At 40.9% G+C, this 144179-nt stretch overlaps 4 protein-coding genes and 3 pseudogenes across 5 annotated transcripts; 2 read left to right on the forward strand and 5 right to left on the reverse strand.

The window, feature by feature from the left end:
• Positions 1 to 5314: 5314 nt before the first annotated feature.
• SCN2B (sodium voltage-gated channel beta subunit 2) lies at positions 5315 to 14324 on the reverse strand. The gene is made up of 4 exons (XM_054592336.1): positions 14058 to 14324; positions 6748 to 6914; positions 6237 to 6447; positions 5315 to 5514 (listed from the first exon to the last, which is right to left on the reverse strand). The coding sequence occupies exons 1-4, from the start codon at positions 14125 to 14127 to the stop codon at positions 5315 to 5317; spliced, it is 648 nt and encodes a 215-aa protein (XP_054448311.1). The 5' UTR covers positions 14128 to 14324.
• An 11615-nt stretch (positions 14325 to 25939) lies between these two features.
• JAML (junction adhesion molecule like) lies at positions 25940 to 62070 on the reverse strand. Its single transcript, XM_054592337.1, has 10 exons — positions 62019 to 62070; positions 54691 to 54752; positions 51643 to 51797; positions 50126 to 50351; positions 36866 to 36978; positions 34413 to 34647; positions 31508 to 31646; positions 29510 to 29570; positions 28097 to 28183; positions 25940 to 26390 (listed from the first exon to the last, which is right to left on the reverse strand). Exons 2-10 carry the CDS (start codon positions 54731 to 54733, stop codon positions 26298 to 26300), a joined length of 1152 nt encoding a protein of 383 aa, XP_054448312.1. The 5' UTR covers positions 54734 to 54752; positions 62019 to 62070; the 3' UTR covers positions 25940 to 26297.
• Positions 62071 to 63139: 1069 nt separating this feature from the next.
• On the reverse strand, positions 63140 to 82955 carry MPZL3 (myelin protein zero like 3). The gene is made up of 6 exons (XM_054592338.1): positions 82815 to 82955; positions 75885 to 76051; positions 71895 to 72105; positions 68575 to 68740; positions 66920 to 66983; positions 63140 to 65894 (listed from the first exon to the last, which is right to left on the reverse strand). The coding sequence occupies exons 1-6, from the start codon at positions 82885 to 82887 to the stop codon at positions 65868 to 65870; spliced, it is 708 nt and encodes a 235-aa protein (XP_054448313.1). The 5' UTR covers positions 82888 to 82955; the 3' UTR covers positions 63140 to 65867.
• A 2194-nt stretch (positions 82956 to 85149) lies between these two features.
• MPZL2 (myelin protein zero like 2) lies at positions 85150 to 95976 on the reverse strand. 2 transcript variants are annotated; one of them, XM_054592574.1, is made up of 6 exons: positions 95789 to 95976; positions 94618 to 94784; positions 94093 to 94303; positions 90400 to 90547; positions 87646 to 87721; positions 85150 to 86051 (listed from the first exon to the last, which is right to left on the reverse strand). In XM_054592574.1, the coding sequence occupies exons 1-5, from the start codon at positions 95913 to 95915 to the stop codon at positions 87658 to 87660; spliced, it is 717 nt and encodes a 238-aa protein (XP_054448549.1). In that variant the 5' UTR covers positions 95916 to 95976; the 3' UTR covers positions 85150 to 86051; positions 87646 to 87657. The 2 variants fall into 2 exon arrangements, with proteins under 2 accessions (XP_054448549.1, XP_054448548.1); XM_054592573.1 differs by having other exon boundaries at positions 85150 to 86134.
• Positions 95977 to 117191: 21215 nt separating this feature from the next.
• Positions 117192 to 119352, reverse strand: LOC129086155 (heterogeneous nuclear ribonucleoprotein A1-like; annotated as a pseudogene).
• A 720-nt stretch (positions 119353 to 120072) lies between these two features.
• LOC129086156 (actin-related protein 2/3 complex subunit 2-like) lies at positions 120073 to 121077 on the forward strand (annotated as a pseudogene).
• Positions 121078 to 125582: 4505 nt separating this feature from the next.
• Positions 125583 to 126755, forward strand: LOC129086042 (dnaJ homolog subfamily A member 1-like; annotated as a pseudogene).
• Positions 126756 to 144179: the final 17424 nt, after the last annotated feature.

Genomic DNA, 144179 nt, shown 5'->3' on the forward strand with positions numbered 1-144179 from the left:
TGATGTTATAAAATCTACTTACCCTCCCTCAAGGCCTATTCTAGGGACCCTGAAAGCCTGGGAGTACAGACTCCTACTCCACCACAGGTAGTGAGCAGACCAATGGCTCCTCCTGAGCCCTGCAAGGGGCACCAGAGGGAAGTGAAGGAGCAATGGGAATTGAGAGGCTCTTGCACAGGCATCTGCACCTCAATTAGGGGACACAGAAATCCGATGACCAATGCTGAGCCCTAGAGTGGGAGCTCGCCTTTCCCCTACAAGGCAGCTTATTCTGCAGCCAGAACTATTCCTCCAGGCCCCAAGCAGGCTGAACCAAAGGACATTAATTTAGAGGAGATGCCTGAGCCAAATCCAACCTTCCCAGAGGCCAGGCTCAGCTCCAAAGTGTCCTCCCAAATGTTCTGGGAGAAAAGCCGTAGAATGAGAAAGATGCTGTCTGTACCCTAGAAGGAAGGAGCAAGAATTCCCAGTGCCTTTGGCTGCTAGTCTATGCCCCTGGTTCAGGTTCCCTAACTGTCCAGCAGTAAAGCACTTTCACCAACATCCCATTTTTGGAAGGCTCCAGAGGACAGACACCCTTTTAAACCAAGGTAACTTTGGTTCTGCTAAATACCAACCATCACTGTGTAATGATGCTACTTCCTGTCTGGCTTCTCTCTTGGTAGCACTAGTAATCCTTGAAGGCATTAGGACTATCAGTGTCAGGATCCTGCTGGAATATTCTAAAATGTACCTGGCCACTAGCCACCGGCAAAGGTTAGTGGCATAGACATAAGTCACCGGGGAGCAAACAGACATGACAAACCAGGGAAAATGTAGGAATCAACCACTTTGGAATTACCTTGTCATTCAAAAGGTGAGACTTTTCTTATCTGGCAGGTGTGTGAGACTCTGTGTGTGTGTGTGTGTGTGTGTGTGTGTGTGTGTGTGTGTGTGTGTGTGTGAGAGAGAGAGAGAGAGAGAGAGAGAGAGAGAGAGAGAGAGAGAAATACAAAAGACAAAGTTATAAAAACAGGGACCAAGAGAGAAAAAGATCAAGTGTGTCTGCAATGGTGAAGCCCCTAGGCCAGGGGTTGCCTTTGGCCCTGAGCATAGGGCCAGTTCAGCGGTGCGCAAACAGGGTAGAGCAGTATGCAGATGGGACATGAACAGCCTGACTCTTCCCTCAGCCACCCTTGGCTGTGAAGTTGCACAAGGGCAGACTGTGATCAGCTGTCATCTATTTTTCCTCAAGTCCAAAGCAGGCAAACAAGATGTCTGCCTAGTTAGACATGGCTTAAAAATGGGACAGGAAGGATGACTCATCTATTTGCAGAAAGAATAGACAACATCAGTGTAACAGTTAGCCCGAAGAAGCTTAAAAGTTTGTCATCATCCCAGAAATAACCAAGAGCCCTCCAAAATGTAGCTTTTCAGCTACCCTGTCCCCAGAGTGATTCTGGGAGTCTTCCAGGACTCTGGGAAGGCAAAGCAGAAGAGATGGAACATGTCAACAAGAGTGGACTAGAACCTCATCCTTGGGGGGGATCTGGCAGTAGTAACAGTTTTACCAGGAAAGGAGCTGCAAGGGTCCCTGTCAGGATCCTGGCAAAACCTCAACTTACCCCATTCTGCACCCTGAAAAAAGCCACACTCAAGGAAAGTTCAGGGAAGATAATCTGTTTATTAAAGCAATAGATCCAATCGAGAACACAAACTGCAAAAGAAACTCAGTCTGCTCCAAAAAAGCAGACACATCACAGCAGGTGGGCCACAGGGTACTGTTTAAGTTTCTCTCCCATCACCTTTTCCAACCACCCTATAGTGCATAAAACCTTGAGAGTACATAAGTAGTTGAGTTTTCCCCTCCAAGTGCACAAAGAGCGATAAAAACATTCCACAATTTGACTTTGGTGAATCAACTCAAAACATTGAGAAATGATTGTTTCCCTCCCCAATGTATCTTTTGGAGTGAGTGTAGTGAGATGTTTTATATTTGTATATATAATATACCTATACATATATATATATATATATATATATATAGACTGTGTACAAGTACATCAGCAAGCTTTAATAAAGGAAGACATCAGCAAGAGGCACAGCAAGAGACACAGGCTGTCTATCCTTAAGACATAAGTAGGAAGGAAAATTTCTTGATTCATCATCCATTCCAACTGCACCAAGCCATCCCCATGGCCTGCAACTATCCTTTGGACCTGGCCAGTATTTTCAATTGTCCATCTGCTTAACCTGACTTTGTAAATACTTACCAGCCCATCCTCCCCAAGGAGATTCACAGGGAAGAATGTGGATCCAATCAGCTTTCCATTTGTATTAATTGGGAATAAGTGTGATTAGTCCATATGTAGGGGGCAGAAATTTCCAAAGCCAGTTCCAAGGCACCTCAAGGCATTTCAGTCCTGAATAATTGTGCTTTGTTCTTAAAAGCTAAATTCCATGGGTTGGCCAGCTCACCTCTCTTTACAATGGCCCTTGATTAGAAAGAATAGACAACTAGGAGGTTCTGAGAGAGCAGGAGAGGTGGGCTGTTGAGAAAAAAACAGCAGACTGGACCCAGCAGAGGGCACTAATCAGAGCATGCAGCCAGAGTAGGGCTTGAACCCCACAGCGCAGAAAAAGAAACAGCTTGCTGGTACAAACTAGAAAGCAAGGTAGAGAGCTGGCAGCTGTGCAAACATCTCACGCTTTCCCACCTCTCTTCACAAAAGTCTTATTTTGTTCCCAACCTTATCGCCCTGGGGGAGGCAGCTCTATGAGACTTCTGGAGGAGATTCTAAGAGGCTTTGAGAAAAAAGGTGCATATGAGGGTGGGCACCTGGGGCAAAGGTTGTTCCTGGCCCATCCTTATCTGCTCAGGCCCCTGAGACCCAGGGAGAGGGCTTGCCCTCCCTTGGCCCCATTGGGTCAGGGCAGAGAAGAGAAGTAACGCAGAAGTCTTGAGCTACTTTACAGAGAGTTAGCAGTTCTCAGAATAAACCTAGGGAATCTTACAAATAAATGCCCTAAATGTTATGAGTCCTGAAAAAAGAAAGGTCCCCAGCCAGCATCAGGACAGATCCTCACTCATCCCAGGAGAGGAGGGCACTTGAGGGGTTGCCAAAGAGTGCTATCTGCAAACTATGGAAGTGTATTACAGACACCCTTGGTTTCAGCTGGCAACCTCTCCCCTCTCAGCTGGTTGGCTTGAAAGATGGGCGATGTCTGCTTGCCCCGGGCATTCTGGTGGCTTAGCTGACCTCCTCCCTGGCAGTGTGTTGATTGGCAGTTAGGTACTGAACAGAAGAGTTAGAATTTTGGGGTGGGCCGGACCCACCCCACCCAGGAGCTATCTGGCCGGCTGGCCATCCCCACTATGCCTGGCCTCTCTTCCCTGTTGTATCTTCCTCCTTTCTTCCTATTCCTTCCTTCCCAGGGCTCAGACTCTGCAATCTATTCCTTCTTCTCTAATTCCAGCCCTGGAAGTAGTGACTGTGCAAATGGAATTAGATGCACCAAAAAAATTAATCTTGGTCCCCGCAGGGCTCGCCTGGCAGTTCCCAACTCTGTTATGGCTTTGTGTGCATCCCCAGCACCTGACATAGTGCCTGGCACATAGGAGATGCTCAATAAATGGAAGTGAATTAAACTGAATCTCCCATATGCTCACTCCCCAAATAGACCATCTAATTGGCAGATTCAGAGAGTTGTCCCTGAGACTGTCACTGTCCCATCTCTGCCCCTTTCCCCTAGACTCATTCCTGCCCTGAGCTCTGGCTCCCTGAGCCTGGGCAGGACCTGAGCTCCTGGAAACCTGGGAAGAGGCTCAGCCTGGGGCAGGGGATAGGGCATTGCCAGCGGCTCTGTCCTCACTGCCACCATTCCATCCCTGCCTCAGTCAGAGCCTGGAGAGGCTGCGCTCCTGGGAGATGAGCACACCTCCCTCACCTCACCTCCCTCCCTACCAGCCCACAGAGGCTCCTCCCACCAGGACAACTTTGGCTCTGTTCATTCAAACTGGAGACTGAGAAGTCTAAGAAGATGATAGGGCCCTCAGTTTTTGTCAGCTTGAACCTCAGTTTCCCCATCTGTAGTATGATTTGGCTAGTTGATCTCTGAGGGTCTTCCAAGGTAGTATTCTTCACATCAGCAGCTTCCCTCTCTGTCTCTCTCCCTCGCTTGAGATTCCCTCTTAATTGTGAGTAAAATGGCAGTGAATGTTGGCTCTCCACAAACACTACTTTCTTTCCCACAAGGGCGTGGTTGGGGTGGGGAGGGTGTAATATGGCTCTAGCGGTGACATGGCTGCAGCATCTCCCCTCATGCTTCCTTTAGGGCGTTCCTTTCCCTGGTCTCTAGTCAGAAATCAGATGGAAATTGCTGAGGGAGACTGGGAAGGTCTGAACAGAAGCTCCGAATGAGGCCCCCTCTCTGCACATCAACTTCTCTGCCTAAGGCCTCCGGCCCCTCCTCGTTTCTCCACCTTGGTTGCGCCCAGCCCAGGCTGAAAGTCATCCTGTTAGAGAGGGCGTTTTGCAGTAAACTCATTTTACAATGGAGCCCCACCCTAGAAGTCCCTCAGCTGATGGAAATTTATCTCCTGTTGGTGGGCAGCTGTGGTGGAAAATGACCTGGAACAGCATAGCCCACCATGACCCAGCTCAGCTCTTCAGTACCGCTGTCATCAAAAATCCCAAGGCATCAACAGCCAACAGAAAGCCTCAGGCTTCTGGGGTAACCACCATCAGTGGAGAAGATGAAGGCAGAGCTCCCTGGACCAAGGCTCATCTCCATTAGCAAATGGACAGTTGTCCCTTTAATAGCCCCACCCTCAAGTTAAAGGAACCCCTCGCTACCCCCAGCCTGACAAGTCTGCCCTGGACTGGGAGTAGAGCAATGTCCCTCCCACGGGTCCCTTCTGAAGCTGCTACCAGATGCGTCCATGCACTAAGCAGGATGGACAGATGACCCTCTCCTCCGCCACTTCCCACCCTGGGCCCCTTCTCCCTGGGCCCCTCGCACATGCCTCCTGCCTTCTCTCAGGGACCGGCAGCTTTGAACCCACTTCTCCCTCCGTCAGGGCCCACACATGCCATACACCATGGCAGGTTTCTCAAATTAAAGAGAGGTGGGTTACTCTTGGTGCAGGGTCAGGGATACGAAGTGAAGGGTTCAGGAGGCGCAAGGTTGGCCCTGGGACCCTGGTTCCAGAGAAGCACACCAGAGAGGGCAGGCAAGGGCACACTGTACAAGGTGGAGTGGGAGAAAGACAGGGCACGAGGGGGGCCACAGGGAGGAAAACAGGGCACGAGAAGGATGCAGGACCAGCCGCCTGTTACTTGGCGCCCCCGTCGGCATTGCCCTCACCGTCTGTCTTGCCCTCCTCCTCTGTCTTCAGGTCATCCGTGCTCAGTTTCTGCTCTTTTTTCCTCCTCACGCACTTCACTATCATCAGCACCAAGATGACCACAGCCAGGAATCCCCCCACAGAGGCTCCCACGATCACTGCCACTGTGGAATCCCGCTCAGGGGGCTCTGGAGAGGGAAAAGAAACAGACCCACTGAACCCAGGGCTGGAAAAGGGAGCCTGCCCATTGGCCCCTGCTCCTGTAGTATGTGTGGGGTGCTCCTAAATATACCCTTCTCCATGGAAAGCACTTCAGGCAAAAATCAACCCAGACTATTTACCTCTAAGTCCCCCACCCCAAAATCCCAGGGTGCCTAAAAGCCCCAGGGGAGGGCAATATAACACAGTATTTAAGAACATGGATTTTGAGATCAAATAGACCCAAAATTGAGTCCTGATTGTGTTACTTATTAATTGTGTGATCTTAGATAACATCCTCTCTAAACCTCAGTTTCCTCATTTGTAAAATAACAGTATCTCCCTCACAGGGTTTTATGAGGATGAAATAACATAATGCGTATAGAAAGTTTAGTCCTATAACTGAGCATAGTAAGCACCCAATAAATATGAATGCTGCTATAATGATTCCTAAGATCATGATTGTGATTCATAGCATTACAAGGACCCTCTGAGACATGTTGCCACGTCCCACATCCTTAAAGTCTGGAAGAAAGAAAACAGATGCTCTGTACTCAACACAAGCTGTCGATCCCTCTGCTCAGGAGGACACAGCCTCCCCCAAGGAGCTCTGAGCTAATACCACTAGAGAGCAGTTGTGGACGGTCACTGGCCAGGAGTGGTGAGGGGTCCCCACTGCAGCCCTGTGGCCCTCTGCCTGCTTGCCCCTCACCTTCCATGAGGACCTGCAGGTGGATCCTGCCATGGCCACGGTGGCGGTCGGGCGGGTTCATGATGTAGCAGTTATACAGGCCTTCGTCCTCGATCCGCACGTTTTTCAGCGTCACTGACACGTCGTATTTGCTGGGGTTCCCCGAAAACTCCACGCGGTCTCGGAACCGCTCCAACTTCAGGTTAATGATCTTCATGCGGAACTGAAGGAACTGGAGGTGGGCAAGGGACAAGATGGGGGACTGGATGAGCAAGGAACTGCAAGGAGAGTGGGATGCCCATCCTCCTGTGCGTTCTTTACCCAGAAGACAGATAGTTACCTCTAGACCTCCACCGCCCCTCCCAGGGCCGCCCGGGCATGACAACACCCTTTCTGCCAAAGCCCTCCGGAGCAAACAGCCCACCTCTACAGGGTCCTGGTCCAGCATGGGGGCAGGTGGCAGGAAAGGTGGGCCTCATGCTCCAGGGGCTCCTGCCTCCTTCCCTAACCCCACCTTCATCCCAAGACTCACCATCTCCTCAGAGCAGTTACTACACTCCTGGTAAGTCCAGTTCAAGGAGAACTGTTTGTGGTTCACTGTGTAGCAGGAGTTGAAGGTGCAGGCCAGGCGAGCATCAGAGCCATTGAGCACATTGAGGGTAGTAGGTACTGTGACTTCCATGCTCCGTCCTGGTGGCACTGCAGACAAAGCCACAAGCTGGTGAGTCTTCTGGCTAATAGGAACAGGGAAGGACAAGCCTGCTGTGTCTGGTGAGAAGTGGAGCAGAACTATGGCTAGGGGCTGAGTCTTGTATGGCTGAAATTGGCCAGGGGGCAGGGTGGGGTGGGCAAAGTTCATAAGGGGTAACTGATGTGGCCCTGGGGGTAAAAATGGGAAGCAGAACAAGGCTGGGGTAGAGAGAAGCCAAATCACCTGTCAAGCCAGGTACAGACAACTGGCCCCAAGCCTTTTCTTGGACCATTATCGGGCAGCAACTCCCCCTGGCCATCCTGCTCCAGTCCTGCCATTGCTGCCTGCTAGCTGAAGACGGTGGGAAAAAATTTCCACTGAGCTGGTCTCAGTTTCCCCCATCTTCTCCATCACTCCCAACCATCTCTGCTGAGCCAAAGTCCTTCCAGGTGAAGGAGGAGTGTCCTTGATGGAGCAGGCAGCATTGAGCACGAGGACAAATGGAGATTCACAGGGCCCACACTCTATGCCCCAAGGCCAGAGCAGTGGCCAGCGCAGCTCCTTTACCATCCCCATGTTTCCAGCAGGCAGGGATGAGGGCAAACAAGCAGTGGGAGGGAAGAGGTGCCCCAGAACAAGAGATGCAGTTCCAAGGGACCAGGTGAGTCTACAAGGACAAGAGTCCCGTTGGAGGTGTCAGGCCTGGAAACGCTACAGCAAGACACCTGGTCGGGCTGAAAGGGTAACAGGGTGGGAACAGAAGATTTCTGTGGAATTCCACCAAGACTCAGTTCAGGAGACCTGGTTATGGGACTGAGAAAGGCCTGTCCCTCTCTGGCATTCTAAGCAGAGCAGAGTCTCGGGTGAGGCAGTAAGCCAAAGCTGCAGCGCCCTCCATGGAACAGAAAGCCTGCAGCACAAACGTTAAGGGGGTACCCACTCTCAAAGTCATGCAATACCTCGCTCCATTTTGCATCCAGTCACCTTACTTGCTTTACCCTAATGCTGGCCTTAATTCTAAGATTCTCTGCCAATAATGTCAAAGCCTCATGCCAAAAGATTAATTTACTTATAGAGAACAAACAGTAATGTTCAGCATCAATCATTCATTCACTCATTTACCAAATATTTATAAACTACCTACTATGTTCTCAGTCTAGGCCCTGGGGGATATTGTTGTGAACCAGACAGGCAGAGTTGCTGCAACATGGAGCCTGTATTCTAGGGAGAGGACAGAAATTAACAAGGAAAGAAAAGAATAATGTGACATGACATGGGTTGTAAGAAATTAAGCGAGGTAATGAGGTGTTTTATATCAGAAGTGAGGGAAGGCTGCTCTGAGCAGGTGACATGCAGGCGTCCCCTGACTAAAGTGAGGGAGTGAGCCACTTGAAATTTTAAAGGGATCAAGTTCCAAAGCAGCAGAACATCAAGAGGAAAGTCCCAGTGGCTGGATTGAGCTTCGTGTGTCTGAGGCACAAGGAATAGAGTGTTCAGGAGGGCAAATGGTGAGACCTGAGGTCCCAGGGTCAGGCAGGGACCAAGTTCAGGGTCTGTGGGCCAGAACACGGACTCAGGATCCAATTTCTTGGAGTGATACAGGAAACCACTAGGGACTGGGAACAGGGGCAACTAGGAAGCTCTAGGCAAGAGCTGCTCATGTCTTTACAGGAATAGCATAGACATAAAGATCTGATTAGATGTGGGTTCAATCTCTGCTCTGCCTTCAATCAATTAAGAGACCAGGGGCAAGATCCTTCACCCTCTAAAACTCAGTCCCCTCCTCTGTAGAACACAGCTGATGACTCTACCTCCCAGCACTGTTATAATAATTAAATAAGATAAAATATATAAAGTACAGTGCACAGTCTGCCTGACAGTGAGTCCTCAGCATTTGGGAGCACTCATCCTAAATTCTCTTCAAGGCCTGCTCACCTAGACAGGAAGGGTTCTAGGGCAGCCCCCTGGCAGAGGGCACCTTAGAGCATGGCCCCTTCAGGACTCCATTTTCAAACTGTCCTGTTGTGCAAAGCTGCAGGGCCCCACCCCGCTGCAGTCTGGAAGCGGGGATACCAAGTCCTTCTGCCCAGCCCGGCCCTTAGGCTGAGTGGCCAGGCCAGTCGGCAGGACTTATGAATAGGAGACACTCTGAACTGCTGGCCCTAGAGGTCAAAGCAAAGAGGCCTTGGCCTGTATGGAGGGATAGGCATGCAGGCCCAACTGCAAGGCCAGGTCTCCCAGGTGTGCACTAAACTCACTAGGGAAGTATGAACTGGAGAGGCAGAGTGGACCCACCAAGGAGAACAAAGCCCAGTTCCCCCTCTCCACGTTTATATCATTATGAAAGCATCTAGTACAGCTCCAGGCAAGGAGGAGGTGTGCAGAAAATGTCATCACCGCCCCCACTCTGCAGAGGCAGAGAAATCTGCAGAGAAGGAGGCTGGCGGGGCCTTGTCCTGAGCTTACCTCATCTCCCAGAACTCCCTGCTTCTCTAGCACTTTCCCTTGAAAGGGTCCGCTACCTTCCAGGGCCGCCAACCAAAGGAGCCTCCAGGAAGTAGGTGCTGTAAACCTGGCTGACCCATGCTTGGCCTCTGTCCCGTCCCAATCCACAACATCATTCCATTAGAACTTGAACCCCATGAGGCAGCACCCTTCATATTGAAGAAGACGGCACCCTGCCGCATAGGAGGTCAGAGACATGGGGAGCAAGGGGCCTTTTGTGGCTGGCAGGTGGGACTACAGACAGAGAGGTGCAATGCAGGGTCAACCTCCGCGGTACCCCTTCCCCCCCACCCCCCTCCTGGACATTGGAGCCCTTCAGGAAGCACTAGGTGGAATACACATGCCCTCTACTGGTCAGAGAGGTCCACGACCAAGTCCCAACTGCTGAGTAAAGGAATAGGGAGTTACCAAATCAGAGGAAGCCAGAGTGGGGACTCTCAGGAATTGGGGATCTAGCCCTGTTGTCTTACCAATAGGGAAAGTGAGACCCTGAGAGAGAGACACACACACAGAGTATGGGGCAAGCTGGGGCCAGCACCATGGTTTCTGACTTCTAGTCCATAATACCTCGCCTGGACCTCAGGCTCAAGCCAGGTGCCTTAGGCCTTTCGTCCATCCAGGCCCTCATTAAAAACAAGAAAACCATCCCAACAAGGTCAGAGCTATAAGCAGAATCTTGACTGCTTGATGAATTCTGCAGCTTCAGGAAAGTATCAAATCCACAGCTACGGCTACCAAAGGATGGAATAATACCAAGGTGCTTGCTGCGTTATAGGCACTGTTTAAGCACTCTGGAGATACTACCTTGTTTAATACTCACGGTACACTACTACTACACCCCCACCTTCGCAATGAGGAAATTAAGCACGAAGCAGTTAAATGAGTATCCCAAGCCAGTAAGTGGCAAAGTTAGATTTGAACACAGATGCCAGGCTCTGGAGAGAAGGTTGCAGGATTGAGGCTGGGTGGGGGTGTGATTGTTTTTCAAGGTTTCCCAAGGACCAGATCTCCTGCCGTCTACACAGTAGGTCCAGCCACCATCACTGGGCAGGTTTGCCAGAAGGGAATCATTCTATTTAAAGGAACTTCCATACCAGGGAGCCCTTAGTCTTCCTGGCTGTTTGTCTGGGATCAGACCTGGGACCTGGGTCTCTTCGTTTCCAACTCACAGAAAAGAAGTGATGATCAACAGAGGTGCAGTAAGGATGTAGCTTTTGATCTTAGTTCCAAAACCTCCCTAGTGCCAGGCCTCCCCATTTTCTCCAAGGTGCATCGGGCCCCTTAGGCACCATGCCATCTACTGTTTTCACTGGCCCATCTTGTAGTAATCACAAAATGTCCTCATCTCCTGCCAAACACTATCTCCTGCAGAGACTAGAAGTCAATTCTCTTCACTCTTCTTTCCAAGCCTGTGGCAAACTATGAGGTAGGTTTATTTTCTTTTTGGTTAAAAAAGAGAGAGAGAGGTCTAAGCAGAGAAGTTATCTCTATGATCTTCCGGTCCACACTGCCTCCTGGGGTAGCCCCCGCTTCACGGGTGACTGTGAAGCCCAGCTCCTGCCTCCTGCCCTGCCTTATCATTCAGACTCACCCCCATTCCCGCGCAGCCCTGACAGCAATTCACCCCAAACATCCACTGGCTTCCTGTTGCTCTCAGGATCAAGTCCAGGCTCCTGCACGTGGCTTCCGAGCCCTTTGCACTCTGGGACCAGCCTCCATGCTCGTGTCCTGTCCTGCCAGCTTCCAACCCTCTGTGCTTCCTCCCCTTCTTACCCCAGAGTTCTTACTTTCCTAAAAACACTACTTTCTCTCACTGTTCCTTCTTTCACAATGTAACACATGTTTTTGCCTCAAGTTGGGAAGCTAGTTCACCCTTCTGCACCTGGGGTCTTCCCACTTATACTGCAGACGCCAGCTTGTAAGGTATCGCCTAACAGCCTCCCAGTGCCTGTGCCCTTTCCCCAGCCCTGTTCTTCCAATTCCACACGGCTCGGAGTCAGAATGACATAGTGGCCTAGACAGGGGCCCTTAGTGCCCTGACCTGATCTTAGGCAACATACTTAACCTCTCAGCGCTGCAGCTTCCTCACCTATGAAATGGGGGACAATAAAAGGACCTCCACTTGTGGGCTGTTGTGAGGATTAAATAACTTACTAGTGTATAAAGTTCACAGCAGTGCCTGGCACATAGTCAGTCCAGGACAAAGGTTGGCTGCTACTATTATCATCATCATTATTATTATTGTTATCACAGCATATTCGATACTGTGTTGCAGTTGTTTATGTGCCTGCATCCCTCCTGAGGCTCTGGGGAACTGATTCTTATGCATCTTGGTATCCCTTAGACCCAGAACAGTATGTGACACTCAAGAGAAGTCTGTAGAATGAAGGAAAGGCATTGCCCCCCATCCCGCCACATCTGGGTCCCAGCAGTAGATATGTTCAGTGGGACTGAGTGAGGGCCAGACTCTATTTCTAGGCCTTGCCCAATAAAACCCAGACTTTGGTAACCAGGCTAGTGACCAGAAGGCCAATGGTTTTGAGAAAAACTCTGGGGAAGCCCAATCATTTGGACTTTCTAGCTAAAAACTAGTCTCCCATGCTTTTGTTTCATGTACAGCAGATTGCCCAGCTTTTCCCCTTTGCCAGCTGTCTGGTCATCCTTGCCAACTCAGGCCCAGACAGTTTCCTCCCTTGTCACTTGTAGTGTCCCTCCATCTTGAGGACTGATGCTACTACAACCCCCAAAGTTCCATTGTCCACCTCAGCCCTCAGCTCGGGTGTACCAGGGTGAGCCTCACCACAGCGCCAATCAATTCATGTTCAGTGTCTCCCTTCTTGCATCCTCTCCCCAGCCTGGTTTGCAGAGGCTTTAGCTTCCTTTCACCACATCACAGCCCCCATGTGCTAACCTTCTCACCCCAGAATCCATCTTTCCCTAAGCCCTATCCTGGTTACTGAGCCCCTTCACTTAAATAAGGCTCTCACAGGACTGTCTCCCTCCCGCAGGAAGCTCTCCCTAACTCCAGATGGAGGTCACCTGTCCTGCATCCCCCACTTTTTGTGTGTAATTGAGATTCTGTGATGAATTAGGTTAATCTAGCAGTAACATTCCTGAAACATTGGGAGCAGTAGAGTTCAACAGTTAAGAACATGCTGAAGTCAGACAAACAGGCATTCAAATTTCAGCTCACCTTAAACTCGTAATGTGACCTTATTGGGCAAGTTACTTAAGTTTTCTGTACCTGTATCCTCACCTGTAACATGAGGATAATTAACAGTATCTACCACATACAATTACTGACTACCGTGAAGACAAAACAAGGTGTACAGTGCTTGGGCACGTGAAATACATTCATTAAGGTTACTGCCTATTGTTGAACACCTGACCGACTTACATGCCAGACTCACAGAAACCCAGGCAATAGATATTCTCCAGTTCATCCATGAAAGAACTGAAGCTCAGAGAGGTTGAGTAACTTGTCTATGGATATGAAACAAATGACACAGGTGGCTTTCAACACAGATCAGACTCCTAGGTTCACGCTCTTCTGTTCTGCCACATATTCCTGCTCTGTCGTTAAGAGGTCCAGTAACCCAGCAAAGCTAATCCAGCTTATCATGCAGGAGCCCAGGGCCTCTGCACTGCCTGTTTAGCACTCCTACCAAATAGTGCAGCGTGGCACACCAGAGAAGACAGGCTTTTTGATGGGGAATATTCCTACTGACAATCCTCGGGCCGTACTGTCAACTGCTACATCAACAAGGAGTAAGTTCAGGAGCAAGAATGAAACCAGCAATAAAGCAATCTTGCAAATAACTCTCCAGCCCATCTATCCACCAAAAATCCCCATGAATGGTCAAATACGAAATTAACATTTGGATCACTTGACAGGGCAGTCTGCAAGGCAAGGCTGGGCTGGACATTTCTGAGACATGGTCTTAAAGGGCCACAGCTCACTGGCCCATGGTTTCCTTTTCTTTCCTGATCCCCTCATCTGACCCTTCCCCCACTCCCTGAGACCCAAGCCAGAGGTGACTTCTGCATCAGTGCCTGCGACAGTAAATCTCCTCACAATCCAGAGATAATTCTTCAAGCCTCCCACCCACTCCCCAACACATTTCAAAAAATCAGTGATACAGGTTTCCAGGAAGCCAGGCCCAGAGTCAACTTTCTGCCCCCAACTACCCCACACAGTGTCTCCTAGTATCATATTTCCACCAGATTCCAAGGATTAAGGTTCACAAAAGAAGCCCCTTAAAGGAGCATTAAGTCTCAGGACCCCACACTTGCAGCCCATTTTAAAAATTTTTTAAAAATCCATAAAGAGCCTCTGTGGATGGATCTACCTGCTCGCTTCCCCCACCCCCAACACACACACAGAGGTCCACTTCAAGGCAATCTAAACAAAAATCGGCTCCCTTGACAACTGTCATCCCCAAGCCACACTGAGCATTTCTGTGACCAAGCAGTCCCCGCGTCATACAGTCCCCACCATCGTCTCCCCAGTTCCGGCAGCTTTCTTCCCAAGGACACCAAAGAGAAGCTCCAGCCACGTCTTCTTTCCTGCCCCTGCCCCCATCCTCTTCTAGTCGCGGCTGCCCTTCTGGACCCTCAGAAGCATGCAGATGCGCAGTGTAACTTACCCAAAGAGAGAAAGAGACTGAGCCCTGTGAGGCTGAAAGCAGGGCGAGGTAGCCAGGCATCTTTGTGCATTTTCAGAGACTGAGATGTTAGTCAGTATATGGGAGAGTGTGATGTGAGGGGACGAGGGCTACAAGGGAGGAACTGTTAGGTGCTAAAAAGAAATGCACAGGTGTACTTCAAAGACACATACAACATTAAGGAAGCTTTATTTCCATCTCTCTAATATGGCCGGCCTGTATGTTGCTGCTTAAAAGAAAGAGGGAGTGTGTAAGGGAGAGAGAAAGAAAGGGGGGGGCGGGGGGGGGGGTGGAGTAAATTTTGTGGTTGTTGGATTTCAAAAAGCAGGTGGGAGGGCATAAAAAATCTTTCCGAAAAGAAGGATGCCCAGAAATTTTTACCCTCTAAAACAAAAACTAAAGCAAATTCTGTCTTTCTTCTTAACTGGGATCATGGTTGTTTTTTGAAAGCGTTAGAGGAACCCATTTATTTCAAGTCTTCTGTAAAGGTGAGGGTATCTTCTTGTCATTTAAAAACACCCCCAAAGGAGGTACTTGTTTTTATATTATTTGGAAAGAGTTCCAGGAAGTGAGTCAGGAGACTTTCAGGAAGTAAGGACTCCCTCATTTTTCTAGCATTTTCACTGAAAAAAGAATATGTCAAAGCAAGCCAGTGTAAAAACACCTAAGAGATCTTAATTCTAATCTAATGGGAATCAAATCAACAGTAAAAAGACATTTTTGAGACAATTGGAAAAAAATAAACATGGACTGGGTATTATATTAATTAAAAGTTCTTAATTTTGGGGGGTGTGATAAAAATATTGTGGCTATGTTAACATTTTTATCTGTTACACACACCAGAGTGTTTACAGGTGAAATAATATGATGACTGGAATTTGCTGTAAAATATTCTAGGATTTAAAAAAAAAAAAGGCAGGGAAGTAGGTGTTATTGATTGTTGAAACTGGTGATGGGTGCCAAGGGTTCATTACAGTTCTCTCTTTTCTCATGTTTAAATTTCTTTTCTTTTGAAAAAGGAAGAAAATATAGGCTAATATCACAAGTAGGAAAACTTGAGGTGGAGTGCCAAGGAGACCCTAAGCAGAGAAGTGACCCCCACTTTTCTGGGAAGACATTCAAGTAGAACACAAGTTTTCATGCAGCAATCACATGCATTTTTGATGGGCCATTGATGTACCAAAGAAGTTGCAACTAATATTTTTGAGCATTAACTCTGTGCCAGGCACCTTACAAGTGATTCCTCAACTTGTAGCCCTGGGATAGGTGATTTTTTCTTTTTCTTCTCCTCCCCCTCCTCTTCCCCTCCCCCTCTTCTCCTGTCCTTCCCCTCCCCTTCCTCTTCCCCTTCCCCTCCTCTCCCCTGCTCTTCCCCTCCCCTCCTCCTCCCTTCCCCTCCTCCTCCCTTCCCCTCCTCCTCCCCTCCCCTCCCCTCCTCCTCCCCTCCCCCTCCTCTTCCCCTCCCCCTCCTCTTCCCCACCCCGCCTCCTTCTTTTATATATTGCAAATGAGGAAACAGGTTGACAGGACTTAACCACCCAATTTTACATATATATAGTAGTGAAGAGCAGACTCAGAGCCAGCATTCAAACTGAGTCTGTGTGAAACACTGGGTGTTTCCAGTATTCCATGTTGCCTATCATATACATGGAAGAGAAGACTGGAATGGATAAGCAAGGGGTCTCTGCCTGTGATATAAAAGAAGGTGGCACGGGCAGGACATGGAGAAACAAAATGGGATGCCAGCTCAGTGCTTGGCTCAGACCAGGCACTCAGTAAACAGGAAATGCCTAGTTGCACAGGGACACCCCTGCATGGATGAATGAATTTGGAGAGGGAACAGGGGCAAGTAGACATCATGACTAAAGTAGTGAAATCCAGCCTAGGTCGCTGCAGCTGTTCTAGGCTAGGGAGGAGTGAAGTGGGCTGGATTTTGGTGAGAAGATGGCCACTGTTCCCCACCACATCAGAGTGTTTGTCCATGCCTCGATCTTGCACAGACTCTGTCCCCAAAGGACCTCTGTCAGTTCACGAGAGCCTGGCTGTCGCTGTCTCATCCATAGGATGCGCAATTCATAGGAATGAAAATCAGGGAAGGAGAAAAGGGGCAACCTGGGAGAAAAGTGCCCTCCAGTGCCACAGCCAGGCTCCTCCCCACTGCCCCCAGGCCCAGGCCTCCTCCACAGTCAGCAGTGGCCAGCACTCAGGTGCACCTGGAGGGACAGACGACACCATCAGGGCCTCAGCTCCTGCTCTGGACCCTCAAAACGGGTCCCAGGCTGCAGTACAGCCACCCAGGCTGCCGCAGGCACATGTCAGCCAGAGAGTTTTGGTTTGATGTAGCCGGCCTGCTCCTTTTTCAAAATGCTGCTGAAAACGGCTGTGAGGCCCAGGGAAGCCACTTATCCAGCTCGCTTGGTCTTGCACTGGGTCCAGAAGCTTCCATCTGGGGACATCTGAAATAAGAAATGGATCCAGAAGTTTCTCTGTTTCTATTCAGTATTTGACTAAGAGAAACCAGGTATGTAACTCTTACAACAGGAAGATCAGAAGATATCAAATCAGGGGTGAGGTACCCTCACAGTGTGAAGCAAGAGGAGAGCTACCCCAGAGCCTCCCTGTGGCTCACTTGGGCCTCCAGATGCTCATTTGCTCCAAGAGACTAAGTCTTCCCTGGGAGCTAATAAGAAACTGGGAAACAGAGAGTCAAAGTTATTTTGCAGAATGAAAATACCAATATCGAAGACAGGCTATTGGGAGAGTGAAGCCCTATTTTTGGCATCTCCACCAAGTACCATTTATCCCTGCACATTTTACTAGATAACAGTTACCTTGTCCTGCTGGGAGAAGCAGTATTACAAATAATCCAAAGGAAGATAGTTTTCTTGGCCTTTGGCCTAGTTGGAGCCACAGAGAAACTCCCTGGCCATATTTGCCTTAAAGCCTCGCTTCTCAAAGGGTGGTCCTCAGACCAGCATCAACAATATCACCTGGAAGTTCCTCAGAAATACAGTCACAGGTCCCACCTCAGAGCCAAGAAATCAGAATCTTTATTTTCAACAAGATCTCCAGTGATTCATGGCAACATTAAAGTTTGAGCAGTATTGACTTCAATTAATATTAAAAGGTTTGCATCCCATGAACATGGGGCCAGGTTTAGGGGGAGGGGGTTGGAGAAAAGGGACCAGTAAGCAGGAGCAAGCTTAGACTTACATGCTGGCCTCAGGTGAATTGCAGAACACTGGCAGCTTGCTCAGGAGAAACAAGATAGGGATCCATTTCACTCCCCTCTTTTCTCTGTCCCATTGGCATCTCAAGCCATTCCATACCAGGTGAGGCTTCTCTTATCCTGCATTGGGTTTCACATCTTAGTATCTTTGCCTTTGCAGTTCCCTTTTCCAGGAATGCCCTTCCTCTCTTGCCTGCTCAGCAAGCTCCTAGTCTTTCTTCAAAAACCTGCTACAACGTCACCAGCTTCTTATATTCTACATACTTCTCTCTTTGCTCCTATGACACTGGGTGCATTCACCCGTTTGCACATCAATTCTTGCATTCAACAAACAAATATCTATTTAATGTCCCATATGTGCCAGACACTAAGCTAGAAACTGGAAACTCAGAAATGAATGAGACACGATTCACCCTTTGGGAGCTCACATTCTAGATAGGGAGAAAAATGTATAAACTCTCAATATAGCACGAAGAGGACAATCTCATTTACTGAAGGATGGGAACAAAAGTACACCCGGTATTTCTTGGGTCTCCATGTTAAGAAGAGCCAGAGAGTACTGTCATTTTTATTGACACTTCCCCAACTAGACTATAGCTCTTTAAGAACAGGGATTGTGTCTTACTCTTCTGTGTTTATGTGGGGCCTCTACTGGTTCATGAGCAGATGAGAATGGATGAATGTCAGTTTTATATCCAGAGAAAGAGTAGAACCTCCATCAGCCTGACCTTACACACAGCCTTACACAGAGGTCAAACTGGGACTGGGAGCCAGCTCCAGCACATGCTGTTCCATGCCATCCCTCAGGAACTTTATTCAACAACAGACCTTTCCACATGGGGTGAGATGCTGCAAAGCTCACAGAAAAGACCTAAAGCAGGATCTCTTAAGAACTTAGGAGCTCTGGAAGAAATTAAAGACTCACATCCGTAAAATAACTAGAGAACATAAGAATATAAGATCTGGTAAGCGTGAAGACATCTAGGAAGACATGAGAAACAGGAAATCACCAAAGCAGGAATCAAGCCACACCTTGAAGGAATATTGATTTGGGCAGGCAAGAAGGGAAAGGGAATTCCAGGCAGAGGAACACCAAGATCAAAGGCTCAGAAGCAGGAAAGACAAAGGTGTATGTAGCAAAGATTGCTGTCATGGAAAAAAAAAATGGAAGGTGTGGATGGGTAGGCAAGGTGGTACCTGAATTCGGAAGGCCATGCACACGCCATGTGGAGTTCAGACAGGTGCTTTGGAAGTCCTGGGACAGGCAAATCATTATTGCTCTCACCACAAAGGTCTTAGCCTTCTGAGAAAACTCTGAGTTCCCTTATTTTTTAATAAAGAAAAGATGTTTTGAGAGTTGGGTTTACAGAAGTGGTAATGGATTGCTTGATCTCCCTTGAGGAAGAACAGACCACATTTGCAAACCAACTGGCCAGGACAGGTCAGTAGTCCTGGGAAACTTTGTTTCTGCTTAGTAAGAGGATAACTTGTCTGCTGGGATAAAACTTGCAACCTAAGGCTCTTTGGCTCTGAGTAACTGAGCTAGTTCAGTAGCAGCATGACCCCTGCCAAACACACACTCACAGTGTTTTTTGTTTTTTTTTAAATGCCGACATGGACATGTAAGCATACTGACCAAGCAAAAGGAGAAAAAGAGTGAGGTGGCAATGAGGAACAAAAGACTGAAGCGCTGGTGGAAGGATGCAGCCTTTTAAAGAAGACACATCTTGTCCTGGCTGGTGTGGCTCAGTGGGTTGAGCACCAGCCTGCAAACCAGAGTTGCCAGTTCAATTCCCAGTCAGAGCACAGGTCTGTGTTGCAAGCCAGGTCCCCAGTAGGGAGCAAGTGAGAGGCAACCACACATTGATGTTTCTCTCCCTCTCTTTCTCCTCATTAATAAATAAATAAAATCTTTAAACAAAAAAGATGATGATGACATGTCTTTTACAGGTCCTCAGTAGAGGGACTGAACTCTTTTCAGTTCGAATAGCTGATCTCTAATGCTACCAGATTCTTCATTATTCATGGATGGCCCCACTCCCTCTATCCTTAGGCTGCTTTCTATTGGCAAAAGTCCGGATGTTTCTGGACACCTTTGAATATGAGAGCATCTGGTTTTCTAGGGACTTAAAACACAGCAAATTCATGTAATGAAACTGCTTGCTCAAGGATCTACTTCAAGGAGTTCGAGTTTGTTCCATCTCCAGGAGCTTTCCTGCCCTTCAGAATGTCACCCCTCAGAGTTATGCAAAGCTACAAATCCAGCTGGGGAAAACATACTGAAAGGGGATGAAGGGCTCAGGCCAGGCCCTAGTCCCTAAATGACCTCACTTAGTCCTCCCAAAAATTCCTGTGAGTATCCGTTTCATATGTAGGGGAAACAGCCTCAAAGAATGGAAGTAAATGTTGCAATACTGAAGAGAGAGCAGAGCCAGGATTTGAACCAGGCCTGTTTGACCACAAAGCCCATTCCTGCACATAAGTCTCTATGTTCTTGAATGTAATAGATAATCACCCCTAGGAGAAGGGCATGAGAGCAAACAGGTCTTTTTCATGGCCCCAGCAGGGCTGTTTTGGTTTTAGGGAAAATTAGTATTTGACAGCTGTGGGCTTTCCACTCTCAACCTGTGTACAAGAGGAAGGTTTGTGGGGAGGTAGGGTGGCAGAAGAAAACTGAGCTTCCTCTTCCTCCTCCTCAGTTACAACTGCTGAATCCAGAATGGGAGTCAAGCCTTGAATCAAATTCAAATTTGGGCAAGTCAAACTCTGGGAGTGTGTGCCCACACTTCAGTGATCAAAATGCCCTCTGCAAGAGGGTGTGGATAATCTGCTCAGCCTACCCTCCAGCTGTTACCCCAATTATTCTCTTCGACCCAGAACAACAGATGTGAAACTGCTGTCCACCCAGCTAATTCTGTATCCTGAAGGTCCTCATCCTATGCAGAAATATTTGAGGAAGTGGAAAAGGGCCACTTAGCTTAGGACAGCATGCTAGTTAATAGGTCAGAAATGAAACCACTTCTTCATGTCATTATGTACCACATCTCTGGTATGTCTTAGACAGGATATTGCCTTCAATACACATATTGTAAATAACTGACATATTCCTTATTTGGAGGTAAAAGGTAAGAAGGAAATACTTAATGACTCTCAGGCATGGCTGAACAAGAACAAAAAGAGGCCCAAGACCTCCAAGCAGAGACCCAAGAACAGTTGGTAAAGAGAGAGGGTTAATAATGGGTGTTTTGGAGAGGGTCCCGATGTTTAGAGAGATAGAGGAATCTTTTAAAAATGCACCTCTGCTTGAAATTGTATCAGAAATCACAATCAGAGCTCAGGATTTCCAGGCAAGATGGCAGCATAGGCAGCATGTCTCACCTCTTTGCATAACCACCTCAAAATTAAAACTAAAATATAGAACAACCATCACTCAGAACTATCAGAAATCAAGTTGAAGTCTGACAACCAAGGAATTACAGAAATCACATCCACAGGAATGGTAGGAGGAGTGTAACACAGAACAAGCTGGTCCCTCACCCACATGTGGTGACTAGAAATTCAGGAGGGACATCTCAGGAGCAAGGAGTCCCAGCCCCATACCAGGCCCCCCCATCCCAGGGTTCCAGTGCGAGGAAGATCAGTCCCCACAACTTCTGGCTACAAAAACCAGCAGGGACTGAGTCGGTGGAAGAAACTTCTGGAGCTCCAAGCAGTTCCTCTTAAAGAACCCACACACAGGCTCACCTAATCAGACTCACCTACTCAGACTCACTCCCTCTGAGCTCCAGCACCAGGGTAGCAGCTTGAAAGGCACCAGTGGTGTATTGGGAGAAACTGAAGGGAGTATCTGGCATGAAGGTGAGCAGAGACCATTGTCCCTTTATAAACCCTTGCCCCACAGAGCCGGCAAGCTGGTGCCATATCTGAGACTCCACCAACCTGGCTAACACTGTTTGACCCACTTTGGAGATCGCCAGAGACTGCCCCACCCAGCTTATGGGCCCACCTGAGGTGCTTTTCCATATGAATGGCTGGTTTTGGTTCATGTTTCACAAATTCCTAAATCCTCTCAAACAAGCAACAGCCAGCCTCAGCGAACCCCAGGCCTTGTGCTAGCAGCAGCCAGCCTAGATTCACAGCTTGGCTTTGCCTGGGAATCTCTAAGCCCAGCACAAGTAGCAGCCATCTCAGATTGCTTTATAGCTCAAGAACAGTGGCCCCAGGCAAAACACAGGTAGGGGCTGACCTTGGGAGGCACCACCTTGGAAACCCCAGGGCAAGTGCACCCAGTAGTCAGCTATAGGCCATGTCAGAGCACCACCACCCTGTCAGTGCACAGCTGATCCTCCACGGAGGGCGGAGGTTAATAGTAAGTGGTCACAGCCAATCCTTGCAGCTGACTGACCTGGACAAATCCCTCCTGTTGATCTGCCAACAGCAACCAAGACTCAACTACATGAGAAGGGTGTACTCAGCCCACACAAAGGGCACATCTAGAGTGCCCAGCTTCGGTGATAGGGGAGGCTGTGCCATTAGACCCTACAGGATACCTACTACATTAGGCCACACTACCAAGACAGAGAGTCAGCCCAGGCTGGTGTGCCTCATTGGATTGAGTGTTGGCCTGCAAACTGAAAGGTTGCTGGTTCAACTCCCAGTCAGGGCACATGCCTGGGTTACAGGCCAGGACCTGAGTTGGGGGCGTGCGAGAGGCAACCATTTGATGTATCTCATGCACATCAATGTTTCTCTGCCTCTCTTTCTCCCTTCCCCTCTCTCTAAAATTAGATAAATGAAATCTTTTTTTAAAAAAGCAGAGTCAAAGCAGCTCTACCAAATATATAGAAACAAACACAAGACAGCTGTCCAAACGAGGAGACAAAAAAAAAAAAAAAAAAACATGGCCCAAATGAAAGAACAGATCAAAACTCCAGAAGAAGAGCTAAACAAAATGGAGAGAGCAATCTGTCAGATGCAGAGTTCAAAATACTGGTTATACGGGTGCCCAAGGAACTTAGTTAGGACCTCAACAGCATAAAAAAGACCCAATCAGAAACGAAAGATACACTAATTGAATTAAAGAACAAGTCACAGGGAAGCAACAGTAGAGTGGATAAAGCCGGGAATCAAATCAATGATTTGGAACATAAGAAAGCAAAAACCACCAATTATAATAACAAGAAGAAAAAAAGAATCAGAAAAAAAAAAAATGAGGATAGTATAAAAAGCCTCTGGGACAACTTCAAGAAGTCCAACACTCGTATCATAGGGCTGCCAGACGGAGAAGAGAAACAGCAAGAAATTGGAAATCTACTTGAAACAATAATGAAAGAAAAACTTTGTTAATTTGGTGAAGGAAATACACATACAAGTCAAGGAAGCACAGAGTCCCAAACAAGATGGATGCAAAGAGGCCCACTCCAAGACACATCATAATTAAACTGCCAAAGCTTAAGACGTCTGGCCAAGATGGAGGCGTAGGTAGATACATTTTGTCTCCTTGCACAACCAAAAGGACAGCAACAAATTTAAAAACAAAAAATAACCAGAACTGTCAGAAAATCAAACTGTATAAAGTCTAACAACCAAGGAGTTAAAGGAGAAACATTCATCCAGATGGGTAGGAGGGGTGGAGATGTGGCAAGGCAGTGGCTGGCAGACCGGGTGGTTCCACATTTGCATGTGGATAAACCAGGAGGAACAGCTGGGGAGAGAGAAAAACCATATAATCCAGGGTTCCAGTGCAGAAAAGAGTCTCAAAACCTCTGGCTGTAAAAAACTGTAGGGGATGCAGCAGCAGGAGAAACTCCAAGCCTCACAGGAAAGTTTGCTGGAGAGACCCACAGGGTCCTAGAACATACACAAACCCACCCACCTGGGAAACAGCGCTAGAAGGGCCCAATTTGCTTGTGGATAGCAGGGGAAGTGACTGACAGCCTGCCTAGAGCCCAAAAAGCGGCATTGTTCCCTCTTGGACCCCGCCCCCACATACAGCATCACAACACAGCAACCTGGGTTGCCCTGCCCTGGTGAATACCTAAGCCTCTGCCCCTTCCAAAATAACAGGCACACTGAGGCGAAAAAATATGGCCCAAATATGCCCAAATGAAAGAACAGATCAAACCTCCAAAAATAGAACTAACTGATGAAGAGATAGCCAACCTATCAGATGCACAGTTCAAACCACTGGTAATCAGGATACTCAAAGAATTGGTGGAATATGGTCACAAAATAGAGGAATAAATGAAGGCTATGAAAAGTGAAATGAATAAAAATATACAGGGAACTAACGGTGAAGGGAAGGAAACTGGGACTAAAATCAACAATTTGGAGCAGAAGGAAGAGAAACATTCAACCAGAACAGAACGAAGAAACTAGAATTCAAAAAAATGATGAGAGGCTTAGGAACCTCTGGGACAACTTTAAATGTTCCAACATTGGAATCGTACAGGTGCCAGAAGAAGAACAAGAAATTGAAAACTTATTTGAACAAATAATGAAGAACTTCCCCAATGTGGCAAAGGAAATAGACTTCCAGGAGATCCAGGAAGCTCAGAGAGTCCCAAGAAATTGGACCCAAGGAAGCACACACCAAGGCGCATCATAATTATATTACTCAAGATTAAAGATGAGAGAATCTTAAAGGCAGCAAGAGAAAAGGAGATAGTTACCTACTTGTAGAAATGAGTTCCCATAAGTCTATCAGCTGATTTCTCAAAAGAAACCTTACAGGCAGGAAGTGCCTGGAAGGAAGTATTCAAAGTCATGAAAGGCAGAGACTTACATCCAAGATTACTCTATCCAGCAGAGCTATTATTTAGAATGGAAGGGCAGACAAAGTGCTTCCCAGATAAGGTCAAGTTAAAGGAGTTCATCATCACCAAGTCCCTATTATATGAAATATTAAAGGGCTTGTCTAAGAAAGAGATGATCAAAAACTATGAAGAGTAAAATGATAACAAACTCACAACTATCAACAACTGCACCTAAAAAAAAAAGAAAAAGACAAAAAACAAAAACAAACTAAGCAAACAACTAGAACAGGAACGGAATCACAGAAATAGAGATCAGAGGGGCGGGGGCGGGGGGAGAATGGGTATAAAGGTACAGGGAAGAAGCAGCATAAATAGTAGGTACAAAATAGATAGGGGGATGTTAAGAATAGTATAGGAAATGGAGAAACCAAAGAACTTATATGTATGACCCATGGGCATGAACTAAGGGGGGGTGGGGGAATATAGTGGGATGGGGTTTGTAGGGCAGAAGGGAGTAAAGGGGAGGAAAAAAATGGGACAACTGTAGTAGCATAATCAATAAAATATATTTTTAAAAAATGCCAAAAGTTAAAGATAAAGAGAGAACCTTAAAAACAACAAAAGAAGTTAGTTACCTACAGGGGAGTTCCCATAAGACTGTCAGCTGATTTTTCAAAAGAAACTTTGCAGGCTAGAAGGGACTGGCAAGAAATATTCCAGGTCATGAAAAGCAGGGACCTACAACTAAGATTTCTCTACCCAGCAAAGCTATCACTTATAATTGAAGGGCAGATAAAGAGCTTCCCAAACAAGAAAAAACTAAAGAGTTCATCGTCACCAAACCATTATTATATGAAAAGTTAATGGGACTTATTTAAGAATAAGATCAAAACTATGAAAAATAAAATGGCAATAAATAGATATCTATCAACAATTGAATCTAAAAAACAAACTAAGCAAATAAGAAGAGAGACAGAATTATGGATACAGAGAGTATTTCGATTGTTGCCAGATGAGAGGGATGTGGGGGGGGGGGATGGGTGAAGAGGTGAGGGGATTAAGAAGTACAAATAGGGAGTTACAGAATAGCCACGGGGATGTACAGTACAGTGTAGGACATGGAGTAGCCCAAGAACGTACACGTATGACCCATGGACATAAACATGGTGGGGGGATGGCTTGAGAGAGTGGGGGTTGCTGCATGGAGGGTGGCAGAGGGGGAAAAATTAGGACAACTGTAATAGAAAAATCAATAAAATATAATTAAAAAAAAAAAGAAATTGTGGCAGAAACAAGAGGACCATGAAAGACCTCTTTTATCATGTGCTAAGCAGCTAAACGGGAAGGATGGGATACAGAGGGTGAGGAAGGGCCTACAGTAGTCAAGGACAAGGGAGCTGAGCTGAACCCAGGCTAGAAACAGGAGCTCAGAACCAAAGGATTTTAAGAACATTAACCCTATTAAATCTTACAATACTAACCAAAAGTATAGGAACCTCACATTTCAGACCAAGAGTTAAATCGATGGGTATCCACTTTGGCAATCCATGAGTATCAGTTCTGAAAAAGACAAATGCCCAAGCTCCACCCAGGAATTGCAGGACACCTCTGGGGAGCCTCAGCAGAGCTACCAGCCATTCTGATGCCCAGCCAGAATTAAGATGCACTGGGCTAAATCCGAGAGATGTATTCATACCCCACTTCCAAACCCCCAAAACAGTTCCCAACATGTTAAGCCACAATATGGCTTTCCTCCAGTCACTTCAGTTGTTTGAGAAGTTCCTGACCATAAATTCCTCACCAACACTCCACTCACCCCTCAGCCAGTGTATAAAAACAGGATGATTTCCACAAACCATATTTATTTAGGGATAACGTGCCAAAGGAATCATTTAGGTTGGTTTTTATTTCTGTGATTCTTCCCAGTAATTCATCCACAAAGAATGCCATCCAAGCTGAGGGTCGGATGGAACGCTTGACGCTGCTATGGCAACTCAGCCAGGGTCCCCAGGGCCAGTGTCCCACTCCAGAGGGACCAAGTCCACGCTCCCCTCATCAGGGCCTATTCCTCCAGAGCTGCCCCATCCTTCTTCCAGGCTCTGAGCCCTCCATTGTCAGCCCTTGACCAACCGAGGAGGCAGGAGGACAAGTAGGACGGTGGGGGTCTGCAAAAACTGATGCAGCAACTCAGGACACACAGAGGAGGGTTCCCTAAAGATGAAGGGAACTCTTTTCTTCTTAAAAGGCTTGCTCTGTTTTTAGCATTACCCCAGATGATGTTTTCTCAAGTGGGTTACTTGGTTCTGACCTCAGAGAAGGCCAAACTGGGTTCTGTAGGGAAAGGGAAGGAAGAAACACAAAGCACATTTGTAAAAAGTATTTAAATCATAATAGTTATCACTTATTGAGCTCTTTGCATCTATGTGGCCCAATTCTCAATTTCACATGTACCATCCCTTTTGATCCTCAGTACCTGAGGGGTAGGTGGTATTATTCCCACTTTTAGGGATGAAAAAACTGAGGCTCAAAGAGGCTAAGTTACCTGACCAAGCTCATCTAGCTTCGAATTCAGAGTCAGGATTTCAACCCAGGTCTGTCCAACTCCAAAGCTTGTGATCTTAGCCACTGTGTTGTACAAACTCATAAAGGGGACACAGCATGGTTCCTTTTCATTTAAGTAAACTTAATTCAAGAAAAAAGAAATCAAAGGTTCTATATTACTCCTGCTCCCTATCAGATAACACCTCTATACCTGAGGTGTCAAACAAGTAACCTGCAGCCCAGAATTCACCCACAGCCTTGCTGAATCTGATACACAGTATGTTAAAATAACTTGACCTGGCCCCGAAGGCCTTTGAATTTGTGGCCCTGGCCTCTCATTGCACTTGCTTTATTGGATTCATTTCAAGAGGACAGAGGTGCCATTTTCTGCAGAGTTTAAATCACAAGCACCTAGCGCTGAACATGGGGAGGGTAGCTATGTTTCTGCAAACAGTATCACCCAGGTGAGTGAACACTCAGCAGTAACCACAAGGCAGCTGTGTCAGCAAGTCTCTAAGTGGCAAAATGAGGCCTGGAAGTTACTGTAGCATCACATGGCAATAATGGGAGAGGGATGGATGGGAAGAATGACTATATTCTACTACAACTTCAGAGTGGATATACTGTCTCACTTGGTGGAAGCAGGCCAGGTCTCTGACCTCACACTTCCCTGGCAGAACCTTTCTCTGCTACAATCATCAGGGAGTCATGTGTCCTCACTGCCGGTTCAACAGGAACAAACACAAGTCATCACCCATACCTACGAACAGAGGAGGCCAGCCTTCCTGAACCCAGCAGAACACTGCACTCTTCAAGGCCTTGTGCCTATAGTCTAAAAATAGCATCATGTACCTTGCCAGCTCATTTCTTTTGTCCTTACCCCTGCTCATTACATTCTGGGTGCTATACTACCCTGGGAAATTGAGCAAAGAGAAGGAAGACATCAGATCTCACGTAATTATATGGAATTCTGAATGCAGCCTTCCTAGCAGTTAGATAATGCCAAAACACAGTAAGTCACAGAATAAAAAAATCTAAGAGTTGTAAGGGACATTTTGATAGAAAACAATCCCTTGCAGCACAACACTTAACCAGGGGTCTCTGGCACCCTCTTTATTAGGTTGTATTTAACCTAAGAAAAGATATAAGGATCTAGGGTGCCCTCTTCATTAGGTTCTTCGTTAAGTTCTGCTGATGAGGCAGAGGCCCTTTGCCTACCCCCCAATGAAGGTCCCTCTTCCACCACTAAAATCAATCACCTCTAACCTTAATTCCCTGTAATACTCAAGATTGGGCATGAAGGCAAGTTTGATAATTACCCTTGCATCCAGCCAAGTTTCAGCTTCTGACTTTCCTACCACTTAGAAAAATCTCTGCCCTCAGAAGTTGCTTCCCCAGGTGACCTAGCCATATCTACTCCCATAAGGTTGCCATATCCTTCCCAGGTCCTCCCACCTCCAGACGCCTAGCTCAGCTAGACCCAGAATCATCCTCACCATCGTCATGTAGGTGGCCTCTGATTTTTCACTTGGTTCTTCTTTCTCCATCACCTCCTGTGTAGTTATTGAGGAATAAACATGGTTCTAGAAGGGAAAAAAATGGTATAAATGTTCCTAAAAATCAGCAGATCTTATATGACAGAGAAAAGGCCATCTGCTACTATTCACAAGGCATCAGCCACCAAAACTGTCAGGTTCAGGGGGATACTGAGAGCCAAAGAATTATCAACAATAATTCAGTCCTCAGGGTTCCGCCAAATTAAGAAAACTAACTTGTCAGCAAAGAGCACTTTATCTTAAGAACCAAATTCTTCGCTTTGAAAGCCACACAGTCTTTGTTTGATGGGTGTTTAGGTAGCAGCAGGAATCCTTGTCTTGACAAATTATATCTACTCTGTGGTTATTTCCTTCTAATTCGAGTCATGGCAGGATGGCTGGCATTAATCAGCAGCTAATCTATTGTCAACTCTTTCAGAGGGTTTATATGGCAGGAACAGCCCTCTCTGAACCTCACGTCTGTGGAGTTGGTGGTACTTTGTAATTCCCATTTCTGTTATTACGTGGGAAGTAGCGTTATCCAGTGAAAAATTCTTGGGCTGCTGGAGGCCTCCGCACTATGCTGTGAGAAAATCCTACTCTTGGGTCACAAATAGACCAAAAGGTGGAAAGGCAGATATTCCAAAAGGGGACATTAAAACAAGAAAGGAAAGAAAGGAAAGAAGGAAGGAAGGAAGGAAGGAAGGAAGGAAGGGAAAGAGGGAGGGGAGAGGGAGGGAGGGAGGAAGGGAGGGAAAAAGGAGTTCAAGGAAATTAATCCATTTCTCAGTTCCTAGTAGCAATTATTCACAGCTCCATTACAGTCTAATATGAAAGGAGAGAGCATTTTGATCCTCTTTCTAAAGGTCCCTGAATATTCAATCTTAACCATTAATTCCTTCACTTAACTCCCAAATGTATTGCAATTCTCCCTTGTAATTATAATGTCTCATAGATTATGAAACACTTGCATATCACCATGTTATTTGAACCACACAACAGGGCAAATGTTTGTCCTTATCCTAGTTTTATTGATGAGAACGCTGAGGCTCAGGGAGGTAGCAGAGCCAGGCTTGAATTGGGACTTTCTGACTGCAAGTCCAGTGCTCTTTGCTCAGGCCCTTCCAGGAAGGCCTGACCATCCTGGGCTGGCCCCACCTGTCCCCTACACTTACTCCCCAGGGGCTTTTACTCTAGTGGTAATGACTTCCTGAGCCCCTGTTCTGTGCCAATTACGGGCCTAAGTGATGAGATATAATGATGAGTAAGACATGGGTCGCAGAGGAATGATAACACCACCACCTTGATACAGAGCAGTATTCACCTCACCCTCATTGGGCACAGCAGCAAAATGGCAGAGAGTTCTTCTCTTACCTCTGCGTGAGCCTTCTTTGTGTTCTCCAGACTTTTTACCAGGGTTGTGGAAGTTGCTGAGCTGCAAGGCATGAAACACATATGAAATTAATCAGCCTGCACTGTATATTTAAGGCTGGGTGTCTACAGAGCTTTGTGAAGACAGAAACACCAGAGCAGTAGCTATTCTCTCTAGCTTCCTACCCAGCTCAACTTGAAGTCTGTGAGTGTTCTCTTTTGTGGAGAGCAGGAGATAGTTTGGGTTGAATGACAGCTTCCACTTCTCCATTGTCACTCTAATGACTTTCTGTCTATAACAATGTTAAGTGAATGAATGGAGCTGGGCCATGGGATTAGACTATTATCTCCAAGGACTAGGGAGACATAGCTGGACTAGGGGGAGATAGCAGAAACTTGGTGAGACATCCGTTCAAAGGGCCAAGATGAATTATCCCCACGAACATCCCACTGTGAGCTCCAGCCCTTTCCTGGTCTTTGGCCTTTGATACCATGACCATTTGCCTTCTGAATTTGCTACTGAATACATTTTCCTTTTTATCTATTTTGGCCTAAGACAGAGCTTAAAAAACAATTAAGAGTTAAAGCTAGAAAAGAAACCATATTTTTTTGTCTCAAGTAGGAATATTTTTATTTTCAGATTATAAACTTGTATATTCTCATTGTTAAATAATTCAAATAATACAGAAATGTAGACTGCTGGGGGCTGAAATTCCAGTAAACTCCTTACCTTCATGGGACCTACATTCTCCTTTATCCCTAATACCACTATTAATATTCCAAACCTCTCTCAATGCAAGCATAAGTGCACCCACACAAAATATATTTAGAATATATACTGCTGAAATGAGCATAATTTAATTTTCTTCTTTATAAACCTGAGATCATACTATATATTCTATAACATAGAACTGCACATCTTTTCATGTCATTACATATAGGGTTGTGTGGTATTTTATTGAATGGAATACTGATTCTTTATATCATCACTGTTCTGATGCACACTAAAGATGATTTCAAATTTTAATAATAATCAATGCTACAGCAAGCATATTTATGCACATAGCACATCAATCTGATTATTTCTTTAGAATAAACAAGTAGACATGGAAGTGCTGCTCTTCATTTTGAAAAAAACCGAGGCCCATAGTGAGAAGTGAGCTGATATGGAACCCAGGTTGTCTTAACTCAGCATGCCCAGAGCAAAGACCCTCAGCGAAGCCAACCAAGTTCAAAACCAAGTCAGAGGACCCTTAGAAATGGAAGTGCAAATGTAGCAGGCATACGCACTTCCTGTAGAATCCATGTTCTATGGGGAAAGGAGACTCAAAAGTCAGCATTACTTAAATCTTAATGAGGGCCCTTCCCCATTAACACTATTTCAACAAGAGAGTCAATTTGTCCTAGCAAACTATTTCATCAACAGTTGGGTAAACTGAGGAATGTTCCTGGCAACAGCCAATGAAACACTAGTGCCCATGTCAGAGCATCTGGGCGTTTTTGAGATACCAGATGAAATTCCAGCCTTTAAACACACATTTCAACAACAAATAACTTACGACTTCAGGGCATCCATTCAAAAATAGGCTGTCACAACTAGAATGTGGTCTTTTAAATAAAGTCACTTAAAGCCCTCAAAACCTGGTCTTCTGTATGAAGCATATATAGTAGATATTAAAAAATCATCTCTCAGGCATTGAATGGTACCATTATAATTAATGCTTAAGATTTATCCTCTTATTCATGATCTGCTTAGACAACACTTTGTAAAAGAGTTGGCAATCCTTGTAAAAAATACCAAAATAAATGAGGATGATGGGGAATGTGTAGCAAGTTCTTCCAGGAGCAAAGATGGAGGGGTCACTATACAAATGACATCTAATTGACATCACCCTCTGTAAAAATGGCACAGTTAGGGCCCTATCACTTTCTTCCACTTCAGGTTAGCAGCTGTCCTGCACCTCCAGCCTCCCAGCCCCAGAGGTGAGAGTAGCCCTGTACCTCTTATTCCCGGAAGTCCTCTTCACAATCAGTATCAGAACAGGAAGCAGCAGGATAGTGACACAAATGATCCCCACAATGATCACCAGCTGATTACCACCCAGGATCTCAGGTCTGAAAGCTACTGGGGTCACCAATGCTTAGGAAAGGAGAAAAGCAATGAGAAGGCCTCAATATTCCAGGAAAGGGCTGCCAGCCCTACCAGCTACATACAAAGTAGCAACAGCCAAGTCAGGAAGTGGGGAAAGGAGGCCAGACTCCACTCCATGTTGAAATACTAGGACTCCAGCTGTCCCTGCTACACTGAGAACTGAAGTCAGACCCCCTTGCTTCCTCTGAAAGTGTAGACTAAAGTGGGCAGGAGAAGGGAATAGCACCTCACCTATAGTAGAGTTTTCTTTTGCATAAACAGTTCTATCTTAAAATGTGGTTTACCAAATGACATAGAAACAACAGACATCTTAGAGGCAACTGATCTTTCTATGGGAAGTGATTCTTTCAAATGGATCTATGCTACACCACTCAGCCCCATGGTCATGATACCAAGTAAGACTTTTGGAGGCACTTCCACCCATATGGTACCACTCACTAACTTCCTCAATTCACTCTAAATACACATTATCACAGACCTCCTGGGCACCAGATATTACTAGACATGGAAGGCACAAACATGAATAATGCTGGTCCTTGCCTCCAAGGAGAGACACAACCATGTAAACAGAAAACCACAGACTGCTAGGTGCTATGATAGAAGACAATATGGGGTGCAGAGGGGCACAGAGAAAAAGATACTGAATTCTATGTGGAGATGAGAATTTGTCAGCCAAAGTTCTAAAGTTTAAACTGAGTCTTAAAAGGAACATCAAGTTTGTTTGGGCAAGTAATAATGGGGACGGACGGAGGGAACACTGGGCACAAGGTCTAGAGGCCTGATAGGATGGGACTTTTAGAAACAGTTCCATGGGTTGGGCACAAAAGTTGCATTGGTCAGGGCATAGGAAATTGGGTCTAAGTCATGAAGGACCTTGATGATCTCAACCAGGAATTTGATTTTTTTTCTGTAGGCAATGAAGAAACCACTGAAAGATTATAGGCAGTGGAAGAGAATGTTGAGATGCGTGATTTAGAAAGATGGAACTAATTGCTGCATGAAGAATGAACAGTGGCTGAGAATGAAAGCGGAGACTAGTTAAAGGCCTACAGTCTGAAACACAGATAAAGGTAATCCGAACTAAGGCAGTGGTGATGAACTGGAAAGAAGGCAGATTCAAAGTCAGTAGCCAAAATGACAGACTTGTTAGTCTGGGGGTCATGGAAAAGGGAAGAACCAAGTACAACTCTCAGGCACCCAGTTAGAAAACTGCATAGATGGTGGTGGCATTACCTGAGGTTGAGGAGATGGGATGGGAAGTGGTGTGCCGGGGAGGTTTGGATATGTGGTATTTGAAGTATTTGTGGGACATCTGGGTAGAGTTTATATAGATATATAGAGACAAATTGTGTCCAGCGTAGAATATGCTGAGTGTATAGACTATAGTATCCAGTTCTACAGAGGTAAAGACAGCCAAGGATGTATGATTAGAGTACCATTGCTACATCCAAGCTAGAGCAGAGGCATAAGCAGAAGCCAGAATGCTGTGCACCAAGGAGTTACCGGGAATGAGAGATACCACATGCAGCACCTTAGCAAGCTATTTGGCTATGTCAAGAAAGAATATATAATTGATTATGGTAAAGGTTGCACAATTCTGAATATACGAAAAACCACTGAGTTGTACACTTTAAATGGGTAAATTGTATGATATGTAGGTTGTATCTCAAGAAAGCTGTTTCAAGAAAAAGATATAGGATGAGAGCTAAATTAGACAAGGACACAAAGTAAGGAGACGAGCATATTTATATGCTGAATGGTAGAAGCCAATGGAAAGTGAGAGAGAAGAAACAGAGGATGCACCTGAGCACCTGAGGGGTGCTCAACCCAAGCAGAAAAGATGGCAAGGCAGAGATAAGGATGGGGCAGATTATAGACATGTTTGTGGACGGGGAAGGCTTGGAGGTTGAATGAGCTCCCACTTAATGGCTTGAATTTTGTTTGTGAAGTGAAGATAAAATTTCTGAGGGTGAAGAAATCTATCTGTCCTACTTCTATCTCCAGCTGGGACCCTTTGCTATTTAACAAGAAGGTGCCTCCATAGATTTAAGTCTCTGGCAAAAATAGCAAGGTGTGTTCCATCCTCACCCCCATCCGTGCCCTCAACCAACCACAGCCAACCCCTGAGGGCCCCAGTGTAAGGCGAAGTCCACAGGCCACATCCTGACTGTTAAAACTGAGTTATGGTTTATCAACCTCTCTCAGTCAACACAACTGAATCTTTATTTGCCTACAAACTGGCCTCAATGCATACTGTTTCCCAGAATAAAGAACCTTTGATCAGAAAACCCCTCTATTTTTGGTGTTGGTCCCTTCCTGTTTTCTCTGTTCTTTGCTGTCTCTCATCAGCTAAGGATCATTTTCCCCTCCACTACAGAGCACATAGCCTCTTTCTTGAACCTAAATAAAAATGACTTGGAACATCAACTCCAATCTCTGAGTTCCTATGTCTTTAAATTGGTAGGTTGTACTGGCAAAGAGTGATGTCTGGCATAGGGCTGGTGTTCACTAAATATCAGCTCCTTTTTCATTGACCTATTAGCGAGACCAGAAGTAGGGTGAGGCAACCAAGGTGCCTAGGGCAACAAATTTAAGGAAACATCAGTCTCAGTATTGTGCAAGTACACTGTCAGCATCTGACAGTGATGCCCCCTTAAATTTTGTACCCTAAAGGCCTCTTGGGCCTCACCGTAGTCCTGGCCTTGCCTACCAGCTATGAGGTCCCTCAGCCCTCCCCAATCAAATGTTAGATACTTTGGGGCTCTTTCTGAATCACATGTAGCACAATGGTTTTTCTGAATGTCACGTTCCCCAGATGGATAGTGCAGGTGTAGCTTCCTCTGTCGGATTCCTTCACTCCTTGGAGCCTGATGGAGCCATCATTGAGGGCAGTGTTCCCCACCAGGTTTACACGGTTCTGGAAGCGGCCCCCATACTGGCGGTACCCCCCAGGTACTTTTTTGGTGTAATAGCACAACATAATCTCCTCCTAAAAGGGAAAGACAAAATGTATGAGACAGCTGCAAGGTGGGGTTGGGGGATGGAGAGCAGGGAATGTTGAGACCGTGAATGTGCAGGGAGTATAGGTATTATCAGAAAGTATTAGATAACACAACAGTGTGAACACACATGTGTGTGCCAGCATGTGTAGTTGTGAAAACTGTTCCATCTGAAGAGAGGGATGAGGAAGTAAGAATGAGGGAGTATAACTCTATACTGCCCCAGTATAAAAAAAAAAAAAAAAAATGAAACTACACCTTTACTCTTTATGACATTTCCAGTTGGATTTTCAATAGGAAATCTGAAACATAACTAAAACTGAATTCCAAGTTTTTCCCTCAGACCAGTTCTTTCTAGTCCATCTTACTTTGGTAAATGGCAATGCTTCTTCCAGATGCTCACGCTAAATATCTTGGAGTCCTCCTTAATTCCTCTCTTTCTTGAATAACTCACATCTAAAATCCCTCAGAAAATCCCATCACCTCTACCTTCAAAATACATCCCAAATCTAGCCACTTCTCATTTTCTCTATGGTTGCTACTCGAGTCCATGTACCATCTCTCACCTGGATTCCTGCAAGGAGCTTTCTTACTTGTCTCCCTACTTACTCCCAAGTACAGTCTATTCTCCGGAGATGAGTCATTAGAAATACAAGTTAAATCAATTTACTCCTCTGCTCAAAACCCTCGAATAGCACCTCCATTTCTATTAAAAGTGGAGATACTTTCCCTCTCTGATTTAATCTTCTACTTGTTCTTTCCTTGTCTACTTGGGTCACTTCATTTCAGCCACACTGACTTCCTTTCTGTCCTTGAGTACTGGCCTTGTGGCCTTTGCATTTGCTGCTCCTTATGCCTGGAACACTCTTCTCCCCACGCATATATGTGGTTCCCTCACTTCCTTCAGACTTCTGCTCAGATGTCAACCTTTTTAGGGAAGCCACCCTTACCACCTTTATAAAATAGCAACAAGACTCTGCTTTCTTGTTCTCCATAGCTGTTACTATTACCTAACATATTCTGTATTTATTTCTTCATATTTTACTGTGTATCTTCCTCCATATTGATTTTAAGTTCCCAATCAGGGGCACGGGCTTTTACTGCTTAAAAAATACTATAATGACTAAGTGTTGGAATTTTTAAATTAAGGTATATAAACGTTATCGTTTTTAAAAGCTTTTAAGGAAAGAAAATGGGATGGGAGCCTCTTGTTTCTTGTGATTCAAATTCACAACTCAACATTTCAATTCTCATTGTTTTCTGTTGTGACTCACTTGGTGGATGACAGTTCAAGGTATGACAAGTCCCCAGAGGTGAGCCTGAGACTTACATATAATTCCCCATAACCCACCATGATGCCACCCTTTCCGACCTACTCAGACAGCATATAGGAATGAAGTCAGTTTAAATGACATTTTTTATAGGGATTATCTGAAATATATCTTAATTTATAAAAGCTAAAACTTTTATAAACTTTCCACCATAACTTTTTTGAACAAAGTTATTTGGGATGTCCCTAAAAACACAGCTTGACCTATAAGTACATCACCATGCCACAGCTGGTATCACTGGTCTGGTGAAATAACTTGCTGTTTACTGCTTCATAGTTCTCATGAATTACTCCTCGCCCACGCCCCCCAGGATCTACTGTACTAATCCCAGCATCTGAAGTACCCAGAAAGACAGAGGACATTCCCTCTGTCACATAAATGGGGCAAGGAAACACAGAAGAAAACTCACAAAAATAACTCAAATAAGAATAAAGATGTAATCATTCTTATGTCTAGCCTATAGCTTTCCTGGCGAAGCCACTAAAATCATCCCCCTCATTCTCCCATGAACTCTACAAAGAGAAGGAGGGAAAAGAGGGAGGAAATTAAAATACAGTGGCCAAATCATATACAAATGCTTTACATGGACTATCTCATATATATGTCTTCACTACCCTAAAAGTTATGCATTTTCTTCTCCTCCTTCTCCTTCTTCATTATCTCCATCACCTTCATTAGACTTATTTTCCCAACAGGAGGCTGAAATTGCCCAGCCATGTGGCCAAGCTAAAAGAAGGCCCAGTTCTGACAAGATCCAAAACCCAAACCCTTTTAACGCCACTACATGGTACCTGATGCCTAGATTCTCCTTCACCCCTACTGTCCTGACACCTAGGCCAGGGGCTTCTGCCCCATACTGACGACTCCTCCTCATTACCTTGGCATGCTCCTCTGGCAAGAACAACCAGTCTACCTTGGTCAGGAGGTTCTCTTCTGTGCTCTGGAAAACACATCCCATCAGGGCTGAGTCACCCACGTGAACTGTGAGCTCTGGGGATAAAATGATAAATCAGGTTAAAATCAAGATATAATTTACAGAGGCCAGAGGACTTCTAGAAGAGATAGTGTTTAGCCAAAAATCCTCAATAGTAAAATCAACATTACCAACAAAGACTACCCATATTTTCTCTGCAGATGACGCTGTATGAACAAAGTATTCTCACTCAAACCAACAAGACACTCCAATGGTAAGAGAATACCCTTTAGCTACCTACATATATCAAGTCTGAGGGGCTCTGTTGTCTTCATACTACAGTAAACACTTCCTGGTCTCCTTTAATACTCTCCTCCCTCCCCTTTGCAGAATTTTTCCCATAAGACTCAATTCTACTTCCAGTTTATATTAAGAAAGTAGAGAAAATCTTGAAGCCCACCACTTTCTGTTCACCTATTTAGATACCCACATCTGCTTAACATAAACAGGAAGTGGAAAGTTACATAACTCCCTGACTTAAAGAGGCTGGAGTAGTGACTGGAAGTCACACTGACCTCCTCCCGGAACCAATCTCGAGTTACAACTAAATTGTGGAGAGATCACCTGGAAAACAACTGAACAATAGCGGAAGAGGAGCCTTAAAACCTCGGACAGACAGAGGAATCGGCTTTAGCACAACCTGACTGATAAGGAGTGCAGTAGAGGCTCGAGAAGGTGGACTAGGTGCCCACGGGCTGCAGCGCCAGAGCGATACTGAAATGGCCAGTTGGAACCCCCCCGAGAAGAGCAGGTTCTAAACCATACGCAGGGATCTCCATCAACAGCACCAGAGCCCAAAAAGCACACAGATAACAACCAGCTGTGAAAAGTGGCAGAGTGCTCTCTGCCAGAGTCAGAATGCTGGAGACACAAGGAGTCGTTGAAAGAGCCAATGCACAAATTTGTAGTGGTAGCCACTTTCCCTGGGCTCTGGAGGGGGCAAGGGCAGAGTGGGTTGGAGCCGCCTGAGGAGAGACTGGGGAGGGAGGCTTTGGGGAGAAAACTGAGACAATGGACAGCAGAATCCCGGAACTCACTCACCCCCCATTCTGCAGCTGCCATCTTGCTTAGGCAGAACACTCCCCTGAGCAGCAGCAGCATGAAATGACACAATAGCCCCACCCTAAGACATTCTAGCCTGGCCAGGCATTGTACAGGCCTGGGTGCTGAGTACAGAGCATTAGTCACAGATAGTAGATTCCTGGCTAAAGGGGTTACAGAGTAGTCTAGAGACACTTGAGGAGAGTCTGGAGACAGAGACGTTGAAGAGAGAACTGAGGGAGTAACCAGGGAGACCCCAGTGCTTGACCCCTCCCCCATATGGCAGCAGCCATCTTGCTCAGGCAGACCACTCGCCTAAGGGGCAGCAGCGTGAAAGGAGCCAATAACCCCACCCCCAGGAGGGACTCTGCCCTGACTGCTGAGGGCAGTGTGACTAGATTAACAACTGGAGGAGACAGACACAGACAGTAGATTCCTGGAAGTCTCTTAAAGACAGCTTAAGTCAGATGGGGTCAACAGCTGACATCATCAGAGGGAGATGCAGAAAGAAAGGACAAAAAAAAAAAAAAAAAGGAGTCTCCTACCATAGAAGTTCACACAACAAAGTCAAGAAGTCAAGACAGATCAATTTAAGAAGCAGAAGCGAAAAAGAAGAGTCTCACCAATAATGGGAAGACAAAGAAATACCCCCCAATCAAAGGGAAAGGAGCAATCCCCAGAAAAAGAACTAAATGAAATAGAGGCAAGTAAACTATCAGATAGTGAGTTCCGAACAACGGTTCTAAGGAAGCTCAGTAAGCTCTGTGAGCTCAAAGAGAATTACAAAAAACTACAGGGAAACTCTGAGGAACTTATTGCAAACTATATCAGCATGAAAAAAAACACAGAAACTACCAATAAGAGACAAGAGGAAGTGAAGAATACAATTTCTGAATTGAAGAACACAGTAGGAATCAAAAGCAGGCTGGATGAAGCAGAGGATCGAATCAACGAGCTGGAGGACAAGGTAGAAAAAAAGCTCCCAGAAAGAGCAAGCAAATGAAAAAAGACCCTAAAAGAATGAAGAGGCATTTAGGGAATTTCAAGGCAACCTGAAACGCAATAATATCTATATAATAGGGATACCAGAAGGAGAAAAAGAGGAGGAGGAAGGGATAGAGAACCTGTTTGAAAAAGTAATGATGAAAAACTTCCCTCATTGAAGGAGAGAAAAAGACACTCAAGTCCAGGAAGCACAGAGGGTACCATTCAAGAGGAACCAATGAGGCCTACTCCAAGATACATCATCATTAAAGTGGCAAATATCAAAGACAAACAGAATCCTAAGGGAAGCAAGGGAGAAACAGGGAGTAACATACAAGGGAGTCCTGGTACGGCTAGCAGCTGATTTCTCAACAGAAACACTACAAGCCAGAAGGGAATGTCAAGAAATATTCCAAGTAATAGAAAACAAGGGCATGCAGCCAAGGCTACTTTACCCAGCAAGGCGCTCAATTAAACTGGAAGGTGAAGTAAGGATTTCCCAGACAAAAGAAGGCTAAAAGAATACACCTCCACCAAACCAGCACTACAAGATATGCTAAAGGGACTGCTTTAGGAAGATGAAGAAAAAGAGTGAGAAAGAGAGGAACACAGGTACAAAGAGAAAAAAATGAATAAGCACCTATCAATATCTTTAAATGTAAATAGATTAAACGCTCTAATCAAAAGTCATAGGGTAGCTGAATGGATAAGAAAACATGATCTGCACATATGCTGCCTCCAAGAGACCCACCTCAGAACAAAGGACCAACACAGACTGAAAGTAAAGGGATGGGAGAAAATATTCCAAGCAAATGGACAGGGAAAAATGCAGGGTTAGCAATACTTTTATCAGACAAAATAGATTTCAAAACAAAGGCTGTAAAAAGAGACCCAGAAAGACACTTTATAATACTCAAAGGAAGAATCCATCAAGAACACATAAACATAGTAAACATATATGCACCCAACATAGGAGCACTCCAATATATAAGGAAAATCTTGGAGGACAAAAAAGATATAGACAGTAACACACTGATAGCAGGGAATTTTAACACACCATTGTCAAAAATGGATAAATCTTCCAAATAAAATATCAAAAGGATATTGTGAAACTAAACAATGCACTAGATCAAATGGATGTAACTGACATATAGAGAACCTTTTGTAACGGGGCACAGCCAGGGCCCCCCTAAAGGGTATTTGTAATGGGGTCCAAAGATTGGGGTGTACAAGAAAAATATATTCTCTGCACCCCACGGCAGGTCACCATGGGGGATGGGAGCCTTGAGCAGGGCCATTGAGAGTCATTTTGCATGTCAATCACAGGATAGCTTCATTCCTCATATGCAAAAAGGGTTATTAGGCATATCACCAAATCTAATCAGGAAGGTTTAAAAGACTTAATGCAGAATGTAACTAGAGAGGAGGAGGAGAGACAGGGGCCTGCAGGAGAGAACAAGGGACACAGTCTCTGGGAAACAGTGTGAAGACCACGTGGGAAGAAACTCTTGCTAGTGGGCCATGAGAAGGTGCCACATGGTTATGGATTAAGAGCTGGAGATCACAGTGACACAGCGGATGGTGCTGAGAATCACGAGAGGCCTGCCTAGCCAAGCCCTGGACTTCTGTTCTTTTTCTTCTAAAACACGGTACCCCTAACAGGCCTGACTGGCCTAACTGGGCAAAAGGGAGGAAGGCAGGACGGTGTATGTGCTGGTGATTGTTTTAAAGGTATTTTGAGGTTTAAGGGTGACATTTAGCCATTAATCAAACCTGTATAACTTTTGAATAAATAGTTCCTTTCCTTTTCACCAAACTCTGCCATTCAGAGCCCTAATTCCAAGGGTGGCGGGCAAAGAATCTACAACCGAGGGACCCCGGGGAAGGGAGTGTTGTTGTTTCATAATAGCATCTGCATCTGAGCACACCAACCCTCCCACAGGTCCATCTGTTCGGTAACACTTTCATCCCAAAGAAGCAAAATACATATTCTTTTCAAATGCACATGGAACATTTTCAAAGATAGACCACACCATAGGACACAAAACAAGTCTCAATGAATTCCTGAAAATCAAAATCATAACAAGCATTTTTCTCAGATCACAAGGGCTTGAAACTAGAAACCAACCTCAAGGAAAAAACTCAAAAACATTCAAACTCATGGAGACTAAATAGCACACTATTAAACAATGAATGGGTCAATAATGAGATCAAAGAAGAAATAAAAAAGTTTCTGGAAACAAATGAAAATGAACACATGGCTGTCCTAAACCTATGGGACACAGCGAAGGCAGTCCTGAGAGGGAACTTCATAGCAATATAGGCCTACCTGAAAAAGACAGAAACATTTCAAATAAACAACTTAACCCTCCAGCTTCAAGAACTGGAGAAACAACAACAAAGCCTAGAACAAGTAGAGGAAAGGAAATAATCAAGATCAGAGCAGAACTGAATGACATAGAGACAAAAAGAACAATTCAAAGGATCAACCAATCCAGAAGCTGGTTCTTTGAAAAGATAAATAAAATTGACAAGCCTTTAAGCAGACTCATCCAGAAAAAAAGGGAGAGGACCCAAATTAATAATGTCAGACATGAAAGAGGGGAAATAACAATTGATACCACCGAAATACAAAGGATTATAAGAAATTACTATGAACAATTATATGCCAAGAAATTTGAAAACCTTGATGAAATGGAAAAATATAACCTTCCATCACTGAATGAAGAAGAAGCAGAAAGCCTGAACAGACCGGTAACAGCTGGGGAAATTGAAGCAGTAATCAAAAAACTCCCGGCACACAAAAACCCTGGACCAGATGGTTTCACAGAGGAACTTTACAAAACATTTAAGGAAGAGCTAAACCCTGTCCTTCTCATACTATTCCAAAACACTCAAGGAGAGGGAAGACTCCCAAACTCTTTTGATGAGGCCAGCATCATCCTAATCCCAAAACCACATAAAGACACAACCAAGAAGAAATCTGCAGGCCAATATCGCTGATGAACATAGACACTAAAATCCTCAACAAAATATTGGCAAACCCCATCCAGCAATACATTAAGATCACACACCATGATCAAGTGGGACTTGTCCCAGGGATGCAAGGATGGTTCAATATTTGCAAATCAATATACGTAATACATCACATACACAAAAGGAAAGATAAGCACATGATCATATCAATAGATGTGGAAAAAGCATTTGATAATGTACATATCTATTTATGATAAAAATACTCAGCAAAGTGGGAATAAAGGGGACATACCTCAACATAATAAAGGCCATATATGAAAATCCTACATCCAACCTCATACTCAATGGGCAAAAACTAAAAGCTTTCCCACTAAGATCAGGAACAAGACAACAATGTCTGCTTTTACCACTTCTATTCAACATAGTATTGGAAGTCCTAGCCTCAGTGATAAGACAAGAAAAAGAAATAAAAGGCATCCAAATTGGAAAGGAGGAAGTAAAACTATCATTGTTTGCAGACGACATGATAGTGTACATAGAAAACCCCATAGACTTCACCAAAAAACTACTCGGCCTAATAAGTGAATTTGGCAAAACAGCAGGATAGAAAGTCAATATTCAGAAATTGAAGTCATTTTTGTATCCCAAAAATGAAATATCAGAAGCAGACATCAGGACAAAAATCCCATTTGCTATAGCAACAAGAAAAATAAAGCACCTAGGAATAAACTTAACCAAGGAGGTAAAAGACCTGTACACAGAAAACTATACAACACTGAGAAAAAAATTACGGAAGACACAAATAAATGGAAGCATATTCCATGTTTATGGATTGGAAGAATTAACATAATCAAAATGTCAATACTATCCAAAGCAATTTATAGATTCAATGCAATCCCTATTAAAATATCAATAACATATTTCACAGACATAGGACAATCATTTAAAAAATTTATACAGAACCATAAATGACCCTGAAAAGCTGCAGCAATTTTGAGAAAGAAAAAACAAAGTAGGAGGGATCACAACACCTGACATCAAACTATATTACAAGATGACTGTAATAAAAACAGTCTGGTACTGGAATAATAAGACACATAGATCAATGGAACAGAATAGCCCAGAAATAAACCCATGTCTCTATGGTCAATTAATATTTGACAAAGGGTGCAGAAGCATAAAATGGAGTAAAAATAACCTCCTCAACAAATGGTGTTGGGAGAGCTAGACAGCTACATGCAAAAAAATGAAACTAGACCACCAACTTACACCATAGACACAAAAAAAACTCAAGATGGATAAAAGACTTAAATATAAGTCGTGACACCATAAAAGTTCTAGAGGAGAACACAGGCAGGAAACTCTCAGGCATCCCACACAGCAATATTTTCACCAATACGTCCCCTAGAGCAAGGGACATAAAGGAAAAAATAAACAAATGGGACCTCATCAAAATAAAAAGTTTTCACACAACTAAAGAAAACATCAGCAAAATGAAAAAGGATCCAGATGTATGGGAAAACATATTTGTCAATGATACCTTAGACAAGGGTTTGATCTCCAAAGTATATAAAGAACTCACACAACTCCACTCCAGGAAGACAAACAACCCAATTAAAAAATGGGCAAAGGATCTGAACAGACACTTCTCCAAGAAGGACGCACACAGGGTCCAGAGATATAGGAAAGGATGTTCAGCATCACCAGCCATCAGACAAATGCCAATTAAAACCACAATGAGATACCACTTCACAATGATGGTCAGAATGGCCATCAGAAACAACTCAACAAACAAGTGCTGGTGAGGTTGTGGAGAAAAGGGAAACCTAGTGCACTGTTGGTGGGAAGGCAAACTGTTGCAGCCATGGTGGAAAACAGATTGGAATTTCCTCAAAAAGCAAAAAGTAGAACTGCCTTTTGACCTAGCAATTCTACTACTGGGATTATACCCTAAGAATCCCAAAACACCAATTCAAAAGAACCTATGCACCTCAATGTTCATAGCAGCACAATTACAATAGCCAAGCGCTGGAAGCAACCTAGGTGCCCATCGGCAAAGGAGTGGATCAAAAAACTATGGTACATCTACACAATGGAACACTATGCAGCAGACAGAAAGAAAGAGCTACTACTCTTTGCGATACCATGGATGGAACTGGAGAGCATTATGCTAAGTGAAGTAAGCCAGGGGGTAAAAGACAAATACAATATGATCTCACCTATAAGTGGAACCTAATCAGTAAAAGAAGCTGGCAAAGAAACTATGACCAGCAACATTGAAAGAAAGAAGAAACTTACAGGGACGGGAGGGTGGGTGAGACGGGGGTAACGGGGAGGGGAAGGGAAAGGGTCAGATCAAGGAACAGGTATGAAGAACACATGGATGAAGCCAAAGTAGGGAAGGATTAAAGGGGGAAGGTGGTCGTGGGTGGGGCAGGGAAAAGTGGTGCCAGGTAAATGGATACAAATTTATTTGAAAAATTTAAAAATAAATAAATAAAATTTTAAGAAAGTTATATAACTCTCCGTGTGTGTGTGTGTGTGTGTGTGTGTGTGTGTGTGTGTGTGTGTGTGTGTACACACACATATAAAAAATCCACTAGATCTTCTAGCTGAAAAACTGAATCATGGAAACTTTTCTCATCTTCTTTTATTCTTTTTACAAGTTGTCTTAGGACTTGCCTAGGACAGTTTTGATTACATAACAGGTCACAGGACTCCTTGCTAATTAGGCCAAGACAAGAGACAGTTTTCCTCTGAATTTAGTTTCTTCTCAATCCCTGTCCCTACTCCCCCACATTGTCCCCCTTCTCCTGCTTCTGGCTTTCAAGTCATAGGCTCTTCTTCCTGTTTATTTTATAAGTAGCTGACCTTATCATATGTTACTGCATAAGTCATTTCAGGAGGTCTTTGAAAAAAAAAAACTAGAAAGATGTTTCTGAATTTTTCAATGATGCTCTACACAAATCAACCACAAAATCAATTAAGAAATGAAAGATAAAATGGTATTTAGGGAGACAGAGCCTAGGTCCTAACTGGACAAAGTTCCTTCAAAAGGACATAAACAAAGTTCAGGAAGAAACACACACAGTGCATAAGCCAACCTGTTGCACTGTGCAGAGGCTAGACGGGGCGTGCTGCCGCAGGGGAGCAGTGCTCGGTCCCTGCTCATCCTGGGTCCGGGCAGCAACCCCAGCATCAGAGAGCGAGCGAGCATGCCACAGCGGGCAAGGTGTTCTCTGAATCTGAGGGAAACCATCTGGAGCCAGCTGAGATGGGAGCAGAGCTCTGAATTCTGCAGAGCCTATCCGGGGGTTGTCACAGATGAGGGGAATAAACACAAATCCTCGCAAACACTTCTCTGTTTGCAGGACAAGGCACTTCCCTCTTAGTGTAGAAGCCCCCACTCGTCCCTCTTTCCAAAGGCTTTTATTGAAAGGGTTATCAGTGGGGCTAGGTTAACAGGAATGCACAGGTTATCTCATTACATCCATATGTTAATGTTCACAGAGAATGGGTGATGTTTTGAAGAAAACGAATGGCAGGAACACACTGATTTGCATGGGTCCAAGAGGAGACTAGTAAACAAGAGAGACAACTAAACATGAGAGCGTAGTAAACATAAGAATGCCCAAGGGTATAGGGTTAGGGTCTGTGAATAATGTAAATTTCCTTCTCAGCATAAGCTGGCTAAAGCTTTTGAGGGAAGAACAAAGCACACTTTAAAGAATTTACTTTTAGGCCTGATTTCCACGGAACCACCAGATCTGGTTTAGGGCTGATTCCTTCCTGTATCGTTTCGAGCCTGAGCCAGGTTGGGGGAGGGAGCCACCAAGAGGCAAGGAGACTTCTTTCGGCTAGAATGAGGACTCCAGCCATGTCCAAGCCAAGCCAAGAGGTGTGGGCCTTTTTGCTCTTCCTCCATATCCCCCAATTCCTTGTCTGCTGCCAATAATCGATTAGAATCTGTCTTAGGTTGTATACCTCAGCTCGAGGTAACTTACCTGTCCTCGATTAACCAATCCTGCATGGCAAAGCAAAGAGCTACACCCCTGCCAGCGGGGGACAGGCCAAGTCTCCTCAGGACCCTGCCTTCCGAAGGCCTCCTGGTTATTTCCAGCCATGGGGCCCTCCAGCCTGTCCGCAGGGTTACAGTTCCTGAAACCAGACAGGGCATTTCCCAACACCAACCTTTTCATCCAAATTGCTTCCCTGGGAGAACATTAACTTCCTGCTCAGCTGGAAAAATGCATAATGGCAGGAAAGCAAAAGAAAATATTATGAACTTGAAACTCTATAAACAATAAAGGTAAAAAATAAAAGAATTTTAAATGACAACAGCCAACACATACACAAAAGAAAAAGAAAAGAAATGCTGTAGAGGGAATTATTTTGAAAGTAATAAAAATTCACTCCAAAGAATACCAGTAGAGAAGGAAACACCCTCTAATTCAGCAACACGTTAAAAACTGAACTCTATTTTTTAAATTTACTTTTGCTGTGTTCAATTACAGTTGTCCCAGTTTTTCCCCCATTGCTCTCCCTTGCCCCATCCACTCCCACCATCCCTGTCAGTACCTGCATGTTGTCCATTACCTTTATACATGTTCCTTGACTAGACCCTTCCCCTTCTTTCCCCTGTTATCCCTTTCTCCTCCCCTCTGGTCACTGTCAGTTTGTTCATTATTTCCATATCTGGTTCTATTTTGTTCATTTGTTTGTTTTGTTGATTAGGTTCCATTTATAGGTGAGATCATATGGTAATTATCTTTCATCACCTAGCTTATTCCATTTAGCATAATACCCTCTAGTTCCATCTATGCTGTCACAAAAGGCAGGAGTTACTTCTTTCTTTCTGCTGCATAGTATTCCATTGTGTAAACGTACCACAGTTTTTTCATCTTCTCATTTACTGATGGGCACTTAGGCTGTTTCCAGGACTTGGCTATTATAAACAATGTTGCTATGAACACTGGGGTGCATAGGTTCTTTTAAACTGGTGTTTCAGGATTCTTAGGGTGTAATCCCAGCAGTGGGATCACTGGATCAAAAGGCAGTTCCACCTGTAGTTTTCTGAGGAAATTCCATACTGTTTTCCACAGTGGCTGCACCAGTCTGCATTCCTTCTAACAGTTCACTAGGGCTCCCTTTTCTCCACAACCTTGCCAGCACTTGTTGTTTGTTGATTTGTTAATGACGACTGTTTTGAGCCGTGTAAACTGGTATCTCATTGCGGTTTTAATTTGCACTTCTCTGATGGCTAGTAATGTTGACCATTCTTTCATATGTCTCTGGATCCTCTGTATGTCCTTCTTGGAGAAGTGTCTGTTCAAGGTCCTTTGACCACTTTTTAATTGGATTGTTTATGACTCCTGGTGTTGAGTCATATATGAGTTCTCTATACATTTTGGAGATCAAACCTTTGTCCAAGGTATCATTAGCAAATGTTTTACCATACAGGTGGTTTTCTTTTCATTTTGCTGATGTTTTCTTTAGCCATGCAGAAGCTTTTGAACTTGATGTAGTTCCATGTATTTATGCTCTCCTTTATATCCCTTGCCTTAGCAGATATATCAGTGAAGACATTGCTGCATGGGATATCTGACAATGTTATTGCCTATGTTCTTCTCTAGGACTTTTATGGTGTCACAGCTTATATTTAAGTCTTTTATCCATCTTGAGTTTATTTTGGTGAATGGTGTAAGTTGGTGGTCTAGTTTCACTTTTCTACACATATCTGTCTAGCTCACATAATTTTCCAAAACTGAATCAAGAAGAAACAGAAAGCCTGAATAGACTGATAACAGCTAATAAAATTGAAGCAGTAAGCAAAAAACTCCTGGCACACAAATGCCCTACACTGGATGGTTTCATAGGCAAATTTTACCAAACATTTAGGAAAGAGCTAACTCCTATCCTATTCAAGCTATTCCAAAAAATTCAAGAGGAAAGACTCCCAAACTCTTTTTATGAGGCCAGTATTATCCAAATGCCAAAACCAGGTAAGGACACAGCAATGAAAGAAAACTACAGGCCAATATCACTGATGAATATAGATGCTTAAATCCTCAACAAAATACTGGCAAACCAGAAACAATATATTAAAGAAACCATACACTATGATCAAGTGGGATTCATCCCAGGGATGCCTGGATGGTACAACATTCACAAATCAATAAACATAACACATCACATGAACTCTATTTTTAAAATGCAATAATAATAACTAAACCTCTGAGTCTTTTCAATGTACCAGACATGTGCTAGACACGCTGTATAGTCTATCAGTTAGTCTTACAATATTCTAAGATATTTACTATTACCCTCCCATTTTACAGAGAAAGAAATTGAAGGAGACCAAAACCACATGGCCAATAAACATGGGGCTGGCACTCAAACACAGGCCTGAGAGAAAGCAAAGTCCAGGCTTTCTCACTCATTGCACTCTGTCACCTCACATTAGTGGAAGGTTGGCTGACTCCAGAGCAAAAGTGCAGGAAGTTAGTGTTATTTTTACTTGTAAGAATATTGTCTGCAATATTTAAATAAGAACTATTAAAAAAGAATTAAAGTATTAGAATCAGAAAAATTATAGGCTGAAGGGTAAAGTTTGTAAAGAAAATTATAGATGACTGCACAAATGGAATTTTCACATGGGAGGAGACAACCTCCATCAAGCAAGATGGACAGCTTTGCACTGGTCACCAGGCAAATTGTTAGGAGTCGGATCTATTCCCACTCTGGCTAGAAGGAAAAATATATACAAGTTGCCCCCGTGGCTACTGGGAAAATATCCTACTATGCCTAAAATTGTTCTAGCCTGTTTCCATCGATTTTTTTGAAGTCAAGTCTTTTTGGTTCATTCCCTGTGTGACTCTTCTAAGCAGGAAAAGGCACCCATTTTGTTGGCCATGCTTATATGGACAAGTGGGCACTGCATTAGCAGATGTAGCCCAAGGTGATCCTTAGGAACACTGGCAACTGATTCAATTCCTCTTCCTAGGGAACCATAGCTTTGGAATCAAAAGAAAAATATCAATTGAGAAAAAGTAGAAAAAATTAGGGGAGGCCAGAAGCCACCTTCAACAACTCTATTTTTCACAAGTTAAATTCAAGTGAGGGACACTAATTCAAAAATTTCATTTTTTCAACAAATGTTTATTGGTTGCTTACTCTGTGCTAGGCACTATGCCCAGGGCTAGTCAGCAACAAAGAACACAGACTCACGCGAAAAGGGAAGACACAACTGAACAGGTGTGATGAGCACCAAAGAGGACGACAGGGTGCTCTGCTGGAACTCATTAAAAGAGTGGACTTAAACTAGCTGGTGGGAAGGGGAGGGTCCAGATTCTAGCTCCCTAACTAGACTGGAAGCTTTCCTGAGGCCATGGACTAAAAAATATTTCAAATTCTGCAGTTTTCAAACATTTTTAAGCAGCAGAATTCTTTCTTTAAACAAAATCTTACCTGGCAGCCCAATAATAAATCAGGAAAAAGATAAAGGACTATGGTGGCAGTGAAGGGGGAAGCCAGAGGTCCTGCCTGACTAGATTCTCTATCAACCCGTCCCTATTTCACCCTTTGTGTGGCCTACCAGGTCCTCTGGAGTTTGAAGTTTCTACAGAGCAGTTTTTAAACCACCAATCTAATGAAGCCATTTCCTCCATTTACAAATGGGAACATGAGAACCAAAGATGTTAGGAAAATCTGCTCATGTCCTTTATATCCCCCAGAGTACTTAACATAGGTATCAGTAAAATACGGATGCAGCATCAGTGTGGACAAATGATAGGAAGTATCAGATATGGGAAAAAGAAGATGGACTTTGTTGTCAAAAGTGACAAGGTTCAAGTACTGGATATGACATTTAATAAATATGGGTCCTTAGGCATAGTCACTTAACTTCTCTAAGCCTCAGTTATTTCATCCATAAAATAAAAACAGTACTTCCTTCACAGCAGTTTCAAGAGGATGAAATGTGTTTAAAGTAGTAATAAAATAATAATCATCATTATTTTCATTTAAAGTGCACTATTTACTGAGGACTCACTTTGTGGTCAGTATGTGGCCCAAAGGCTCGCATTTACTCACACAATCAGTTCCCTTCCCCCTCTTTGCTCTTCAAATCTCTAGCCCCTTTCCCTTAAGTAAACATTCATGTACCTTTGGGCTCCTCTGGTAGTACATGCAGCACCATTGGTTTTTTGAACACATGGCTCTCCATTTCAAAGCGAATTTCACAGGTATATATCCCCTGGTCAGCCTCTTCCACATTTTGGAGCAGAAGAGAACCATCACTGTGTGAGATGTCCCCAACCAAGCGCACGCGATTCTGGAAGCGTCCCACAGGCACACTGAGGTTGGCATAATAGTACAGCACATAATCATCCTGGAGGGCAACACAACATTGGGGAAAAACTAATGTCAGTGACACCAGATCTAGGAGTCTGGATTCGAAAGACCCTGTTCTGTGGAGACAGCATAGTTACCATCATCATCGCGATCAAAAAGTACTTGTCACCCAGTTAATAATAATAATGTGCCAGGCAATAATCTAACTTGCACAAGGCTCTGTGGCTCATTTATACAAAAACAAATGGAGAAGTAAGAGTCCACACATTTTCACTTGTAACAGTGTAAAGTAAAACATAACACCCACTCTGAAGATTACTCTGGGGATTTAAATTCCCAACTTTTGAAAACAAACTGCCGTCTTTGCTCCATCTTCTGCCACAGCCCCCAGACTAGAGGACATTGGAGGCATGATATATCCCACAGTTGGCTGCTGTGAGAATTTTAGAATGTTGGCCGTCACTCCTTTTCCTGTCTGTCCTCCTTGGGCAGCTTATCATGGGGCGTGAGGAGTCATCAACAGGGAGTGGTTTACAGGCTGGGAGGGGAAGCCTGGGGAAATTCCTATTTCTACTTATATCATGGGAATATCCCTCTTATAATAATAAATAGTAATAAAAACTTGAGTGAGAGTACCATTAAGGAATAACATGATCACTTGCAAACACTGGGAGCTTGTTGTTAGTAACACATTACTTAAAACATACTTCACAAATGATCCTGACATATAGGTTATTTCTGCAAAATCTCTGATGAGGCTTAATACACTGTTTCCTGCTCCAAAGAGCTCCCATGAAATACCCTCACTCAGCTATGTTGCATCTGCTAATCCCAGCATGTCAAGTAGCTGTCAAGGAGAAAGAGAAGTTTCTCCAGCATGTAAATGGGGCAATGGAATGCTGAAAACACTATTACTGCAACGTAATTTTTATGTTTAGGCCATAACCCTTCAAAGTGCTCTTACCATCTCACAGAGTCCCCCTCCCCCACCCCATGCAACTATGCTCCTCTACAAAGTGCAGAAATTGAGAAAAGAAACTAAAAGAACTTTATGTGCATGTCTCCCATTAATGACCTGAATGACCTGAACAGTTAAGCATTACCATTATTATAATTACCTTCACCTTCACATATGGAGAAGTGGAAGCTCAGTGAGGTTGGATAACCTGACCAGCTGACTGCACCGCCAAGCAGCCAGGCTGAGAAGAGTTCTGACAAGCCCCAGAGCCCAACCTCTTATGGCAGAAGACTGGATTCTCCCTCTCCCCCACTGTCTTGACACCATCAGCCAGGGCTTCTACTACACTGTGATATTTCCTCCTAGTTACCTTGGCATGCTTCACTGGCGAGAACATCCAGTCTACCTTGGTCATACGTTTCTTTTCTGTGCTCTGGAAAACACATCCCATCAGGGCTGAATCACCCACGTGGACTGCTAGCTCAAGGGAGGAAACAATTGAGTCATTCAGACCCAAAAAATAACCTACAGAAGTCAAAGGCAAGAGAAGACATTTAGACAGATATCCTCAACAACAAAAATCAGTATTAATCATCAAGTACCATACACCTTCCCTCCCCCAGATGCCAATGTGGACAAACTATTCAAAGGCCCCTCACTCAAACCAGCATGGCCTTCCCAAGAATAAGAAAAATACCCTCTAATCACCCATGTGGCTCAAATCAGGGCGTTCTGCAATCTTCAAACTACATAAATACTAAACTGGTTCCATTCGCCTAGCTAGTCCCTTCCCCTTTTCCAGAATTCCTCCCTGACCCCATCTCCTTTCTAAAGAAAGAAGAAAAGCCCTGGAGTCCTTACTTTCAGATGATGTGCTTAAACATCCATAAACAGGAACTGAGATATCTGTCACTCTTAGTTTACCACCAGTTCCCTATCTGACAAACCAATTCACAGGTATTCTTGCTTCCTTCTTCTTTTCTTTTTCTTTAGTTCCTTTACAAAAGCTTATCTCTGAATCTGCTGGCTGTGCTGCAGGTCCTTGTAATTAGGCCAATACAGAGCACACAGCTCTTCCCTTGAATCTGCCTTGTGTTCGACTTCTCCTCATGTCCCCTCCAGCTCTGCCTACAGCCCTGGATTTTCAGTCTCTAGGTGTCTGAACACATGGTACCACTCCACTATCTGTAGGCCACTCAAGTAATTTCTCTTTTCACTTAAAGAGAAAACCATTATACAGCTATTTCTGATTTCACAAGACACGCTTTATGCAAATACAACAACATCAAGAAAAACACATTTAGAGACAGATGGGTGCCAGAGGAAAAGGGGGTTGGGGGAGGAGGCTGGGCAAAAGAAGTGAAGGGATTCAGAAGTAAAAACTGGGCCCTGATTGGCATGGCTCAGTTGGTTGAGCATCATCCTGCAGAGCTAAGGGTCATCAGTTCAATTCCGATCAGGGCACATGCCTGGGTTGCAGACCAGTATCCAGTTGGGGGCATGCGAGAGACAACCAATCCATGTTTCTCTCTCACATTGATGCTTCTCTCCCTCTCTTTTTCCTCCCTTTCCCTCTCTCTAAAAACAAATAAAATCTTTAAAAAATAAAAGTAAGAAAACCATGTTTAGATACTGGCCAGTTTATATCAAAGAAGAGCAAAGTGAACACACAGGGGAAAATGGATAATGTGCCAGTCTTTTCATCCAAGCTGAGGCCCTGAGAGAAGAGTGGTAACTTCCTGCCCAGCAGCAGGCATACACAAACAGTGGGGAAGACATAAAAGAAAACATGAACTCTAAAGACTTCAGAGGAAATTACTTGGAAATAAATCAAAATTAGCTCCAAAAACTATTTGGAATTTTCCTGTCAGGAAGAATGGAGCAAATTTACATGTGGTAAAAGGTATAAGAAGCTATTTTTTTTTAAATTAAGCATGTTATATTTAGAATTAAATGAAGGTGTATTAGAAAGCAAGAGCAGCAATGAAAGCGAAGAGAAACTTACACTTGACAGGTAACCTTTGTAGAGGCTAAATGGCTAAAAAAAGTAAGACTTTCTACAGGAAGAAAACCTCTGTACAAAGAAGTACAAAAACTCTGATTCACCTACGCCATGACATACTGTTTAGTTTTTTGTTAAAGATTTTATTTATTTATGTTTAGAGAGAGAAGAGAAGGAGAAAAATATCTACATGCAAGAGAAATATCGACTGATTGCCTCTCCCATGCCCCCAACCGGGGACCTGGCATGTGTCCAGACTTGGAATCGAACTAGTGACCTTTTCATTCTCAGGCCAGTGCTCAATCCATGGAGCCATACCAGCCAGGGCCAGGATTGGACTGCTAACTCTCTGAAGAGAAGGGCAAAAACCTGTAAGCTACTTTACAGACCACTGGGAAAATATCTAAGTAACCCTTAAATCATTAAAAAATTCATGAAAATATTCTCTAATACATACCATTACCACATGTGTGTGTTGTGTGTGCGTATTTGTGTATACTCTAGGTTGCCTAAACTAAAGCAAAGGCAATTCTTTTGTGTACTTCACTGAGTCAGTGTTTAGGTCACCATCCACAGTTAAAAAAAACAACAACAACAACTAATAAACAGAAAAATAAAAGGCTACGAGAGCGAAGCACCTACATTTATTAATTTACTCTTCCTACAGAGACATATCTATGGGACACAGGGAAAGACAAAATAGGGAAAAAGGATACAAAGCTAAAAAGAAGTGAAGATAAGCAATGGGCAACAAGAAGCAGCCCTGAGCACTTAGGTTACCTATGAACAGGAAACTCCAGCCTGGTCTGAGGCGGCAGCCAGAGCAGGCTTGTTAGAGGAAAGTAGAGCTTAAGGGGAAACATGAAGGATAAAGAAGCTTTAGGCAGGCTTGCTAAGGTAAGGTGGGGAGAAAAGGTTCCATGCAAAAGAAACCACCCAAAATTAGGAAAGAGCTCAGTGCACTGGACGACCTGCAAGAAGGCTGGTGTGGCTAAAGCATGAAAACAATTACAGGGATTCTGGGACTTTCTTTGGTAATTTCATTTCCTGATCTGGCACTAGCTGTGGTTTTAAAGATGACAATTTAAAGTGTAGGAATGCCACAGTGAAGTTTTCTTTGTATCACATAGGAGGGTCCTAGAATACCCAGTAAGGACCCAAGGCATTCTGTTTCCACTAGAAACACAGGAAGATTCAGCTTTCCAAGAAAGGGTCTACTACATAGCTTCTAAAACAGCTATTTCAGCAAAACAACTGTTTCCACAAAACTATGAAGTTCCAGGTTAGGGTTTCCGTTACCAACAAACCAAGGGGAAATGAAAATACATAAAGCCGGCTCTTGAAAAGGCATGAGACTTAAGAGCAATCACATCTCTCCCACTCCCACTGTCACTTGCTCTCCTGGCTTCCACTTACCCAGTAATCCTGGCATCAGGATGAGTTTCAGTAGCCAAATCATGCTGCCCTCAATTTTCAATCTTAAAATAAAAGAAAAAAAAAATCAGACAATAGTTTCAGGAGCAGTTCATTAATTTAACAAACCAACAGTGAGTTCCTCCATAGGGTAGCCTCTGCCTGAGGCTCTAGGGTACAGCACTGAACAAGAAAGACAAGGCCCCTGCTCACATACAGTTTGCATGTGGGGGAGACAGAGGAAAAAAAGAAACAAATGAATGAATAATAAAACAGCTAATGCTGGTAACTGCCATGATAAACCAAAATAGTGGTGTTGGGTGAGTCACTTGGGAGCTCTTTTAAATTAGCTATAAGGGAAGATTAAATGAAAGTTGCTTTTCAAGAGGAAAAAAGTGCCCTGACTGGTACGACATAGGGTTCAGCATTGTCCCGCAAAGCAAAAGATTGCTAGTTCTATTCCTGGTTGGAGTGCATTCCTGGATTGCAGGTTCGGTCCCCAGGAGAGGCTTGCCTGATTGATGTTTCTGTCTCACGTCGATGTTTCTCTCCCTCTCTTTCTCCTTCCCTTCCCCTACAAATAATGAATGAATGAATGAATAACATCTTTAAAACAAAAAGAGAGAGAAAAAGCAAATAATTTCAGGATACCCTTGAGATGACAACCCCAGACATTCTACAACCTGAAAGTTTCACATAAACAAAAGATTACAGTATTCTCAGCCTGAAATTTTTACCTATCCCTCCAACTAAATTAAAACTACTACTTTTAAACATTTGAAGAACAATCAGGACATGTGAGAAAGGAAATATACAAACAAGAGAAAAGATTTCAACTCAGTTAAGAAATTCACCAAGCTGTATGACACAAATAAGCCACATGAAAGCTATTTTATTTTATTTTTTCAACTTTTTTTTAGGCAGGGCAGCATGGGTAGAATAAGAACTAGGTGAAGTTATCTTTCAAATGTCTATATTATTTCTGTGGTATTAAGTCCACTGCATCTACCAGCTCCTGGGAAAGGAGTCACTGTTTTACACAGTGCCCCACAATTTTCTTAATGAAACAGAAGGACATAACTCCAAGGAGTTAAAATTCAATGAGCTGTGCATTCCTACCTACTATTGTGGCTGATCTCAGCCATGATCCCTGTACCCCTAACATCCAGCCACTGGAGGAATTCCACCTCAGAACCTGCTACGAGGAAGGTGTTTTTGTTTGTTTGTGCATTAACACCATAGTACTCTACCCAGCTCTAGTGGGAAGTCCAGCACTTATGGTAGCCATTTTAATTTATAAAAAATTTCTTAAAAGATACCTATTCTAATCCAGAAAGCCCTCCCTTTGGAAAACCAGGGTCAAACTGTTCAAGGAGGTCCTACCCTGGGTCCCAAGTTATGCAGAGAAGTCAGCTGACCTTGCTGAACCTCAGTTTCTCCCCTATAACATGGGAATTAATAAGATAAGAATCAAATATGATAATATAGGTAACAGTGCTTTGAAAAACAGAAAGCATTAAGATCTTTTTTTTTTTTTTTTTTTTTTTTATAACCTAAAAGATTGGAAATAGAGTGTGTAACTTTCAGGGTAGATTGTAGGTTCAGAGCATCTACCTTTATAAGAATAGCAAATGAGTAATCATAATGAACTGGAAAACCTTTAGTTTTCAGTTTTTGAATCCCATCACACCAATGTAGATAATTACGACACCAACTCCGATGTACCAAAAGTAACAGTAAGTTCCCTAAGTGTAAGCACATCTAATGAAAACACAGATATCTCTCAAGATACCACAGCCCTTTTCCTGCCCCAGGACACCCACCTCACCCACACTTACACAGGTGAACATGATAAAGAGCTCATTTTATAGCATGTCATAACTCTAATACATCATATCGAGGACCCCTAAGATCCCTGGCAATTTCTGGGTGAATTCTTCACCAGGGAGTTGGTTGGGCTCCCTCCACTGCCCAGCAAACAGTTCTTATACATATCCCAAAGGAGTGCACCATTTGCATGGAGAAGTAATAATTGCTTTATATGTCTAACATCAAACCACATTAGGTCCACATTCTTTTTTTTTTTAATTTATTTTTTCAAATACATTTGTCTCTGTCTACCCCCCACCACTTTCCCTTGCCCCCTCCCTCCTTCCCTCCCTCAGCTCTTCCCCTTTGGTTTTGTCCATGAGTCCTTGCTATATGTTCCTTGACTTGCCCCTTCCCTTCCTTTTCCCCGCCCCCCCCCTTCCCTCTTATCTCTGTTGATTTCTTTTCCTTTCAGTGTTGCTGGTCTTATTTTCCTTGCATCTCTGCATTGTTGGTTAGGTTCCACTTATAGGTGAGATCATATGGTATTTGTCTTTCACCCCCTGGCTTATTTCACTTAGCATAATGCTCTCCAGTTCCATCCATGCTCTCGTGAAGTTTAGTAGTTCTTTTTTTCTTTCTGCTGCGTAGTATTCCATTGTGTATATGTACCATAATTTTTTGATCCAATCATCTACTGATGGGCATTTAGGTTGCTTCCAACACTTGGCTATTGTAAATTGTGCTGCTATGAACATTGGGGTACATAGGTTCTTTTGTATTGGCGTTAGGTCCACATTCTTGAGGGCATAACCATACATGTCCTACTTATGAGTGTACCATGCCTGTGCTATAGTACCAGTCAAGTACCCAGCACATACTGGATAAGTGCTGATAGTGCCCAATATGACCATCAAATTAAAATCAACTTAGCTACCCTGCAATTGAACCACTCTATTTTAAGAGGAAACCATCGATCCCAAAAAAGACCCTGAATCTGATCACCAAATTCAAGTCACTCAGAGCCACACCCAAAGTATTTTTCAAACAAATTCTAAGAAATGTGCAAACAATATGATGAATAAAAGATACCCATTTTCAGTTCTAAGTACTCAAATGCACCATTAGAACTGCATAAATGAATAGAGAAGCTGTGATTTAACAAACAAAAAAGAACGAAATCGAATCTAAAAAAAAATTCTCTTCCCTAGGTCAGACCTTCCATTAACTAATTCTTTGATCTTTGGGAAATCACTCAATCTACCTGGGTCTCCTCCTTAACATTAAAGGATCGGACTTTTGTAAAATCCCTCTAGTTAATGTAGCACCACACAAGAAATCAATAGTTGATATGTAAAAAACCAGAGAAGGTTATACACCAGGTATTGTCTGAGCACTTTACACATTAAACAATTTAATTCTCACAACAACCCCCTGAGATTTTACACATAAGAAAACTAAGGCACAGATTGGTAAGTGACTTGCCTAAGAACACACACCAAGTGGCAGAGCCACAATTCAAACCCAGGCATTCTGGATCAGAGCCTGTGTCCTTACTACCCTGTATTGCACCTCCATGTTTGTGATAGTAACCAATGTTTTAGGGCAAAACTTCTCTGAATGTCATTTGTTGAAATAATATTAATCTGCTCCCTCTGATTAAATGCTCTTCACATCCCCTTCACCTGGTAAACTCCTGTTCTACTTTCAGATCTCAAGTTAAACTTCTTCTGAGCCCCCTTCTTGGGCCAGATACTCAGGCACATATTCTAATAGTACTATTGATCTTTCCTTTAGGGCTCGTCACAGTTTCTAATTGTCCATTCATTTGTGAGCTTATTTAAGTCTTGATCTCCATCCTCACCCCTCTAAGATTAAAAGCTCCATGAGGCCAAGAACTGTGCTATGTGCCACTGCATCTCCAGTGCCAGCCTGGAGTAAGGCCTGGGGTGAAAGCCCAGTGACCACCTGCCCCATGAGTTAACAGGGCTCAGAACACTCTAGTCAAGTTTCAGTGTCCTAGTTAGTGGTAATTATTCAGAAACTCCTACCATATACATACGTAGTCACTAAGTTGTAAATAGTCATGCACATACATATATGATAGGAATTTCTGAATATACGTATGTGTATATATAAATTCTGACATATATCTGAACAAATTCTGAATTAAGGGTGCTGACCCTACACAGTTAAAAATCACAAATATAACTTTTGATTCCCTCAAAACTTAACTACTAATAGCCTACTAGTAACCACAAGCCTTACTGATAACATAAACAGTTGATTAATACATATTTTGTATATTTTATGTATTATATACTGTATTCTTACCATAAAGTAAGCTAGAGAAAAGAAAATGCTATTAAAAAAATCCTAAGGAAGAGAAACTACATTACAGTACTGCACATACTTATTGAAAAAGTCTGCACGTAAGTGGACTCACACAGTTCAAAACCATGTTATTCAAGGGTCAACTGTATTTATATACATCAGGTTCTCAAATAATTTCAGTTTTTTCAACATCATTTCATTATAACAATGATAAGAAAAAAAATGATTCCCTGCCAGGGTCACTGTCTGTTTACATGTTCTCCCCATGTCTGTGTGGGTTTTCTCCAGGGAGTCCGGTTAGGTTAACTGGGATGACTAAATTGTCCCAATCCGGGGATGGGTGTGAGCGTCCCTGCGATGGTGGGGCATCCTGCTCAGGGTGGGTCCCGCCTTACCCCTGAGGATGGGCTCCTGCTCCCTGCAATCACAAACTGGAAAACATGAGTTGGAAAATATTTCCTTATAGTTTTTATTAATCTTTCCTAAATGTATATAGAGCTCACTTTTATTTCAGTGTTCAATATTATAAATGTTTGAAGTCTTTATTTAGAAGTTTGGTGATGCTTTCGTGACTAGAAATACGCTGTAAGAACTTGACTCTTGCTTATATCAGTCTATGGTAAAATCAGCTTCGGTATATGTTGATTCCTTTAAAGTCAGTTTTGAAGAATGTATAGACAACATTAAGGACACACAGTATATAAAATAAGTCTCAGTCTTTAAAAATCCACCAAAGCGTTCAGATGCACTTTAAGGCACCTTAATAATGACAGGCTCCATTTGAATTCTCAACTTCTACTCTGCTTACCTCTCCAGACACTGATTTATCTTCTCAGCAGATATTCTTGAGATAATCCTACATAGTAAGTTATCTCGTATCTTGGCTAAATGTTTTGACCTGAGCTCATGGTTTTATCACTATATAATACCTGGCAAATATCTCCTATCACTCCTGGGGAGTTATAACTGTAGGGGTCTGCTTTCCTATTATTAATCGTGTAGGGGAATTGTTATCCTTGACAGAATTATGACAGAAAAAAAAATTTTCAGATGAGAGACTCATGACAATAAGACTACCACACAGGATGTGAAAATAACCCCCACATATCACAATATTAGAAGACAAAATAGGGAAAGGTGCTGTCTCAAAGTGTTTGTCCCTAGGAAGGACAACTAACCACTGAGCAAACACAATGGCACACCCTTCCCTTACACAGCCAGCCCCACCTGCAATTCTATGTGCCCTCAATTTACACTTGGCTGTGCACCTCTGCGGTCTCAGATGTTTTTAAGTATAAGAGACCACATAACCATTCTGAGGAATGACGCTCTTAAAATATGTCCTTGTTTTTCCTTCCAAGACCATCCTGATAGGTTACAAGGCTTCCTGTAACACAGTCTAGGTTACATCAGTCAACCCTCTACTAGAAGTGAGGCGGGATAATAAGCAGTTAAGGAAAGTCCTGGGCAAATGGAACAGGGCAACTGAAACAAGACAATTAAACAAGGCCAAACAGCTTGAGCAACTTACAGCCAGCTAGTGGATTGCAAAACCTCATCTCCCCTAACCAAGGATACTTGAGAGCAAATGGTTAATACCTTTCCTCGCTAACCAGAGATACATAGCTTAAATCACCCTGGTCTGGGAGATAAGTAACAAAGACCCAGCTAGCGCCATTTGCGCCAGCCAAACCCAAGGACCGATGAAGTCAAGGGAACAAATAACAAAAAACCCAATTAGAGCCAGAGAGGCCCAAGATAAGAGCAGAGCAGTGAAAATGACCAGAGAATCCCAAACTGCCCCATACACTCATTCTGATGAATCAACATATTGAAGAACACACCTGGAAAACTAATGAATATTCTGTTAAGACCCTCCCCTGAGATCTCCCCTAGGATTCCCACCCTGCAGAAGAGATAAAAACCCTCCAAAGACTCCATGCACACTCTCTCTGGAGCACACCCATGCCTTTTCTTGGGCACAAATATTTTACTTTCCCCTAAACTCTAAGGGTCCCTACAAGACTTGTAACCAGGGGAGCAGCGGGCAGTGGCAACTCATCCTAGACTAACACCCTGAACTTGTCTTCAAGGCCCCCTTTTTGTCTGACTTTCCAGTGAGCTAACAGCAGCCCAGCCTTAGCTCACTTCATTCCTCTAACATTTTAGGGAGCCAAAGCAGAGCACCCCCTAGGCTCTCTACCTACCGAGGAGAAGCTCATATTCCCAACCTCTGCAGGTGTCACTTCCCCTGCAAGATTACCAGCTCTATGAGAGTGGAATCTGGGATGGCATCAGGCAAACATTTGCTGAGAAAGAAATCAGCTTTGAGCAAACAAAATACAATAAATTTAAGATTAACACAAAACATTGTGCCCTGTGTTTAAAACATAGCAACCTCTCTTATTTTTCTCCCAACAGAGAGGTGCGATAGAGGCCGGCAATCCCCCAATCCCTGCTTCCCTGTTGCTTCTTCTACCCTAAGTCCTTCTTTTGTTTCACTATCCCCAGCCTTAATAAACATGCTCTCAAAACCACCCGGACTCATGTTGTGAACTCTTTCCTGCATGAAGTAAGAACCCACACCCTACAGGCTGGCCTGAGGCTGACCCACTCTGGGTCTCGTCTCTGCCCCGTAACAGAAGCCGACCTTGGAAGTCATTACTCCTGTTTGTGCCTTGGAAGCAGGTTACCTAAACCACGTTACATCAGTCCTTCCTGAGGTAAGGGCTATACATAGGGAGTGACAAGTATGGACAATAGTCCAGCTCTCTTGTGAGTTTTCAGTTCATGACTTCTTAATGTTAAATATTAGTCTGCCAAGGACTGAAATAAGATAAACAGTGAAGGAAGAGTCTTGCTATGAGCTCTACCTAAAGCCACAGCTTTGTGGTTTTCAGCATCAAGCTGGACTTAAAAGCTAAAGCCTTATCATCATCATTTACACTTTTATTAAGAGCAAACCTTACTCTCTTTTTTCTGATGATCTTAACATAAGTCACCCTACACTACAGAAGGGAAAACTGCACCCACTCACTAGACTAGCTTATACAGTCCTTCTGCAGAGGTTGAGAGTTCTGTGACTGTGGCCTAACAATCCAAAAGGACTGCCATTCAAACCTTCAGAACCTTCTTCTGAGAGAGAAAAGTTCAATTCACTACTTAAGAAATACAAAGCAACTGCTTACCCAAGATGAGGAGCGCCCAGGAGCAGCAATGCACTGAGCCCTGCCACAACTGTGGTTTTCCACTCTGACTGAAGAGACGCTGCTAGCACAGAAGGTCAGGCTCAGAGCAAACCAAATGCGTGAGTCCTGAGGTGGCTGCAGAGACACAAACAGGAACCTCTGAGTGCAGGTTCTCATTTCAGTCATCTGGCCCATTACTCAATTTGTATTTGTACTTTCAATGTAAAAAGAGGTAATAAATTCAACCTACCGAGAAGCAGCTCATATTCCCAACCTCTGCAGGTGTCACTTCCCCTGCAAGATTACCAGCTCTATGAGAGTGGAATCTAGGATGGCATCAGGCAAACATTTGCTGAGAAAGAAATCAGCTTTGAGCAAACAAAATACAGTAAATTTAAGATTAACACAAAACATTGTGCCCTGTGTTTAAAACATAGCAACCTATTTTTCTCTCCCAACAGAGAGGTGCGATAGAGGCCGGCAATACCCCAATCCCTGCTTCCAAGCTATGCCTTCTTTGTCCTCCAGCTCACTGCCTAGGCATGTCAATTTCCTCTGACCTTGTGATAATAATATTTTCAGGAAACATAGCATTTTATTCCCCCAGAAAACCCCTTGGGTGACTTGGACATCCTAGATAAGAACTCAAGGCTTCTTTATACTTCAAGGTATCTTTTGCTTTTAAGTCACCACCTCAAAATAAGTGTTCTCAATGTGCATGCCTGCCACTTTGGCTGGGCTGGCTGGACCTACACATGGGCACACCTGATTTTTTGCAACTTGTCCTGTATCATTTGAAAAGTCGTTGAATACTCGCTCTTTTCAAGGACTGTGCTCCGTGGTTCTTGGGAAATGATGTGCTGGTAAGTCAGCAATTTACCTAAATACACCCACCATGGCCTACTTCAAGCTACCAGCAAGGTAGTAATGAGGAATTGAAAAATTCCTAAAAATTTAACAATTGGCTCTTGTTACGTAAGCTGGATCCAGCACATCACTAAATCTATGCAGGTACTCACTGAGGTACAGTTCAGAGATGAATGAGTTGCTAGGTGCTGAAAACTACAAACCTGCCGCTCTTACATATGACAGTTCTCAACTTATATGCAGATACACACCAGAAAGTGCAAAGAAGTTTATTAACCATGATGTGGTAAAGAGATCGAGCATTACAATGTCTGTGCACATGGCCCAACAGTACCATAAATAAAACACATTGAAATGCAGCAATTAACAGTCCAACAGTACAGCACTGGGGTCAGAGGCATGGAGCTGCCTCTCCTGACAGCAAAGTTTTGAGATTTGCAATTAAACAGTAGTCTTCATCGACTCCCTATGGATCTTTTTACAGCTTCCCTTCAGAACCATAACAGAGTGACACATCAGAACATTCAGACTCAGGACTGACTTCCAGTCTTTAAGGCAGAGACATGCAACATTCCCCCTTGAAGCACCAGTGCCTAATTTCGGAGCTGCAGAGAACTAAGCTGTTCCCCAAGAAGCATAAGGTAATAGGTCACATGGGAAACACGAAGCATTCTTTAAGTTCACATTTGGAAACAGAATTAAGAGTTAGATGCACAAAACTCATAAACTAATGTAACCAGAAGTAAATACTTGAGCAGCCAAAGGCTTTTGAAAGGCTTTTAACCCCTTCGGAAGACTTCAGATTTAAATTCCTTTTCTAGACAAGGCTGGTCTCCAGACAAGGCTGGTGTGGTAAAAACTCATGGAACATCAAAAAGATAAAGCGTAGCACCTAGAATATATTAGAACAGAGGGTCAAAAAAAAAAACAACAACAAAACCCTCCCTCCCCACCTCCCTTCCTCCCTCCCAGAAAGTAGGTGTCCAGACACTGAAAAACTGTAATCCAGACCTCAAAATAACGGATGAAGAAGGAAACTGATAGCAGCCTGATGACTGTGATGTGAACACAAACTCAAGGAGCCGACTCAATTATCAACTTACTCTCTTCCCATGAAGGACTCTGTTGTTCATTTATTCCAAAAGCAAGGGACTGCCTCAAATCATCATCAAAGCTACAAAATAACACAACTAAGGATTCATACAGCACCATTTGCCTTAAGTGACAAACATATCACACAGGATTAATCTTGAAACTATGCCTGAGAGAAAATTACAAGCAAATCTAACTAAAACTGGTTCCTTATTTAGTGGGGTGTGGTTTTAACTGGGTTCCCATCATCTTTGTCAGAGAAATGAGGACCTACAAAAAGTGTGCCTCACAATTAGATCTCTATCTTCAAATCCCCTAGAGCCTAAATTATTTATTCTTATTCCTCAAACTGTTTCCCTCTCTCTGTTGAGGTGCCCAACTGGCTCATTACATTGGCCCCAGACAACTGCAAACTTAACACGTAGACCTAGGCTGTGAGGTTTAACCACTGGAAATGTATACTTCCAATCCTGTCTTGCCACGTCTCCTTCCTTACATGACCAGAGGTAAATCATAGTGCCTATTAACTAATCGGACTCTATCTATGGATGAGGTTAACAAAAGAGGTCAGGCCAAATCTATGAGACATAGCTAACAAACCAAATTTTAAAAAATAGATCTTGGCAAAAAATGTATGTGATTTTTAATAACATATATGGTGTATAATGCATATACAATGGTAACCTACTGAGCCACCTAGTGAAGAGCATGAGAAGGGACTATTCTGATGAAAAAACAAAGAAGTGATCATTTTTGTCTCTCACAATTGAGAAGAGAACTCTATCACTCTGTCACAGAGAACTACACCGTCAGTCCTTCCTGACATGTCATACATATTTCTTAATGGCTTTATAGAAAATCTTATGTAAATTAAAGTTTAAAATGTTGCTGCAGGGAAGTGGGGGAAGTTGATATAAGGTTGCAAGAGATCAGAAGGGAGAAGTATAGGTTATGCGCAATATCACTTCCTTATCTCAAATATTATATAAAAAGTCTATAAATACCTCAATTCACTCATATTTGGGCATTTTAGAAATCAAAACCATTTTCAAGAATAACACAGGTTAAAAGAATATTTCATTGTAAATAACTGGTAAAATAATTCTATACAGTCCCACAGAACCTTTTGAGGAGTTTTCTTGCCTCTGGTGTTAAAAGTCAAGAATGAAACCAACCTAAGATAGTAAAATACCAAGTTGTACTTGGCAAGACAAAAGAAAGGACTCCATCTACCTCACCATTCCTTTACTTGACTGAAAAATGACGACACTTTAAAAACCCACTCAAAGCACTGACTCCTGATCCTACCAACTCTAAGGAAATTAATGTTATACACTCCAAGTCATCCAGACATAACTGATGATGACATAATTAAACCAGTGAGTAATATGCTGTGTGCTAAACTCACAGCTAAAAATGTTCATAGAGCAAAAAAACAAAAAATACTTATCCCAAACAAATGTTTTGTCTGGTAGCACATCAGGAAGCTACAAGCTCCATTTCATTTAAAAAAAAATTCTGGCATCAGAAGTATGGCCAACACCTAGAATTCTCCCTCAAAAAATTGGAAGAAAACATGTAATACATTCAAGAGGAAAGGTGAAATAAAAAGTATCTTTGTATTCAGGAAAAGAATTCCTTCATTCAATTAGAGTATGTTATTAAAAGGGGTAGTTATGAGTCTCTTCTGAAAGTTTCCGAACAGTTTATAAATACAAAAAGAACATTTCTTCAATAAATAAATGGTTCCTAAAGTCTTTACTGATGAATTCCAGAATCCTCCATCACTATTCTCCAAGTCAGCTCCACTTCTCTGAGAGGCTTTAGCTGCCAGTGGAATGGGATATTTTCGGTTATTAGGTAATTCTTCTTATATCATGCAGACTTTCATCAATACGTCTCTTCATAATCTGAATCCTGGAGAGGAAAGAACAGTAGTTGTCGTATGTATATGAAGTGTAACACAACAGCCAGAATTGACTGAGATTCTTGTCAGTTTTGTTCACTGCTATTTCCTAACTACCTAGAATCGTATCTAATTGATACGATTATCAATTATGAGCACATGTCAAATGCTCAATGAATAACTTATCAAAATATCCAAACGGGTTGGTATTAATCCTCTCCACTGGCACTTTCCCTCATCTTCCCTATTATACTCAAGTACCTGCGAGAAAGAGGAATAAAGAACACTGCAATAAGTAATTAGGCCGTGGTCCTCTAGCTAAGTGCTGAGCTTGGCAATCAAAAGTACAAAAAGGGCTCAAGTTTAAACCCTAAAATGACAGGTGTGCTACACATTAGATCATATGCTACTTCTGAACTGTTTCCAACTGAACCACATGAGAGTGAGTCTTTCTTCTTCCCAGGATCCTGCGATAGCCACACAAGCCTATCAGTCACAGCAGGTGCTCAAAAGGGAAGGAATGGCAACCTTTCGAAATTTAAATAAAAATTCAGGCCTTGCAACCTGAATATTCCTTATTAACAAAGCCATAAGTCCCCTAAAAGGTTGTATCAGTCTAATTCCATGAAAAACAACAACAACAACAACAAAAAACCCCACAAAACCCCAAGGCTCTGCAAAAAAAGTTCAATTCAGGGCTCTGGGTCCAGCCAGTCAAGTCTCCTAGCATGACCTCAGTGGCAGAGGACACTCCACTCTCAGGATGTTCTCTGTCAATCAGCAGAGAATGCTCTACCCTGTCCCTTTCCTAATCCAAAGACACCACTCTCTGCCCATGAGGCAGAAAACAAAATAACAATTAGAGTTCAGGGATGGGGGCTCCCTGAAAACAAAGTGCTTTGGAAGAAGACTTCGGTTGATACCATGCTTTGGGACTACTGGCATACCCTCTGCTCCTTCTGAGGGCAAAGGATCCCCAGAAGTAAGCAAAAGAGTGAAACATGAACAGGGAACAGAAGAAATGGCATGGGCTTACCAAGCACTCAGCACAACGGGCACAAAGCCTCGCCATACAGTCATCTTCCTCCTCTTGGTCAGTACTGTAACAAAGGTCAAACCAAATCAGAACAATCGCTAGGTCAGTGTAGTAGAGCAATTAAAAGCACAGGCATTGAAGTCAGACAGATCTGGTATTAAATTCCAGTTCTGCCACTTATTAGCATGGTGGCTGGGCAAGCTACTTAAGTTCCAGGAGCCTGTTTCCTCATCTATAAAATGCAGACATTACCAGCTATGTTTAAAGGATAGTTCTTAGCAATAAATAAAAAATAAACACATGTAAAACACACACCAAACTGCCTGGCACATAGCAAGTGTTCAATAAATAGGAGCTAGTCCCAGTCATTCATTTAGAAATGTACTGAGCACCAAGCACATCTCAGGCATTGTGCTGGGCTGGGGATAAAGAGTTCACAGTCTTTTGGGGGTGAGAGGCCTGTTGAAACTTAACAAATATATTACTGTATAATACAATATGACAAATTATTTAATGAAGTTAGGGTCAAACTGCTCTGGCAGCAAAGAGGAGGGAGTGACTAGTTCTCCCTGTAGGACCCAAGAAAACTCAAGGGAAGGGGATATTTCAGCTTGGTCTTAGATGACAAGGAAGTGTATACCAGGCAAAAAAGGGAAAGAGGGAGGGGATTCCAGGTGAGACAGAAGCATGTGGAGGGGGAATGGAGTATGACCTCAATGAGTATACTATGCTGAGAGAAGTAAATAAGCTCACTGAAGCTAGAATGTGGAACAAATGAGAATAAATGGTAGGAAACAACTTGACTTGTTGAAATTTCCTATCAGTTTTGAAGAAATAAGATATCCTCTTCAGAATTTATATTCAGAACCAAAGAATTGTACAGTCCGATTTCCAAAGCAGGAAACTAGGACCATATTATCAACGCTTCCATCTCTCTCCAAATTAATATCCACAGGTTTCACTTTCAACCATCCTTCTAGCACTGCTCAGCAGAATTATTCTCTTTAAAAAGAAATTTCAACCCTGGCAAGTGTAGCTCAGTTGGTTGGAGTGCTGTCTGGTAACCAAAAGCTTGCCAGTTCAATTACCGGTAAGGGCACATACCTAGGTTGTGGGTCTGATCCCCTGTTAGGACATGTATGATTCTTGGTCTGGGCATGTGCAGTCCCCAGTCATGGAGCGTACAGGAGGCAACCAATCGATGGATCTCCCTCACATCCATGTTTCTCTCTCTCCATTCTCTCCCTCCCTCTGTCCCTTCCTTTCTCTCTCTGAAAGCAATACCTCAGGTGAGGGTTAAAAAAAAAATTTTTAAAAAAAAGGGGGACCCTGGCTCGTTTGGCTCAGTGGGTTGAGTGCCAGCCTGCAAACCAAAGGGCTGCTTGTTCGATTCCCAGTCAGGACACATGCCTGGGTGGCAGGCCAGGTCCCCATTTGCAGTCTCGTAAGAGGCAACCATACATTGATGTTTCTCTCTCTCTCCCTTTCCTCCCTCCCCCCTCTCTAAAAATAAATAAATAAAATATTTTTTAACAAGAGGAAATTTCACCAGCAGAATTAGCCTCAGCCTGTAAGAAAGGAAGGCATGGGTGCAGGGGCCTTGGTACTCTTCACAAAGTAGAGATCTGGAGAGGAAATGGGTTTACTGGACTTACTCATCTGAAACCTCAATAGACGACTTCTTAAAGCCTGATTTGTTCCTCTTCTTCAGCCCTGCAGACTTCCTCCCCATTCTTACCAACAGCAGAACAACCACCACAGATGAGGGAATGAAGACAAGAATGGAAAGAAGCGCCACAGATGAGAGCATGGTGCCAAAACCTAGAGGAAGAAAAGAGAAGGTAAAAGACAGGGCCATGCAAAAATGTTTCCTTGGACATGAGATAGGAAGTTTTACTTTTGCCTTTGCATTTCTTCTTCTTACAAAAGGAATAAATTTGATGTAGAAAAGGTAGAAAATACAGAAAAAAATAAAAATTTACCCATAATCCTACCTAGGATTAATACATTAGTATCTATCCATTCAATCATCTTTCTAAGTATATATGAATATGGGTTTGCATACAGGGAGGACAGGGTGTATTTTAAAAGTATGAATCATATTTTATATATTATTCCTAACCTGTTTTACTTAATATATGATAAGTACTTTCCATGTCATTAGAATTTCCTTCCAGGTGTAATTTTTTAATGGTTGCATAGTACTCTACCACATTGAGTAGTTTAGTGACTCAGTCCTCTAATGCTGAACACTCAAATTACTTCCAATTCTTTGAATTTGAGTTATACTATGACGATCATCCTTATACATAAATTTTCGTGCTTAGCTCTATTTCTTTAAGATAAAAATATTAAATGGAGTTCTAAATTAAAGGGTGTATGCTTGTAAGGCATCCGATTCATATTATCAACTGCCTTCCAGAAAAACTATATCAGTTTCTATTCCCACCACCAGTATGAATGTGCTTATGTCTGAAATTTATGAATTATCATCTTTAAAAAAACAATTATGTAATCCTGTATCTCTAAGTCTTTGGTTCAAATCCAACTAAGGACTAAAATGACCACTCAAAAGTCACCAGGGAAGAATGTAGAAAAAAATATTAGTCCTTAACCTACTCTCCTTCTGTTTCATACTAAAAGGAAAATGCTGGTCTTTGCAACATAAAAGAAATGAGCTGCCTCCATCACAGGAGTGGGGGGTACCCTTTCAAGCCATAGGCAAGAACACTGTCTCATAACTAAGGCATGAACATATTAGAGAATAGAGGATGACTTCTATTTCATAGAGATAACAACCTCATTTATTCAAGGATTTGTCATACATCCTGCAAGACCTCTGGTCACCTGAAGTCTTAAAGAAAAGGAGCAGTGGGGAGGAGAAACTATGACAGTATTTGAGGAAAAACTTAAGCTTGCAAAATGAAGATTAAAAAATTCACAGAAGGGCTTCCAGCCAAGATGGAGGTGTAGGTAGATATACTTCACTTCCTCACACAACCTAAAGAAGGATCAAAACCAATATAAAATTTTAAAAAAACCAGAACTCCAAGAAAATTGAACTGTATGGAAGTCTACCAACCAAGGAGTTAACATCCAGACCGGTAGGAGGGGCAGAGATGGGCAGCCAGAGCAGAGAGGATGAGCAGCAAGGTGGTGGCTGGCAGACCATAGGTCAGTCCCACATTCGTATGCGGATAAACCTGCAGGAACAAATGGGGAGCAAGACAGACCATGCAACCTGGGTTCCAGCACAGGAAAAGAAAGTCTCAGAATGTCTGGCTATAAAAATCTGTGGGGGTAGCAGCAGGAGAAACTCCCAGTCTCATAGGAGAGCCTATTGAAGGGGTCCACAGGGTCCTAAATTGTACACAAGCCCACCCACCCAGGAATCAGCACCAGAAAAGCCCAATCTGCTATGGGTAGTGGGGGAAGGGACAGAAAGCAGGGCGAGAGCCAAGCAAGCAGAATTGTTTCCTCTCTGACCCCTCTCCCACAGACAGCACCACAACCCAGCCAAGTGGCTTGCCTTGCCCTGGCTAATACCTAAGGCTCTACCCCTTACAACATAACATGTCGCCAAGACAAAGAAATATGGCCCAAATGAAAGAACAGATCAAAACTCCAGAAAAAGAACTAAGCAATGAAGGGATAGCCAACTTATCAGATGCAGAGTTCAAAACTTTAGTAATCAGGATGCTCACAGAAATGATTGAGTATGGAAGGAAAAGAAAGGGAGAAGTGAAGGCTATACAAAGTAAAATAAAGAAAAATATACAGGGAACCAACAGTGAAGGAAAGGAAACCGAGACTCAGATCAACAATTTGTAACAGAAGGAAGACATAAACATTCAACAAGAACAGAATGAAGAAACAAGAATTCAAAAAAAAATGAGGAGAGGCTTAGGAACCTCTGGGACAACTTTATACGTTCTAACATTGGAATCATACGGATGCCAGAAGGAGAAGAGGAAGAGCAAGAAATTGAAAACTTATTTGAAAAAGTAATGAAGGAGAACTTCCCCAATCTGACAAAGGAAGTAGGCATGCAAGTCCAGGAAGTTCAAGAGTCCCATTCAAGTTGGACCCAAGGAGGAACACGCCAAGAAACATCATAGTTATATTACCCAAGATTAAAGATAAGGGGAGAATCTTAAAAGCAGCAAGAGAAAAGGAACTCCAAAGGAGTTCCCCTAAGACTATCAGCTGATTTCTCAAAAGAAACCTTGTAGGCAAGAAAGGTGTGGAAATTATTCAAAGTCATGAAAGGCAAGGACCTACATCCCAGATTACTCTATCCAGCAAAGCTACCATTTAGAATGGAAGGGCAGATAAAATGCTTCCCAGGTAAGGTCAAGTTAAAGGAGTTCATCATCATCAAGCCCTTATTATATGAAATGTTAAAGGGACTTATATGAGAAAAAGAAGAAGATCAAAAACTATGAACAGTAAAATGACAACAAACTCACAATTATCAGTAACTGAATCTAAAAAAAAGGACAAAAACAAAAACAAAGCAAACAACTGGAACAGCAACAGAATCATAGAAATGGAGATCATATGGAGGGTTATCAGCTGGGAGGGGGCTGGGGGAGTGGGAGGAAAGTTACAGGGAATAAGAAGCATAAATGGTAGGTACTAAATAGACAGGGGGAGGTTAAGAATTGTATAGGAAATGGAGAAGCCAAAGATCTTATATGTACGACACAGGGACATGAACTAGAGGTAGGGGAGGGAGGGGAAGTACCAGGCAGAGGGGGATAAAGAGGAGAAAAAAAATGGGACAACAGTAATAGCATAATCAATAAAATATACTTAAAAAAGAAATTCATCCTAATATACAATCAGGATGATATTATTATGCTTCAAAGACCAATTAGCTTACAAAGATAGGTAGCTTTGTTTATCATTGGTCCGTCCAGAAGCACCATAGTAGTCACTGAGTACTGCAGAAGGTTAGCGACAGTTAGCTTACCTCTTTCTGTGACTATTAGCTCTGTCATGGGAATGTTATGGTGCACGTCTGGGGGATTCTTCACAGCACAGCTGAATGTCCCATTGTCCTTCGTGGTAGGGTTGTTTATGCTTATGGATGCATCCCCTTTGTATACATCTCCAACCCAGGAAATTCGATCTCGAAACGTGCCTGCTGTGGTTGGGTACTGGAAGGACTGATAATGAAAAATCTAAGAAAGCAACACCATGAGGAAAAAAAAGTTAATTTGGAAAATGTAAAGCTTTGTAGGTCTAAAATAAAATACAAATGTATAATGAGTTTTCTCGGTTGGACATTTTTTAATGCTTTGTTCACCTCCATCCTATATGTGAAAAGATAGGTTAATGAAACATCAGAAAAATGCCGATGAAAGAATCTTGGTATCCTAACTCTGGAACCTCTTCTAAATTCTCCCTAAAGTCCTAAAACCATAGTCCTCAGCTGGGGGCAACTTTGCCCTCCAGGGAATATTAGGCAATATCTGGAGACAGTTTTGGTTGTCACAATTGGAGGACGTGCTACTGGCATTTAGTGGATAGACACCAGGAACGTTACTAAAAATCCCAAAATGCATAGAACAGCCTCCACAACAGAGAATTATCCAGCTCAAAATGTCAAGAGTGACAAAATTACGAAACCCTATTCCAAAGATAGGATTCTTATAGTACTGTATGGTTAGCAAATGACTTCTATGCATTTGCTATTTGAGCCTCATAGCAACTATACAAAGGGCAAGTATAATTATTCCATATTTATAGAAAGAGGTACAAGACAAAACAAAAACAAAAAACAAAAACTAAGTTACTTAAAGGCACATAGCTAGTAAGTGGGAAAGGGGAGATTTTTGTGTATTCTCAAAATCATCAGTAGGGTATAATATGATCAAGCCTCTCTCAAGCTACCTATCTTGGCAATTAATAAAAATCCCAAGTGAAAAGGATGATCAGTACTCAGTGAATGTATGCTGAATTAAAATGATGCTGCTTCCAATTTATAATAGCCAAGTGCTGGAAGCAACCTAAGTGCCCATCAATAAATCAGTGGCTCAGAAAACTTTGGTACATTTACACAATGGAATACTATGCAGCAGAAAGGAAGAAAGAGCTACTACCCTTCGAGACAGCATGGATGGAACTGGAGAACATAACGCTAAGTGAAATAAGCCAGGGGGTGAAAGACAAATATCATATGATCTCACCTATAAGTGGAACCTAATCAACTAAACAAGCAAGCAAGAAAAATTTAACCAGCAACACTGAAAGAAAAAAGAAACCAACAGTAACGAGAGAGAAGGAGGGAGTTGGGTAACGGGGAAAAGAAAAGGAAGGGTCAAGTCAAGGAACATGTATAAAGGACACATGGACAAAGCCAAAGTGGGGAAGGATTGAGGGTGGGAGGTGGGGGTGGGTGGGACAGGGGAGAGTGGTGGCAGGAAAATGGCGACAAATGTATTTGAACAAAAAAAAATAAAATGATGCTGCTTCAGATAAGTGATCAAACACTTCATCACCAAAAGCACTTACTGGAATTTTATCTGGTTGCAGGCCCAGCAGGTAATACAACACAATATGATCTCTCTCTCTCTTACGCAAGAGTCAAGGCTTTCCTCTTACTTGTTTACTTGGTACCTCCCCACTTAGGAACAATTGCCCAATTTTATAGAGCAACTTCCCAAAGTAAATGCTGAATCACTTCTCATTGGTTTATTTGTTCCTGTGTTCATTCAACAAATATTTACTGCAAACCTATTATGTGCTAGGCCCTGTGTTAAGCAAAAGGATATAATGAGAGCCAAATGAGCACAGTCCCTATTCTTGTGGAATTTACAGTCTAGTGGGAAAGACAGATATTAAGAAACAATAATATGTATAATGTGTGTTGCAGAAAGGGAGGTAAAGAATGCCTACTACTGATTACCAGCATCCACATGGCAGGGTTTGAAATTCCTTATTCACAAGGCAAGGCTGGCTGTGTATCTTTGAGATGAATCTAACCTCTAACTCCAAGTTAGTAATACTCAAATACTCAAAGTAATACTGATTAGTCTGACAGAACCCTGACTGACCACATAATTGCAACATCATGTGATACAACTTTAAAGGGCCACTAATTCCAACTTGGGTGGGCTGACCATCTGACCATCCTATCAGAGACTAGCACCACATTAGAACAACTTGCTGTTTGCATTCAAGACTTCTTACCCAAGAAAATCCCCATTGTTTTCTCTGTCCTACATAAAAAAGAAAAAAAAGACGTTTTTATTTATTTTTAGAGAGAAGGGAAGGGAGGGCAAAAGAGAGGGAGAGAAACATCAATCGGCTGCTCCGTTCACACCCCCAACTGGGGACCTGGCCCACAGCCAAGGCATGTGCCCTGATCAGGAATTAACCAGCCACCTTTCAGTTTGTGGGACGATGCCCAACCCACTGAGCCATACCAGTCAGGGCTCCTACTCCAGCAAAGAAGGCATAACTAAATAAGGCAGCCACAGTTTCCAATCACTCAAAATAAAGCAAACTATTTTAAGTCTTAAAAAAAGAAGAAAAAAGAAGGAGAAGAAGAAAGAGGGGAAAGGGAAGGAGACGGAGAAGAAGAAGAATAAGGAGGAGGAGGAGAAGAAGAAGAAGGAAGGAGGAGGAGGAGGAGGGGAAGAAAGAAGGAAGGAAGAAAAAGAAGAAAGAAGGAAGAAGAAAAGAAGGAAGAAAGAAGAAAGAAGGAGGAGGAGAAGAAGAAGAGGAGGAGGAGGAGGAGGAGGAAAGGAAGAAGGAAGAAAAAAGAAGAAGTGAGAAGAACCACCACCACCACCACCACCTCCACTACCACCTAACCCCAAGCTACATGGCATTCAATAATGACTCCTAAACAAAATTCAAAGCTATAAATTAAAATCACACCAAGAGTTTTTTCAATGAAGGAAACAGGAAAAACAAATTAAAGATACTTCCAAAAATACAATTTCACATACAGCTTTGACATTCACATTCTTGAGAACATCTATCCTGAACTAGGGATACTGCTGGAAGCATCAGGAGAAAGGGTTTGTTTGTTTTAATAGCACTGCCATCTTCAATCAGATATCCACAATGGGATTTGAACCATAAAATTTTTTATATGTGTGATGAGAGTGTATCACTTCTAAATAGTGCAAGACCATCTGTCACCAACAGCATCTGTCATCAACAGCAGGTGCCATTATTTCCTTCCAAGAGTACTCTATAAATCAATGCAGATGTTTAAACAACAGGGAAAGATGCCAAGATAAATCTATAGAGTACAAATACAGAGGCAGATCTACACACTGAGACAACTTTGTATGACAGTAAATGAGAAGCTTTAAGAGAAAGGATGGCTAGGACTGGGACCTGTAAGACTTTTCTATCCAAGAGTCCTAGACGTACCATTTTTTAGCACATGGAATCTGAAAATGATATTATGAAACCAGGCAAAAAGGAACAAAAAAGGGGAAATAAAATTAAACCACATTTCCTCTGAATTTTTTTCTCTTCTAGCTTACTTGCAAAGCTCTTACAGAGCAGAATAAAAAGTCTCACATGACCAAATGGGTATTATGTAGGATAGTGGCTCATCTCCTGTTGAAATAGAAGCTCATCCTCTATTTTTTTTTCCTTAATTTTTCTTAAAGATTTTATTTATCTATTAGTTTTAGAGAGAGAGGGAGGAAGGGAGAAAGAGAGGGAGAGAAACATCAGTGTGTGGTTGCCTCTCACACACCCCCCACCAGGGAGCTGGCCCACAATCCGGGCATGTGCCCTGACTGGGAATCAAACTGGCAACCCTTTGGTTTGCAGGCTGGCACTCAATCCACCGAGCCATACCAGCCAGGGCAAGAAGTTCATCTTCTATTCTAAGAAGAGAAGGCCTAAGGAATACCTGGGACTTGGAATAAAAGTATTCTTAAGCTTTTGACCACAAAAGACTCAAAGAACATTTTTTTAAGTATACACTTACTGATTCTGTGCGACTGCTGCTGGGAGGTCGGTATGTCCAATCTATGGTGAGTTTGTCAGTGACAGATGAAGTCGACTTGAAAATACATTTCAACTTGATCTTTTCTCCAACATATCCCCGAACGTGGGCATCCACTTTAATCTCCAAGGAAAGGACTGTGTGAACACCTAAACAATGCAAACCCAAATATTTAAAGTGTTTTTATTTGGGTAGAATATACAGATCACTAAACAATATAAAGAAGCTTTTTATCATTTTCAGGGCTCTCATACAAACCACAGCAATAAATATCTTCTCATGCAAGCCCAAAAGGAGAAGGAGTGGATGTCTGCCTTAATCAAGGATATTATTTTTGTCATTTTACAACAGTATATCATAGGATGAATGCTTAGGTAAAATTTGAAGGCTACGTCAGCATTTTTTCCAAATACAAACTTTTGGTTAAATTAAGCACAAACAAGTGGGTCAGCCGATAGCAGGCTAAAAGATAACACTACCCACTCCCCTGGCACACTTACACACTCCAGGAATCTGTCAGCTGTTGTATTCTAAGAGATGTAACTCAAATACAGCACAGGTGTAATCTGAAGCTACTATGGCTTCAACCACCAGCAAAATAAGGATAGCAAGAACAAGATTTTTTTTTCAATTAATTTTATAAAACTGCCCTAAGGTTCTATCTAGTTTTATTTTGGGTTTTCCTTTCTTAAAGCTAGTTAATAAATCACATATCCATTAAAAGTAAATCAGGGGGAAGAAAACAGAACAACTTAATCCATTCTAAATGTGAAAATGAAATATAACTTTTAAATCCTCTAGAGACTTGCTCTTTCCAAAACCACATCATATGTCCAACTTTGGTGCTCTACTACCCCAAAAGAGTTGGCACCTTTCTCTGACCAATCCCCTCTGCTTTCAGAGAACAATGAGTAGACATTTCTCTCCCAGTAGGGAGCCCCTCACCTTTCTTTATTTTTTGGAAAGTAAGCCACTGGCCACTTTGTTTTTCCTGCTTCCTTCTCTATGGCAACAAGCCATGATTGTTTCAGGAGGCCAAAAGCAAACAGAGCAGCAAACTCACACACTGTCCTGAACACCAGCAGTTCCCCTGGTAGAGGCAGGATGCATATCCCAGCCCTATCACTTGCTGGCTCTGTGGTCTTTGCAAGTTACTTTATTTTTTCAGTTTCTCACTCTGGTGGGAATGATAGTAATAGTACTTATCTTAGAAGGTCACTGTGAGGAATAAATGAGTTAAAACATTTACAACACTGAGAAGCTGAACTAACCCAGAGAGAATGCTCAATGCAGGTTAGTAGCTTCATCGTTATTGCCACATCTTCAGTTCTGCCCATACTCTCAGCCTTTCCTATCTCAGACACAGTTATGAGTCATTCATTCCACTACCTTTATTTCTGCTGCTTTGCATAATTTTTCTTGCTCCTCTCTAGACAATCCAGTTTGTTCACATTCTTCTTAAAGGAGGAGAACAAGACTGAGCTCACAACTCTAATAAGAATCTGACCCATCCCAAGGATAATTACTTCTGGTTCATTCATAGTATCCTATCTGACTTTGACATAATAAACTTGTCATTCCTTCTATGCCTTTATGAATGCTGTTCCTTTGCCTGGAAAGCAGTCAACCCTCAGTCCCTACTCTCTCCTGAAACACCTTATTCATCACTCAAGATCCAGTTCTGAAAAAACGGAAGGTGGAAATGAATGGATAAACTACACTCTCCCCATAACCCCATACCCTTTATTCTAAAACATAAGTATAACAAAGAGATTTTAAAGTATGGATTTAGAATTAGACAGACCTCAACTTTGATTTCTAGCCCAGCTACTTTCTAGCTATAAGACCTCGATCAGTTATCTAATCTGTTTAAACTTCAATTTCCTCACTTGGTATATGGAAATAATAACAAGACCTAATTCACTGAATCACTGTGAGGATTTAATAAAATTAAATAACCACAAAATGCTTAGCATAGCACCTGAAAAAGACACTTCCAATAAATATTAGCTACTATTATTAAAATAAACACCACAAACATTCCAAAAGTTCCAATAATTCTCTATTGGACTATAGGATAAAATACAAATAGTGACAGTCTGTCCCAAAATTTGCTTCTCCACCCAGTGACCCATCCCCTTCACCATGTGCTGAATGTCCTGCCATTTCCTAAATTTACTATGTCCTTTTACATTACTGTGCCTTTCTTTAAAAATGTCTGTCTGGAAGGATCTCCCCACCCCTACCTGTCCTGCCTGGGTTGTTTCCCCCAACCCCCATCCCCCAATGCTCACATACTTTCAAAACCCACCTCAAATATCAGCCCCTTTGTGATGCATGCCCAAATACCCAGATGCATTTCATTGTTCTTTCTTCAATGTTCTCATTGCATTTAGTACATAATGCTATTCAAATACATATATCACTGATCACACTCAGTTTCAAAAGATGATTTCCTCCTTTAATGCAACCACCTCGAGAGCAAAATTCACAAGAAGGGAAGCAGGCAGAGAGGGGCTGAGAGAAAGAAGTAGACGGGTCACCAAAAACTGTAGTATGGGACTAAAGTGTGCTCACTAGTCACCCACTCTCCTCCTATCCCTCTTTTATGGTATTTTCAACATTCTTAAGGTCCCTACACTCCTGGATGACAGTGCCTAGACTGTGGCTGGTGGACACTGAAGGAGAAAAATCACACAACTGCACAGATAGTTGCCATAAGAAATTCATGAATTCCACCCACAGCTGAGCCTTTAATGACACTGATGGCCCTTTAACCAGGCTTGGTCAGCTCCTCTTTCTGAGTCCTTTAACACTGCCATTCTCTTTCATCCTCTGTGTACCTACAAATCCCTCATTCTCAGAAGAAAATTTCTCCCCTTACTTCTTCAGGAAACTTGAGGCCATACAAACTGCCTGGCCATACACCTTCCTGTAGCTGCGTTCATCTTTACTTCCAACCTTCGCAGTGTCCCTTTTCCTACACAAGTCAACTCTTCTGCTCTAGGGAAGACAACTGGGAGGAGTCAAGAGTAAATATAAGATTACTTAGAAGGCCACTACAATAGTCAATTGAGAAATAAGGGGAGCTTGAACTAAGTTGGTGGCAGTGGACATGGAGAGAACTAGGGTGACAATACTTAAAAGGCAAAATCAGCAAGAATTGGTGACAGATCACATGTGGAATGAGAAAGACAAGTGTCAAGGATAGCTCGCAGGTTCCTGACTTGGTGATACCATTCACTGACACACACAGGAAGACTAGAGAAGTACCCAGCTTGGCAGGAAAAAACATGAGTTTTAAATAAGTTTCAGGTGCCTTTGAGATATCCAAGGGATGATGTCAAGGGGGTAGCTGGTTTAGGGCAAGGTCAGCAAACTATGGCTCACAGGTCAAATCTAGCCCACATCTACACGAACTTTTGTTGTTGTTCCAACAAAAAGTTGTTTTGTTTTGTGTTTGAGAGGAAAAGGGGAGAAATATCAGCGTGAAACATCAACTGGTTGTCTCCCATATGAGCCCCAAGTGGGGATCAAACGCACAGCCTAGGCATGTGCCCTGACCCCATGATCTTTTGGTGTATGGGATGATGCTTCAGCCACTGAGCCACACTGGCCAGAGCTATGGTAAGTTTGATTAGAATAGAGGCATGCTGACTCATTGATATATTGTCTTAGGATGTTTTTGTGATACTTCAGCAGAGTTGAGTAGTTGCAAAAAACCATGTGGCCCACAAAGCCTAAAATATTTATTCTCTGGCCCTTTACCAGTTTGCCAACTTTGGTCTAGAGCAAAGAATATGGCAACCAACTCCACACACATTCCCCATCTTTCACGGTTTCTATCAAATCTCTAAGTCTCTTCCTTTCCTACTGTCCCTTAAACACTAGTGTGTCTTAAAGTTCCATTCTTCGCCCATGGTCCTTCATTTAACATTCTTCTTGGATAATCCTATCCACTTTTATATATTTAACAATTGCTAGTAGGTTAATGATTCCCCAATCTATATTACTACCCATCACTTGTCTCTGAGTGTCCAAATATTACTAGATATATTCTTGAATATCACCACCATAAGATCTCATATTGAATGTAGTGAACTTCTACCGGTTGCCTGCTCTACCCATTCCCCTCATCTCCTTTCCTAACAATACACAGCTCTTCTTTCAATATCCACCATTTCCAATGCAGCCCAAGAGCTTGGGGGAAGATACCTCTATCAGATACAGCCCAGGCAGGAAACAGAAGTCATAACTAACTGAGATTTTGAAAAGTGTACGGCCTACTTTTCAAAGGGACTTTTCTCAGGGTCAAGGAAGCCAACAAAGGCACAAGAACTTTTCCACCCCCACACCGGAATTAACAAAAGAAGGAAGTGGTGTTAGCAGAGCCTGGTAAGAGATGGAGATATCACCACCTGACAGAAGCAGCAGTCATAAAGGGTCATAGCCACTAAACCAGACTACATTACAAATCAGTACATCAGGATGTTGGTTCCCCTTGGGGAAGGACAGATAATGACTGCAAGGAAGCACAAAGAAGGCTTCTGGAGTGCCAGTAATGTTCTATATCCTGATTTGGGTGCCAGTTACCCAAGTGTGTTCAGTTTCTGACAATTCATTGAGCTGTACCCTTATGATATGCCCACTTTTCTCTATATATTATACTAAAATTTAAAGTGTTTTAAAATCAATGGATATAAAATAATTTGTCTCCACTTAAAAAATAAATAAGAAAAAATATTGATCCAATGTTACATTCATTCATAAATTTCTATCCTTGGGCTTAATCTACTTATGAATATTTTTCACCTGAGTAAAAACAGCATTCTTTTCAGGTAAAAACAGCTAACTATAGAAATATTCATGATAATTAACAAAATTTTTAATCTGGGAGGAAAACAAGAAAATGACATTTAAACATGGAGGAGAGGAAAAAATGAAAAAACTCCAAATTTTGAACACCAGTTTTCCAAAATATAAATCTATCAGCCTTTGATATATGAAACTGCCCACTTAAATGAAAGAGAAAAGTATAAAAACCTTAGGTGCCTAATCTACTGAATCTACTGTTTTTAATACTTAGACAACTGATATAGCAGGACCACATTTACAACATAGGGAGAATTCAAACAAGCTAATAATTTGATGGGTCCTATTTTTATAGAAGCAAGAAAAACACTGGTATGAAACAAAGGTATCACCTAACAGATTCAAAATATCAAGAACCCTCACCCCAAAAAAGGATTAACCTTGAAAACCTGCTAATTGAAAGAAGCTGGTCACAAAAACAAACAAACAAAAAAACAAAAAAACCCCACATATTATAGGATTTCATTTATATGAAAGGTCCAGAATAGGCAAATCCATAGCAATAGAAAGTAGACTGATGTATGCCAAGAACTGTAGAAAGGGAGGAATGGAGAGTAACTGTTAATGGGTTTGGAGTTTCTCTTTGGAGTGATGAAAATGATCCCAAATTGATTGTGTTAATGACTGCACAATTCTGAATATACTAAAAACCACCAAACTGTACACTTTAAATCGGTAAATTGCATGGCATGTGAATGTATTTCAAAAACGCTATTCTTTTGAAAAGGCAAAAGATAAATCTATTCAACAAGTACACAGATCATAAAATCAACTTTGAATGTTTAAATTATTTGGTCTGCTAGATCTGATGCATGCCAGATGTGAAATGATATCATGTTTAAAAAAATCACCCACCATTTCTACATTTTTCTTCTTCAATGGGGCAATATTTGAATGTTGCTGTTGGGGGTAGGATGGAGGTCTGGGGTTATATGGAGTGGCAGTAGGTTAACCTAAATATTCTACTGCAAAATAATTTAGCTGAAAAACTGGACATTTGTAATGACACAGACAACTAGGAGGGATTCAAAAATGTGCTGGCAGCATGAATATTACATGTCAGACAAATAAAAACTTCTGGCCTTACCTGCTGAGATGTAGAACACTTTAAATCTTTATGTTAAAGGTACCCTTCAGAAATTCTCATTACCCACAGGGAAATTTTAAGATGTTAACAAGTCATTCTAATGCTAGCTCTACTAACATATGATTTCCCAGAAAGACACACAAACACACACACACATACATAATTTTTAAAAATCCAGCAAATGACTGTAACCTAAAATGAAGGTAATTAGGCCTGACTGAAACTTAATGCAATTTGAAAACTGCATGAAAGCAAAACTTATCCAAATTTTAAGAATATGCCATTGTGTGAATACTTCCGATATTAATTAAAAGTATACATTAAAATTTTAACAGATTTGATGTGCCCTTTATTGTACTTTTTTAACTTGCTATTAAAATGCTAACGCTGTTGCTTTTTCCTCAAAAAAATGCGCCTCTATTATAAACAAATCACAGCATATCTTCCCTGTAATAAACGTTTTTACTTCATAGGCCCTGATAATCACCTACCAAAAATAAAATTACCAAGTCATGCTATTCTCTCCCAAAATACTGGACAAACTAATGAACAATAGAATTGCCCTTTCCAAATCATAACATACAGCCCACAAACCACAGTTGAGTCAATCACAAGATAACGCCGGGTGCACTCAAAACCAGAGCCCTCCACGGTTCTATCAAGTCCCGCCATCACCACTACACAATGCAGTCACGCAAGGTGGCACAGATCACAGGGGCTCAGGAAAGTACTGGCAAGCTATTGACTCCACTGAGTGGATAGTCATCACAAGAAGAAACCATCCTCCCAACACCTTCCCGCTTCCTTCCTTCCCCGAAGCATTATGGGGGGGTTTCCTGAGACGGCTCCCCACCCGGAAGCGGAATAGCGACCATCTTCTCTAACCGCCCCCCCAACTCCCCCCACCCCCCGCGGCCGGCCGGAAGTGGGGCTGAGCCAAGCAGCACACTCACTCTGGAAGAACAGGACGCCCACCAGTGGAAGCAGAGCGGAGCCGCGCGAGGCCGTGGCTGCGCTCCGCTTCATCCCGACAGCTCTCCAGATGCTTGTACACCTTGTTTACGGCTCCCGGTAGCAACGCAGGTAACACCGGAAGTGACGTAAAACCGAGGTGGCGGAAACCCTTAAAATGGCGATTCAAAGTTGCCATGGGAACACGGGGTTTTTGGTTGTGTTTTTTTTTCCAGAACCACATCTGGAATTGTTCATTGGCCACCGAATGCTTTAATTCTCCAGTAGGAGTTGTTTATTCTCTTTTGCTTGTAATTGAGATAGGCTACAGACTTGGGGAAATTTACTTTTAAATTTTATGGAATGCTGCAGACAAAATAGTCTTATTCTCTGACTCTATTCCTGAAGGTACTTTTTTTTTTTTTTAACTTCCCTCAGGTTATTTTATTTGACTGCTCCCAGAATAGAATTCAGTAAGTTTAGGGTTAAAAAGGACCTAGGAGGAGGGCCCTGGCTCTTGTGGCTCAGTGGATTGAGCACCAGCCTGCCAATCAGAGTCACAGGTTCCATTCCCAGTCAGGGCACATGCCTGGGTTGCGGGCCAGGTCCCCAGTAGGGGGCGCTCCAGAGACAACCACACATTGATGTTCCTCTCGCTTTCCCTCTCCAAAAATAAATAAATAAAATCTAAAAAAAAAAGAAAAAGAAAAAGACCTAGGAGATAATACAGGATCAGTCAGTCAACATAAATATGTATTAGGCCTTCGTGGTAAATTAGGCCTTAAGTCTTTTCCCCTTTAAGGGGAAAAAGTTGTTCCCCTTTAAGGCCATGTTCTTTTTTGCATAGCTATTACATATTCCAGCTAAGCATCTACCTGAATTGAGTGTTTATTACATTGCTGTTGACAGTGACAATGATGAAATCATTCCAACGTGTAATAGAAGGAAGAGTAAGCTGATGTTTGTAGAGCTTTTACTTGGAAAAGTGAGAAAGTAATGTTTTCATAGTGCTTGAAATTAAGAGATGATGTCATGCTTCTGAAAAAGAAATGGAATGGTACCCTGCTTTAATCATTAGTCAACCTGGAATCTTAGTATATTTAATGAAAGTAAGAGGGGAACAAAATTCTGCTTCAGTTTTTGGGAAAGTTTAATAACTTGCCACTTTCAACTCTCATTCCTTTACTAGATTTGAAAGCAGGTAGTTTTCACCATTAAGAAGGTATTATAAGAGTACCAGATGGAATAGATGATACTGTTCCTTTGAAAGGATCCCCAAACTAAGTACTATGCCATGCCAGATTCTGAGTTATCCAAAGCAATGTGAAAATTCTCTGAAACTCCATATAGGCTTATTGATCCAGTAGAAATTAATTCTATCCATTATTGACTTCCAGGCTACTGGTAAGAAAAGTTTTTGATGAAGGTAAAATACATGTCCATCAATTTTCTGTCACCTGCTATGTAAAATTTAGATTTTTATATAGAGCAAATTATATAACTGTTGATTTCTTTTTATGGCTAAGGGTTATTTACATAAATGTTTAAGGCACACTAAAATTATAAATTACAGTACAGTTCTCTTTAGGAAGACACTGAACAATAGGGCCATTATTAACCATTGAGTATTTAGCCAAGAGACAGCTATAAGTTTTGCTGGAAAAACATTCCATGAGTTTTTAACTACTCCTTCATTATACTTATGGAACATCATCCAAGCCACCTGTTTGAAGAAACATCCAGTTTTTATATTCTGAAAGAGTGAATTATGGAAAGAAATAGAAAATGTGAATTGCAAGTAATAGAGACCTGAAATCTAATTTTTGTTTCAAAACTGGGTATTGAAGCTTTACTTCTTTAAACAGTGTAATAGGCAAAATGAGACAGATATGGAATGTATTTGAGAATTAAGATTTGTGTGTAAATTAAACCAATTAAAAAAAATTGGAAAAAATACCAAAGTGCAGCATCTTTAAATTTGAAAATTCCAGTTTGTAAAAGATATAACATCTTTAGCCCAGACAGTGAAAACTGAAAATACCATGTTGCAAAGATTTTTGGGAGACACTTTTAGATGTTTTCTGTCTTTTGAATAAATTCTGGTATAACTTAGGCTTGAAAAGAAACCAGGAAACTAGACCCTTTTAGAAAGCTCTTTTCTTTTCATAGCCCACGTGTAAAGTTTCCTTTATGTACTAATACAAGGGGAAAAAGAATAAAGTTGGTTTCATTCTGTTAGTTTTGGTATTTCTTTGCCCCATACCAAATTCTCTCCCCAAAAAGGCAAATTTCTAAAAAAAGAAAAAAAATTAAAACATCTCTTCCAATCCTCAAGCTTTGTATAACACTGTACAAAATAATTATCATTTAGGGTTGATTCTTTTTTCACCAGCCCTAAGTTTTTAAAGTCATAAGATACTATTCCAGAATTCTCCTATTTAACTGCTCAGTGATTCCAGTCTACAAATGAATAAGCATAGACTTTGCTGTTTTGTTATAGATCATTTAAATGGGGCCGGGGGCAGGCAGGCAGGGCACAGTAAGCTAAGCAGTCATTCACTGCTCATAAAAGACCTGCACTGTACAATACAGAAAAAAAGGTGACAAGCAGTTCCATCCTGAGAGTGGCATTTTTCAACATATTAGCATTTAAGTAACCTCTTCATAGTTACTCTGTGATTTACACTTGTTCTGTGGTAAACCTTAGATCAATTGACAAAAAATAAAAAATTATCATCTAGGATACTAAAATTCTATAAAACAAGATGTGTCTCAGATTTAAGGAAAGCCATAAAAATCAAACTATTCTTTAACAGTTTAAACATAGTATTTTCTTTTAATCAAAAAGAGCTGGGAGAAATAGCTCACCTTTTAATTGAGAATGTGAGAAGAAAAAAGTAAACACATTAACTTTAGTAGTAAAAGTGCTGCTCTAAAGAAACTAATATGTAAAAGGAAATGTCATGATAGACAAGTTGGCTTTTATCCCACTTGCTGCCAATATATGTATATACAAGTCATAACTTACAAAGCAGTACCTAAGGGCAAAAATGTTGCTTCATAGTATACAAAAGCTAACTTGAAATTACTTGCATTCTAAAATGAAATAACTCCTTAGTAATGGGTCTGGGCATGAGTATGGTGGTATCTTTTCAAGAAGGGCCCTATGCTGGCTCCAGAGGGACATTATTTGTCTAGGTGGTCATATACTGTAGAGCTGGTTGGAAGACAGGTCACAACTGAAAAAAAAAAAAAGCCAAAGAAAAGCTTCCATTAACTTCAGTTTATCCTAGGGTTCTGGTTCTTGGAAATCTTCAGCCTCCTGAAATACAAAAGTTTAAATGGATAATGCATTTGGGCAGAGTGCATTAGGAATACCTAGCATTATGAAATACATACACATCATTAGATCTGTTGTTCATTGTGCATGAAAATATTCTTAAATATATTTATTCTCCCCCTAATTTAACTTTTAAAAGAAGTTTCCTGATCCTTATTCTCAGAGCCAGTGTCTTTAATTCATAGCCTCTGCCTCGTGTGGACACTTTAATGATCCTTAGCTCATTCACACAGACATTTCCCTTCCCACCCTCCCTCCCTCCCTCCTTCCCTCCCTCCCTCTTCCCTCTCCCTCCCTCCCGTCCTTTTATTATAAGTAAAATCAAACATACAGACAAATAGAGAAGACAAGAATTCACACATCACCTAATTTTAAAGCATTTTGCCTTATTTAATATATTTTTGGCTGAAAAATTACTGACTTTTTATCCCTAAATACTCAAATGTACATTTTAAAAATAGGGACATTTTTCTATATAACCACAATATACTTATTATACCTAATACAAATTCATAATTCCACAATATTATCCATACTCAAACATTATTCAAGACTTTCCCAGTTATCACCCCAAATCTTTTTACAACTAGTTTATTCAAACTAGTATTCATCCAGTCAGGGACTCACATGTTGCAATTGATTCTGTTAGTTCATTAAATTTCTTTGACTGTGAGAGAGTTCCATTTTTTTTTTTCCATGACCTACATATTAGAGAATTGGCTGGGTTTTAAAAATAAATAGCCCTTGGTAAAATCTCTCTGATACTAAATTTGTTTTTATGGGTATACAATAGAGTCATTTCTCGCCATATTCTATTATATAAATCCTTCAGGTCTTTCACTGGAGTTTTAGGCTACTAAAAGGTGACTCTTTTTGCAAAGAATAATAGTGGACCTACTTCAGACAATAGAAGAAATTCTGATTATATTAAAAAATTAAATCATCCTACCTTTTAAGCCTGATAAACCTGAAAACTGGAAAAAGAAAATTACATACTACTAAAATTGGATAAAACAAAATGATACACTACTAAAATCGGGTTCATGGTCCCAATATCTAAATGAGAGGAATTGAAATCCATTCCACATAGTACAACAGTTCTTCTGCCAGAAGGTCAGGGACATCTATTGAGTCACTCTTAATGCCATTATCAATTTACAATAAAACAAAACAAGCAGATATTAATCCACTTGTTTAAAAACATTTATTTACACGTTGAAAGTTAATTTATTATTCCAGGTGAAAAATATAGCCCCCAAAGCCTCAAATAATATTAGAATTCTCTCAGTTTTAATGGTCTAGCTTCCTAATATTTTGTACAAAATGAACCTCAAAGGGGAAGCTATCCATAATTACTAATAGACTTTTACCTTCCTGATCCAGCTGCTCTAGTTTCATATAGGAAACACCTAATAATCATATAATCTGGGAGATCTATATTAGAGATGAGCCAGAAAGCTAAGGAAAGAAATTAACCCATTTGTGAACCTCACCATCTAAGAATGTTAGTCTGCATCTTCTAAATAAACAGCAACCTTTTTTTCTTGGTCGAGTCTTTCTTCTTCTTTTCTGTAATAAAAAAAGCAGAAACTAATGTTAAGTGAACAATACAAGAAACAAGGGAGACAAATCTTACAAAGCTTCAAGTGAGATATTTCCCCCGCTATTTGGGGAAGAATTATATGTACCTGGGAGTAGATCCAAGCTTACAGAGAGCTATATCACTAGTATCGCCTAACTAATAATACTCATGCCTTAACATGACCCTCAGTATCTGAACTCAGACATTTTTCAGAATATTTTTAGAAGGGAATATATAATTTGGGGGCCCCAGCCGTTCAAAGCCGATACCTTAGTTTACCATTAGTATCTGATCTCCAATTCTACTCTTTATTCATAAAAGAAAAAGTTTTGAGGGAAGGGAGGTTGGGGAACTTGGAGAGGGAGGTGAGGGGATTAAATACAAATTGGCAATTACAAAATAGTCAAGGGGATGTAAAGCAAAGCATAGAGAATATAGTCAATAATATTGTTATAGCTATGTATGGTGCCAGTTGGGTACTGGAAATATTAAGGGAACACTATGTAAAGTATAAGACTGTCTAACAACTATGCTGTATACCTGAAACCAAGACAAAATAATACTGAAAGTAAATTGTAGTTGAACAACTTAAAAAAGAAAGAAAAAGTTTTGTATTGACCTAGAAGTCATCTTTATTGATTATGTTGAATTTAAACCAAAATCTCAGAGTTGGGCTCATTAGTCTCCTTTCAATTCTACTTAAGTCAATAAAAATTTCTCAAGGAAAGCAAACAAATGGTGCTGGGGGCACCAAAAAGCTGCAATTTGTGCAAAAGAATGAACTTGGATTCCTACTTTACACCATATACGAAAATCACCTCAAAATAAATCAAAGACTTAAATGTAAGATGTAAAACTGCAAAACTCTTAGAAGAAAAAAACATAAATCTTCATGGCCTTGGGTTAGGTACTGGTATCTTAGATATGACACCAATAGCATAAGCAACAAAAGAAAAAAATAGATGAATTGACTTCATCAAAATTTTAAACTGTTGTGCTTCAAAGAACACTGTGAAGAAAGTGAAAAGACAGCCCAAAGAATGGGAGAAAATCATTGCAAATCATATATCTAATAGGGCACTTTTAGATACTCCAAAATAGAACTAGTACAACTCAACAATAAAAAGACAACCCAATTTTTAAATAGGCAAAACATTTAAATACATATATCTCCAAAATGATATACAGAGGGCCAATAAACACATGGAAGGATGGTCAACATTGTTAGTCATTAGGAAAATACAAATCAAAACCTCAGTGAGAAGCCACTTTACACCCACTATGGCTATAATCAAAAATCAAAAGGACAGACAATAACAAGTGTTGTCAATGATGTGGGCAAATCGGAACACTCATACATAGCTGGTAGGGATGTAACATGGTGCAGCTGTTTTGGAAAAGAGTTTGGCAATACCTCCAAAAGATAAATATAGCGTTACCATACATTCTAGCAATTTCACTTTTAGGTATATATCCAAGAGAATATACCTAAAGGGAAAAACTTACAGATTTATGTTCATAGCAGCATTAGTCAAAATAGCCAAAAAGTGGGGAAAATCTAAATGTCCATCAATTGAGTGAATAGAACAAAATGTGATATATACATACAGTGGAATATTATGCAGCCATAAAAAGGAATGAGCAATAATACATGCCCTAACATGGATGAACTTTGAAAATATTATACTAAGTCAAAGAAGCCAAACAAAAAGGCCACATATGTCATTATTCCATTTATATGAAATATCCAGAATAGGCCAATCCATACAGGGACAGAGCAGGTTAGTATTTGTCAGGGTCAGGTGGTGGGTAAAATAGCAAGTGACAACTAAAGAATATGCACGAGTTCCTTTTAGGAGTGAGGAATATATTCTGGAATTAGTGGTGACTATGAAATATTAAAAAGGTGGATTTTAGAGTATGTAAATTTTTATCTCTAAAAATATTTATTAAGCACCTCATTTCCATATGGTTGACTTTCCTAGGTACTGATTCATAGTGTTCCTGCTGACTACCCAGTAGTTCTTGTATGAGTTACAATAAAAGAAATGAGTATTCTGCCATGGCTGCTATGGCTCAGTGGACCGGGCATCATCCCACAAACCAAAAGGTCATGGGTTTGATTTCTGGTCAGGACACATGCCTGGTTCACAGGTCAGGTCTCCAGCTGGGGGTAACCAATTGATGTTTCTCTCATGCATCAATGTTTCCCCCACCTTTCTTCCTCCCTCCTTTCCTTTCTATGTAAGAATAAATAAAGTAAGTAAGCAGTATTCTAAAAAAGTTTTACATAACAGATTTTTCAAAAATTTTTATACAATATTATATTAGTTTCAGGTGTACACCCTAGTGATTAAACATTATATAACTTACTATGCGATCATCCCAATAAATCTTGTACTCATCTGACATAACGGATTTTAATAATCTCAAATCCTCCATAATAGAGAAAGACTATAATGAAATCTTCTGTAAAATTAAGAATCCTTTTGTAAAATTACTAGCTCATGTCCTAATTTATCCATACTGGAAATTTGAATTATTTTATATAAGATTTATTCAAAGGGAAGACTATCTGTTCAACAGTTATTTAGCCTCATTGTAAAACACCAAGTGTCACCATACAAGAGTATTGAAAGATTTTCCCAGAACTGCCCAGCCTTACGATTTTATCTCCACCACTTTATGAGCTCTTTCAGCCCATCGCTTTTTCCGGAAATGCTGAAAGAGGACTACCACAATTACTATTATGACCATCAGTGCACAGGCGGAGCCAATGGCCAGAGCCAGGAAATACATCTCAGAGAAGCGTACTGTAAGGAGAAAAAAGGTCAAGTTAGGATTCTATAAAAGAGGAGGATTATGAGAAATCTAAAGATGTAATAGAGATGAATTGTTATCAGTAAATGGAATCCTTCTTCTAACATATTACCTTATAAACTCTAGTAGTAATAGGAAGGCCATACAGACTACTTTAGTGGTTCGCAGACTATAGTCCTAGGAGTAGCAGGAACAGAACTTTGAAACACAAATTATCAGGCCCCACCCAGGCCTACTGAATGACAGGTGGGGCTGGCAATTTGTTTTAACAAATCCTCCAGGTTATTCTGATGCAAGCTAAAATTATGAGAACTACTAGGCCAGTTGAGTAAGGTTATTGCTGACCTAATCAATCCAGGACCCAAACTCTCCCTAACTATCTTTACCATTCATTTGGTCATTTATTCAGATTTATTAAGGGCCTACCATACTCCAGGCACTAATGGAAATATCAAGCCAAAAAAAGACATTACCTTCAAGGAACTCATGCCCACTGGGAAGATGGGCGAGTAAGTCAGTAACTACAGTCATGCATCATTAATGATTTTTTTAGGGATACGTTCTGAGAAATGCATTGTTAGGCAATTTTACTACTGTGCAAACGTCATAGAGTGCACTTACACAAGCCTACATATTAGAGCCTACTACACTCCTAGGCTTATGAATAGCCTATTGCTTATAGACTACAAATCTCTACAACATGTTACTGTACTGAATCCTGTGGACAATTATAACACAATGATCAGTATTTGTGTGTCTAAACATATCTATACATGCAAGAGATACAATAAAAATATCGTATAAAAGGTTAAAAATGGTACACCTGTATGGGGCACTTATCATGAATGAACTTTGCAGCACTAGAAGTTGTTTTAAGTGAATCAGTGAGTGGTGAGTGGCAGTGAAGGCTCAGGACATTATTGTACATGACTGTAGAATTTATGAACACTATATACTTAGGCTACTCTAAATTTATTTTAAAATATTTTTCTTCAATAAATTTACCTTAGCTTACTGTAACTTTTTTTACTTTATAGACATTAATTTTTTTAACATTTCAACTTGTTTGTAATAATACAGCTTAAAACTCAAACATGTTGTACAGCTGTACAAAAGTACTTTCTGTATATCCTTATTTTCTAAGCTTTTTTCTATGTTTAAATTTTTATTTTATTTGTTTACTTTTTAAACCTTTTTGTTAAAAACTAAGACACAAACACACATAAGCCTAGGTCTACACAGAGTCAGGATTGTCAATATCACCATTTTCCACCGCTACATCATATCCCCCTATGTCTTTGGGGGCAATAACACACATAGAGCTGTCGTCTATCACCATGCCTTCTCCTGGAACACCTCCTGAAGGACCTGCCTGAGGCTCTTCTTGAGGAGGTATCACTCTTTTCAGAAATATGTCCATGGTGGTTTGCTTGGTCTGTTTTTTTCTTATCATAAATTTGCTTGTAGGCAGATAATGCACCATGAACATTCCTCTCTATTAATGAAAACCTTTCAGTGTTGTGGTCCATGATTTTAAGCTTTTTAAGGAGCTTACTGAGGTCTGCAAAAGCTTCTGCTAAATCTTCACTGTGAGTTTTCCTGAGGGTTCTTACTCTTCTCCTGCAGTTTCCTTTTCTCTTGCCTCCCCTTTAACCATGTATTGCTGTTCCAGTTCCAACAACTCCTCGTTAGTCAATTCCTCAGGAACCACATCTAGGAGCTCCACAAGTCATTCTCATCCACATTCAGGTTAAAGTTGTTTACCATCTCTACCACAGCCTTGTTTTTTGCAACTTTTGTGCTATGACGTGATGATGGCTACGACGTCACTGGGTGGTAGCAATTTTTCAGCTCCATTATAATCTTATAAAACCAGCATTGTATGTGTGGTCCATTGTTGATTGAAACGTCATGATGTGACACAGGACTGTATTGTCTAGTGGGTAAATGATGTAAGAGGAAACCCAGAGGTAAAGGTCCCTAAACAAAGCTAGAGTCTGTGAAGCCTGGGTCTCCTGTCTTTAAGCTTGATTTCTGATTTAAACTTCAAAAGACCCTCAGAACCAGAAAAGACATTAGAGAATATCTAGCTCAGGTGTTCCCAGACTAGATACCATGAAGGAGAGGGGAGAAGAGACCACAAGCCCACAGCATCCATGTCGTATTTTTTTGTGTACATTTTGGGGTGGTGAGGAAGCAGGGCTGCCATGGATTTCATTAGATCTCAAAGAGCAGTGACCTCATTATGTTTAAGAACCATGTGTTTTTGTCTAATCAGTTCATTTTGCAGATGGAGAAACTGAAGTCCAAAGGTATTCTTTCAACACTCAGATTACTTCTCCAAAGTCACACAGCGCTCTATTGATAGAGCCTTGAAGAATGGTACTAAGAATGAGTTGGAGGAAATCATACCACTTTAAAGGGTAGTAATATTGTGTCTTGGTTAAGAGCACACACCAGAGAAAGCTCCACCATTTATTAGCTGTGTCTTTTGGGGATAATAATTAACTTCTTTAAGTGTCAGTTTGCTCAATATATAAAATAGAGATAACAATATCCATTTCTTGCATTCTTATAAAAAGTAAAAGTACTCATTTAAATTGTTCCATGCTATGCCTGCACATAATAAACACTCAATACATGGTAGCTATTATAATTTTCAGTACAATTCATAGTCTGGGAAATTTTTACATTTATTATGTCATTTTATCCTCACCATAATCCTTGCTATATTGTTTTCACTTTACTGGAAGGAGAGAAAAAAGATGTATTTACAGCTAGTAAATGGTAGCATTTACAGACCCAAATGTACAACTCTGAAGTTTTATGGTCTTCACTCTTTGTTATCTGGCACAGGTTCCCAGGTTACCCTTTACAGACTGTGAGCAGTAAGAATGCATTAGTTTGTAGCACAATTCTGGAGCCAAAGATGCTTGGATTTGAGTTCTGTGTGACTCCTTTTAGCTACATGACTTTGGACAAGTGACTTAACCTCCATGAGCCTCAGTTTCCTTGTTAGTAGAATGAGGGGGAGAAGGGCACTAAGAGCACAGTAACCTGACATGATATGTAAAGATTAAATAAGATATGCAAAGCCCCTAACACAACTCAATAAACAGATACCATTATTACTGTCTGCCCCCTAGGGTGGTTGTGAGGATTAAATGAGAGAGTAATGTTGAGCACTTTGGACAGTACCTTGCAAAGGAGGCACTCAATAAGTATCATGTAAGTAAACGAGTGAATGAACAGGCCTATTGTTACCCTTTTATCAGAAAGTTGCTTCCTCTCCTTTTTACAATCTCAGTGCCATTTTTGTAACAGATTACCTAGTTCCCTTGGCTTTACTTTCTGTTTCTTTCCACAGTCGAACAAAGCCTTTCTCTTTTTACCCCAGGATTCTTCACTTTCCCTCCATGGTTTCTAGATTTGAAGGATTTAGTCCTTCCCTCTGCTCTTCTAGGCATCACAAAAGATTGCCCCTCTCTTTTCTACAAGCTCACACACTTCCCAAAACAGTTTCCTCTGCATAACCTACCAGTCTGCACAACGCTGAGCCGGATCTCCCCAACCAGCCCATCAACATCAGGTGGGTTCTTCACCTGGCAGGTATATGTTCCATTGTCATCAAACTGCAGCTTCCAAAGGATGATGGAGACATCATAGCGCTCGGGGTTCCCGTCCCAGACTACCCGGTCCTTGAACCGTCCACTCATGGGTTTGAAGGGATCCACATGGTAATAGAATACCTAGAAAGGAGAATTGGCAAAAGGTCTTACTCAGTGCCTGGGCAAGGAGGCTGAGAGGGTGGAGGCGGAAGCATCAGCATGCCTCACTGCCCTATCTGCAGCTCTCTTGCAAGAACTCCTTTATGTCCCTTTCACTGGCCTCTCAGTCTCAGTTCTGTCAGTCTCTGTCCCAAGAATTGTTTCCCAGCTTTACCCTCTGCTTGCTTAAAAAAAATAGGAAGAAAGAAAGAAAGAGTGCAGGAAGGGCAAAGAGAAAGAGACAGGCTTATTTTCATAACTAAAGATCCCCCAGAAAATGACAATAATCTACTTACAAACTGCTCAGACCCCCCATCTTGGGGACGGAAATTCCAAGTCACTGTCAGAGCATCACCTACAGGGGCAAAACTGGAAAAAGTGCATTTTAACCGAACATCTGTCCCATTAACAGCCTCCAGCACTCCAGAGGTGTAAATTTCCACAGCTGCTATAGGCCAAAGAGCTGCAATAAAGAAAAGGAAAAGCAGGGTTAACAGGGGATGTGTATAAAGAGAACTTCTGCTAACTCAACCAAAATAAATGATTGAGTAGGGGATAAAACTGAAATGACCTGGCTCTGGTACTTTTTTTCACCCAGAGTCTGCATGCCTACCTATACGCTACCTGGGCACTCCCCTTCTGTGTAATAACTAAAAATACCTGACAGTGAAACTTCTTAGTGCTCTCACTTTCTCCACAGCATGATACACTAGCCTCATGGTACCCACTTCAAAATTACAAATATCAGCAAATAAAAATTGAAAGCAGAAACAAAATATCTAATCAAAATATGAATTACACATGTACGCAAGTTAAGCATTCTGTATCATGTGTGTAATGGCTCTTTAAGAGGTTAAGTTTTCCAGAAAATGTCCTTGTTATGTGGATTTTGAACTATTCCTAGTCTTCTGCAGAAGTTAATCAACCTCAGAAAGCTTATGCTTGCCTGAACTCCTGAAACCTTATACGATGCAGCATTTTTTACCGTGATATTTACATTTAGAATGTGTGCGCTGGGTCAGTTTCAAAACCACAGTGGATTTCTCTCCTTAACAATTTTGGCCTTCCCAGTGCTACTGAGAATCCCAGACAAGACTCACACACAGAAATCCAAATGCCAAGTCCTGCCTGCAGTGAGAGATTGAAAGTAGCCACAAAAGAATGGTTTGTAACCTGAGATTTGAAAGCCTTCTCTGTGCCTGAATCACTGGCAGCTGAAACACACCTAAACCTGTTTGTCCAAAAGCAGTTCCCCCAAAACAAGTCACCAACTTTGGTTTCAGTAAAGTCAAAACTAAACTGAACTGCAACTGTGGTTCAGGCTCACAAACAAAACAAAACAAAACAAAAACAAAAACAAAACAGAAAAAATTTTAAAACACCTCTTGTCACTTCCTAGACAATTGGCTAACTTTCCAGGGTAGGCAATGAGGGAGGAAATGCTGAGGGAAGCCCACCAGCCCTTACCTGTGAGCTGTATGCCAAGAAGAAGCACAGCACGCGTAAGGCTCTTGCCATACATGAGGGAAACCCAGCCCTGACCCGAGAGACCAGACAAGGCAGACTGAGGGCTCCAGCACCCTCCCAAGGCCATTTCTAAGGAGCGAGCACCCGAGTTTTCCCAGAGAGAGAAGTCAAGTCTCTCTCTCTGAGCGCCTAAGTCTGTGACTCATCCCTGCTCGGCGGGTGCACTTTGCTGGAATGAAAGGTGGGGCCTCAGCTCCCAACGCCCTCCTTCCTTCACTCTCTCCCGCCCTCTACACTATGAGCATGTCTGCACAAAGTCCCAAACTCTGCAGTCTGCTCTTTACTTTTTAGTTAATCTGGCCTCTGGCCTCTGGATGGCCTCAGAAACAACCAGAGGAGGAGGTGCCAGTCTGAAATGTCCAGGCTGCATTGGATTTAGCCCAGACACACTTTTTTTAAAAACAGGCTTTAGCCTTGCCTGGGAAGTGCATGTTCAAACTAACTTGCAGTGATTTAACTTGCCAAAGCACCTTCCTAGGGCTAACTAGGACTGGATTCACAACTCAAATCAGGATTCCTTAGCACCTTCTGTGGACAAAAAGTCCTACAGTTTATACCCTCAATTTTAGCCAAATGTTACCACAAGGATTTCTGAGCCTTTTCTAGCTTGTAGTTTTCCCTAAGATACACCTAAAATAAACTGACCAAAACAAATCTTAATGTTTAATGATCATTTACCTTTGAAAGATTTAAAGAAAAATCAAGATATCATCCATGCTCATTTACCCTACCATCTCAATACAGCTTGCAAAGTGCTTTTCTGTTTGTCGTTTCATCTCTGTAATACTCCCATGGGGTGTTCCCATTTTACCAGTGAGGATACCCAGAGCCCAGAGGAGGTAAGTGATTTGCCCAAGGTTGTAATGGGGGAACTCAAGAGTTAAAAATTTTTAGCTTTAGTTATATTTAACAGGTTTAGTGATCAATGCATGTGGAAAGCTGTTGTTCCAGGAACTGGAATGCATGACCAGACATATACTGACTCCAGGAGGCCTGCAAGCAATTCAACTTTTGTGCCCCAGGAGGACTGCAAGTGATCAAGATGGTATCTGAGCCTTTGTGCTCCAGAAAGAGAATGTCTGCTGACCAGAATGCAGATAAAGAATTGCTGGTCAGCAGATGAAGGGATGCTCAGAAAATTGCTGGACGACAACTTTCATCTCATTAATCTTTTTCCTGAATTCCAAACCTGTTACATACCCTTTTGCTTTCTTTATAAAAAAGGTTGGCTTGAGATGAGACATCAAGAAGTTTTTTAGGGTACATAACCCACTGTCTTCTCTGATTGCTGGAATCTGAGTAAAGTGCCCAAAAAGATTCAGTCTTTGTCTCTAAGTATTGGTTCTGATAGTGACAGGCAACATGAATGCTAACTTTTCCAGTTTCATATTCTGGTGACTGTGGTGGGACTGCTTTGGGATTCTCCAGTAAGTCTGGGTATTTGACAGGGAATCCTGCTGGTTGCGTGGGCTGGAGGGGCCCTGGGGTATAGATTTGGAGACCCCCTAGCAGCTGCCAAGTGATTTCATTTGGGGAATCTCCTTCTCCAACTCTTGGCACTCCCTATTCACCTTCACTTTCAATTGAATTGCTGTGCTTTCTAGTTCAGGATTACAGTTCCAGGCTATGACTTAGGTCAATCATTAGGAATTAAGGTGCCTTCTGGTTTATGTGATATTACAGAACTCTGTCTTGTAGAATGAGGGGGAGCCTCCATTCTGGGAAACAGATTTTTGGGGCAAATTTTGGCTGATTTGTTGACTTCTGCTTATGAACCTATGACTAAAAAGAATGATTTTTTTTTATTGTAATACTGTTTGGCTTATTTATATTCTGGACTCAGGAGAGTACTGGTCACTGAAAGCATCTTTAAATTACTATACTATAATGCAATTAGAGTTGTTTTGTCAAAGATTAGGGAAATAGGATGAAATACCTTATGTACAGGTTTTTATGGCTTTGCATAATAAAGATGCAAGATTAAAAAAGAAATAGGTTAATGGTTCAGAGAAAAGGAAATTTGGCTGTGGTGGATAGTAGATGCTCAGGAGAGAGCAACGAGGAAGAACAGGATGTTATGGCTGCTGCGAGCATGGTCAGGGTTCCCACAGCCCCTCCAGCCCCAGGGGATTTTCCTCCTCTCTCAGCTGAGGGAGCCAGAGGAGGTGAGCCTGAACTGATCTCTCTGTTCCAAACCCATCAAGGTACCAATTTCAGTGGAGGACAATCCCCTACCAGGGCAGGGCAATACCCTTTGAGAAGACCTCCAGCGGGAGTAGAGCCAGAGAGCCAGCTCTCTGGATTTTATTGGGCATGTGCTCCATTTTCTACATCAGATTTGTCAAACTGAGAATACTTAAATCCTTCTTATAGGGATGATCATACTAAAATAACTGACTTAGTTATGTCAGTTTTTGCTACCCACCATCCCAATTGGGCAGACATTCAAACCTTGCTGAATATTTTGCTCATGGGGGATGATTAGAGGTTGATAATTGGATAGGCAAATTAAGAGGCTCAGAGGAGACTGCACCAAAAAAATCCAGATGGAGCCCCCAACCCTACTAAGGCAATACCTTCAATCAAGCCCAAATGGGACCCTAATGAGAATGGCCTTCCTCTCTTACAACACTATAAGAGGTGCATTCTTGAGGGACTGAGGAGAGGAGTCCCTAAGCAGGAAAGTCTGAATATTGTTCAGGCGGTACAACAAAAGTCCACAGAGGACTCCTCAGAGCTTCTTGAAAGAATCTAGCAGGCCTGCCCCGATGGTGTGGCTCAGTGGCTTGGGCATCATCCCACAAACCAGAAGGTTGCTAGTTCAATTCCTGGTCAGGGCACATGACTGGGTTGTGGGCCAGGTCCCTGTGTGGGGGCGTGCAGGAGACAACTGATGGATGTTTCTCTCACACATCAATATTTCTTTCCCTCTCTTTCTCCTTCTCTTCTCTTTGCTCTAAAAATAAATAAAATTATTTTTAAAAAATATACCAAGTCTATAGAAAATATACTGATTTGGATCCATGAGCCCCTGAAAATACTAGAATGGTGAATTTGATCTTTATCTCTCAAAGTGCACCTGACATCAGAAAGAAACTTCAGAAGTTAGAGTGAGGAATAGGCAAGAATCCTTCCCAATTAGTACACATTGCCTTAAAAGTTTATAATAACAGAGAACAGAAAAAGGCCCAACTAGTCACTATTTTCTTGGAACAGGCCTCAGGGAAATTACACTGGCAAGCAAGAGGATTCTGACCCCTGTCTAAAATGTTCGCCACTGATCAATGCATATATTGCAAAAGAAAGGGGCACTAGAAAAATGAATGCCTCAGGTGAGGGAAAGGAAGTCAGAGTTTGAGAACTCGACAGTTATGCTGGGGAAAGGAAACCACTCTGACAATGAATGTTCAATTATTAAAACAACCTCTTGAAGTCAAACCGCCCCCAGGAACCTCAAGTAAACTAACAGTGGGAGAACGCTGTTTGTAGACTTTTTGATTGATACTAGAATGCCATATTCAATGGTCAGTAGAACTCTGAGTCCTCATGGCAGACTGACTGTAACTGGAATCTCTGAAGCCCTGAAAGCCAATTTTTCTTGAAGCCATTAGAATGTGCTGTGGGAGATATGGTTTTAACTCATAAATTTTCATACATTGCTAAGTGTCAAATTCCTACTCTGGAAGGGGACTTGCTATCCAAATCCATACAGAAATCACTTTCTCTCCAGAAGAACAACAGCTGTACCTACAGGTCCCTCCAGAGCACACCTGGCAGTTCCTTATGAAACCAAGGGAAGAAGAAAAGTGACCATGTCCAGAACAATTTAAGAATCAGTAAACTCCATTGTGTGGACTTCTGGAAAGCAAGGGAGGGCTAAGTGAGCATCCTGTGTTAAAGTTGACCTCAAACCAGGAGTGGGGATTCCCAGTAAGAGGCTATAATGCTTGTGGAAAGAGACCCTTGAAGGAATCTGCCCAGTAATTCAGAAATTTCAGGAATATGGATTTATTCAGCCCTGCTATTCCCCGTAAAATACATCCACATTGCCTGTTAAGAAGCCCCACTGAGAGCACATGGAGAATAGGACGCCCAGGGACCAGCTATACAGGGAGCCATATAGAAACTCTTAAAAGAGGGGCTGAGGTGAGATCAGAGGCTTGGCAGAGACACAGGTCTTCCACACCTGTGTGCACAGGCAGGGCACAGAAGCTTTGCTAACCAAAAACTCAGAGGCAGAGAACACCGAAGGTACGGGAGGACCTTACCCAGCAGGGCCGATGAGCAGAGGGCAGCTCAGACTGGAGAACTCGGGTTGAACTTTCTGCAAGAGAGCAGCAGGCTTAGGTCTGGAAGACAGGAACTGAATGTCTGAGATTTGCTACAGTCAGCCAGGCAAACCCAACCCCTACCTGCGTGATTACAGGCTCCGCAGATCAGTGAGGCCAAGTTCAGGAGTTTTCTGCTACATACATCTCCTCAGAGGAAAGAAGAAAAAGTGCTGATAGGGCCCTTTGCCAGACACTATGTGCAACACAGTTCCTCAGGCCCTGACCTACTGAACCCAGCAGAGCATAGCAAATAGAGACAGGTGCAAAAAGGTGCTATCTTCTCTCCTGCATAGCTGTTTAACATTCATTTCGTATCCTTCAAGTCTGGATATAATATGACACCAGGTTTTATCACATAGTATACTTCAAATCTCATATATTGTTCTTCCCTTCTCTTACTCCATACTACTTTCTTCCTCCCTCTTCATATTTTTGTTTTAAGCTCTATTTTCTCTCTTAATATGATTTGTTTCTATTCTGCACTCTTACTATTGCTCCCCACCCAAGCCTCTCAAAACCATTTGTGATTGCCATTAGTCATTTCACTTTCCTTTTCCCATTCTTAAAATACCTTTTCTCTCTCTCCACCTTTATCAGTCTTTGCTCATAGGTTGTGGGTAAGGGGGTTGTTTTTACAGTTCTTTAATCTTATTTCTAGATAGTCACTATCTTTCTATGTCAAATCTCAAATTTCACCGTTACCCTCTACTACTCCATTTTGTCTTCCTCCTGCCCTTTCCTTTTTTTTTTTTTTTTGTTTTAAATGTTCACCTTTCCCTGTCTTAGCTGGATTTTCATCCCATACCCTTAAGTATTACTTCTCTCTCTATCCTCTCAAAATCACTTCCCTTTCATCAAGACATCTCTTAAGCTCTTCTTTCCTTTTTCTCTTTCATTCTCATCCCACCTATATAAGTCTTAGCTGATTGATTGTTGATATTGCTGTGGGGGAGCTTTTCCTACAACTAGGTTCATATTATTATATATATTTATATTTGTATATAAATATATATAATATTATATAAATATATATTTATATTTGTATTATATTATTTATATTTATATTATAAATATAAATATTTATATTTATATTATATTTATATTTATATTATATTTATTTTATATTTATATTATATTATTTATATTTATATTATATTATAATTATTATATATTTATATTATTTATATTTATATTATATTATAATTATTATATATTTATTTATTATATTTATATTTATATTATATTTATATTATATTTATATTATATATTTATATATTATATATAATATATTTATATATTATATATAATTATATAATACTATATATATTTAATAATTTCTATATATTAATTATATATAATTATATAATTATATAATTATAATATATAATATTATTATATTGCTTCCTGAACTTGCATGACTTTTATATATGATATTATATATTTATATTTGTATATTTATATACAAATTATATATATTTATATAATATATATATTTATATTTGTATATTTATTTATATTTGTATATATATTTGTTGTGGTTGTCTGTTTTTTCTCTCATTAGATACATACATATATATTTTTTCTTTAAATTTCTCTTTTCACCTAATACTATACACTTCCCTTTTACTCCATTCCACCTTCCCTCCTCCCTTTGTTATTTACGAAGTAAACTTTATTTTCTTTCTCTCTTTGCCTTGTCTATAATCCCTACTTTTGTTATTGCCCCTCCCTCTACCCTTGCAAAATCTCTTTTCTTTCAATAACTCATTTAATATTCATTTTTCCTTTCTTATATAGTCTTAATCTATTTACACCTTCATTAATATTGACTCATTTGCTGTTGATAATTGTAATTGGAGGTGGGGTTATTTTTGTGGGCGTGGATATGTTTCTTGGGCTGTTCATTTGGTTTTTGTTCTGGCAGCACCTGTTCAACAGTATACAAGATGTGGTGGTTGGAGTGATTCTCAGTTGGTCAGCCAGAGGTAAGAACCCACCAAAGAATGATCCCACAACAATGAAAATCCAATTACAACCAGAGATCCCACATAAATGGCATAAAGAGCAGACCAAGAGCATCAGGCTCAGGTGATCAATGAGACTACACTACTGAGTCTCACAGATCTCCTACCATAGAGGTTCACACTGCAAAGACAGGGAGTCAAAGCACATCAATCTAACACACAGAAACAAACAGGAAGAGTCACCTAAAACGGGGTAACAAAGAAACAACCCCCAATTGAAAGGAAAGGAGGAATCCCCAGAAAGACTGCTAAACAAAATTGAGGCAATCAAACCATCAGATACTGAGTTCAAAATAATACTTATAAGGATGCTCAAGGATCTCAATGAAATCTTCAAAGAACTCCAGGGTAGCTTCAAGAAACTTACTGAAAACTACATCAGCATGAAAAAGGACATAGAAACTATTAATAGGAGGAAGGAGTAAATGAAAAATACAATATCTGAAATGAAGAAAACAGTAGAAGGAATTAAAAGGGATTAGATGAAGCAGAGGATTGAATCAGTGAGCTGTAGAACAAGGTAGAAAAAAATTCACAGACAGAGCAACAAAATGCAAAACAATTAAAAAAGAATCAAGGGGGTAAGGGAGCTGCAGAAGAACATAAAACATAACAATATCCATATCATAGGAATACCCAAAGGAGAAGAAGAACAAGGGATAGAAAACCGGTTTGAAAAAATAATGACAGAAAACTTCTCTAACATGATGAGAGAAAAAGTCATGCAAGTTCAGGAAGCACGGAGGGTCCTAGTTAAGATGAACCCAAAGAGGCCCACTCCAAGATACATCATCATTAAAATGACAAAATTCAAAGACAAAAAAAAGATCTTAAAGACAGCAAGGGAGAAACAGATAGTAACATACAAGGGAGCTCTGATAAGGCTAGTAGCTGACTTCTCACCAGAAACACTACAAGCCAGAAGGGAATCGCAAGAAATATCCCAAATAATGAAAAGCAAAGGCCTACAACCAAGACTACTCTTCCCAGCAAGGCAATCATTTAAAACAGAAGGCAAAATAAGGAGTTTCCCAGACAAAATAAGGCTAAAAAAAATACATTTCCACCAAAACAGCATTGCAATATATGCTAAAGGAACTGCTTTAAGAAGATAAAGAAAAAGAGTGAGAGAGAAAGAGAGAGGAATACAGATAAAAAGGGGAAAAGTGGTAATGAATAAGTACCTATCGATAATACCTTAAATGTAAATGGATTAAATGCTCCAATCAAAAGACAGAGGGTAGCTGAATGTATAAGAACACATGACCCACACATATACTGCCTACAAGAGACCCCCTTCAGAACAAGAGACCTACACAGACTGAAAGTCAAGGATTGGAAAAAAAATATTCTAGGCAAATGAACAGAAAAAAAAAGCGGGGGTAATAATACTTATATCAGACAAAATGGACTTCAAAACAAAGGCCATAAAAAGAGACATAGATGGACACTTCATAATACTCAAAAGAAGAATCCATCAAGAAGACATAAATATAGTAAACATATATGTACCCAACATAGGAGCACCCAAATATATAAGGAAAAGCTTGGAGGATTTCAAGAGAGATATAGACAGCAACACAATTATAGTAGGAGATTTTAACACCCCACTGTCAACAATGGATAGATCTTCCAAACGAAATATTAGCAAAGATATTGTGGCACTGAATGATGCACTAGATCAAAAGGAATTAACTGACATATACAGAATCTTTCATCCCAAAGAAGCAAAATTTTCATTCTTTAAAAATGCACATGGAACTTTTTAAGAGACAGACCACATGATAGGACACAAAACAAGCCTCAACAAATTCAAGAAAATTAAAATCATATCAAGCATTTTCTCATACCACAAGGGCTTGAAACTAGAAACTAACCTCAAGGAAAAACTCAAAAACATTCAAATTCATGGACATTGAATAGCATTCTACTAAACAATGAATGGGTCAACAATGAGATCAAGGAAGAAATAAAAAACTTTCTAGAAACAATGAAAATGAATACACAACAACTCAAAAGCTATGGGACACAGCAATGGCAGCTCTGAGAGAGAAGTTCATAGCAATACAGGCCTACCTAAAAAAAGATAGAAACATTTCAAATAAACAACTTAACCCTGCATGTATAAGAACAGAGGAACAACAACAAATGAAGCTCAGAGTAACTACAGGGAAAGAAATAATCAAGAGCAGAGCAGGATTAAATGACATAGAGACTAAAAGAACAATTCAAAGGATCAAAAAATACAGGAGCTGGTTCTTTGAAAACATAAACAAAATCAAAAAGCCTTTAGCCAGACTCATCAAGAAAAAAAGGGAGAGGACCCAAATAAATAAAATCAGAAATGAAAGAGGAGAAATTACAACTGAGACCACAGAAATACAAAAGATTGTAAAAAATTACTCTGAACAACTATATGCCAAGAACTTTGAAAACTGGGTGAAATGGACAAATTTCTAAAAAGACATAATCTTCCAAAACTAAATCAAGAAGAATCAGAAAGCCTGAACAGAAAATAACAGCTAGAGAAATTGAAGCAATAATCAAAAAACTCTTGGCACACAAGAGCCCTGGACAGGATGGTTTCCCAGGAGAATTTTACAAAACGTTTAAGAAAGAGCTAATGCTTCTTTCTCAGACTATCTTAAAAAAATCCAAGAAGAGGGAAGACTCCCAAACTCCCATTATGAGGACAGCATCATCCTAATCACAAAACCAGATAAAGATACAACAAAGAAAGAAAACTACAGGCCAATATTGCTGATGAACATAGACACTAAAATCCTCAATAAAATATTGGCATACTGCATCCAGCAATACATTAAGAAGATCATACACCATGATCAAGTGGAACTCATCCCAGGGATGCAAGGATGGTACAATATTCACAAATCAATAAACATAATACATCACATAAACAAAAGTAAAGACAAAAACCACATAATCATATTAATAGATGTGGAAAAACCATTTGATAAGGTACAGGACCCATGTTGATAAAAACACTCAGCAAAGTGGGAGTAGAGGAAGCATACCTAAACATAGTAAAGGCCATATACAAGAAACCTACTGCCAACATCATACCCAAGGGGCAAAAACTAAAAGCTTTCCCATTAAGATAAGGAACAAGACAATGGTGTCCACCACTTCTATTCAACATAGTATTGGAAGTTCTATCCACAGTGATCAGACAAGAAAGAGAAACAAAAAGCATCCAAATTGGAAAGAAGGAAGCAAAACTGTCATTGTTTGCAGATGACATGATAATATACAGAGAAAACCCTATAAACTCCACCAAGGAACTACTTTACCTAATAAGTAAATTGGGCACAAGAGTGGGATACAAAGTCAATATTCAGAAATGAATGCATTTTTGTACACTGACAATGAAATACCAGGAACAGAAATTAGGGGAAAATCCCATTTGCTATAGCAACAAGAAAAATTAAGTAAGTAGGAATAAACGGGACCAAGGAGGTAAAAGATCTGTACTCAGAAAACTACACAACACTGAAGAAAGAAATTAAGGAAGACACAAATAAATGGAAGCATATTCCGTGCTCATGGATAGGAAGAATTAACATCATCAAAATATCCATATTACTCATAGAACTTTGTAGATTCAATGCAATCTCTATTAAAATATGAAGGAAATTTTTCATAGATATAGAACAAATATTTCAAAAATGTATAGGAAACCATAAATGACCCCAAATAGCCACAGCAATTTTGAGAAAGAAGGGCAAAGTAGAAGGGATCACAATACCTATTATCCAACTATATTACAAAGCCACTGGTATCAAAAACATTCTGGAATTGACATAAGAACAGACACATAGATCAATGGAACAGAATAGAGAGCCCAGAAATAAATCCAAGTCTCTATGGTCAATTAATATTCAACAAAAGGGGCAGAAGCAAAAAATGGAGTAAAAATAGCCTTTTCAATAATGGTGTTGGGAGATACAGACTGATACATGCAAAAAAAAAAAAAAATGAAACTTGACCACCAACTTATACCATACACAAAAATAAACTCAAGATGGATAAAAGACCTAAAATAAGATGTGACACCATAAACGTTCTAGAGGAGAACATAGCAATGAAAATTTCAGATATCCCACACAACAATATTTTTACTGATACATCCCCTAAAGCAAGGGATATAAAGGAAAGAATAAACAAATGGGATCTCATCAAAATAAAAAGCTTCTGTGCAGCTAAAGAAAACATCAACAAGTGAAAAGGGAGCCAACTGTATAGGAAAACATATTTGCCAATGATACCTTGGACAAGGGTTTGATCTCCAAAATATATAAAGAACTAACACAACATCACACCAGGAAAACAAACCAAATCAAATTTAAAAGTGGGCAAAGGACCTGAACAGACACTTCTCCAAGGAGAGCATACAGAGGGCCCAGAGACATATGAAAGGATGCTCAACATGACTAGCCATCAGAGAGATGCAAATTAAAACCACAATGAGATACCACTACACACCAGTCAAAATGGCCATCCTAAACAAATCAGCAAACAACAAGTGCTAGCGAGGTTGTAGAGAAAAGGGAACCATGGTGCACCATGGGTGGGAATGTAGACTGTTGCAGCCACTATGGAAAACAATATTAATTTTCCTCAAAAAATTAAAAATGGAACTGCCTTTTGATCCAGCCACTCCACTGAAGAAATTATACCCTAAAAATCCTGAAACACCAACTCGAAAGAACTTATGCATCCCAATGTTCTTAGCAATGTTATTTGCAAAAGCCAAGTGCTGGAAACAGCCTAAGTGCCCATCAGTAAATGAGTGGATCAAAAAACTATGGTACATTTACACAATGGAATACCACACAGCAGAAAGAAAGGAGCTCCTACTCTTTGTGACAGCATGGATGGAACTGGAGAGTATTATGCTAAGTGGAATAAGCCAGGTGGCAAAAGACAAATACCATATGATCTCACCTGTAGGTGGAATGTGTTCAACAAAATAAACACACGAGCAAAACAGAACCAGAGACATGGAAATAAAGAACAAACTGAGAGTGACCAGATTGGGGGCAGGGCATAATGAAGGAAAGAAAGAGAAGGGTCAAGTCAAGGAACATGTATAAAGGACCCATGGGCATAGACAGGGTGGACATTGACTCTGAGAGCAGGGGTAGGGTGAGTCTGGGGAAGCAATATGGGAAAAATTGGGACAACTATAATTGTACAACAAAAAAACAAAACAAAGGGTTCTCCCTGGGTGGTGTGGCTCAGTGGACTGAGTGCTGGACTGCGAACCAAAGGGTCACCAGTTCGATTCCCATTCAGGGAACATGCCTGGGTTGCAAGTCAGATCCCCATTGGGGGGCATGTGAGGGGCAACCACACATTGATGTTTCTCTGTCTGTCTCCCTCCCTTCCCCTCTGTCTAAAAATAAATAAATAAAATCTTTAAGAAACCACAAAGGGTTAGATTATGCAATGTCACGCAAATAAATTTAATAAAATTTAAAAATGGGAGATTAACAGCTGAAGGAGACAGCCGCAGACATTAGATTCATGGAAGTCTCAAACAGACTGCCTCAGGTCAGATGGGGTCAACATCTGACATCATCAGAGGCAGATCCAGAAAGAAAAAACAGCGCTCTCTTACCATACAAGTTAACACCAAAAAGTCAGGAAGTCAAGACAGATCAATTTAAGAGGCAGAAGCAAAAAAGAAGAGTCTCACAAATAATGGGAAGACAAAGAAATACCCCCCCAATCAAAGGGAAAGGAGCAATCCCCAGAAAGAGAACTAAATGAAATAGAGGCAAGTAAAGTATCAGATACTGAGTTCCAAACAACGGTTCTAAGGAAGCTCAATGAGCTCAGTGAGCTCAGAGAGAATTACAAAAAAACTACAGGAAAACTACAAGGAACTTACTGCAAACTATATCAGCATGAAAAAGGACATAGAAACTATCAAAAAGAGACAAGAGGACATGAAGAATACAATTTCTGAGTTGAAGAACACAGTAGAAGGAATCCAAAGCAGGCTAGATGAAGCTGAGGATCGAATCAGCGAGCTAGAGGACAAGGTAGAATAAAGCTCCCAGAAAGAGCCAGAAAATGAAACGAGATTCAAAAAGAATGAGGAGGTGTTTAGGGAAACACAGGACAACCTAAGACATAATAATATCCAGATAATAGGGATACCAGAAGGAGAAGAGGCTGAGGAAGGGATAGAGAACCTGTTTGAAAAAGTAATGATGAAAAACTTCTCTAACTGGAGGAGAGAAAAAGTCACACAAGTCCAGGAAGCACAGAGGGTCCCATTCAAGAGGACTCCAATGAGGTCCACTCCAAGACACATCATAACAGAAATGGCAATAACCAAAGACAAACAGAGAATCCTAAAGGCAGCAAGGGAGAAACAGGTAGTGACATATAAGGGAGCCCCAATATGGCTAGCAGCTGACTTCTCAACAGAAACCCTGCAAGCCAGAAGAGACTGGCAAGAAATATTCCAGGTCAAGAAAGGCAAAGGCCTACAACCAAGACTGCTCTGCCCAGCAAGGCTTTAAATTAAAATGGAAGGTGAAATAAGGAGTTTCCCAGACAAAAGAAGCCCAAAACAATACACCTCCACCAAAACAGCACTGCAAAATATGCTAAAGGGACTGCTTTAACATGAAGAAAAAGTGTCTATGAATACCCAGTTCCTTTCACAGTCACCAATACTTGATATTACCAATATTTTTAATACTCATTAATCTGATTGTGACACTGATTTATTTTAATTGTTCATTTACTATTTGTTGAAACTAAACCTGTTTTAGTATATTTCTTGACTATTTCTATTATTTTTTTTAAAAAAGCTTTAAAGGACTTTTTGGTATTCTTTATCCATTTGTTGATTAAAGGTTTGTAGAACTTTTTTCCAAAAAAAAAAAAAAAAACCTATTAACCAGGTTTTAGATGTGTTGCAAATACTTTTCTATTCTATTCCTTGTCTTTTAACTTTATATGTATATTACTATATAGTTAAATCTTTAATATAATCATATTGTCAATATTTACTTTATCACTTCTGGGTTTGAATATTTTACTTCAGGTCATGAAAAATATTAGTTCTATTTTCTTCTAAAACTCCTTAGATTCTACATATTAATTTTTAAGTCACCTGAATATTTCTTGTATAATGTGTGAAATAGGGTTCTATATTTGTTTTATTTCAAGTAATAGTGTTTCATGCACCTTATTTGTTGAATAAGCCTTATTTTACTCATTGACTTGAAATATCAGCTTAATCATATATTATAGTGTTAGACAGATAATATATATTTGTCTCTAGAATGCTCATTATATTTCATTGATCTACTTGATTATTTCTGTGCTGGTGTCATGTTGGTTTAATTGCTGGGACTTTATAATGGTTTTAAATTTTTTAAATATTTTATAATTAACTTTGACATCTAAAAAAATAAATAAAATCAATCTGCATTTAAGAAAGAAAGAAAGAGAGAGAGAAATGGAACTCCTACATTTTGCAACGACATGGATAGAACTAGAGAATATTACACTAAGTGAAGTAAGCCATTCGGTGAAAGACAAATACCATATGATCTCACCTGTAAGTGGACTCTATTCAACAAAATAAACTAACAAACAAAATAAGCCACAGGCACAGAAACATGGAACAGACTGAAAGTGACCAGAGGGGATGGGGAAAGAGGACAATGGTGGAAAGAAGGGGAAGGGACTAGACAAAGAACATGTATGAATGACCCATGGACATGGACAACAGAGTGGGAATTGAATGTGGGAGCAGGGGGTGGGGGTGGGATGGGTGGAGGGGAGTAGAGTGGTAAAAATTGAGACAACTGTAATAGAATAAAAATGATTTATAAATAAAAAATAAATAAAAATTTAAAAACAAATAAATAAATCTGCATTTGAAAGAAAGAAAAGGAAATTACTACATTTTGCAACAACATGGATGGAACTGTAGATGGTTTTGCTGGTGAAATAAGCCAGTCAGTAAAAGACAAATACCATATGATCTCACCTATAAGTGGACTCTATTCAACAAAATAAACTAAAGAACAAAATAAACCACAGGCATGGAAACATGGAGCAGACTGAAAGTGACCAGAGGGGATGGGGAAGGACAATGGTGGAAAGAAGGAGAAGGGACTAGACAAAGAACATGTATAAATGACCCATGGACAGGGACAACAGAGTGGGAATTGATTGTGGCAGGGGGGATAGACGGAGGAGGGCAAAGAGGAAAAAAAATGAGGAAACTGTAATAGAATAAACATGATTCAAAAATAAAATTTTTTTAAAATTTTAAAAAACAAAAAATGGTTAGGAAGAAACATTTTTAAATAAAATAAAAGAAAGTAAAAGAAACCCCACTCAAGTGAGTATCAATTTTACATGGTTTAAGAGTCATAAGTGACATGGAACAGAACATTCACTCCACTGTCCCGAATCCTTATACTTTGGTGAACAGTATATCAAGGTATTCAGTATTGGACTTAAATGTTGCCTTCTTTTATATTCCACTTTAGCAAGACTCTCAATTGTTTGCTTTTGAATGGCAGGACCCAGAATCTCTGGTCAATATTCAGTACTGCTGGATAGTCTTACCATAAGGTTTCAAGAACTCCCCATGATTTAATGGGAGACCCTGAGTCAGGACTTTAAGGATCTAAAATTAGAAGGGTGAGCTTTTTTACAGTATGTATATAACTTCTTAATTACCATAACATTATTTCAGCAATATTTAACTAATACTATAGCTACCTCAAACCACCCAGCATCTTGTGGCTATAAAGTATCAGCACAGAAGACAGATTTACCAACAAGCAGTGAGATTTCTTGGGTTCCTGCTTGAGCTTGGCAAAAGGAGACTTATTTTAAATAGAAAAGAAATCTAATTCAAATGGGAGTTCCTAATACTAGGGCACAGTTAACAGGATGCCTAGGAATGTCAGGCTACTGTTGCATTTGGATTCCAAACTTTGGGCTCATTGCTAAATCACTGTATGAAGCTCTGAAAGGACCAGGATATACCCCTCAGAATGGATAAAGGAGTGCATTCAGGCTTTTGAGTCCCTGAAGGCACACCTGGGTTCTGCACCAGCCTTGGGGCTGCCAAACTTACTAAAGCTTTTCTATTGTATATTTATGAAAGGCAGGGCATTGCTTTAGAATGCTTAGTGACATTCCACAAACCACTGCATACTTGTCAAAGAAATCATCAATAGATCACACTGTCCAGGGGCAGCGAGCCTGCTCAAGAGCTGTGGCAGCCAAATGTAAGCTTTTATAGAAAGCTGAAAGTTTCCTTGGGACAGCTTATCACCATTTATGCATGCCACCAAGTGATGAATCTGCTGGAGCAAAAAGGAAATTTGCTGGAGGAAGGGGCAGGTACCAAGCAATTCTTCTCAACAATCCCAACATCTGCCTCAAAACTCTAAGTAAATTAAATCCTGCCTCCTTTCTCCTGGAGCCTGACTCAGCCATGCTAATACGTGACTGTGCCGAATTGCTAGAGTTTATTCTAGCAGAATTGATTTATAGGACCATCTTCTAAAGGAGAGAGGCTGACTATATATGCAGATGGAAGCAGTTGTATGGACAAAAGAAATAGAAAGGCTGAACATGCAGTTGTGATTCCTGAAAGAATAGTAGATGCCAAGGCTTTACTGCCAGGAACCTCTGCACAGAAAGCTGAACTGATTGCACTGACAAGAGTACTAGAATTGTCACCTGAAAAGAGAGTGAATGTGTATACCAACTTGAGGTATGCCTTCTTAATTTTGTATACACATGGTTACATCTGGAAGGAAAAAGGGCTATTAACCTCCAATGAAAAGGAAATTAAGCATACAGCAGAAATTTTAAAATTATCAGAAGCTTTTCATGTACCTTTACAGGTGGTAGTTATGCCCTGGGCATCAGAAAGGAGTCACTGAAATGGCCAAAGGAAATAATCTGGCTAATCGAGCAGCAAAAGAGACTGCTAAAGGAAGATTCATATAATGCCTTTGGTACCTGTTCTAGATGTGTCACAATCCAATCTTGAATATTTGACTGCACACTTAGAGAAAGTTAGGCTGAGGTTTTGATGAAGAAGGTCCCTATAGGAGATGAAGAAAGAGTAAGAAAGGATTTATCCTTCTTCCTGAACATTTAGTAGAGCCAGTTATAAAGTATTTGCATAAGGCCACTCAGTATGGAAAGGATTCATTAACCACTTGTATTAAACTGTGGCTCACAAGTCCTGGAATTTCTAAAACCATATGAAAAGTAATAGCTATATGTGTTGTGTCATAAGAACAACCCAGGACAGATCCCCATCAAAAGAAAGAAGGTAAATAACACCAAGGACAATGCCCACTTAAGAACTGGAAATTAGACTTTACCCAGATGCCAAGGGTCAGAGGTGGAAATATTTCAGTCTTTGTTAATACCTTTACAGGATGGGTAGAAACCTATCATACTAGAACCAAGAAATCCTCAGAAGTAGTGAAAGCCCTACTGAAGGAAAGCATTCCTCGCTTTGGACTATCCGGCAGCATCCAGAGCGATAATGGCTCTGCTTTTGCTTCACAAATTACACAGAAGTTTAGCAAATTTTTAGGAATCAAGTAGAGACTCTGCATAGCATGGAGAACTCAGGCTTCTGGGAAGGCAGAGAAGATGAACCACATCTTGAAGAATAATATAGCCAAATTGTGTCAAGAGACTTACCTCCATTGGGATCAAGTTTTATCTATTACTCTGCTCAGGATAAGGCTGTCACCTTGAAGTGGGATTTAATTGAGTCCTTATGAAATTGTGTATGGGTGTCAATTTCAGGCTATTATTGGGGTAGGAGGTACGTATGTAGATCAAGAAGTAAAAACAATGTAAAACATTTATGTCATACCTTAGCTATAATTAATGACCTTGCTTGTATTACAGACCTCTCCCCTCACAGGTTCACTACATTCCTTTAAGCCTACAGATTAGGTGCTACTCAAGGCTTGGAAGACAGGATCCCCAGAAAGCCAACTAGAAAAGAAGTGGACTGGATCTTGGGATGTACTCCTCACCACTGCTAACCATGGTGATATTGGCAGGCATAAAAGTTTGGATTGATCACACCAGAGTAAAGAAAGCACCAGAAGAACAATGCACCACCAAACCACAAGAAGACCTGAAAGTCACCTTTTGAAAACAATGACATATTCTTTTCATTATTTGTTGTCTAACCCCATGTGGTAGAGCACTTATTCCTTTCAAATGAGATGATAATATTTGGGTACATTTAGCAAAAAATGTTCTAAATATCTCAGACTTTTGTCTTGAAGGACGAATCTGTCAAACAAACTTTCACTTCATGTCTTCTGAGTGTTTGAACCCCCTTGGAAAACTTTCAAAATTATACTTTGTCTCAGCATATCAATAAGACCATTACGTACTTTGATATTTATAATTGGGGACCTGTGGTAACTCTAAAGGACAGGGAACTGTTTTCCTTAAAAGTCACTAATATAATCCAGGCTGGAGATTGTGCAGCTTCTGTCAACTGTACCAAAAATTGTTTTGTACTTTCGGCAGATGGGGAGATGAATTGCAACATCACCACTAATGTGTCTTATACCTTTAGTCACAATGGACTGACTGCAAGATGGTTTCTAATATGTGGAGGGACAATTTATTTCTATGTTCCAGCAAACATTTCTGGGGGACCATGTTCTCTGGGAAGACTGATGGTTTTTATGCCTCAGAAGTCCCACCTGACCTGGGCTTGATACACTTTTTAGCACCGCTGAATATATATCTTTGACTATATTTGTAATGTCAGTCATGGTAACCTCTTTGAATATAAAAGTATGTTAGCTTGTGCTGTAGTAAAAGCTTTAAATGCCACCTCTCAAGCCCTTAATGCTATTATTGAAGAACTAGGACAAGTTAGAGAAGCAGTATTAGAAAATTGTACAACTATAGACTGCCTCCTTTTAAGACATAATCATGAATGTGAAGAATTTAAAGGACTCTGCTCTTCAATATGACTGATAATCCACATGTCCGACTGATAATCCACATGACACCCATACACAATTTCTTAAGGACTCAATTAAATTCCACTTCAGAGCATAAAGTAAAGCAAGTAAATGAAGTAGTGTTCAATATAAAACAAAGTGAGGGATTCTTTGGTATTGATTTTTCTGACCTAACCTACTGGCTGCCTAGTAGTACTGGTCTTAGAGAGGCATTTGTTGTTTTTATTCTTTTTATCTTTTTCAGTATCATAGCTTGTTGTTGCACACAGTGCACCCTCTTATGTGGATCTGCAATTATGAGACTTTCCAATGCTATGATACATGCTCAACAGCAAAATGATTACTCCCATGTAAAACTAATCTCATAGAAATAAGATAGTTAAAACTAACTGTGGGACATTATGGGGGAACTCAAGAGTTAAAATTTTTTAGCTTTAGTTATAGTTAATAGGTTTAGTGATTAATGCACGTAAAAAGCTCTTGTTTCAGGAACTGGAATGCAACCAATTCAACATTTGTGCCCCAGGAAGACTGAAAACGATCAAGATGGTGTCTGAATCATAGTACCCCAGGGAGAGAACATCCTCCAGCCAGGATGCAGATAAAGAATCGCTGGTCAACAGATGAAGGGATCCTAGGAAAACCACTAGACTGCAACTTTTATCTGATTAATCTTTTCCCTGAATTACAAACTCCTTAACTATCCTTTTCATCTCTTTATAAAATGGTCAGCTTGAGATGAGATATTAAGACCATTTTTAAGGTACATAACCCACTCTCTTCTCAGATCACCACCATCTGGATAAAGCACCCACAAAGATTCAATCCTTGTCTCTAGTTATTGGTTCTGGTAGTGACAGGCAACACAAACGACAACTGTTCTGGTTTCAGTTGTAGAGCCAATAGGGATCAAAACTGGAATTTTTCTGACTCTTACATCTAGTTCCCTAGTTACAAAATAACAGCTAATGTGAATAGTCATACAGAGGACTCTCAAGGAAAAGGTTTTCATAATAACAGCGTTGTGCCTCAAAGTTCATCAGCCATTTTTAGGGCAGCCATCTGTCTGAGAAATAAAAAAAGTAGAGGAATTTAAATGAGAAAAAGTGCCTCCCTATCCAGAAGAAGAGTGGGTAACATTAAAGAAGCAGCACTGGAATAACAGTAGGAGGGAGATATAGAAAGATTACACATGCAGTTAAGAGGTAGGCCTAAGCAGGCATATAAACCTGAGCAGAATGAATTGCTCTTATGCCTGATTAGCAATCTAGAAATTCTTCAGTGATTCATAAAATTCTAAAAGTTAAATCCTGGAATGAAGACTTACCACAAAGGGAGGAAAGGGCAGCCTGATTAGAAAAAACATTGGTAAGAAAAGGGAAAATTCTATTAAGAGAGAAGCAGATTATAAAAGTGAAGAAAAAGAAAAGAAAAAGAGAAAAAACAGTGGTAGAAAGATATAATGGTAATGGAGATAAAAAGTAAGCAACATTAAAAATCAGTTGTTAAAACTGAGAAATCCAGGAGCTATCCCAAATGAAGGATCAGTAGTGTCCTAGCATGTATGTATTATTATGAGTGTTTCTGAAAATAGAGTGTTTGGCTCTTTTCTCAGCTTCTAGGTCTGACATAAACCTAAAATCAGAATGCTTAGGGAACCTTTATAATAGTGACAGGACAAAAGAGAGCTTTTCTTGTATATAGGTCCAAAAAGTTCAGTTCCAGGACCCTGTAAGAAGGAGATAAGGAAACATGATCCTCTTTGTTGGCTTTCAACTTTTAGGGAAATGGAGCTCTAAAGGAAAGAGAGGTAGAGCCTGAGTTTTGAAGTCTGCAGCAGATTGTAAGGTTTAGTGAGAAGTAAAGTTACCAAAAAGCTCAGAGATACAGTGAAAAGCAGCAGGAGAGGAATCAGGGGAAGAGCTGAACAAACTACCTGTTGTTAGGAGCAGAAGAATCTCTTCCCCTAGGTATCCAGCTACCCTGGGAGCAGGCTCTCAGCCCTGCTCTGAGTCAGCAGCTGCCCTGATTCCATTCCTCAGCAGAGTTCAAGTTCCTGGCTTTGTGCCCAGCAACGCCCAGTTCCTTCCAGTTAGCAGGAGTGGTTTTAGCCACCCAGTTTCCCTCCCTGGGCGGGGAGGAAGGAGGCCAAGGCCTGGACTAAGTAGAGAAAACACTACATAAAAAGGACGCTTGCCCTCTAAGAGGCCCCAGCATACCAGTCAGCAGGACTTTGTTTAAAGCTGGAGGCATCTGGGTAAGGCCTAAGTTATAGTTAGTATCTAGGCAAATGAAAGAAAAGGAAGGGGAATTCTAGAGATTAAAAGGAAAAAAAGTGAAGTTTTCAGAGATATCACTATTTTCTAAAGTTTTCCAAAGGAAAAAATCCTGATTGTCCTTAAAATTTGTGGCATACCAATAGTTTTTTAGGGTTTTTTTTCCTGCTTGGGTGACCCTTTTAATGGTGAATTGCAGTCACAACACAGCAACTTGTCAATTCAACTACACCAAGATTTCTGAAGACAATGGCTTATGTGCCCAACCAAGCAGGTTGTAAATAAATTTCAGATGGAATCTGGCAACACCCTGAAGGAATTCTAACTTCACACTTTTGGGGTAATTTACCATGATGGCTTCAGAGGAGACTAACTTGACACAGCACACTTAAAAATAATAATAAACATTTATTCAGTGTCATGATCAGACTATTACATTTAGCAATCAACAGCATAGGTGCAAAAAATAACTACATTAAAACAGTTGAAATGCTTCACACCTTTCACAGAACAGAAACTGAAATAACCTCTTATATAATTAGTCACAAATACAGTCATTGAGTATTTTGCCTATTCACATGACTATTGTCTAAAACATGTCTTCTTTGTAGCAGCCAGGCCCTGCCACCATTGTTGGTGGCTGAGTCACAAATCTCTTATAACCTGTAGCTTCTCTGTCACTTCTCTGGCTCGCCTCTCCTGCTAAGCTTTGTTTTCTGGCAGTAATTAAAACTTCTGTCACTGTCATAACTACTGCTACTTCTGGAACCACCACAGCCACCTTAGTTTCATGGTTTGGCAAAGTATTAGATTCTACCACTAAAAGGACCAGAGCTTCTGCCTCCAAACTTTCCTCCTTTCATGGGCCCAAAATTTGAAGATTGATTGTTGTTACTGCCAAAATCATTGTAGCTTCTGCCACCTCCAAAACTGTGTTCACTACCACTGCCAAAACCACCTCCACTCCCTGTATTGTTATAGCTGTTATAGCTTCCACTCCTGCCATAGCCACTGCCCTGGTTTCCCTAACCTTGTCCACCACTTCCATAGCCCCTGCTTTCTCCAGAGGAACCAGGGCCAATGTCTCCATAACCACCATTACTACCAAATCCATTATAGCCATCCCTATTGCCACCATATCCACCACCATCATGGCTACCACCAAAGCCACCTCGACCACTGAAAGTTTCCTCCATGACCAAAGTTGCTATTACCACCAAAACTTCCTCCAAAGTTTCCAGAACCATTTAAACTTCTTTGGCTGGATGAAGCACTAGCCATTTCATGATTAGGAAGGGCCATCCTTACTTCACAGTTGTGACAATTTACACTATAGTATTCCTTTTTTTCAAAATCATGTTTATTCTATTACAACTGTCTCAATTTTTTCCCCTTTGCCCTTCTCCACCCATCCCACCACCATCCCCAGCTCCCACAGTCAATTCCCACTCTGTCGTCCATGTCCATGGGTCATTCATACATGTTCTTTGTCTAGTCCCTTCCCCTTCTTTCCACCATTGTCCTCCTTCCCCATCCCCTCTGGTCACTTTCAGTCTGTTCCATGTTTCCATGCCTGTGGTTTATTTTGTTAGTTAGTTTATTTTGTTAAATAGATTCCACTTATAGGTGAGATCATATGGTATTTGTCTTTCACCGAATGGCTTATTTCACTTAGCTTAATATTCTCCAGTTCCATCCATATTGTCGCAAAAGGTAGGTGTTCCTTCTTACTTTCTTTTTTTAAAATACAGATTGATTTTATTTATTTATTTTTTTAATGTCAAAATCCATTATAAAATATTAAAAATTTAAATCTATTATAAAGTCTCAGCAATTAAAACAACATGACACCAGCACAGAAATAATCAAGTAGATCAATTAAATAAAATAAGCATTCTAGAAACAAACATATATATCTAACAATGCAATATATGATTAAACTGATATTTCAAATCAATGGGGGAAAATAAGCCTTATTTTTTGAATAAGCCTTATTTTCCCCCATTGATTTGAAATATCAGTTTAATCATTATTACTTGAAATAAAACAAATACAGAGCCCTATTTCACACATTATACATAAAATATTCAAGTGCATTCAAATCAATATGTAGAATCTAAGGAGTTTTAGGAGAAAATAAAAAATAATAATCAGGTTGTACTAAAGCTGATTCTTCTGTCTGTCTGAGGTTATAAGGCTCCTCTCTCACTATTGTTCAGTTGTTTGTTCCAGGTGATTTCTCCACAATTTAGGTGTAATTCCAGATTGGTCCTGGGAGGAGGCCAGGGTGACTTCCATTCACTCCTCCACCATCTTGATTCTCCCCCACACACTATAGTATTTCTGAATGACAATCTCGTCTACAGAGATATGATCATCAAAGGTTGCAAAAGCAAAGCCTCTCTTTTTGCTACTGCCTCAGTCAGCCATGGTGTCAATCACTTCAATTTTCCCATACTGTTCAAAATAATCTCTTAGCTGATGTTCTTCAGTATCTTCATTAATACCACCAACAAAAATCTTTTTCACAGTCAAGTTGGCACCAGGTCTTTGAGAATCTTCTTTTGAGGCAGCCATATTTGGTTCCACAACTCTTCCACTCACCTTGTGTGGCCTTGCATACATGGCTGCATCCACCTCTTCCACAGTGGCATAGGTGACAAACCCAAAGCCTCTGGAGCACCTGGTGTTTGAACCTCTCATCACCACCCAGTCTGTGAGCATTCCGCATTGCTCAACATGGCTCCTCAGAGTCTCATCTGCTGTTTCAAAGTTCAAAGCTCCAATAAAAAGTCTTCACAGCTGTTCTGGCTCATTGGGAGACTCTGACTTAGACATAAGGACTGCGGGAGAGGAGACCAACAATGCTTACTCAGTGGCATCCACTGGCAGAAAGGAGTGATCTCCATACCAATAGTTAAAGCGCTTTATCTGTCCCAACCTCCTACACATATCCCCAAAATATTTCTTATTGATACCTAGACCCTGGCCAGTAAGAAACTCACCAGGGACTCAAAGGCATAAAGGACAACTGGCCTGTATCAATATTAGTAAAAATTGTTGTCTTAAAATTCTAGGCAGAAATGTTTTTCTCACCACAAGATGAAATTAGCATTCTGTGAAGCAAGAGAAACAATTTAGTTTTTAGGTTAGTTCAAATGAAGCATTTGTTTACTTAAAAGTTTTTATCCATGTCTTTCTTAGTTGTAAAAATTTTATTAAATCTTTGTTTTATGCTGAGCTAGAAATATAAAGCAGAATTATCCCAGGCCAAATAGTTCCATTGGTTAGAGCATCATCCCCATGCACCAAGGCTGTGGGCGTGATCCCCATTCAGGACACATTCAGGAATCAATCAATCAATGCATAAATAAGAGTAACAACAAATCAAATTTTTCTCTCTCTCCTCCTCTCTAAAATCAACCAATTAAAAGAAAGATTTAAAGTAAAATGAAACATTTCTACTTGGGAAAAAGAATCAGAATCTAAAGAGAAAGTGAAGTATGTATGGAATAAATAATTACCATATTTGTGACTTTTGAACTCAACCCTTAAAGGATGAGTAGAAATTCTGGAAAGAATGAGGAGAAAGAAAGGCATTCCTGCTTGTGGGTGAAGCAGCAGCAGGCAGGTTCAGGTGGGGCTTAAGTTTCTGGGGTAGCTGCTGCCACAATCCTGCTGGAGGTGCACAACCACATCATTGAGGATACACTTGTGCTCAAGTTCAAGAACACAGTACCAGAAGCAAACCAGAAGCAGTAGAAGTAACATTTACAGATTCTGATGGGGTCCTCTGTAATGTTTCAAATCCTATTAGAGACAAAATGAATGTGTTCATTAGTATTTCTTTGAAGTTCTACTAGGAACTTCAGGCACATGGTGCTGATAAGTTACTAAAGAGAGTATACAGAGTTTCTTGGACATCCAGAATAGGAATACAACATCTCTTTGCTATATGACCTTGAAAATCTGCCTGCATCCAAGAATTCCATTGTGCATGTTAAAATTGTTTTGCCTCTGTCTTTGAGAAATACTTCCAGTTCCAAGAAGAGGGCAAGGAAGGAGAGAACAGGGCATTTATCCACTATAGGGATGATGGGACCATGCATGTTGAGCCTAAAAAGGTCAGAATCACAATAGACTTTATCACAGTGTTTAAGGATGACAGTGATGTGGTCATCGGAAAGGTGTTCACACAGGAATACAAAGACATAGAGCCAGCCACACAACCCCACAGATCCTTTTTAACCACAGAGAACCTCCTCTGGAGCTGAAAGACAACAATGCTGCTGTGGGTGATAACATTGGCTATATTACCTTCGTGCTGTTCCCTCCCCACACCAGCACCATTGTTGGAGACATTATCCACCTGATCTATGCATGCTGAGACCACCTGCACTACCATATCACATGCCCTACCATATCACATGCCCTAATGCCTACATTCATACATGTATGTGGGCAAAAATATTCCACTTCCTCAAGGTGCTGAACTGCGCATGCCCATATGCCAAGAAGAAAGAAATGAAAGCATTCAATGTGAAGACATTTTCATCCCACTAACTGTTGGGAGGAAGAAAAGGAAGTGGGTGGCAATTTAAGGCTGGAACACTTGCTGCTGGATAATCATAGCTTTTAATGTTGCACCTCTTCAAGTTCTTAAGAAATTCTCCATTTTGGTTCCACTTGGTACACATTTTGATAATAATCTGCAGAAATGAGCTATGCTTTCAAGGATTTCATGATTCCCAAGAATTTTTTTTAAAGTATCCCAATACCTGATATCAAACTATACTAAAAGGCCACTATAATGAAAAACAGCCTGGAAACTGGCATAAGAACAGGTATATAGATCAATGGAACAGAACAGAGAGCCCAGAAATAAACCCATGCCTTTTTGTTCAATTAATATTTGACAAAGGAGGTGAGAGCATACAATAGACTAAAGGTGGTCTCTTCAATAAATAATATTGGGAAAATTGGACAGATACATGCAAAAAAATGAAACTATACCACCAACTTACACCATACACAAAAATAAACTCAAAATGTATAAAAGACTTAAATGTAAGTCACAAAACCATAAAAATCCTAGAAGAAAACATCGGCAGTAAAATTTCAGACATCTTGCATAGCAGTATTTTGCCAATATATCTCCTGGGACAAGGGAAACAAAGGAAAAATAAACAAATGGGACTATAAATTATTCTGCGCAGCTCAAGAAACTATTAACAAAATGAAAAGAGAACCCACTATATGGGAGGACATATTTGCCAATGATACATCTGATAAGGGTTTAGTTTTCAAAATACACAAGGTCTATTCAAAAGATATCCAGCCATGTTATGTGAAAAATAGAGACATTTATTGAAAAAGATACAAGATACAAAAACGTACATAGGACAATGACACCTCAGTCCCCTTCAAAGCAGGTACTTTGGGACCTCACGGAGTTCTCCCAATCACCATCAGCTACCCCATCATATTTTCCTGAATGTTAATCACTGGTCTGAAATCTCTCCCCTTTCAAACATGATTTTAGTTTTGGGAAAAGCCGGAAGTCACAGGGTGCCAAATCTGGGCTTCAGGGATCTGAGTCACCTGGGTGATTTGATGTTTCACCAAAAAAATTCTGCATGAAATGTGATGCATGAGCAGACATATTGTTGTGATGAAGCTGCCAGTCACCAGTTGCAGCCTTCTGAATTACCTGAACAGTTCCCACAGAGGAATGTTCAAGCTTAATGCAAGATTTGGTGCAGATTTGTTGCTCTACTTGCTCAGTCATTTTTAATGCAATGGCAACACAGTATGCATGCTCATTCAATGGCGTCTACCGCTCCCAATGACTAGTACAATTAAGTCATCATTGTTCATGCATGCGCATTCCAGTCCAGTCTCCTTAGCTGCCAGGTTACACTGATGTTGTGCAAGCTATTCTTATTATATTAACAATGGCTGGACTTTTTTCAGACAGGCCTCATATAAAGAACTTACACAACTCAACACCAGGAAGACAGACAATCCAATTTTTAAAATGGGCAAGGGACCTGAATACTCACTTCTCCAAAGAAGACATACAGATTACCCACAGATATATGAAAAAATGCTCAGTGTCACTAATCATCAGGGAGATGCAAATTAAAACTGCAGTGAGATGTCACCTCATACCTGCCAGAGTGGCTACCATCAATAAATCAACAAACAAGTGTTGGTTCAGATGTGGAGAAAAAGAAACCCTCATGCACCGTTGGTGGGAATCCAGACTGGTGCAACCATTGTGGAAAACAGGATGGAGTTTCCTCAAAAAATTAAAAATGGAACTGCTTTTTGACCCAGCAATCCCATTTCTGGGAGTATATCTGAAGAAACTCAAAGCACCAATTTGACAGAATATATGCATCCCTATGTTCAGAGCAGTGTTATTTTTAATAGCCAAGATCTGGAAACAGCCCAAGTGCCCATCAGTAGATACATGTATAAAAAAACTGTGATACCTTTAGACAGTGGAATACTATGCGGCAGTAAAAAAGAAGGAACTCTTACCTTTTGAAATAACATAGATGGACCTGGAGAGCATTGTGCTAAGTGAAATAAGCCACTCAGGGAAAAGAAAAACACCATATGATCTCACTTATATGCTGAATCTAATGAACAAAATAAACTGAAAAACAATATAGAAACAGAGGCACAGATACATGGAACACACTGACAGCTGTCAAAGGGGAGGCGGAGGAGAGCTGTATGACAGAAGGTGAAGGGGTTAGCCAAAGAACATATATGCATGACACACGGACATGGACAACAGTATGGTGGTAACCTTAGGGAAGGGGGCACAGGGACTGGGTCAAGGAGGGCAAAGGAGGGGAAATGGGGACATCTGCAATAGTGTAAACAATGAAAATAAAGTTTAAAAAAATAAACAAAGTCATTCCTGTTGGGACAAATTGATGGGAACGTCATATCCACTGGGACCTGCAAGCAATCCCTCAAACATGGAGGACTGTCAAACCAGGAGGCTAAAAGAGGGCAGCCTCAGATTTTGCAGATCTTAATTAACCATGAAACAAATAATGAGGGAAAATAATGAGAGAAAGCCTTGAGACATCAATAACCACATACTCTACCAGTTTTCTCATAAAGTCCCTGGTAGAAACTTAATATGAGTTTTCTTTTTTAAAAAAGATTTTATTTATTTATTTTTAGAGAGAGGGGAAGGGAAGGAGGAAGAGAGGAAGAGAAACATCAACATGTGGTCACCTCTCCTGCGCCCCCCACTGGGGACCTGACACACAATCCAAGCATGTGCCCTAACTGGGAACTGAACCAGTGACCCTTTGTTTCACAGGCAGGCACTCAGTTCACTGAGCCACACCAGCCAGGGTATTAATATGAGTTTTCAAAAGACTCAGAGATTCCCAGTCTTCCCTTATCAACAATTCCTATTTATAACTCCTTTAAAAAAGAAAAAAGAAAAAAAAATTCCTCTGGTTTAAATAGCTTTTCAAAGATGAGAGGTGAGGATGTCAGAGTCCTAGATGAGAGGTGGCACTCAGCCCCAGAAGAACAGGTGTGTTCTTTTTCATCCTCCTCCTTGCCTCAGGTTTCCTAGAGGTAGTCTAAAGTAAGTCTGGATCTAAGACTGAGATCTAATAGCATAGAAAAACCATGGGAGGGCCCACTGGCCTATCTCCCTGCTCCATTGCAGCATATACACCTCTCCAGTAGTCTTAGGCTCCTTTCTTAATTATAGAGAAGAGATTATGCTCTCATTAGTCAGCCCAAGAGGCTCTGAAGTTTAACCCTCACTTATTCTAAAGAGAAGCTAGATGGAAAAGCTCTGTTTCACAGAGCTAGGGTGATGGTGTGTCTTTGAAGATAACTTTGAATCTCCCAGGAGAATAAAGAGGCCTTGATGGATATTTGTCTGTCTTTCTATTCACTAAATGTACCATATCTAAATAATGGATGAGATTTTACATTTATATTGTTTTTATTGAGGAACATAGCATCTCTTGGTTATTATGACCACTTTCATTAACAGGAAAGTAATTCATTTCCTGAGAAAAGAATTATCAACTTTTTTGCTATTATATATTAAGAGGCATGAGGCACAAGAGCTAGAGTCTGACCTGCTTAGATCCAAATCCCAGCTTGGCCACATACTAGCTATGTCACCTTGGGTAGTTATTTAATTCTCTGTGCCTTAATTATGTTCCATGTAAAATGAGAATAATAATATCTGCCTTATAGACTTCACCTGAATCATGATAAGAATCAGGTGAAATACTGTATTTAAATAAAGCTCTATGCTCAGTGCCCATAGAATATGCTCAGTAAATCTAGTTGTTTGTAGACATACAATATTTAAGATATTCAAAATCTGGCAGTTTCTTATAAGCTGATTCATGTAAAGTTAAGAATCTTAACAATTCCATCCCTATGTATTTATCCAAGAGAAAAGAATTTATACATCTACAAAGAAGACTTGTATGAGAATATTTGCAGGAGCTTTATTCATAATATATCCAAACTGCAAACAGCTTAGGGGTCCATCAACAGAAAAATGGATAAATACTCTGTAGAATACCCATACAATGGGAGACTACTCAACAATAAAAAGGAAAAAAAGCTATTGATACATACAACCTGTAAATGTTGAATAAAATTAGCCAGATGTGAAGTACTATGTACTCTTTGATTCCATTTTTATGAAGTTCTAGAACAGACAAAACTAATATTTGATTGAACAAATTAGGGAATGACGGGAACTTTCCAGAACACTCGGTGAGAAGCGGAGGAGCAGCGGCTTTTGGAGCTGCGCGCAGTAACGCGCTCTTTCCCGCTCCTCCACGCCTGCCTCGGCCCGCTGACCGGCTGTCAAAAATGGTGAAAGAAACTACTTACTATGATGTTTTGGGGGTCAAACCCAATGCCACCCAGGAGGAATTGAAAAAGGCTTACAGGAAGCTGGCCTTGAAGTACCACCCTGATAAGAATCCAAATGAAGGAGAGAAGTTTAAACAGATATCTCAAGCTTACGAAGTGCTCTCTGATGCAAAGAAAAGGGAATTATATGATAAAGGAGAACAGGCAATTAAAGAAGGTGGAGCAGGTGGCGGTTTTGGCTCTCCCATGGACATCTTTGATATTTTTTTGGAGGAGGAGGAAGGATGCAGAGGGAAAGGAGAGGTAAAAATGTTGTACATCAGCTCTCGGTAATCTTGGAAGATTTATATAATGGTGCAACAAGAAAACTAGCTCTGCAAAAGAATGTGATTTGTGACAAATGTGAAGGCCGAGGTGGTAAGAAAGGAGCAGTAGAGTGCTGTCCCAATTGCCGAGGCACTGGGATGCAGATAAGAATTCATCAGATAGGACCTGGAATGGTTCAGCAAATTCAGTCTGTGTGCATGGAGTGCCAGGGCCATGGGGAACGGATCAGCCCTAAAGACAGATGCAAAAGCTGCAATGGAAGGAAAATAGTTCGAGAGAAGAAGATTCTAGAAGTTCATATTGACAAAGGTATGAAAGATGGCTAGAAGATAACATTCCATGGTGAAGGAGACCAAGAACCAGGACTAGAGCCCGGAGATATTATCATTGTTTTAGATCAGAAGGACCATACTGTTTTCACTCGGCGAGGAGAAGACTTTTTCATATGTATGGACATACAGCTGGTCGAAGCATTGTGTGGCTTCCAGAAGCCAATAGCTACTCTTGACAACCAAACCATAGTCATCACCTCTCATCCAGGTCAGATTGTCAAGCATGGAGACATCAAGTGTGTGCTAAATTAAGGCAGGCCAATTTATCGTAGACCGTATGAAAAGGGTCGCCTGATCATCGAATTCAAGGTAAATTTTCCTGAGAATGGCTTTCTCTCTCCTGATAAACTCTCTTTGCTGGAAAAACTCCTACCTGAAAGGAAAGAAGTAGAAGAGACTGATGAAATGGGTCAGGTAGAACTGGTGGACTTTGATCCAAATCAAGAAAGACGACACCATTACAATGGAGAAGCATATGAGGATGATGAACATCATCCTAGGGGTGGTGTTCAGTGTCAGACCTCTTAATGAGGCCAGTGAATGACACTCACTGCTGGCATTTTATATACAGTAGTGAATGAGTGAAGGACTATAATCATAATATACTCACTACTTGCTATTGTTTTTGTTTTAATATTCAACTATAGTAGTGTTTTAAAAGTTAAATGAAGAATAAACTCAAAATATTAAAAAAAAAAATTAGGGAATGACTATAGGACAGCAGTCCCAAAACTTTTTGACACCAGGGAATGGTTTCATGGGGGAGAGGCAGGGCGCACAACAAGAGGCAGGGCTCAGGTGAGCTTCACGCATGGCCCAGTTCCTAACAGGGGACTCCTGCTAAAGGGGCATGTTTGAGATCTTTAGCCCTTCTAAAAGGTAACTGCAGGCATGCGAATAGATAAGGTTTTCCAAGACCACTGAAGGGTGAGAAAGAAGAAAGTAGTAAGACAAAATCTACAGTCTGAACAACACCTAAGGAATAAAAAGAAAAGGAGATCTCTGAAAAACAATCAAGAAAGTGTATCCAAAAGAAAGGAAGGGAGAGGAAAAATTAACACGAGAGTGGTGTAACAGAAGCTAAGGGAAGAGGGGAGTTACAAAAAAAAAGAGCAACCACACAAAATATCAAATACTGCTGAAATTCAGATAAAATAAGACTGGAAATATCTACTAGATCCCTCAGTTGGTGATTTTGGTGAAAGCAATTTCACCAGATCATGAAAGCAGAGATCATTTTTCAGTAGATGGAGGGGTAGGTAGTAGATGAGGATGCAGTTAACAAAGAACAAAGTTTATAGAAGGGAAGAAGAAAAGGAGGAAACTGATGGGACATGGATAGAAAGGAAAATTTTAGTTTTGGGCTCCTTTGTTGGTTTTAAGGAGGGCAAGTTTTGTCATGTTAAAATGCTTATACAAATGAGCCAATGAGGACTTCCGGCCAAGATGGAGATGTATGCAGATACACTTTGCCTCCTCGCACAACCAAAAGAATGACAACAACAAATTTCAAAACAAAACACAACAAGAACTGCCAGACAATTGGACTGTATGGAAGTCTGGCAACCAAGGAGTTAAGTAAGAAATATTCCTCCAGAATAGTAGGAGGGGTGGAGACAGGTGGCCAGGGCAAAGAGGACCTGTGACAAGGTGGCAACTGGAGGACCAGGCAGGGGGGAGGCTGGCTGACTGGGTATCCCAAATTGCATGAGGATACACCAGGAGGACGAGCTGAGGAGCAAGACACACAGCACAACCCAGGGTTCCGGTGTGGGAAAAGAAAGCTTCAAAACGTCTGGCTGTAAAATCCTGTGGGGGTTGTGGTAGCAGGAGAAACTCCCAACCTCACAGGAGAGTTCGTTGGAGAAACCCACGGGGTCCTAGAACATACACAAACCCATCTGCCCGGAACCAGCACCAGGAGGGCCTTTTTGCTTGTGGGTAGCGAGGGAAGTGACTGAAAGCCAGCCAAGAGCCAAGCAAGTGTCACTGTTCCCTCTTGGACCCCTCCACCATGTACAGTGTCACAACTTAGGAACCTGGGCTGCCCACCCTGGTGAATACCTCAGGAAAAAGAAGAAGATCAAACAAATATGAAGAGTAAAATGACAACAAACTCACAACTATCAACAACTGAACCTAAAAAAACAAAACAAAAACAAACTAAGCAAACAACTAGAACAGGAACAGAATCACGGAAATGGAGATCACATAAAGGGTTATCAGTGGGGAGAGTGTGTGGGGAGAATGGGGGAAAAGGTAGAGAGAATAAGAAGCATAATTGGTAGGTACAAAATAGACAGGGGAAAAAAATGGAACAACTGTAATAGCATAATCAATAAAGTATATATAAAAAATAAAAATAAATTTGAAAAATTAGCCCATAAACACGAGTAAGTATACCTCTTTCTTTGTTAACAAGACATTAAAAATGTACTGGCTGATCATAATAGTGCTGGTTTATACCTGTTCTCCTGCTGCAATGCTTAATAGTACTCCTTTCATTCTCTGTTACAGTTTGGAAGATCATTTATATGGTCAACCTAGATAAGAGGGGACCTCTGGATGGGCACAGACATGGCCATCTTTGAAAGTAAAAGAGACCAAAAATTGAAGGATTTTTTTTTAATCTGTGTGTGTTTACAAAATTTTTTCCCCCTCCTGAGGAAGTTCTCACATAATGGTTACTACTTTTTTTTTATACTGGGGAAGAAGGGTCATTGTCCTAGAGTGAGGCAAGGAGATGGAGGAGAAGTCTGAAAAAAAAAGAGGAGGTCTGACAGGGTTGGTAACAGGAACAAGAAAGAAAATTAGTCAAAGTTCAAGACTTAGAGATCAAGTAGCCAACACCTGGTTACCTACCTAGTGACAAGGTCAGAATTCAAAACCAGGCCTGCCTAACTTTCAAGTCAACTTTAGAGCCAACTTGAGCTCCTCCTACAACACCAGTCTTCCTCCTAATTAAAATTTTATCAAAGATATCTTTAGTCAACACTTAATTATATGCACAGACCACTCTTTGACCAGCAGTACCTTCCTTCGCTCATGACCACTACCACCTCCACAACTAGAGAAGGCTTTTGAAGCAAAAGTAAATGAAATAAAATTTAGACATCCTCTTCACACCACCTCTCCTAAAATAAAGCATTAGGTAAGAAAATGCTTGGAAATCTGTCTAAAGTAAGGTTTGGATTGTGCCAAAATCTCATCATTTTGTTCATTCTGTGTCTTATTATTGATATATTTTTTCAAAAATAGTTTTGAGCTCTGACAGGTGTGGCTCAGTGGGCTTGGAATTGTCCTGCAAACCACAATGTTGCTGGTTCAATTCCTGGTCATGGCACATGCCTGGGTTGTGGGCTGTCACTGGTTGGGGATATGCGAGAGGCAACAGATTATTGTTTCTTTCTCACATTGATGTTTCTCTCTCTCTCTCCCCCTCCCTTAACCTCCCTCTAAAAATAAATAAATAAACTTTTAAAAATACACTTTTGAGCAACTACCAAGTGTCAGGCACTGTCTTCAGAAAGTCAAGGGTTAAAAAAAAGATAATGTCTTATCCCTTAAGGAGTGATCAGGCTTAAAAAAGTAGTCACAATACAGGCTGATATGCAGTAACAAAGTAGCTGCCAAATACAAATGGTAGCACAAGAATAAGGACAAATTCTGTGCGGGAGCACAAGGGAGGGCTTCTCTCAAAGGGTAAACATACATGGCTTCCTGAAAAGTGAAGACCACTTGACAAAAGGGCAAGGCACCCTGGGTCAAGGCCTGAAGTTAAGAGAGAAACAGAGCGGTCTGTGTAGGAACTCCAGGTAGGATACTGGAGTGTGGTAATAGTGATAACTACCATTTGTTTCATTACTTACTTTTAATATATATATATCTCACAACCTTAGAAAATACTTCTAGAGATGAGGAAATTGAAGCTGGAAGATTAAGTAACTTGCCCGAAGTCACACAGCTAAAAGATGGTATATCTGGGTTTTAATTCTAAAATCTAGGACCCTTCCTCCACAAAGTTTTGGATGTAAGAGAAACAATAGCAGGAAGGGGCTATTGAAGGTTAGATTCTTGTAGCCACTGTGTTACAAGAGTTTTCCCTTAAATTCTAATAATATAAGGACAATTTTATAATATAATGGAAATTTTATTCTATTTATTTTTTATGGGGGAAGTATTAATTTATTTTTAAATATATTTTATTAATTGCGCTATTACAGTTGCCTCATTTTTTCTCTCCTTTATCCCACACTGTCCTGCACCCTCCCTTCTGTTAGCATATGTCCCCCTTAGTTCATGTCCTTGGGTCGTACATGTAAGGTCTTTGGCTTCTCCATTCCTATACTATCCTTAACCTCCCCCTGTCTATTTTGTACCTACCAATTATGCTTCTTATTCTCTGTGCCTTTTCCCCCTTTCTCCCCCAACTGATAACCCTCTATGTGATCTCCATTTCTGTAATTCTGTTCCTGTTCTAGTTGTTTGCTTAGTTTGTTTTTGTTTTGTTTTTTTAGGTTCAGTTCTTCCTCTTCTCCTCCTGGCACCCTTATGATTCAGATGTTCGAGTGTTTAAAGTTGTCCCAGAGGTTCCTAAGCCTCTCCTTATGTTTTTGAATTCTTGTTTCTTCATTCTTTTCTAGTTGAATGTTCATCTCTTCCTTCTGCTCCAAATCATTGATTTGAGTCCCTGTTTCCTTCCCTTTACTATTGGTTCCCTCTATGTTTTTCTTTCTTTCACTTGCTGGAGCCTTCACTTTTTCCTCCATTTTGAGACCATACTCAACCATTTCTGTGAGCATCCTGATTATCAGTGTTTTGAACAGTGCATCTGATAGTTTGGTTATCTGTTCATTTCTTAGTTCTATTTTTGGAGTGTTGGCCTGTTCTTTCATTTGGGCCATATTTCTTTGTCTCAGCATGCCTTGGAAATCGTCGGAAGGGTCAGAGCCTGAGGTATTCACCAGGGCGGGGCAGCCCAGGTTCCTAAGTTGTGACACTGTACACGGTGGAGGGGTCCAAGAGGGAACAGTGACACTTGCTTGGCTCTTGGCTGGCTTTCCTCGCTACGCACAAGCAAAAAGGCTCTCCTGGTGCTGGTTCCGGGCGGATGGGTTTGTGTATGTTCTAGGACCTCGTGGGTCTCTCCAGTGAACTCTCCTGTGAGGCTGGGAGTTTCTCCTGCCACCACAACCCCCACAGGATTTTACAGCCAGACGTTTTGAAGCTTCCTTTTCCCACACCGGAACCCTGGGTTGTGCTGTGTGTCTTGCTCCTCAGCTCGTCCTCCTGGTGTAACCTCATGCAAATTTGGGACCACTGCTCTGCCAGACGCCACCTTGCCACACATCCTTCTCTCCAGAATCCTTGATAGATTGTAATTCCACTTTTTATTCTTTGTTTGTTTTGCAGCAATTGTCTCAAGGAGAAAAGAGGGTTACAGATGCATTAAGTTTTAGATAACTTCAGAAATGGTGAAGTATGAAATCTGAAACTCAATAAGGAGAAGCTGTCTGTTCCAAGAGATAAAGTAGACAGGAAGAGAGCACAGAATCAGGGTCCAACTCTCAAAACTGCAAGAAATTTTGAAGACCTGTTACACTAACATGCCCAACATGGCATTCAAACAAACATCATTCCTCAAGGTAGAGTAGATATTCAATGAAAAGAAGTTTCTATACTCAAAGATAAATGTTAGGTAATGTGGAGACTCTATCTTTTTCTTTTAATGTTTAAGTCATGTTTATTCTATTACAGTTGTCTCAATTTTTCCCCCGTTACCCTCCTCAACCCATCCCTCCCCCACCACCCACTCCCACAGTCAATTCCCTCTCTGGCGTCCATGTCCAAGAGTCATTCTACATGTTCTTTGTTTAGTCCCTTCTCCTTCTTTCCACCACTGTCCTCTTTCCCCATCCATCTGATCACTTTCAGTCTGCTCCATGTTTCCATGCCTATGGTTTATTTTGTTCATTAGTTTATTTTGTTGCATAGAGTCCACTTATAGGTGAGATCATATGGTATTTGTCTTAAACTGACTGGCTTGTTTTACTTAGCAAAATATCCTCCAGTTCCATCCATGTTGTCGCAAAAGGTAGCAGTTCCATCTTCCTTTCTTTCTTTCTTTCTTTCTTTCTTTCTTTCTTTCTTTCTTTCTTTCTTTCCTTCTTTCTAAAATGCAGATTTATTTTATTTTTTAAATGTCAAAGTCAATTATAAAATATTTAAAAATTTAAAACCATTATAAAGTCTTAGCAATTAAAACATGACACCAACACAGAAATAATCAAATAGATCAATGAAGTAAAATGAGCATTCTAGAAACAAATGTACATGTCTGTCTAACAATGTAATATATTATTAAATTGATATTTCAAGTCAATGGGGGAAAATATGGCTTATTCAACAAATAAACTGCATGGACCACTATTACTAGAAATAAAACAAGTATAGAGCCCTATTTCACACATTCCACAAAAAATATTCAGGTAAGTTAAAAATCAATATGTAAAATCTAAGGATTTTTCAGGGAAAATACAAACTAATATTTTTCTTATCCTCAAGTAACATTCAAACCCAGAAGCTATAAACTAAAATATTGACAATATGACTGTATTAAGCATTAAGACTATACAGTAATGTTCATGTTTAAAAAAGTTAAAGGACAAGTAATAGTATAAGAAAGTATTTACAGCATATCTAAAAAAGTGTTAATAGTTGGTTGTTTGGTTTTGGGGTTTTTTTAGGGAAAGAATTCTACAAACATTTAATCAAAAAAATGGATAAAAAATACCAAAAAGTCACGTAAAGCTTTTTTAAAAAATAATAGAAGTAGGCAAGAAATATACAAGAACAGGTTTAGTTTCAACAAATAATAAAATATCAATTAAAATAACACATTGTCACAATCAGATTAATAAGTATTAAAAATATTGGTAACATCAAGTATTGGCAACTGTGAAAAGAACTGGGTATTCATAGACTCTTTTTTTTCAACTTCTTAAAGCAGTCCCTTTAGCATATCTTGCAATCCTGGTTTGGTTGAGGTATATCCTTTTAGCCCCCCTTTGGGAAACTCCTTATTTCACCTTCCATTTTAATTTAAAGCTTTGCTGGGCAGAGCAGTCTTGGTTGCAGGCCTTTGCTTTTCATGACTTGGAATATTTCTTGACATTTCCTTCTGGCCTGTACTGTTTCTGCTGAGAAGTCAGCTGTTAACCATACTGCTCCCTTGAATGTTACTACCTTTTTCTTCCTTTCTCCCTTTCTTTAGGATTCTCTTTGTCTTTGATATTTGCCATTTCAATGATGATGTGTCTTGGAGTGGGCCTCATTGGAGTCTTCTTGAATGGTATCCTCTGTGCTTCCCGGATTTGTGTGACTTTTTCTCTCCTCCAGTTAGGGGAGTTTTCCCTCATTACTTTTTCAAATAGGTTCTCTATCCCTTCCTCAGCCTCTTCTTCTTCTTCTGGTATCCCTATTATATGGATATTATTATGTCTCAGGTTGTCCTGCATTTCCCTAAACACCTCCTCATTCTTTTCGAGTCTCGTTTCATTTTCTGGCTCTTTCTGGGAGCTTTTTTCCACCTTGTCCTCTAGCTTGCTGATTCGATCCTCAGCTCCATCTAGCCTGCTTTGGATTCCTTCTATTGTGTTCTTCAACTCAGAAATTGTATTCTTCATGTCCTCTTGTCTCTTTTTGATAGTTTCTATGTCCTTTTTCATGCTGATATAGTTTGCAGTAAGTTCCTCGTAGTTTCCCTGTAGTTTTTTTTGTAATTCTCTCTGAGCTCACTGAGCTCATTCAGCTTCCTTAGAACCGTTGTTTGGAACTCAGTATCTGATACTTTACTTGCCTCTATTTCATTTAGTTCTCTTTCTGGGGATTGCTCCTTTCCCTTTGATTGGGGGGTATTTCTTTGTCTTCCCATTATTTGTGAGACTCTTCTTTTTTGCTTCTGCCTCTTAAATTGATCTGTCTTGACTTCCTGACTTTTTGGTGTTAACTTGTATGGTAAGAGAGCGCTGTTTTTTCTTTCTGGATCTGCCTCTGATGATGTCAGATGTTGACCCCATCTGACCTGAGGCAGTCTGTTCGAGACTTCCAGGAATCTACTGTCTGTGGCTGTCTCCTCCAGCTGTTAATCTAGTCAGTATGCACTCAGCAGGCTGGCTTAGGCACCACAGGGCAGGACATAGTCCTTCCTGAGGGTGGGTTATTGGGTCCTCTCATGCTGCTGCCACTCAGGGGAGTGGTCTGCTTGAGCCAGACGGCTGCTGCCGTGTGGGGGATGAGTCAGCAGCGTGATCCTGCCAGCCACGCTCTCAGTACTCTCCCCAAAGCCTCCTTCCCCAGTCTCTCCTCCAGCATCTCCCGCCCACTCTCCCCCTGCCTTTGCCAGAGCCCAGGGTAAGTGGGCTGCAAAGCCCACATAAAAATATATGCGTTGACCCTTTAAATTGCTCTTTGCATCTCCACCCACCTGTCTCTGGCAGAGAACAACCTTGCCGCTTTTCACATCTGGTTCTTATCTAGGTACTTTTTGGGTTCTGGTGCTGTAGGCTGGAGATCCCCACTTATGTTTTAGACCCCGCTCTTCTCAGGGGGATCCTACTGGCCCTTTCAATATTCTTCTGTTGCTACTGCCCGTGGGCACCCCGCGCACCTTCTTGAGTCTCCACCACACTCCTTACCAGTCAGGTTGTGCTAAAGCTGACTCTTCTGTTTGTCTGAGGTTATAATGCTCCTCTCTCACTATTATTCAGTTGTTGTTTTTTTCAGGTGATTTCTTCACAATTTAGTTGTAATTCCAGATTGGTCCTGGGAGGAGGTCAGTGTGACTTCCACTCACTCCTGTACCATCTTGAGTCTCTTGAGACTCTATCTTTTAATTAATGAACATTGGATTATATCCTCAATTCCTCTTGATCTTATATTTCAATAGTGCTTAATGCAACCACTTTTATCTATACTTAAATCCTCAAATGTGTGTAAAATTCCTTAATAATGTCTATTAGCTTTAGAAAAATACAAAACCACATTGCATCACTGACAAGTTCCTATTGGCCTTTCTCTTTCACTCTCACTTAAAATTTCTGACATCTAGTCAGGTGGTGGCATCGGTAAACATGGCTTGCTTCCTTGTACAACCATATCAAAATTACAACTAAAATATAGAACAACCATCACTCAGCACCATCAGAAGTCAAGATGAATGGAACCTAACATTAGAAGTTAGAGAAGTACTGTTTTTAGCTGCAGTACTTCTCAAGGCTTTCAATATGTTGACAATGGAACCAGGTTGGGGAGGGGATGTTTTGGATTTTTTTTTTTTTTTTTTTTGCACACCACCTGCTAATCTTTCAAAAACTTTATATTCACTGAAAAAAATAGGGACAGTGCTTCTCAAATTGTGGACTGCAGACTACCTGGAAACTGTCACTGGTCCCAAGGAGATAACTACAAAACCCAAGACTGTTTAAAGCTATCATAAGTAATTTTACATTGCCACAACATCCAAGGCCATGATCAGAAGACTCATTGTATAAAGTAGATAACATTATAGGGGTTGCAAATTGCATGGCAGAGGTATATGGTGTGACCCTTGTGCTATTCACATGCACTAAAACCACATACTGGTCATATACTGAAGTGTTGAGAAATGGTTTAGGAAACACTGACAGGCCAAATCTATAAGAGGGGACCCACAAAAGTGGAATTATCTTCTGGAGAGTAGATCTCTTGAAGTACAGGCTTCTCTCCACCAATGTGAGTGTTCTAGGGACCTATCTGTATCGGTGTACAGCTGGCATTCTTGTGAGAGGCCACGTTCTGCTTTAGTGAATTCTTTTGAAGACTCTTTCAACATGTTTCCCCATTTCATGAGTGATTTATGAGTGCACCTGCTCACATTGTGCTGAGTGTTCAGCAGTTTTTTACCAAAAAACAGCATGACCCCATATACCACCCTCCTTATTCACCTGATCTCTCCCCAAGTGACTTCTTTTTGTTTCCCTGGATGAAAAAAGTCTTCAAAGGGAAATGTTTTACTGATGTGGAAGGGATGAAAAAAAGACAGAAGCACTAAAAGTCATCAAAATCAACAAGTTCAAAAACTGTTTTGAGCAGTGGGAAAAAAAGTCTCAATAGGTGTATTGCATCAAATGGAGAATACTTTGAAAGTGATTGAAGTTTAAACATGTAAGAATAAATACACAACTTTTTATAAATAAATTCCAGGTTTTTCTGGGTCCCCCTTCATATATTATACACATGGACATGTTGAATCCCAGAGAGACAAACTGACTTGTTCAAGATCATGAAGATCAGTAACAAACAGCTCACCCCACAGTTGTCAGTTGAGGGAATGGGGAACAGATGAAAGAAGAGCCAGTTTAAAAAATAGAAAAATAGGAGAAGAATGTCACAGAAAATGATTACATGATGATAATTCTGATTTTAAATGACATCCAGCTAGCAGATTTCCATACACCTTCTCACAGGATTCCTACAAAGATGTAAAATGAAAACAAAACCAAATAGAACAAAGCTAATGCCAAACTCTGGTAAGACTCTCTATCAACTGGATTGAGGAAATTCAATCTTGAAATATAACATCTATCCAGAAAAAAGTTCAACCATTGTTAATATAATGAGAATGGTTTGCATGACATGAATGTAACCTGGCAGCTATGGAGGACTCTGGCCTGCAAAGTCCCCAGATTTGCCGTGGATGGAAGAATCGTTCCAGACACCATTTCCCTGTCAAGGAAAGGGGGTGGATGGTGATTCCCTCTAGTGGGGAATTTCCCAAGCCCCCATGCTCAATAACTTTTATTGAAATCGTTACCAGCAGGGGAGGTAACAGGAATGTATAGGTAATCTCATTACATCAGTATGTTAATGTTTACAGAGAATAGGTGATGTTTGAAGAAGACAAATGACTGGAAACACACCAGATTGCTTGGTTCTGAGATGAGTGTAAACATAATGGCACCAAATGGTTTAGGGTCAGGGTTCATGAATAATGTAAATTTCCTTCCCAGCATGAGCTGGTTATCTGGTGTGAGAATAGCAGAGCTTGAGGGAGAAACAAAGCATGCTTCAAGGAGTGTAATTTACTTCTAGGCCTGATTTCCCCCGGGGGCCCTTGGAGCTATTATTGGGTCCTGCCTATCAACCACATTACCAGTTTTCCAGCCAGACTTATGGAGACTCTCCCAGGCCCCAGCTTGCATGGGACTACAGTCCCCAATACCACTCAAAGCAGCCCCCAACAGGCAGCCAAGGAAAGTGGACTGGAATACATATGCATGAACAATGATGACTTCAGTGTACTAGTCATTGGGGGTGGTAGATGTCGTTGAGTGAGCATGTGTACTGGGTGATCATTGAATTTGAAATAACTGAGCAAGTAGAGCAACAAATCTGCATCAAATTTTGCATTAAACTTGAACATTCCTCCATGGAAACTATTCAGATGATTCAGAAGGTCACAGCTATGGGCAGCTTGTGATTGGCAGCTTCATGACAATACACCTGCACATGCATCACATCTTGTGCAGAGTTTTTTTGTGAAACATCAAATCGCCAGGTGACTCAGCTCCCCCTACAGCCCAAATTTGTTGCCCCGTGACTTCTCACTTTTCCCAAAACTAAAATCACCTTTGAAAGGGAAGAGATTTCAGGCTGTTGATGAGATCAGAAAAATACAGTGGGCAGTTGATGGGGGCTGGGAGAACTGTGTGAGGTCATAAGGTGACTACTTTGAAGGGAACTGAGTCTTTTTGTCCTATGTACAACGTTTCCTGTATCTTGTATCTTCTTCAATAAATGTCTCTATTTTTCATATTACATGGCTAGATACCTTTTGGACAGACCTCATGTATTTTGGAAGACATTCTCTGATTAACCCTATAGAAGGCCTGCAGGCAGAGGTGGATCCCTCAGGCCAGGTGCTGACAAAAGCCAGCCTTGATGTGCAGCCTGGTTCTTTTTGCACAATCCCAGGCCTAGCAGAAGGAGCCACAAACTGTGGATTGCTGATAGCTCCAAATAGGTCTCTCAGGGCCAGCCACAGGCAGTGTTTAACATAAGAGGCCTGCACCAGAGTCTTGCAGATCTACCTATTGCATAGTAACAAACACAAAGAGACAGCCAAAATGGAAAAACAAAGAAAGAGGCCCCAAATGAAAGAACAACAGAATTCTCCAAAAGAAGAACTAGATGAAATGGAGGCAAGCAATCTATCAGATAGAGAATTTGGAGCAATAATTTGGAGTATATTCAACAGCATGAAAAAAAGACATAGAAACCATAAAAAAGGACCAGTCAGAAATAAAGAATGCAATATCTGAAATAAATAATACACTACAAGAAATAATCAGTAGGTTAGATGAAGCATAGGATCGAATCAGTGATTTGGAAGACACGGTAGGAAAAAAAAAACAACACTCAAGCAAAGCAGAAACAAGAAAAAAGAATTTTTAAAAATGAGGAGAGCTTAAGAAACCTTTGGAACAAAAAGAAGTGTAACAACATCCACATTACAGGAATACCAGAAGGAGAAGAGAGTGAGCAAGGGATCAAGAACCTATTTGAAGAAATATTGACAGAAAACTTCCCAAATCTGGTGAAGGAAAAAGGCACACAAGTCCAGGAAGCTTAGAGAGTACCAAACCGGTTAGACCCAAAGAGGCCTACACAAAGACACATCATACTTAAAATGACAAGACTTAAAGACACGGAGAAAATCTTAAAAGCCTCAAGAGAAAAGCAGGTAGTTACCAAAAGGGAGCACCAATTAGACTGTCATCTTATTTCTCAAAAAAAAAAAAAAAAAAAAAGACAGAAAAAGACATTTTAGTCCAGAAGGGAATGCCATGAAATACTCAAATGATGAAAAGCAAGACCCTATAACCAAAAATATTTTACCTGGTAAGGCTATCATTTAAAATTAAAGGAGAAATAAAGAACTTCCTAGACAAGAAAAAACTAAAGGAGTTTGTTAACACCAAACCAGTACTGCAACAAATGTTAAAGGGCTTGATATAAGGAGGAGGATGAGGAGAAGGAGGAGGAGGAGGAGGAGGAGGAAGAGGAGGAGAAGGAGGAAGAGGAGGAGAAGGAGGAAGAGGAGGAGAAGGAGGAAGAGGAGGAGACAGAGACAAAGAAATATCAGAGAAAAATAGTCTAATGATAAAATGGCACTACATACATCTCTATCAATAACCACCTTAAATGTGAATGGCTTATGCTCCAACCAAAAAACATAGAGTAGCTGAATGGGTAAGAAAACAGGACCCATATATGCTGCCTCCAAGAGACCCACCTCAGATCAAAAGATACACACAGCCTAAAAGTAAAGGGATGGAAGAAGATATTTCATGAAAATGGAAAGGAAAAATATCTGGAGTAGCAATACTTATATCCAACAAAATAGACATCAAAACAAGGCTATAGTAAGAAGTACACTACATAATAAAGAGAACAAAACAACAAGAGGACATAACCTTAGTAAACATTTACACACCCAACATAAGGGCAGGTAAAAACATAGAGCAAATCTTGATGGACATAAAGGGAGAGATTGACAAAAATACAGTCATAGTTGGGAATTTTACCACCCCATTGACTTCAATAGCTAGATCTTCCAGACAGAAAATCAACAAGGAGACAGTGACCTTAAACAACACACTAGTCCAAATGGAATTAATTGATATCTTCAGAACATTTTACCCCAAAGCAGCAGAATATACCTATTTTGTTCTGTATAATGTGTACTTTTTGCCCAAATTTTTGAGGGAAAAATAAGGATGTACACTATACATAGGTATAATGATTACATTCCATAGATATAATAATGGGTATAATAATCTTGTGTAAAATGCACACAAAAATGAGGGTGCACATTATACATGGGAGCACATTATGCATGGCAAAATACGGTACATACTTTTCAAATGTACATGGAACATTTTCTATGCTAAACCACATGTTAGGACACAAAACAAGTCTTAGTAAATTCAGGAAGTCCAAAATCATATCAAGTATCTTCTCTAACCATAATGCTATGAAACTAGAAATCAATCACAAGAACACTGAAATATACACAAAGACATGGAAGCTAAATAACATGTTATTAAACAATGAAATGGTCAACAACAAGATCAAGGAATAAATTAAAAGATACCTTGAAACAAATGAAAATGATAACACAACAATCCAATATCTGTGGGACACTGGGAAAGCAATCTTAAGAGGGAAATTCATAGCATTACAATCTTATCCCAAAAATAAGAAAAAGCTCAAATAAACAATCTAACTTTACACTTAAAGGAACTTGAAAAAGAACAACAAACAAAGATCAAAGTGAGTAGACAGAAGGAAATAATAAAGATCAGAGCAGAAATAAACTAAGTAGAGTGTAAAAAAAACTATACAAAAGATCTATGAACCCAAGAGCAGGTTCTTTTTTTTCCAATTTTTATTTTATTTATTTGTTTTTATTGTTGTTCAAGTACAGTGGTCTCCATTTCCCCCCCCACCAGTCCCCTCCTTACCACCCATTCCCACTTCCTACCCTCAATCCTACTCCCTTTTGGCTTTGTCCATATGTCCTTTATATGTGTTCCTTCACAACCCTCCCCTTTCTTTCCCCCATTGCCCCCCACCTTCCCCCAGTTACTGTCAGTTTGTTCTTTATTTCAATGTCTCTGGTTATATTTTGCTTGTTTGTTTATTTTGTTGATTAGGTTTAACTTATAGGTGAGATCATATTGTATTTGTCTTTTACCCCATGGCTTATTTCACTTAGTGTAATGCTCTCAAGTACCATCCATGCTGTCGTGAAAGGTAAGACTTCCTTCTTTCTTACTGCTGCATAGTATTACATTTTGTAAAAGTACCACACGTTTGTTTTCTTTTTTCCACTCATTTCCTGATGGGCACTTAGGTTGTTTCCAGCACTTGGCTATTGTAAATTGTGCTGCTATGAACATTAGGGTACATAAGTTGAATTGGTGTTTCAGGATTCTTAGGGTATAATCCCAGCAGTGGAATTACTGGGTCAAAAGGCAGTTCCATTTTTAGTTTTCTGAGAAAATTCCATACTGTTTTCCACAGTGACTGCAACAGTCTGCATACCCACCAATACTGCACTAGGGTTCCCTTTTCTCCACAACCTCGCCAGCACTTGTTGTTTGCTGAGTTGTTTCTGATGGCCATTCTGATCTCATTGTGGTTTTAATTTGCATCTCTCTGATAGCTAGTGATGCTGAGCATCCTTTCATATGTCTCTGGACCCTCTGTATGCCCTCTTTGGAAAAAGTGTCTGTTCAGGTCCTTTGCCCATTTTTTCATTGGATTGTTTGTCTACCTGGAATGCAATCATGTGAGTTCTTTATATATTTTGGAGATCAAATCCTTGTCTGATTTGGCAAATATACTTTCCCCATACAGTTGGTTCCCTTCTCATTTTGTTGATGTTTTCTTCAGCCAAGCAAAAGCTGTTTGTTTTGATGAAGTCCCATTTCTTTATTCTTTCCTTTATGTCTCTGCTTTAGGGGACATATCAGTAAAAATATTGCTGTGTGGAATATCTGAGATTTTCCTGCCTATGTTCTCCTCTAGGACTTTTATGGTGTCACAACTTATATTTGTCTTTTATCCATCTTGAGTTTATTTTTATGTATGGTGTAAGTTGGTGGTCAACTTTCATTTTTTTGGCATATAGCTGTCCAGATGTCTCAACAACATTTGTTGAAGAGGCTATTTTTACTCCATCTTATGCTTCTACCTCCTTTGTCAAATATTAATTGACCATCTATGGATTTATTTCTTGCCTCTCTATTCTGTTCCATTGAGCTTATGCCAATACCAGACTGTTTTTGATTACAGTGACCATGTAAAATAGTTAGATATCAGGTATTGTGATCCCTCCTACTTTGTTCTTTCTCAAAATTGCTGCGGCTATTCAGGGCCATTTATGGTTCCATATAAATTTCTGAAATGTTTGTTTTATATCTGTCAAATATGTCATTGGTATTTTAATAGTGATTGCACTGAATCTGTAAATTGCTGTGGATAGTATGGACATTTTGATGATGTTAATTCTCCCAATTCACGAACACGGTATATGCTTCCATTTATTTGTGCATTCTTTAATTTCTTTCTTCGGTGCTCTGTTATTTTCTGAGTATAGGTCTTTTACCTCCTTGGTTATGTTTATTCATAGGTACTTTATTTTTCTTGTTGCTATAGCAAATGGGATTTTTTTCCCCTGATTTCTGTTTCTTATATTTCATTGTTGGTGTACAAAAATGCCTTCAAGTGCCCTGGCTAGTGTGGATCAGGGGATTGAGTGCCAGTCTGCAAACCAAAGAGTTGCAGATTAGATTCCTGCCCAGGACACATACCTGGGTTGCAGGCCAAGGTCCCCAGTAGGTGGCACTTGAGAGGCAAACACACATTGATGTTTCTCTCCCACTCTTTATCCCTTCATTCCCCTCCCTCTAAAAATAAGTAAATAAAATATTTTGAATATCTTTATTTTTAAAAATGCCTTCAATTTCTGAATACTGACTTTGTTTCCTGCTATTTTGCCAAATTCACTTATTAGATCAAGTAGTTTTTTGGTGGAGTCTATAGGGTTTTTCATGTACATTATCATGTCATCTGCAAACAACTTTTTTCCTTCTTCCTTTCCAGTTCAGATGTCTTTTGTTTCTTTTTCTTGCCTGATTGCTGTGGCTAGAATTTCCAATACTATGTTGAATAGAAGTGGTGAAAGTGAACACCATTATCTTGTTCCTGATAGTAGTGGGAAAGCTTTTACTTTCTGCCTGTTGAGTATGATGTTGGCTACAGGTTTCTCATATATGACCTTTACTATGTTTAAGTATGCTCCCTCTACTCCCACTTTCCTGAGTGTTTTTATCATAAATTGGTGCTTTTTCAGATGCTTATGAAATGCTTTTTCTGCATCGATTGATATTATCATGTGATTTTTGTCTTTCCTTTTATTTATATGATGTGTTACCTTTAGTCATTTGCAAATATTGCACCATCCTTGAATCCCTGGGATGAATACCACTTTATCATAGTGTATGATCTTTTTAACATATTGCTGGATGCAGTTTGCCAATATTTTGTTGATGATTGTAGTGTCTCTGTTAATCAGCAATATTGGCCTATAGTTTTCTTTCTTTTTTGTGTCTTTATCTGGCAAGAACTGTTTCTTTGAAAATGTAAACAAGATTGACAAACCAGACTCATCAAGAAAAAAAGAGTGATAAGCCAAATAAATAAAATCAGAAATGAAAGAGAAATAAGAACTGACACCGAAGATACACAAAGGACTGTAAGAAAATATTATGAACAACTATATGCCAACACACTGGACAACCTGGATGAAACAGATAAATTCCTAGAAACATACAATCTCCCAAAACTAAATCAGGAAAAATCACAGAATCTGAATATACAGATTACATCTAGTGAAATTGAAGCACTAATCAAAAACTCCCAAGAAGCAAAAACCCTGGACTGGATCACTTCACAGGTGAATTTTACCAAACATTTTGAGAAGAACTAACACCTCTTCTCAAACTGCTTTAAAAAATTCAAGAGGAGGGAAGCATCCCAAGCTCATTTTACAAGGCCAGAATTATTGGAATTTCAAAACCAGATAAAGACACTGAAAAAAGAAAATTATAGGCCTATATCCCTGATGAACATAGATTCTAAAATTCTCAACAAAATATTAATGAACTGATTACAACAATGCATCAAAAAGATTATACATCATGATCAAGTGAGATTTATTCTGGAAATGCAAGGTTGGTACAACATTTGCAAATCAATAAATGAACAAAATGAGTCTAAAAATCACATCGTCCTATCAATAGATGCAGAAAAAGCATTTGATAAAATCCAACACCCATTTTAATAAAAACTCTTAGCAAAGTGGGAATAGGGGGAATATACCTAAACATAATAAAGGCCATAAATGACAAACCCACTGCCAGCATCATACTCAATGAGCAAACACTACAAGCATTCCCCTTAAGATCAGGAACAAGAGAGCAATGTCTGCTCTCACCTCTCTTATTCAAT

Source organism: Pteronotus mesoamericanus, unplaced genomic scaffold, assembly GCF_021234165.1.
Source record: "Pteronotus mesoamericanus isolate MK-2021 breed Mesoamerican mustached bat unplaced genomic scaffold, CSHL_Meso_final scaffold_36, whole genome shotgun sequence".
Lineage (NCBI taxonomy): Eukaryota > Metazoa > Chordata > Mammalia > Chiroptera > Mormoopidae > Pteronotus > Pteronotus mesoamericanus.

What these genes read in the sequence shown, in the direction of transcription:
- MPZL3 (XM_054592338.1), bottom strand. Translation starts at nt 82,887, where the DNA reads ATGAAGCGGAGCGCAGCCACGGCCTCGCGCGGCTCCGCTCTGCTTCCA. An exon ending in GGGCGTCCTGTTCTTCCAGA is followed by an intron (nt 76,052 to 82,814) that starts GTGAGTGTGCTG and finishes TGCATTGTTTAG; the next exon opens with GTGTTCACACAGTCCTTTCC. An exon ending in GCTAATAGTCACAGAAAGAG is followed by an intron (nt 68,741 to 71,894) that starts GTAAGCTAACTG and finishes TTCTTCCTCTAG; the next exon opens with GTTTTGGCACCATGCTCTCA.
- JAML (XM_054592337.1), bottom strand. Translation starts at nt 54,733, where the DNA reads ATGATTTGGCTACTGAAACTCATCCTGATGCCAGGATTACTGG. An exon ending in CCTGATGCCAGGATTACTGG is followed by an intron (nt 51,798 to 54,690) that starts GTAAGTGGAAGC and finishes TGACTTCTGTAG; the next exon opens with GTTATTTTTTGGGTCTGAAT. An exon ending in GATTCAGAAAGAGCCCCAAA is followed by an intron (nt 31,647 to 34,412) that starts GTATCTAACATT and finishes TCCTTTCCTAAG; the next exon opens with CATTGGTGACCCCAGTAGCT.
- MPZL2 (XM_054592574.1), bottom strand. Translation starts at nt 95,915, where the DNA reads ATGGCCTTGGGAGGGTGCTGGAGCCCTCAGTCTGCCTTGTCTGGTCTC. An exon ending in ATGGGGGGTCTGAGCAGTTT is followed by an intron (nt 94,304 to 94,617) that starts GTAAGTAGATTA and finishes TCTCCTTTCTAG; the next exon opens with GTATTCTATTACCATGTGGA. An exon ending in AAAGTGGTGGAGATAAAATC is followed by an intron (nt 87,722 to 90,399) that starts GTAAGGCTGGGC and finishes TTTTTATTACAG; the next exon opens with AAAAGAAGAAGAAAGACTCG.
- SCN2B (XM_054592336.1), bottom strand. Translation starts at nt 14,127, where the DNA reads ATGCACAAAGATGCCTGGCTACCTCGCCCTGCTTTCAGCCTCACAGGG. An exon ending in GTAACTGCTCTGAGGAGATG is followed by an intron (nt 6,448 to 6,747) that starts GTGAGTCTTGGG and finishes GCCCACCTCCAG; the next exon opens with TTCCTTCAGTTCCGCATGAA. An exon ending in CCTGCAGGTCCTCATGGAAG is followed by an intron (nt 5,515 to 6,236) that starts GTGAGGGGCAAG and finishes TTCCCTCTCCAG; the next exon opens with AGCCCCCTGAGCGGGATTCC.